The sequence below is a fragment of the Odontesthes bonariensis genome, chromosome 19 (genome assembly GCF_027942865.1).
Source record: "Odontesthes bonariensis isolate fOdoBon6 chromosome 19, fOdoBon6.hap1, whole genome shotgun sequence".
NCBI classification, from domain to species: Eukaryota; Metazoa; Chordata; class Actinopteri; order Atheriniformes; family Atherinopsidae; genus Odontesthes; species Odontesthes bonariensis.
This window is the reverse complement of record NC_134524.1, coordinates 9,292,018-9,436,196: the sequence shown is the minus strand read 5'-3', so window position 1 is coordinate 9,436,196 and position 144,179 is coordinate 9,292,018. Positions and strand designations below refer to the sequence as shown.

Below are 144,179 nucleotides of genomic sequence, written 5' to 3'. Positions count from 1 at the left end.
TATACAGAATACTAAAGTAAATGTCTGGGGTACATGAGCGTATTTCATTCGAATAATTCACAGAATAATATAAGTGGTCTCAACCACAGCCTCAATCCACCCAAAGAGAGAAGTACAGGAGCATCATTAGGAATATGTTCCTGTTTATCTATAAGATTAACATCATTACACAACACACTGTCATTCCCAACTTTTATTTTGTATTTTGGTTTAAGAATTTAAGAAAACATCATAGTTAAGCCCTAATTTATTATGTAAACTTGACAATAAATTATAAGTGTTGTGTTATAAGCTCAGAAGACCCTGTTTGTCCAAAAATGTTGAGTTTAGGGCTATTTAGCTTGGCCCAGCAAGCTCCTGACCATGTGCCGGGATGTGAGCACTTAGGTGGTGGAACAGGTTGCATTAAACAACAACATCTTGATCACAGATGGTATTAAGCTTCAAAGTACTGAGGAGTACCACACAAGTAAACTCAGGTTAACAATGTTTTATTACTAATAAAAACCTCATGAGCAGAGCAGAAGAATTGTAAAAGTGAACTCGAATTCTCTTTTAATTATCTGGAGAACTATGGCAGAACTCGGGGTGAAGATATCCTGCTTTTGTAATCTGGCAGTGTACCGTGTGTTTGGAGCAAACTCTCCCATTAATGAGAAACTCCACCGTACCCAAGTCTCACTAAAGGCTCCTGGTCATTCGTATTAAACTTTGAGTTTTTTTTTTACCTCAAAGTTTCTTGACTGTATATGGCTACGAGGAAACCCAGCAGACCTCAAATTATCCTCCTCATTTTTCAGGGTCTTTTCATCATTTCGGCTCTCTTGCACACCATTCCTTTACTCTTGGACATTTTACCCACAGTTATATCTGTTCTCGCTTGCACATTATTTTCTTGCTTTCTTCTCCTCTCCCTGCTCCGGTCCGTGCTTCTGCCAATTTCATGCCAGGCCAGTCCTTGGAGAATCACCAAGGGCATTGGAAACAATCAGACAATTCTTCTCTCTCCCCCCAAAAAAACTGGACTGAGTTCTTAATAATCAACCATTTACTTTGCTCTCTGTTGCAATTAAGAAGCACAAGATGGAAATTATTTTTAGACATGGCTCTCGTTTCCCATTTCATATTTCACAGTTCAAGATTATTTATCTAAACACAGCACTGTGCGAGTGAGCATTCTGTGGCCCGGAGCTATTTTCCACATGGGCAACCGTGAAGTCATATTGACACTAAACATATGGTCGGCCCTGTTTTGAGATACACTTGCAGACTCCCAACGATTCACTTGTCTTAATGAATAATACCATGGTGGATTCTGGCGTCTGGAATCAGTGGAATTTTTTCAACAGCACCAACTATGCTTTCATGCATGAATTAGTGCTGTGCATTTCCATTTGTACACGGTGCTGGGGAACACAACGCTTTGTAATTTCATTTGCAAAATTATGAGGGAGTGACTAAAACAAACAAAAAAAAGAGCCATTCTGCCTGTAATAAGTGGCCCATTTTACGTTGATTCCCGTTCCAGATCAGCCGAGTATGTCTCGGCGCAGTTAAAAGATTGAAGCATTTGAGCAAAATCAATGATATTTTACGGTACTAAACCACCAATCCTTAGCGATATATCCCTTTGTTATTGAAATGCATCTCTATAAGAGGACCTTGGCTTTGCATCAAGACTGGAGCTATTCCTGTGTGCACTGAACGGAAGAAACCTAATGCTAAGTGACAGGACAGGAGAAGAAAATAATGAGATCTCTTAAATATAGTTTGGAAGGCAAACCACTGCTGCTCAGACAAAAGGGGATATTTCTGTCCTCGGACCTAATTTCAGTGACCTCTTCGGTGTATGGGGTGGTTAAAGAAAGAGGAGGATGAGGATATGTATGAGTTAGACGGACAAAAGGGTGTGTGAGGTGTAAAACGACGAGCTTAACTCCAGCCCAACAGGAAACACAAGAGTAGATAAGATGAGCTCGTGATCAGGGGACTCTGTGAGGTTGGCTGTCACACAGTCCAAAACCCCACATTTTTAATAGACTGTCTGACACACTACCCTCCTTTTTATTTTTCTGTGACATTAAGCCCAAACAAGAATTATTTCATTGTTATTGTATGAAAAATATTGCTTTTACAGTGTTAATTTGCCTATAAAACAAATCTGAGTTTATAGGCAAATATCTGTTTGTAAGCGCAGTGAATAAGATGTGATGATGCCAGTGGGTTGGGTTTTCCTTGATCTCGAGGACTCATAACTCTAAAACCTTATTAAGGGTGATTTGTAGTTTGTTGAGCTCGTGCTTTTGTGTGCATTTCTGTCATGCTTGAATCTTGACAAATGGCCTCTTGGCTCACCATGATATGCAGGATGTAGAACACACATTTCACCCCTCTGGGCACTCAGGGCTCGCTATACCAACGTGCTTCAGCTGGAATTAGGGATATTTGAACGTTGACTGACGAGCTGGAACAAAGAGCAGGAAGTTGCTCGTAAGCTGTTAGGAGTTAATGTGAACTCCAACTATTTCTGTCATGCCAAAACTAGAATCTGTGCACACTCCCCCAACAGGTCTTTGTGTTTGCAGAACACAGTCATCAAACCACATGGTAATAAATAGCACAACACAATTACAACACCCTGCGATTGTAAACATGAAGCTGGCCTTTTTTAGTTTGATTTTGCACATGTGGTGGGAGGTTTGCTTACCTTCTCTTAGCTCGATTCTTTCATTGGAAGCTCAAGAACAAGCCGGAGGAATCTCAAGTTAAAGCAATACAATGTAACTTCTCAAAAAGCCCATTATGGAGCTCCCCCTACAGGCTGTTCCGAGAGCAACTCTAGTCCGGTCTCTTGCTTTGTCGGCCTCTCTCTTTCTCTTCCTTGCTTCATCAGTCAACGTCTTCTTCTGTTTCTTCAGTGCCTCTGCCACGATGATCGTACTGACAATATTGCGCTAGCTTAGCCTTATACCTGGGAGCGTGAGAGGGGTCTATTTGTTTTTGCGGTAGGTGTGCCAGAAAGCAAGTCGAAGTACTTCCGCTCAGCTCCCGGGCCGGTCCAGCAAAGTTACATAGCACAGTTTTTCCAACTCAGACCCCCGAAGGGCATAGGAGACAGGCCAATCGTAATATTAAAACTCATTCTAGCAGCACAAATTTTTTTCAAGCTGTTATTTTAAGGTAGAAATGTTACATAGTATTGCTTTAAATAAAGTGTTTATTGGTGGTCACACATGAAGTTTATCAGCGCTGGGCTCAGTGGAACAGAGCTCTCGCAGGAAATCCGTCAGACCGAGCCCCGATTTCCGGGTACATTTTGTATTTATATGACTCTTTCACATAGGTTGGACTTGCACTCGACCAAGTATGATTGGACATGAGTAGGTTCAACATGCTTCGTCATATTCTCTGGATCAGCCAAACAATGTGTGCGTGTGAATCTTGAAGTTGCTTTCCAAAGCTAATTGTTTTGTTTTTGTTTATTTTTGTTTATTGTTTATTAGGAGCCCCATTAGCTGCAGCAAGCTGCCGCTATTCTTCCTGGGGACCTCGTCAAAATACATTACAAATAAAGTACTTTACAAAAATGATTTCATGGCATTGAGTACATTATATAATGCATTAATCAAAATTCACAATTCCATTACAAATTACATGAAATCCAGAACATAAATACACAGTTTCCTTCCATCTAATCCAGTCATGATAGTTCCATACAGACTAAATCAGTCCACAAGACCCTTACCATTACACAGGTACTTTTTTAAGGTCTTTTTAAACAAAGATTGTGAAATGGGTTTTGGAAGCTGATTCCATTCCTGCATGCCCCTATAAATCACTGTTCTTTTTAAAGCATTTGACATCACTTTAGGTAATGTAAGATACTTTCCCACTGCATGTCTAGTGTCATACATGTGCTTGCTGTTACTAAATTCCAGATGTTTGTATAACACTCTGTGTCTCACTATGCCTGGATCATTAAAGTCATATATCGTGTGCATCGTGGAAAAATACAAAGCTAAGAACAAAGCCAATTTTTAACAATTCCTATTAAATCTGATGAGAAATGAAATAGAGACCTTTCTATTTTTCTCCCGGCCGGCCACGTGTTTATTTTCTTCTGCAAAAGGGTCAGTCGACACCACTCAGCGTCATGGTGAAGAAAGACCCAGGACAAAGGAAATCAAAACCATTTATACGGGAGGAAGGGGATTTGTTCTTTCAGGTGTGTATTCTCCCCCCAGGGGAAAGTCTCACACTTTGGAGAAGGGTGTGGGATTTGGTCTCGTTGATCATTAAAAGATAAATAGTCTAAAACAACTATTGTCTGGGTGTTAATTAAGAGTGATTAACACTGAATTTACCATTACACACACAAACTGCATTTGTACAGCAGAAGAAGTCTTTTTGCTGACAGCTTTTGAATCCAATTGTGTAACATATTGTGTGTTTGATTAGTTGATTCATCATTAAATGTTTAACTGTTTTAACTTTAGATTCTGAATCTGTCTACAGACTATATGCTTCCACTTGCTCTTAATAAGTGAACAATCTAAAGATTGGCTAAATTTTCCCAGTCACTCATACCTAAATCCGTCTTGAAATGAACTCCGGCTAAGTAGAACAGAAAGAACATCGACATTGGTACAGTAAAAGCTCGAGGGACAAGGAGCACACACAGAGGTGCGGGTTAGCTGACAGGCCAGCTGGTCTGAGTTTGGTACCAAAGTCACTTCAGCTCCTTTTCACCTTCATCTGCCTGTACAGTGAGGAAGTTGCTGAGTTAGCGAACACAGCAAATTCTGATCAGCAGACACAAAGCCGGGGCTTCGCTGTATGAAGTCAATTTTAGCTAAACTGGTGTGAAGTTTATATTGGATTCCAGAATATTTATTCAGCCGTCCTTTTTTAGAATGGGTTGTATTTCCTATAGCTGCAGAAATATTATTCACTTTAAAAACAAGTATCACTACAGAAACTTAACAACCTTCCATGATGGCTCACGGCCTAAAGTGCTCTGAGATGACAGTACGCACAAGATGTGTGGAAAAAGCTCAAAGTGCAAATATCGATTCAGCAGAAGAATGGCAGATGTATAACATGTGACATGATAAAATATATAAGAGGCTTTCCTAAACTGGGGCTCAGGCCCCCCTGCTGCAAGTCTCAAAATTAACGTGGAGGTTCAAGAGATGCTTGATACTGCAGGTTTAACCGTTGTCTGCGTTGTGTTGCGATTTTATTTGAAGGACCGACACTTTTTCAGCTTGAGGACTGGACTTTTATTGAATAACGAAACCGACTGGTCAGCTCACGGTCAAGCTTCGTTCGGCACAGCTTCATGAGCGAAAGTTAGCAAGTTTAGCTTAGCCTTCGAGCCAACATTACAAAATAAAACCTTTCCAACACATTTAGTCAAATGCAATGCTGTCGCCATCTTACTGAGCATAATATATACTAATAATCCTGCTAACTGTATTATTACATTATATACAGTTTCAGTATAACGCTGTGCTTTGTGTAACAAATAGGGCTGGGCAACGATTAAAATTTTTGATCTAATTAATCACATGATTTCCCTGATTAATCACGATTGATCGCATTTGTACGCAAAATCCAAAAATGAATCTAAAAGTAGTGTATAGCCTTAAGCATTTAGTTTTATTTTAAATGTGCTGCCATATGAATGGAAGTGCCATAACATTTGTTGTGCAAACACACTTTTAACATCAGCATCTTTCTGTAGTTTTTATGTAGAAGCCTCGCTCCACTGTCTGTTTCCTTGAATGACTTGCTGCTATCAGTTGTGTGTTTTGCCTTTAAGTGATATTTTAGACTGGAACTACTACGGTGAGAAGACAATTCAACTTGGCTGTAAATGCAGGAGGTTTTTTTTTTTTAGTTATTTTGAAATACGTGCTTTTATGTTGAAACAAGTATAACAGGAAGTAGCGCTGGTTAGCTCCGTGAGCTACACACACAAAACCTGCGTTAATGCGCGATAAAATATTTATCAACATTAAATAATCAACAAGTTAACGTGATAATAAAGAGTTAACTCGCCCAGCCCTAGTAACAAACCTACCATGGGCTGTGTTCGAAACCGCCTACTTCTCTTACTACTCCCACTACTCCTACTAACTTTAACTTTTTTTAAGTTCACGGATGCATACTAGATTCTCCGAAATGTTGGGTATGCATCATGAGGTTACTACTCATACTTAAAAATACCCAAGATGCAACGTAACGTGACGTCGACGATCGTCATTTCTGTCAGAACCACTCTAGTCAAAAACGAGACGAAGAACAGAGATAAATTTCAGAAGCTTTATTTCTGAATGCATACAATTGTGTTTGGCGGTATGGCTCTGTTCGGAGGAAGTTCCCGACTTTTGCATGAGCTCCATGGAAGCTAAGACAGGGAACAGCAGCATCCTCAGGTGGAGTGCCTTCCATTTGCTGTAAAGGCAACAAACCCCCTAGAACAGAGCAAGCAACAATGACAACAGTATGACATTGTTTGGCAATGAGAAGTCGGTGGAGCAGGGGAGGTGGTGGGTGCAGCAGAAGCAAAAAAGAGCAGTGACAGCAAAACAAGTTTGGTAGTTTAAATGAAGTGCCTCAAGTGCCAGCAGCCAATTGCGAGCTGCCGCTGATTACCATAAGCGCAGTTGATTTGTGGACAGCCATAAGGGTTGGGTCGGCGTCAGCCAATAGGCGCGTTGACTACGTGGCCTGCCAGAACTAACGCGTTGCTCCATTTCCGGTTAAAACGGCAGTTTCAAGCTAGCTACAACGAGGGTAGGTTCACCCTCCTGTTTTCAAAACAAAAGCACCAGTTGTATCGTAACGGCTTTCCCTATGATAAAAGGCAACAGGTATTTTATTTTGTGAAAATAACCGGAAGTGCGTTGCTCACTGCGGCTAGCTTTAGTAGCGCCGAATTCGTGGGAACAAAGTTGTAAATAGCCGGTATTTTGTCAGATTTTCAACATGTTGGGGATCTAAACGACTACTTTCTCGCCTGAAAATGTTTCAAATGTTGCTAAAGTTATGTATTTAGGCTACAGAGTTTATAGCTTAAGCAAACTCAGCTTCAGGCCGGCTGATTTCAGTTCGGGCAGGAGCAAAGTGCATTGTGGGTAAACGCTCTGCATACTGTCTGATCGATGAGTATGCCGTTTGCAAGTATGTAGTAGGCGGTTTCGAACACAGCCATGGACTCAGTCCTCGTGTACTGGCACTGCGCCTACATCACAGCCCATATTTATGTGCTGAGGAGAGCCATGCCAACCAGTGAGCGTCCATGATACACGAATAAAGGTAAATATGATTGGCAGTCACTGTGGAAGTGGAATCAACAGCCAACCCGTTACACAGGGACGCAGCCCAGCGTCACCAGGTCAATTTCTTCAACTGTAAATAGGGAAACCGTGACACAGCAATGTATCCCAAGACGAGTTCCAACTAGAAATCTGTTGCAAAAAGCTTTTTCAGAGCGTCACAAAGGTCAACACCAACTGGACGCGGGAAGTCATCGACGTCATCATGTGGCAACGAGCACAGACCCGATGAAGTCATCGATGAGCTGACGAATCAAAACTGCTTCTGCGTTGGCAAAGAGGGAGAAAAGGAGATAATTTGGAGAATATTGAGCCTTTTATTGTGAGACGGCAGCGTAATGTATGTAACTGTAGGTCTTTCACATTCTTTCATCAGACTCGAGAGAGAAAATGAAGTTCTGCGATGCACATTCGTTACTTTTCTAAAACTTTCCTCTAAATAGATCATGCTTTGGGATATCACACCCAACACGTTGTGGAATACTCAAGGAAGGCCGATGGACCTCAGTATTACATGTAACTGCCGCATTTGAGTAAATCTACTTTCCCATTACTCAGCAGCTCCTCATCACACACACACACACACACACACACACTGAGGTAATGACCACAGTCTAAACCCCCTGCAATTCCACCACTTGTGAAGGCACTGATTAGTAATCATGGTTGCTTAGAGGATGAAAACATCATCCTGTCTTGCAGGCATATTTTCCTGCTTATTTACTGCTGTTGCTCCGTTTCACCTTCTGATGTGTTTTGATCGACGTTTCAGGTTCAGCGCCGTCGTGAGAGATAACTCTCACTAAGATAATCAAACGGTCTGCGCTCACTGTGATGGATTGCCCAATCAAAATGGATTAAGCTCCGGAAAAAATTAGTGTTTGTGACGTTTTGTTTAGTTTACCGACTGTGGAAAAGGCCAAATGGCTTGAGGACGGAAACAACTGTCCGTGACGATGTACAGTAAAGAGGGAGAGTCTAGACTAAGTTGCAAAAAGCCATAATCATGCCGGCTTGTTCCTTAAGACAGTTACAGTAAACATGCACAGACAGGAAACGAACACTCACACTTGTTGATTAAAGGTAGGTGCGTTTAACTGGCAGAATTTTACTTTAAAGATTAAATCAGGCCACATCGTGGTGCAAGCATTTTTCATTCGCAGGGAGTGATGCAGTTTACAAATTCACACACACACATACACTGGCATTCATTAGGTCTACAGCACAGATGGATATTGATGACAGCGCAATACCACTTGGTGTAATTAATGTCCAGGTTATATTGGAGGGACATGGACATCGAAGTGGGCCATTTATCACCAGGTGGCTTCCTTATCCTCGCCCCATTGAGCTATTATAGTGGGTTTGCTGGGTAGAATCTTAATTGCAAACTCAACCTTACAGACCCCCTCGATACCTGAACACACAGGCAGGTCCAGCAGCGAGCCAAGCCTCTCTTTTTCTTCTTTTTTTCTCCTCAGCTGTCATCACTTCAGCGCTGCTCAGCATGCAGCGGAGGAGAGGAGGAGAAGTCGGTGAGTGGCGGAGGGGAAGAGGACGCCCTCACCCACACGGATAAGAGAGTGAAAACGAGGGGAGTCCGTCACACACGCACGGCGGGGCTCGGAGTAGATTACAGAGCTCCTGAGGAAATATCTCATAGCGCTCAAACTGACAGGGAAAGAGGATTGACCTCCACCGAGCCCCAAACCAAACATTTACACTTCTTCTGAAATACATGGCATTATGAGAGGAGATGAAGCACAAAGCAGATGAAGAAAAAGATGAACAATTATACATATTTTCTTATTTTTCTTATTTATTCCCAATTGAAAATCGACAGGGAGCTTGCAGACTGCATTTACCTCAATTGGTGCAAGTGTCAGTCATTTTCTAGAGGGTGTGGTGCTAAAAAGGTGTCTCAGTAGTGTTAAAATTGGCTTTATTAAATGCTGTACTTTTCCACGATGAATACGAGACATGGCCTTCCAGGAATGGGGAGACAAAACAATTAGCCTGGGAAAGCAGGTGCAAGATTCACACACATTATTTGGCTTATTCAGAGAATATGACGAAGCATGTTGAACCTACTCATAATCAATCATATTTGGTCGACAAGGAGTCCAACCCATGTGAAACAATGAGGCATATAAATACAAAATGTTACCGGAAATCGAGGCTCTGTCTGACGGATTTCCTGCGAGAGGTCTGTCCTACTGGGTCCAGCGCTGATATGCTCCATTTGTTACCACAAAGAAAGACTTCTTTTAACTTGAGATTACTCCGGCTTGTTCTTGAGCATCCAATGAAAGAATCGGTCTAACAGTAGGAAAGATCCACTCTGTTTTCAATGCACAGAATAAGCTGCCAGCGTCACCCACAAGCTCCTCGCATTTTTGGAAATATTTCCAACTGGGATATTTCTCTCTTTATGTTTCGGATGTGGGGGTCAAGGTGAAATGGCTCACCGGAGGAGAGCCTGACTGAAGACACAAATGTCAGAGGCAGCGAGGCAGAGTGCAGCAGGAGCTGTGGAGGAGCAGGGAGTCCTGACCGTCATCGGTGTGTTTTACTGTGTTGGGCCTGGCGGGAGGAAGGGAATGAATGAGAAAGAAAGAAAAAAGGAGGAGAGCTGACGGGCTGAAAATGATTGGAAAATGAAGCGTCTGTGGAAATAAAAGTATTGTAAACACCGAAAAGGGACACAATGAACAGCAAGAAGACAAACCGGGTTGACTTATTATGTGCATATTCAGTAAGATACTGTATGTGCACAAATAATTGTAGTTTCCTTCCAGAAAGTTTCCTTTTCAAGGAATAATGTGGAACAAAAAGGAACATGCCAGTATGACCAAATCCATTTCAAACCGGTCGGACAAACAACGACCTCGTGCACACTTCCACTCCCTCCTTCCTTCATTGCTTTTGCACGCCATCACATTTCGGCGTCTCGTTTTATCGTTGCTTCCCATCTTCAGTGACTAACTGTCAGCCTGAGTGAGAAAATGCAAATCTTTCAACTGGAATCCACTTTAAGATGCCCCCCCCCCCCCGGCGCACCTTCAAAACACTCGTGTTGATACGGGGAGGGCAGAGATGAACTGTGATATGATAGACTGCCGACCTTTCACTCTGATCACAAGTGTCAATGGGATGACAAATAAACCGTTTAGCCCGGCAGGAATGCTGATGGTGAGCAGTACAGAAGCTTAACACACTTTCCTCTGTCGCTTTTATCACACACTGAGGGAAGTTCAGTGCGGACGGCAGCCGTAAAGGATGGACATACGAAGACATAAAGGGGAGAAGAAGGGCGGGATATGCAGATCAGTCCCACCTCCCTCTCCGCCACTCCCTGATTACAGCGCCTCGTCCTCTACTCCACTCAAGCTCTTCTGACCCTTTGGCTAGGTGCATTAGCAAATGGGTAATAATGAGTTTCTAATGTTGGATAAATCATGGTCCCTGTCTCCAGGGACAGGTCCCAACCTACAATTTCATGGGAAAGTTTGATTTGCAGCCCAGACCTGCCTGAATCCGTCTTTTTGACACTGCCGGATCACAGTGGACGTGCTCGGTCTTACTTCGCTCATAATAAACCTAAAAAGCCATATGGACATCCTTACAAAGTTTTATCTCATTCTTTAGTCTTTAAAAAAGTTGCACCTGCACTCCTGCAGTTTTACTTTTTTATAATTATAATTAATAATTATCAATGTGTAAAGAATTATACACTGTGTAGCCATGCTAGTTGTTCCCAGTCTTTATGCTAAGCTCAGCAATGTACTTCTGGAACTTTCAGCAAGAAAGCAGATTTCCCCAAAATCTCCAAAAAGAAAGCACCCAGTAATGGCCTAATTACAGGGTTTCACCTCAGGAAACACGGGCGGGCGGCATTTTTGCACTAATAAATTCTTCCTCCTCACCAGAAATTCCCTGGTTATGGCTGATGATGGGGGGCATGAGTATAGAATTCATAAATGATGAGATTCTTTCTTCGAAAAATGTGCAAAATACTTTTTTATTAAATATGTATTTCAGTATCTCGCCATATTGACATGCATGGATTCATTTTATAGCATAAAACAGCTGTTTTTGTGTTGTCTGTGTAGCTGTTGTGTTTTGTATTTTCTCTTTTGTCCTCTCCTCCCAGTGCCACATTCCCCAGGACTGTGTAAACTAGAAAATAAGGGTCATGTATAGAAAAAGAAATCTTACTTTCATCTTATTATTTACCGCATGAATACATGATTCAATCCTGTACCAATTAGTAAATTTTTCCAACTATTCATGTGTGTTTGGTCTTTTGAAATAATAATAATAATAATAAGAAGAAGAAAAAAATAATAAAATCCTGCTGTATTCTGAACTACAACATCCAGTTCTTGTAACTACCAGACTACTTCTTTTATAGAGATTTAGGAAAGGTTGTAAAGCTCTTACAGTTTCAGAAATTAACTTTTGTAAAGGTCGTCTCTTTGTTTTAATCAAACTAAATACAAAGAGCAGCTCACTGGAACACTTAGGGTGGGCAACTGACATACTAAGTCACACTGGCCACGTTTTTAAGAAAGCTAGCTAGCTATCTAGCTTTTTAACGTCACTTAGGCAGCCGTCTCCGTTGACGACATAACTGTTCACATACTTGGTAAATGCATCTGTAGCCAGAGGATTGCAATACAGGGCACAGTTGCTTCATCAGACCTGACAAATATTCAGGATTCAGGATGTAAACAAGATGTAAACAAGAATCTTTGAGACAACGAAGTACGTTATATTTGATTTATGTCAGGATGACAGTTGAGAAAAGCGTGGGCTATTGCATTGGCATTGGTTTTTGAGGCTTCTAATTGAAGGAAGTTGGATGTACACTCACATTTGCCCCCACAGTGCCTCTATTGGTCACCTCCATGTAGCACCTTGCTCATGCTTAATCATTTCTGAGGACCTGCACAATTGCTGCTCTGAAAAACGCAGGATATACGAGGTAGTCACACCGTGGTGAGGTCAAGCGGGTTTTTTGTCTCATCTCCATGTCGTGTCTCGTCATTTCCTGTTTTATTTTGAAAGATTAACTCTCCTCTCGTTTCAGGTCACTTGCCCTTACTCTCGTGTCCCAGTCTGATTGTCGCATGAATGATTCCACCTGTTCCCTGTTAACCCTGTGTGTATAAGACTCTGCGTCTCCCCTTGTCTTGTGCCAGTGTGTCGTATCTGTTGGTCCTAACGTGCGTCACTCTCACCTTTGCTAAGCCATTGTCCAAGTACCAAGTCATCGTTTTTATCGAGTCCTCGCTAAGAGAGTTTTTTGTTCTTGATAACTTTAATATTATAGCCTTGACTAAGCCTAGTTTAAGTTTTATAGCTTTCTTGCTTTTTCCTCCAAGTGGAGTGACCTTTTGTTTGGATAATATTTCATACTGTAGTGCCTCCTATTTTTCAGGTGAGGTTTTTTGTTTTCCTCCGCAGCAGCAGGAGTGACTTTCAGTTAAGACTAAAGTTTGATAATCCTTTTGTTTTCCTCCTTAGTGGAGTGATTATTGTTTTTGATAAATTTTCATAGATTTGCTTCTCTAATTTTGGGAGAAGTGTATATATATATATTATTGATAACTTCTATAGCCTGCTTTGTTCTCTCTTGGAGAGTTCTTGGGAACTCCTGCTCCTCCTTTAAAAGCTTGTGGATAAAACATCTCCTGCTCCTGCGTCCTCCATTCTCTGGGCTTGACAAAAAGCATCTCAATTCCTCGCCTTAGTGTCTCAGCTTTAGTAGACCGTAGTCAGCCTGCTCTCACTTTGGAGAAACAGGAAAGAGCCTCGCTCATAACTACCCAGAGCAGCGTTCCTGAATGATCACTTTCATTTCAACAAACTAAGAACAGAGAGCAAAGAGAGCCACGGCATATAAATTACATTATCCATTCATGTGTGAATGGAGAGTTTATCAAGTGACATATTATGCAGGTTACAGTTGAAATTTCATCCTTAGAATAAAGAAGGAGCTGATCTTAACATCAGACTAATTTACTGACATGTTTGTGTTTGATTTGGAATCTGTTGAATTTTTTTTCCTGGAAGTAGGATGTTACGAATAACATAAGCTGGTCTTTGTTGTTGTTGTTGTTGTTTATTGCCTTGTGCATTACACGGTCAAACCGGTTAAACTGTAAACAAATAAATTTACAATATTTAGCATTTTATAGCATTCAAATAAACACAATTTTTAAAACGTATATTTTAAAGCTTCACAGTAAAAACATACGATCATATCCAAGCCAAAGTTCAGCTGGCTTTAACTCACATTTTACAACATTTTAAGTAGGGATGGGAATTGATAAGATTTTTTTACGATTCCAATTCCATCTTGGATTCTGCTTAACGATTCGATTCTTTATCGGTTCCCTTATCGATTCTCATTTGGAGAAAAAGAACAACAAACCAGTCGATTAGCATCAACTTTGTTTAGTTTAGAAGTAACACGAGTCATGACCTTCCAAACCCAACAACGGTGAGGTCCACATTGGTCTATCATGGCCTGGGTAATTTAACTCTTCCCTGCTCCGGTGAAAGGAGAAGCTGGAGGTAGATGTGAACTGGGGGTGGTAACACCAGCCTCTGGCTCTGAGCCAGTCAGGCTCTGTCTCTCATGATTTCATCTAAATGTAATGCCTGAGAAGGCATTCATTTAACCTTAACCGTTACATTTCATTCATGGTTATTGCATGTTGGTAGTATTTCCTCCCTTTGGTAAAATATTCACTTTGCAAGTTTCCCTGTTGTCGTCTTTTTTAGGGATGTGTAACCAAACTTTTGAGCGTTTGTACCGCTTGGGCGCCATGTTTACTGTTGACTGCTGGCTGCACTGGACTCGCCACGCAACGTTGCGTGGTGATGTCATTCGCGCCCACTGGAATCGATAAGTCAATCGTTTGGAAAATTGCCAAACGATTCCAAGAAATTGAAACACTGGGAACCGGTTCTCAACAAGAACCGGTTCTCTATTCCCATCCCTAGTTATAAGCCATATATAATTCCCCTTTGAACACATCACCCTCAATCTGTTTAATGCACTAAACAAGTGCTAGCATTTCGCTAACTAGCCGCTAACGTGCAGAACCCTTAGAAACAGCTAGTGTATTTCAATATCATAATGCTAATCTGCCAAACAACCCATGCAGAAAAAACACATTTCCCGATTGTTTACAACGTTCAAAAATGAACTTACCACATTGGGCAATGTATTAGAATATAAGTGAAAGTATTCTTCAGTTTCATGTAGCTGGTATGTTTCTTTTAATGACGGCAAAGAAGTTCCCGTTTTATCCCGTTTTTTTTTTCTTAACTACCTCACTTCCGGTTTTCGTCAAGACCCAAATCAATGCGATCTAAACAAAAGATACAACCTCCCTGGAGGAGTGGAAAGGAGTGAACACAACATAGGACGCTTATCATCCATACCAATATGCAATGACGAATGCTGTCATTTAGTTCACGTTCCATCTGTCAATAAGACAACATGCAGCTCGGGCTTGTACCACACTGAAAGTGTCACAAATGTTAATAATATCTGCCATCACAGCTTTTACATTACACATGATGCGCTTCTAATACCATAAGCTTCATGGGAAGGAGAGCACATCTGAAAAGGGCTGTTGTATGCACTGTTTTTCCTTTACTTTAAAAGTGCTCTGAATCAGTCATCTAAATGCTTCTCCATTCCCCCCTCTGACTGATGTTGCGTGAAAGGACGAGAGGAAAAAGTTTGTGTCTCTTCTGTAGTGCAGCAGATGGATAAAGCCGACATGTGCAATGTGCACGGTGTGCACAAAACATCTCTCTAACTTTCTCTGTCCTTCCCCTCGCGTATATCCCCTCTGCCCTCCGGCTAAACACCTTCCATTGTATTCCTCATGTTGACTCGCTGGAAAAACTGTCACCAGCGCTCTGGTCCTGTGCCATCATCTGGCTGTCTTTGGAGTGAAGCGATGGTGGCTCTGTGTGTTTCTGCGTGGTGTTTGCATGTGTGTCTGTGGGTGGGATGCCATTCCTCTGTCTCTGTTGAACTGATTGGCATGGCAGCAGAGGGAGCAGACACTAATCCTATGTGCCAGGTTGGAGGCATTGCAGGGGCTCCTATCACTTCCAAAGATAAACAAGTTACTTTTACAGAAGTAATGCTGCCACATTAAGTCAGCAGGTGCAACAAATGACAACGGCAGTTTTATTCACTTCCTTTGCACAGAGGAGGTGATGTTCTATCCGTAAAGTTCACAAGTTCAACATCAAAAGGGGCACAGGTTGACAAGTAGAAGGTTGACTAAAGAAGCTTTTATTTTCCTGAAGAAGACCAGAACATTCTCAACACGAATACCGAACATCGCTGAATACAGGTGTGACGATTCTGAAACCACAATCTTGTCTTAAGGCCTTATGGGCCATGTGCTGTTACCACAGCCACGCCTGTCGCCAATTTATTTAGTCATTGATAGGGGTGCCGTTTTGTACCAGTAAAGCAATTAAAACCAGGTAAAGGAGGAGGATCATATGACACCAAAGCGGAGAAATACGGGTTAAATGGAGGGGTCGCTTCATCACTGTAGCTAATTGCAGTGTTGTATAGTAACAAAGTAAAAATACTTCACTACTGTACTTAAGTATATTTTGGAATACTTTGTACTTTCCTCGAGTTTAAAATTTTTTGATAACTTTCACTTTTACTTCACTATATTTCCGAACTTAATTGCATACTTTTACTCCAATACATTTTCATTGTTCGGTTTAGTTACTCGTTACAAAAGAAAAAGAGAGAGAGAGAGAGAGAGAGAGAGCGAGAGAGAGAAAAAAAACGCAACAGTGTTTTGACCCCATGCATGTTATGCCTGCCCAAAGACGTGGAAATTCTATCTTACAGAAACTCCCCTTTTTTAGGTTTTAAGGTAGTTTTACAAAAAAGGTTTTCCTCTTCAGATGCCAGATAAGCTCCAGTTCCCTCCCAATTCTTGTTTTCTTTTGTATAATGACCGGTTGTGTGTGCACCTCCTATAGCTTGTGAAGTACAGTAATCGTAACAGCTTTTTTTCTTGGTGATGTTGGCCGCATTTTCTGTACTGAGTTATTTTATTTATTTTTTAGAAAGGTTTATAAAAGGGGTTTCAAACTGGACTCCCTCTTCAGATGCCAGATAAGCTTCAGTTTTCTCCTATTTTTTTCTTTAAATTTTGTTTTATAATGATGGCAATAACAGTAGCAGCCTCTTTTGTTTCATTTTTTTCTTAATGGTGTAATGTACGCCTCATTTTCAGCACTGACCTTACTTGAAGAAGAAAAACTTAAAGGTTCACAAAGTTTGTATTTTCTGTCTAAACCTGGTCTAAATTTTGCCTGCACTTGGTTGTGTGTAGATTTTAAGTGTATTTGACCTTCAAAGTTTACCAAAATATAAAAAATGTCATTCAAACTGCATTTGCCTTGTTTACTTTTTACTTATACTTTTCATTACATTACTTAAGTACATCTATTTTTACAGTAATTCTCACACTTAAGTACAAGGCGTTTCGGATACTTTAAGACTTTAACTCAAGTAACATTTCAGTCAGTGACTTGGACTTTTACCCAAGTCATATTTTGGAGGGGTACCCATACTTTCACTTGAGTGTGAGATTTCAGTACTTTATACAACACTGGCTAATTGTGTGAACCCTAAAGGTATGCCTTAGAGGCCATGCTTTGTGATGCAATGAAGTTTAACCAGTTATCTGTCCAGCTATTTATGCATTAAGAGCACATTTTGTGTTCGTGTAAACTGCAAGTGTGAAAATATAGACTGAGAAGTAGCTATGTAAGGGGAAAATGTGGCCATGTGTTAATTAGCCACGTCTAGTTAGAAGTGTGCTAGTCTGTTGAAAGGTCTAAAGTTTAAACATCATTAAGTTAAGCATCAGAAATTAGTGTTTTCGTTGTTGTTTCTTTTTATTTTTGTAATGCGGCAGAATTGCCTCGTGTTTATCCCAGATCAACCTTACTGTCAGTGAAAGACACGAATTGGCCTTTGAGTTCAAAATATGGATGTACAGATGGAGCTAGAGGGTGAATAGTACATATGACTGCAGTTGAATGGTAACATGGCTCTAATTGCTCTATAAATATGCAAATACGAAACAGGTTAGGAATATCTGCTGATAACTTGTTAAGTTATGAACTTAATTCAGCTGCTATGAAAGCATAAAAAAAGGATGCATTCACTAATACTGGACTGACTCTTGCAAAACAAATAGAGAATGAGGTTCATGTTTGGCATGAACCACCATACTCAAAGTGCAAATTAGTGGCACAAAGGTCAAACGCATTAGTATGCCTCTTTGGTTTTGATGCTACTTGTGATTATGCACGGCATCGTTCCTCGATCTTCAAAAACAAAAAGTGCGTGCGCCCAGGGGCTCGTGCTCTGAAAATCTGACCGCAGTCGCAGAACGACCATTTCTCCACAGACCTGGAAAGTTCCCTTTGGAAACGGCACAAGAATTGAATCTCTTTTTTTTTTACTTTGATGCTTTGCACCAGGGACACGCATTTTGCGCTTGTGTTCAGCCGGTCATGTGGCACTCACACTTCACAGACGAGGAAGAGCCTGCTGCTTTTCTGCATTCCAAAGTTGACGTGTTAATTAATTTTCCTCAGCTTTTTCAACTGTTACCACAGCACTTTGATTTTAACAGCCATAGTTTTATTATTCAGTGCACTCTCACTCACCCTAGTCATGCATATCACCCTCACCCCATTCCAAATCATGTAGAAAGCACCAGTTATTAATGCAGTGCAAGAAAGCACACAGCGTTGTACACTCTATTTCGGGACATCTATTGAATCAGTGGCATGGACTCACTAAATTAAGTCTTTTACTCTAACAGCTATCATGCAGCAAAGGAGGTTAAAGGTCTTGCTCAAGGGCACACTGTCGGAAGTCATCAGTGGAGTGGTGGGTCCCCCTCCTATATGAAAAGGATGAAACCTGACAGCATAAATCCTAAACATCCCTTCAATGTCACAAGTGGCTTTATCACAGGTTTGATCACCATTGACCCAAAAGCTCAAAGATGGGATTATTAAATCAAAAAACAGAAATTGGAGTCTGTACAGCAGAACCGAGTGATTAATAAAGAGGATGGAAGCATGGCTGCTGACATTAGGGTGACATTGTGCACATAAACATCTGTTTTGTTTTGTCAAGACAGCTTGCTCCCTGGGGTTCCCGCCACTTAGCATCATCAAATCCATGGGGATTTGCCGTGTGAGTGTGCGCACGTTTGTGTTCGTGTGTGCTTCTAATTATGCGTGTGTTTCACCGTGTTTCGATGAATATGTACATTAGGAGCTTTTGTGTTCGGGGTGTCAGTTTATGTTAAGTGAGCTGTAGCTTTAACTCCGGCACACAACACATACATATGTTTTTTCTTGCGGGAGGAAGGCACCCAGCGGAGGTTTTTGCAAAAGTGTTCGGACGCATGTGGGAGACGCACCAACCCCCAAACTGCTCTTTCCATCCCATTGGATCCTGCAAGACAGGGAGCAGCAGGAAGTAAACAAGGTGGTGGTACACATGTGGGCTGTATTTGTCTTTGAGCAGGCCAGCTTCACATCTACTGTGCAAAATGTAGGCGTGTTTTTTTTTTTTTTTTTTAAAACACCACCTTCTTGTCATAAAACTTGTCACTTTTTGGTACTGAAATGCAAAACTCGAAGCATGAAAATAGATCACTAAGGCCTTCACGATTGCTGCAATCAGAAGCTTTTATGATAAAGAGATTGTGGCGATATCAACAAAAAAATAAAGAACAAATACGTTGCAATCAATTAATTCATCAATGTTTCTTGTTTTTTTTCTTCCTTCTTATTTAATAATTAAATTACACTGAACGTAGCTGGTAAGAAACTCTAAAACTCTACAACCACAATTTTCTTAGATCAATTCACGATATCATCATAAGTATATTATGAACGCAGTATCGGTATTTCATTCTTTTGATGTCAAATTATTGTCAGCACCAGTATATCACGGCAACCCTAGTCTAAGCCCACACCTAAACAAGCCGTTTTATTGTCTAAACTTGTCTCAAAACTAAACCACATTTCGAAGTTACTCCAAGTTCCAAAGTTACATGGAAGGTCATGACCGTCAGCCAGTAGGAAACAAAAGGGGGAAAAAGGGTTCCCATATCACAAAATATGCAACCTTTACCGTGAATCAAATGAATTGAGCAAACTTTGCACTTTGCGAAGTCTTACCGCCGTCAGATGTGGATTAATTATGGAAAAACATGCATGCAGCAATGTGTATACAAGGACCCCTATCTTCCATGAAACATCAAAGACAAAGTTAAATCTTTGTCAGAATAATGCATGCATAATTAATTGTTTTATATACATTACAGGGGTATTTTGTTTGCTGGTGTTGACTGTTTAGCGGGGATGTATGAAAAATAGTAAATTAGATAAAATCAAGCAGAGAGCCACTCTCTCGGGAGAATTGGCCTACAGATCTCACTTTCCTCATTCTGTGAATTTTATTTGCCAAATCTATTGATCTTGGCAGAAGTAGAAATGAGCTAATTAATTAGCACGGCCGGGGGAGGGGACTGGGGCGCAGAGACACAAAATAAAAACTCATCCTAAAGTCACTTCCATGCCAGTAGAGACCTCAAGTCTGGGCCTGGCTCTGTACCCAATGTAAATATACCTGAAATGAATTATTTATGAGCAAGTGTTGCAGGCAGTGTTACTTTGGTATGCAAAGGAGGAGATATGTGCATAAACAGCAGCAGGTTGGACCGCGGGTAGGTTTAAAAGATCACTGTAGGATCAATAGATGGATGGTTTGGACTGAATTCATCTGCTAATGTATGTACACGTGTTCATGTCAGATACCGTATATGTGAGATAAATGTATATACATGACTGAAATTAACTTTGGTTTTGTTTCTGTAATTTTAGGTTTGCTTTTGCCATTTGTTTTTGATACATAGCTTGACTGTTAAAGTTGTGTCTATTACTATTCTAGTGTCTTTTGCAGATGAGTAAAACATTACATTACATTACGGTCATTTTGCAGACGCTTTTATCCAAAGCGACTTACAATAAGTGTGTTCCACATCGGTAGGCAAAAGAACTTCAGGTTACAAGGTGCATTTCCTTCCAAAACCAAACAGCTCAGAGCATAACTTGTGCTAGAGTAAGTGCAGTAAGTTAGGTACCTAGACAGATGAGAAGACAAGTTAAAAAACAAAGACAATTTAGGAAACAAATAAGTGCGTAAGGAACTAGGACGAAACGGGTTATGTCCTAAGAGTAAAAAGGAGATTTCTGATTAATGTGCGAGTTTACGAAAGATTGTTTGTGATAGACTGTAATTTAAACATTGACTTGGCCGAGTTGGAATGGTATTGAAGATAATTAAATTTTTTTCATTCTGTAATCTCACAGAAATAGAAGATATTACCACAGTCCTTAAATACAGTAAAACATGGCGGTGGCAGTGTTTGGGTGCCAGTACCAACTGGAGAACTCACAAAGCTGGCACTTTGTTTAGTCCTACCAAGACACGAAAATATCTCGTATGTCCGTTCATATTTTTAGTTTAAAATCCTGTCACTTGACAAGTTCACCCCACCTCCTCTGGCCTCAACCTCTGAGAATGGCCTTAATTTTCTTCACCTGCATTCAACTTGCAAAAACAATGGAACCAACTTCACATGGGAATTCCATTTGTACTGTACAGCATGAATCTGACACCAAACCCAGCCTCAGAGGATGGAAGAGCCTCGTGGATTAACTAGCAACAGTTAGCAAAAAGACACTGAAGCATAACATAAGTTTTCATGAACCAATTTCAGCCTGTTAGGTGCTGGATTAGTAAAGAAGTTGTAACTCAAAGAGGTGTGAGTTCCAGCTTTCCACATTAAACATTAAACAAGGGAAATGTACGTATGTGAAAAATAATTAGGCTTGTTTTTTTTTTGTTTTTTTAGCTAACGCTAACAGCATAGGAAATTAAGTTGATGTATTGACACTTCTTGGAGTTACTGCTGTTATTATCCAAAACATTAACATGATTGTGACGGCTTTACTTTGTTACGTGATTGCTTTCTAGTTGAACAGAATAACTTTTACTGCTAGAATCTCGTCCTTGCAACAACGCTGTGCTACATCCTCTGGTCACTGTCATTCGCTATATTGGACGCCACCTTCCGCTTCGGTGCGTTAACAATGCATGTGTCGTTTATTGGGATGTTTTAGATAAGTTATTGCCAAATGTTTAAACCCAATAATGAAAAGTATACATGTATTACTATCAATTGTTGTGCCCATTACTGTTGATGAGAGAACATTGCTTGCTGGTACCCATCGCTACCTTAGATGGCTAGAGTGCTAAAAAGTATCCCTCTCAGGGTAAATAGAGTAGTTGTATTCATATAGAGTGGAGATGTCCAAATTAGGTCCATGAGGGCCGCTGTCCTGCAGGTTTTAGATGTTTCCCAGCTTAAATGCACCTGATTCAGATCAACGCATCGTTAGCAGGCTTGTGCAGAACTTAACAATCTTTTGAAGAAATCCATTTAATCTGAATCTGGTGTGTTGAAGCAGGGAAACATCTAAAACCTGCAGGATAGCGGCCCTCGAGGACCGACTTTGGACATCCCTGATATAGAGAGAGTAAGCTTGAGTCCTATTGGTATGGGTGGAGGATTAGCTTCACTATATTGGGTGGTTAACTAGATCAGGCTATTCTAAGGAGTGTTGTGTCAATAGGGGTAAAAAAAAACAAAAAAAACAACAGCTATTGATATTTCGACCAAATCCTGCCACATACATTTAAATAAGACCTCGGGATATTGTGCCAACTTGTTAAAAAGGGCACAATATGTCTTATTTAAGTAATAATCTAAATACACTGTAGTGAATGGCCTTTGGAAAACAGCACTCTTTCTATATTTCTTATTTCCTCAATTCTTTTTGGTGATGTCTTTTGGTTTAACAGTAATGAAGAGTGCAGCACAGTGGCAGAGCTCGCGGGGCACAGTGGGATGGAAATGGCTTGGTGTCTGTCAAAGTGTCAAAACGGAATATAGCTGTGCTGCACTCTGGCCTCGAGCCACGGGGTGAGTCAGGGAATCGCACATGCATTCACGCTCACACCTACACTTATACTCTAGTTTAAGGTCAGTGCAATCGCAGATGAGTCAACGCTTATATTCGTGATATGACATTGAAGTCTATAGGGGTGTGAGGGATTGATAGAAATACTATAAAAACATCAGGAGAAGTGGTTAAATCTTCTTGTGTGCCTAAAGAGCCACAGGGCCGTTAAGACAAAAAAAGCAGAGTGCATTCGTATGTGTGTGTTCTGGCTCTCACACACAGCTGCTCAGTATATTATACATGTATCCACATGGGATATAACGAGATCACAAAGATCATTCTCTCAGAAAAAAAGAAATCCATTGCACTTTCATGGCTCCTGCCTGGTGCATCTTAACAGCATGAGGCAAGGAGTAAAACCGACTAGGAGTAAAATCCACCACGAGTCTTTCTCTTCAATTTTCTCTCACTCATTGTGTCCCTCTTGCTTTTCTTAACACAAAAATGAAAGCCCGTGGAGAGAAGCCCACAGATTCCAAACTGGAGAAAAGAAGGAAGAGTAGAACAAAATTGAGAGTTAAAGCACACGGCTACATGTGAATTCAGTGTCACCAGCTTGACACCAAGGTTCATGTTCAGGCATGGAGTCTGGGGCACTTTCAGTGCCGTTCAAGAGTGGCTAACTGCAGCCAAACTCTGGGTATAACCTTGTTATCTTGGTGATAAATCATTGTTATGGGAGAATAGGCACAGCTGTACATAATGGTAATTTCAAAGCATAAATAACATAAATGCAGTAGTGGGAATGTGGAAAAGGGCGATGATGAGATATGACTGCGTGTGCCAAAATGTAAGCAGTGAAACATTGCCGGCCAGTTTAGTGTGATATCACCACATGATTCATATGTCAGCTATGATCCTTGTCACGATGCCTGCAATAAGTAGCCGTTTCCATGAGTTGGCCCGTCCCCAAATTACTAAACGCAGGGTTCTGGTCCATCTGAAGGTGTAAGCATATCCTGTGTTCATAAAAATGAAGAATAAGTGGGATTGTTTATATGAGAGCTCGTGAGAATGAGAGTTTAACGGTACAAAACTCAAAGGAGTCCCATTAAGCAGAACTATGCTTCCAATGATTCAATTAAAACTAATTTAGCTCCAGTGCTGCCTCGAGGCGAAACTGCAGTAATATACAGCCGGCGTATGTTTACTGTAGATTACACGAGTACAGATCAATACGGACTGGAGGAGGATTTGTCCAGATTCCGACATTTCTGCCCTTTTGTGGCTTCTTTTAACTGAATGGCCACATTGACGGGCATTCTGTCAGCAGTTTCCGTGTCTACTACCTGGATGAAGGTCTTCAATTTATCTTCATCAGGTCAAAGACCTACATCCAGGTACTACATTGTTTGTTGCACATAACTCCGAGAGTAACCCTGCAAATCAATACTGCCGAGAAGGGAGAGGTGTTTCTGTTATGCAGCATAGCTGCAGTGTCAAATATGAATGTCAGAGTAATAGAATGCATTCATCATGAGCAAAAACAAAACCCTCGAGATAGCCCCGTTGGACTATCGTCTCTCTAAAACGGGGCATTATGTAGTTTAGTAATAGATCATGACACTTCCACTGGCCTGTCACGGTGATTACGTTATCGACTCCTCATACCACTTGTAAACGTGACCTTCGCTGCCCTCGAAAGGAACAAAACATGCTTCAAGGTATTCTGTAGCATGTTAAAGTCTCACTCAAAAAGTAATTAATCCCCTGAAAACTCCTCTGAGCTGCTGAAACTTTACATCGAGAAACGTAAATGTCATGAATGACTTGGGTACGACCACAGATTTTCTTCATGTCGTGAATGGGGTGATGAAACATGCTAATCTGGTCCCATTACAGTAGATGACACTCAGTGGGGTTACATGGCACTGAAAGGATCAGATAATTGGCTAAATTACAATAAGAATGAGTTATTAAGTTCATGTAGACACCTTAATCTGACAAGAAATTGGATCGAATCGAGTTACTCGCGATCGGATTAAGACCCCGAGATAACTCGGTTGAAAGTCAAAATAAACGTGCTTGTAGACGGGTGAAGCACGTGGTGAATTAGACTTCTGCGTTCTGCGCATTCTCGAGATTTTTTTTCTCGGGGTCGGGAACCGGAAGTCAGATGAGACGATATTACTGTTGTTGTTGCCGTCAGAAAGAAAAACAACGCGATGGAGAATGCTCCGTTGGGCATCGCGTTTGTGCAACAAGCAGCTCATCACAGACCAAATGTAGAGGGACGTAGCTTCATTTTGCTCTTTGTTCGCCATTTTCTCGAATGCCTGAGTTTGTTGTTAACAGGAAGTGGCTCTATTAGCAATAGTTGAAACGGGTACAGCGCCACCTATCATATCTGAGTATGACATGCTTTGTGTCTCTGATCCGATTCATTCACCGCCATATATCCAAGGATAATTACCCTTGCTCAACTCATTCTTATTGTAATTTAGCCAATTATCTGATCCTTTTGGTGCCATGTGATCCCACTGACTGCAAGTCCTGCCTCCTCTATAGTGTCCCACGGCCACAATCAGACTCAAATTTACCTTCTCAGGGAAGAGTAAACTCAAAGAAAGAGGAATTATAAAAATGTTACAAATGGTCTTTTTTTTTTTTTTTTATTGTTTTCAACGATATCAGAAATGCACAGATCCTCACAAGGAGCCACTGGTGAGACTCACCATTTAAGTGCAGGAAGTGGAAACAAGAGTGGGACAGGGAGAAAACGCTTTCCTTTTGATGGACAGGTGCATTTGTAATAGTACACCTGGATAAACTGTTGGATCATCATCAGATTTTACAGCAACAAGCTGTTTTTTGGGTGAAATTTGCAAAGCAGCCACACAAAAAATGCAGACTACAGACCTGTTTTCCTCTCATATTTTAGACAAGACACAAAGTCAGCTGTAATGTAAGCTGTGAAAAGTTTAAGTTGCTTACAACCAAGATTCATCTTGCCCCCTCTTTTGCTCGAGTGTCATTTTTCTTTTCTTTTCATTTTTTTTAAAGATGCAGCATGGAAGATACTTAATCCAGAGTTTGTGTATTACTGGAAAGCTCTGGACAAGCAGTGTCAGCATGGGTGTGTACAGGACCAGCAGTAAACAGATTTTACCTATGCACTCTGAAATGATTCTATTCATAAGAGCAAAGCCTTTCAGAAGGACCAGCTGCCTTAAAAGGGCTCTGTCACGCCAGAGTTCAAAGGTCAAAGTATGCGTCTTCAAGTGAAAGGTGTGTAATTCACTTAATTATCTTTTCTGAAACTTCCAGAAGTAGCTGTGCACATTTTTAAGTAAGATTTTGGCAGCAGTAAATATCTATTATGCATTAGGACACAAAGTCTAGATGTAAGGCGGGGGGGGGGGATTGTCGGGTGCTGGATAGTCAATCAACCAGTCACCTTTTTCCCAGCCCCTTTCCCCACAATCTACGGCCATGCGTTTGTCATTTCTCTGCCTCCTCCAGCCCTGTCTCCCATTTTCTTCTCACCCGCTCACTTTCTCTTATGTAAGTCGTTCTCATTAATCACAGCCCGGCTCCAACTACTAAGACCTGTATGGATTTTTGTCAAATTGCTTCTGCCACATAAATCTAGCAGATATAAATTTGTGTGCATTCAACTCTCAACCGATATGTGATTAATGGGTGTGAGTACATTTGCCCATTCCACTGTAGTTTTTTTTTTTTTACTTTATTTATTTATTTATTTTGTTGGCCCCACAACAAGCAGCATTCATACCTCATTTTCTGCGGGAGACCATGTTAGTGGCTCATTGTGGGGAATCTATCATGTGACAGCAGAGGTCAGAGGGGGTCTTGTGGATAATAACAGGAGACCTGTGCATTGTGGAAAGATATCAGTCATACCTCTCTTCTGTTTGTGCAGTTCCTGCTTTTCTCTGTCGTACTTTGCTGGGGGAAACTGAAGGACTGTGTGTAAACAGATCTGCCAGCTTTCTGTTCACAGGTGGAAAAAATGCAGATATATTAAAGAGTTAGTTAAGTCTACGCAGCCCAGGTTTTGGATCGTTCAGTCCGAGATTTTCATCTTGAGTCCCTTCAGTCCTCAGTCATTGTTATAGCTGATATGACATCATATACTGATAAATACAAAGTCTTCAGTTCCCTAAAGAGCACAAAGATTGGATTCTGGGGGAAATTAAAAAGGCCATGTGGTCAAATGAGTCCAGATAAAAAAAAAAAACTAAAAAAAACAAATGTCACACAAGTTGGCTCATAGTCAACCACAGATTGCTTGAAAAAAGACATGTCTTGGAGTTACATCAAGTTCAGGATATATGTAGTTCATTTAACATTTATATATACCTGGGATTCTCATTTGTGTCCAAATGTTAGCGGAAAAATGGGGTTTGAAATATCACCTATTCGCTGTTTTTTTCCGTCCAACCCTTGCAAAAATGTAGCATCAATCAAACGTTGGAATGGGTATAACAGATAAATATGCAAATAAGTATTGAATGGCCCACTCTTTGAAAATAAGCCCGCAGTATTCCACACGACAGTAATGAATATCATCTGCCTCAGATTCACTCGGATCCACCAGAAAACATTGACCTCAGCAGATTAGAAGTTACCACAGAGTGAAGCATTTACTGTATATGTGTCCGTCTCTCCCATGAAGGCAATGAAATTTACTGTAACGACATCATCCTCAGGGGTGTGATCCTCGGGAAAATAAACGGTGATAGGATTTATGTGATCACAATTAAATCAAAGTTATTGCGGGAGTTTCCTCATGAACTTGTTTATTTGTTCTTTAACCACAAGGCATAAAAAAGTTAGCCCTGAATCCCTATGCACGTTCATAAAATAAATATGAAATAGAAATCAATTTAACAAAGCCCTAACTGCTATTCCTCGGATGCCATTTCCCACAGTTGCGCTCGAAAAATAAAATTTAAAGACAATAAAAAGCCATAAATTTTAGATATCAAATGGCTTCTTCTGAGGTTTATGGTTGAATTCCCCTCGCTGATGTAATTTCAAGTCGTTATTTTGCACCAGTGAGCATAAAAGGAATTGGAATTTATATTGAAATGGCATACTTCGTGATTGATATTGTACACATGATCAATGGTTTCTTTAATTAGCGTCACATATCTGAGCTCGGAGAACGTTATGCTCTATTTTCTCTCTATCTTTCTTTAGCTCTGGTCTATACTGAGGCTGTTCCCCTTCTTATTCCCCTGCACCTGCAACTTTATCCGTCTGTCTGTCACACACTATCTGTCCTCGTATGCTTGAGCACAACACCACTGCAGTGGAAGTCTTTGATTCAGACGAATGCCTGATAAGAATCATGTCTTCGCCTATACATCTCGGTTCAGCTTCATACTCTCGGTTAAAACTGTGTGGGAGGCAGGTGCGCGGCTGGACTCGTGTAGGAATCTGGTTATGGATGACAGCATGGCAGTGTCTGAGATGCTGTGATCGTTGCCGATAACGCTTACAGCGTTTGTTGCAGCAATTGAAAGTCTCATGGGATTGTTAATCTCTCTAAAATCCCAACAGTCTTGCATCTATACTAATGGTTACTTTACTTGATAAGGCCTCAAAAATAAATGAATACTCACCCAGAATTTTATTCATGATGACTTAACACAATCTGTCAGAAAGTATCATTTCATTCAGTAAACACTATATTTATCTATTTTTCTTCTTTCGTCTTTTGTGACTGAAGTCCTCCCAAATATAGCAATTGGGAGGTGAATATGACCCATAATTATGTCTGAAGAATATGCAATATCTAGAGGTGGTGAGAGCAGCTGCATGCGAAGTGTGTCCATGAAGGTAAAGGATGCGTTGTAAAAAGAATGCTTTTTTTTATCCCTGACCATGAAGATTTTCTGACCCTAATCAAGTGATGATATTCTCTAAACCGAACCAGGAAGTGACAACATCCTGTCATTACGTGTTGAGTTAACATTTAATCAAGGTGTTTGTGAGGCTAACCGTTGCGTGGTGACGGTTTTCATATGCCGGTTTTAAAACTTGTGTTGTGAACGCATGAATGACTGTCATGTGCCATCCAACCCCCTGCTCCTACCTTCCACTTTGATGCTTGAATGAAGTCTGCTCTGATGTGGAAATGCTCACATGAGTCGTATTCCTCCTCCTGCCACATGTAGGGGCCATACTTTACAGGACGCCATTATGGGTCGTATTGGAGGGCATAAAACGACACAAATTTATATAGGGGCTCGGGTTAGGTGGGGTTAGGATTGTCAGCAATCTTCCTCACAAGATGCGTTGACTCCCTTCTAACACTTTGAGCCATTCTTGCTTTAAAGGCTACATGCAGTGCACAAAAGCCTGCAAACATCTGCTTCTAACACTTGAATACAACAAGCATATATGCCTTAATTATAAGGAAACTTAAATCAGTGCTTTTGCTGAATCTCAAGCCTAAATCATACCCTTGACAATTAGTAGCAAAAGTTAAATATGTACCGTAAAGAAGAAAAAAACTACCCCTTATTCCTATCAATTGTATTCACAGAATTCAGTCACTGTTTTATTCTTTTAAAAAATGAATTTGTATGCATTGCCTAAACATTAATTACAGTGAGATTCATTCTCATTTGTCTTAATTCCCCCTCTCTCAACAGAAAAATGATTACTACCCGCTGATATTTCCTTGCCAAATGATCCAAAATTCTTTAGAGAAAACAAGAAATGAGCGAGACTATTTACATATCAACAGGATCCAATCCTAGTATTGCTAAGAAGTGACTTCGTCACAGAAAAAATAATTGTCACACATCTGAATTTCCAGTTAAAATCATACACAAACAAAACATCCCAGACAAAGCACTGCAGTTTGTAATGTTTCACCGTGTCCTCTGCTATCTGGAGAAGAATTCTTGAAAATTCCAAATTCTTGAACATTGGCGATGTCATTTTACATTGTATCCTAGTTTTTATATGACGGTGGTATTGCAGGTTTTAGGCTGTAGGAGAGGCTGCAATTTGCCGTTAATGAGAGCAGAGGGAATGGATTAGAATGGATCTCTAATTACCTAGACTGTAATCGCCTCATACATCAACCCAGACACATGGGCAAGATAGGAAACCTGTACTAAAATATAGATGAGTATATAGGAATGCAAACGTACAAACAAGGGCACAAGAACGCAGCATGAATGCATAAATGTACATCTCACATGGTGGGATGTACAAAAATCAGGGAATTGTCCTCTGATTAAAAATAATCTCACATATGATCTGTGTAATTAAAATTGTTATTCTATGTATTATACCAATTTCTGAAATTAATTTATCCAGTGTCTCAATTGTGTTAATTATTTCAACATTTGGATTATTTGCTCCTCTTTCAAACGTGGCTTTTTCAAGCTGGGACTGATGCAGAACGGATGTTTTTGCAGTCAATCTGCCGCTGATATGCCTCTGAGCCGGCACGGGAGGTAGTAAGAGAGGAAAAACAGTTCCGCCTTATGTGCGCTTACAGACAAAAGCCTCGTCTCCACTATGCAGTCCGGTACGGGTCGGTTCAGAATGGTACGGGTCGGGTTGCTTTGGGATCAGCTTGCGTTCCCACTGTACAAAGGGGACCCTCAGGGGTGCGCGGAGTGCGTGCCGAAGCGTAAATAGCAAATAACAGCAAATAACAAATAACATCCATAATTTCGAACCAGCCCTGTGATGGACTGGCGGCCTGTCCAGGGTGTACCCCGCCTCTCGCCCATTGACCGCTGGGATAGGCTCCAGCCCCCCCGCGACCCAACCGACGGATTCAGCAGTATAGAAAATGGATTTATGGATGGAATTTCGAAACACCTCCAAGCTTCTTCAGCTTAATGCGATACTGGTTCGCGATCTAGTTGAAACCACTCTCTGTCATTTTTCGGGCAATCAGCTGGAAAACTTTTTCATTTCGCACAGCGCCATCGAGCTCCCGCTGCACAGCCTCCTCACCAACAACGGAGAGCAGAGCCTGGAACCGGTCCTGTGTGCTAGGTGCCCCAAGCAGAACGGTTACAAAAATGGTAACGGGTTCCATGGGACCGCTTTCGTGGTAGTGGAAACACTGAAATAAGCGAACCGTTCTGAACCGACCCGTACCGGACTGCATAGTGGAAACGAGGCCATAGAGTTGGCATCATGGAACTAAGCAATGGTGCTGTCGTCACTCAGCTGGTTCCATGACGCCTGCTTGATGCGTGTAAGGACACAATGATGCGAGACTGAGCCTCCTCTGTTTGGCATGTTTGAATTAAGAGGAGGAATAATGGTGGCTTACTAAGTCTTTTTTGCGCCATTAATGAAAACCCTTGTGTGAAGGCCAAAGACATCTTGTAAAGAAACCTTTCAAAATGAGCTTGTAATTGTAGTTCATTACACTACATGACATTATTTGTGTTATCACTGGATCCAATGAACATGTCTGATGCGAAAGTTTTATTTGCAGTGTCAAACCTACATAAAGGATCATGTAATTCAGATTTCCTCAGCTGTTTGTCATTCAGGTCAAAGCTGTTCTGCCCTCAAATTCAATTCAGAACAGCCTTGTTATAAGCTGCAGCCGCCAGCAAGAAACAAAGCCCAGATAAATCTATTACACAGCACCAGTTTGTCAAAGCATCTGGATTTGGGATATTTTACCACATTGTCATGGAAGTAAAACACAGAGTAAGAATTTAAAGCTGTGTCATATCTGGACATTGCTTCCAAATACATGCAAATGCTGCTGAACACATTAGCCATAACTACCTTACGAGATCATCTTTGTCCTTATTTCTACTTCCCTTTTCTGTCTCGCCTCTGTCATAAGCTCCTTCCACCAAATGGGCGGAGTCTATAACAATTGGATTTAGTCCCCCCCCCCCTTTGTTTTTGTCGGCACTGCAGAAACCGCAGCCAATTGTAATTGATAGAACTGCTTTTGTTTGGAATGTTTAGCTTCTACATCAGAGCATAAACTTTCCAAGCACCAGAGGAACTGTCGATGAGAAGAGACGCAGTCAGTCATTAATCTAGACAACAAAAGTGGATGGTTGAATATACAATGGCACCACTGGAAACAGTTTGTCACTTCAGTGTTGTTATCTGCAGTGTGAATGTAACTGAAAAAGGTTTTAGTGGAGCTCCCAAGTCACCAAAACCATTAGGTAGAATTCAAATGGACCCAGTGCTCAATGGTTGGCAGGCCTGTTAAGAACTGTAGCCACAGTCAGTCACGAAGCAATGAGCGAAGCAATGAATTCAGAATTATATTTGACGAAACAAGATGTCCCTCCAATTCAAAACGAGTCAGTTGTAAGACTGTTGATGCCTAAAAACATGTGAATCCAGTCTTAGAAGAGTCTGGTCTGGGTTTGGGTGGTGAAGAAGTCAAGTTTCCTTGGTTAACAAAATATATCCATGCCCAGCAACGCAACAAAATGACTTCCTACCCCAGATTTAATGAAACTTTAACAGTTAAATGGAGAATGAAGATCCATATATTAGAATGTGATTAGCATTACTTGCATTTTTAATGGTTTGGTTAACATAATAAGATTAATACTGCATGTAAGTAGCTGGAGTACAGAGCTTTTCTATAATGAGCACCTTTGTCAAAGGAATTGTCCAGTTCATGTTGGATTCCAGTAAGATGAGTGGGTGTCACTGCGCTGACTAACAAAGCAAAAAGTTGTTTAAATTAAGGTTTCAGTGGCATTCCAGTACCAGTGTTTAAGCTTAAATGGCTTTAAATTAAACTGAATTAATAAAGAAAAAACAACATTAACACAGCACTTGTTTTACCATGTTATATTTTAATTTCTGCAGAGACAAAAATGACAAGCAATTTATTTACACAAACCTGTACAAAAGCAAATTAAATTATGTAAAATATCTCATAAATAGAAGTGGACTTGCGTTCAATACACTTTGCCATGTTCAGCTAAGCTGCGTGCATAGTGACTCATATTAAACGATGATAAATTTGTTCCTCAATTTCTATATCAACATCCAAGTCGCAGGACAAATAGTAATGGTTAATATTACAAATCTCATTACACACTGTGAATGCTTTACGTAGAGAGGAGAGCGCCGACTGAACACGGACCTCAGGCATCTCAACACCTGATGTTGCCCGGATTTTTGCGGCCGTTGCCTCAGCGCATCAGAAACTAACAAGCCACAGAGTCGGTCATTACTCAGACATGAAATCGCGTAGATGCGGCCATCTTTCTTTCATTTCTTCCCTTTTTGTGCTCGGCGGCGTCTCTGCTGTCACCTCGTCTGATGTCGAAATTCGAGGCATCACCTTGCAACATCGCAGCAAACGCTGCACCACGCTTATTTGTTGGACAGGGTTTCATCATCTACAGACATGCATTTACTGTACACGGGTGTGCGAGTTGTGTTGCGCGGCACAACCTGAGGCGCGTGCTCCGTCAGCCGTCTCCCTTGCAGTACCCAGGCCCCCCCACCCCCTCCCCTTAAACCGTCACATTAGCCTTTTTATCTCTCGGCTCCCTCAACTCAGAGCAGTCAAATGTCTCCAAGCTTTTTTTTTTTTTTGCTTTTTTTATTCTTCTTCTTTTTTCCTGCCCTCCTGTCTTTCAAAGCTTTTATATTCAGTCCTAGAGCTTGTTTCATGCACAGAGAAGGTTACTCGACCTTTGATGTCACACATGTACATGAGCGGAACACGACAAAAAAAATCCATTATATCATTAGAATTTCTACCAACAAGCAACTTTTGTATGTACCTGTACTCATTTGGTAATGCACTAAGCTAGGAATGGACATTTCAACATGATAACTGAGCCTAGTGAACAACGGTCATTTGAGTATTAGACCTCGCTGACATTTGACTGGTCATCCTCCAGAAAAGAAAAAGCTTTTGACATCGTGGGATTTCATCTGAAATATGCAAATGTTTTTTCGGTCCTCAAATGCCACCCCATCATCTTTTGTGAGCACGTGAGCGTCGTCGTTTTTATGCACCGTTCCAAAACCAACATTTAATCATACCAATTGGTATAAAAAGGCACAATTGCATATTTGCATTCACTCTAGAGGTTTTTTTTTTCTTTTTTTTTTCTTTTTTCAGAAGCACTCTAAATATACAAAGTGGCACCAGATAAAGAAAAAAGTAAAACACGTAGTACATTGTCATGATCATTTCCACGGTTCTGACTGTTACAGTGAAACTAATCAATGTGCGAGATTAAAAAGTAAAATACAAGATGAGGATACAAATTCTCTAATCTAATGGTACAAAGCTGATATAAAATAAACATACGAAGGGTTTTTGATATAAGAGACAATCATGAAATCTGATATGGGGAAAAGAACGGATTAAAAAACTGTATGGTCTTTGATGTACTAAGTTGTACTACATGGGTAATGTCTCTTTAGGTAGAACAAATGCAAGCAACAAGATGGATTTCCATGTGCACAGGGATAACATTTTTTTGTACATTTCGTTTTACAGTTTTTTTTTTTCATCTTCCTTCTCAGTAAGTGAAGTAAGTTCCCATTAAACGTGCAGTACAAAGTAAGTATTTATGTATACAGTTGATAAGTATAGGAGCACTTTCTTTCAAACAACGAGTAGTACTTACAGACTATAGATTGCCGGAGTGCAGAAAAAGCACCTCCGGGCAAACCAAAGGGGTTTTGCCAACATACAAAAAAAAAAAAAAAAAGTTTCCATTGCATCTGATATTCTTTTGCTTTATTACAGTCATGAGATTTTGTGCCTCTGCAGCTGCAAATAAAAAAAAAAGAAAACACCAAAGACAGGGAGGCACAACATCTCAACATTATCATGTGTCTGAGTGTAAAGCGTCAGCTCTGAGGATGTAACGGATGTTTCGTTGAGACGTCACATTCTTATCGCTCAAACTCCATTTCTTCATTTAAAAAAAAGAAGGAGTTCCTCATGAAATGCACACTTAAAGCAAAGTTCTCCAGAAAAAAAGCTATTTTCTTTATGTATGTGAGAGGTGTGTGGGAGGGGGGAGGGGGAGGGGAGGGGTGGGGCGCTCCATCCTGTTTGCGAAGGTTTGGTTTTCACCTTGACACCAAATTTCTCAGCGTGAAATCCTAATATCTCCCGGTATCTGCTCATTCAGACGTTGCTGCTCTTTGATTGTTCTCCACTCAGCTGATTCTTACATTCATGCAATGGAAAGCAACAACTACCAGTGCTTAAAAGGACTCTTGGACAGGAGAGTGTTGGCTAATGTCACCTTGAAAGCTTGAAAGGGAGTGAAAAAAAAAAAAAAGGAGCTGATGCTCGTTGGTCGCATGTACTTTATGAAATTTATTGCTCAGTCCTTTTACACACACGCACACACATAAAAAATAAAAAAAACTAATATGCTGTCCTTGCAGCTGTTTTAGGACCAACTTGGCCATGTTTATGCGCTCTTAAGCCTATTAGGGGTGCACTTATATAGACACACTCTCCATACACACATAGAATATCAACTCCATAATTGTCATCTCATGTCTAAACACTGTGCTTACCAAGGATTTTCAATCAGCATAGCAGCAACACTGGCTTCATTAAATTAATCTATATGTGTGTGTGTGTGTGTGTGTGTGTGTGTGTGTGTGTGTGTGTGTGTGTGCCTGGATGTTCGTTTGAGCAAAACAGGTTCTGATACTTGGTATGAACAAGTACCATCCCACTCGGGGGAATCAACAAACCAAACACCATGCTTTTTGAGTAAATGTGATTGTTGGTGTGGCGTCTTGCATTTCTCGGGAGGGTTTTGGTCTTAATCTCACTAATCAAAGACAAAGAATAAAGGGACTGAGGAAAGGAAGCGAGACAAAAGGGGGATGAGAGCAGTTAGCACTGTCGCTATCGTCCAGTGTTTATGTACAATGAGTGACACCTATGAAAAGTGTGCACACTGTTGGTTAGAATCAGTCATCACAAGTTCGTAATAGTCCACAAGTGGGGTTGAAGTCTAGCCAAGGTGTTCTTGCAGCAAATTCCAATGGCTCCCATCTCTAACAAGAGTCTCCATATCAAGGAGAGGACAGTGTATTTAAAGCTTAGTCTTTCCCATCCTTATATGATTCATATACAGTCAACTTTAAGCACAAAGACAGTTTTGATTAATCACAAGAGTCCAGTTGTTTCTCTGGCCACTGGTTCTCTTGGCCAGACTGTTGGTCTGCTTTGAAATTTACAAAAAAAAGGCAAATTCAGACACGCTGCAAAGTCAGAGCAGTCTACATTTACAGCTTTGATTCTATATAAAAAAAAAGGAAACAATAAAATTCAAAAAGAAATGGGCTCTTTTGTACAATGCCATCCTAAGGGAACAGGGCCTTCAGTGAGAACAGGGAGGACTCATGCATGTGCTGTATGTGTATAAATGAGTTGATTACTGTACAGATTGACTGTCAAGCAGCAGACTGTGTCCCAAGAGCCCGACTCGCCAGCAGAACAGCCTAGCAGCTCCTCCTCCTCCTCTCTTACATGGCCCGGATTAGCACTTTTAAAATGGTTCTATGCTTATATATCCACTCAGATATTTCGTCAAGGAGTTGTTGTAAAAGTCTTTGGAGAAAGTTTAGTCCTAAATTCTGTGGCTAAAAGCTGCTAGAGCAGTGGCGTTGATGGGTAAGCGACTTTGCTTGGTAGTGTACTTGAATGCCATATGTTGTGGCACATGGGCCGTATGTGAGCCTCCCAGCTCACAGGTACACCTCCCGTCGCGTCAGAGTGCCACAGGACGTGGGCTTATACTCCCCAGTGGGTGCAAGGGGGATCTCCTCAGTAGGGTGGCCCAGCGCCTCCTCCCCGCCGCCCGGTGAGCCATAGGAGGGCGAACCAAAGGCCTCGTAGGAGGAGGAGGAGGAGGCCATCTTCTTATTGAGCAGGTTGCGATTGCGGTCTCCCATCATGTGAGCAGCAGTGGGGTCTCCATTGGCCATGGCGGCCATGGCGAGGGTCTCTTGGCTGCTGGGCTGCTCGGCGCTGCTGCTGCTGCTGCTGCCGCTGCCGTTGGCGGTCATGAAAGTGGAAAGCTTTGGTTGTTGAGGGTTGGTGGTTGACTTGGATGGCCGTCGCTCGGGCGACGTGCGCACAGGCATCCAGCAGGAGTCCGAGTGGCCATACTCGTCACATTCCCGGGTGCACTTGCCAGTCATGGCTACGTCAGGCAAGGGCCGGGAGTCTAGAGGGAGCAGAAAAGAGAAAAAAAAGAAGTAAATCATTTCAGTTTGTCTCACTAAAATGAGATATTTAATGTTAAACTAGCAATGACCATGATAATCCTTCCTCCCACTGAGTGTTTGTTGTGGTATGTGTCACATGATTTGGCTATTTCAGTTGTGGGCATTTGTATTTTCTCCCTAATGAGGTCATCGCCACATCTCAATGTTAATGAAGAAGGTAGAAAAGAACAAAAACTGGTCACGATGGTTACCAGGCACACATTTCCACAGCTCATGTCAGCTCTTGTTTTTGTCGCTAGTGAATAACAACAAAGCTTTTACTGCTAAAACTGCATTAGTTGTCATGCAGAACCCAAACCACGTGATAGAAAGATAAACCAAAGAAAAAAAGCAACAATGACAAAAAGACACCAGTGGCCACGACATAAAGCCTCAAACTAAAAGAAACTGGCGTAAATCAGGGTTGAAATAATATCATGCTTCGAAAAACGCGTTTGTGCTCGGAGGGGAAGGGAAGGGGTCGCTTTCAGTTTGCCCTCATCGAAAATTTAAATCGCACAACTAGTCCTGCTCTTTGTGGGGATGTTGTGAGATGGGGCACCATGTTTTCTTATTTTTTTGCTGATTGACAGACGGCAATCACATCCTCATCTAAGTAGCTTAATAGCTTTGTGGGGCTCAAGCGCTCTGATATCCTCTTAAATCCACTAATAGTGGTCCTTGCTGAGCGCCGGCCTTGGATTAACTACGTCTGTTGTATTATTGTAGAAAGCAAATTATGTGCTTACAATGCCACCTCAGGACAACTGGTTAGACAGATACCCTACTGCCGACGGCTACTGTCAGACATGAGCGACTTGTGCAAGATATTTAACCCAGTGAGACAAACCAAAGCTGTAAGGAGGGAGGGAAGCGAGGTCTGGTCGGCAGCCCGGGTGCTCGAAAATTACAGTGCCAGAATTAATGAGTGTTACATGGATGCTGTGTTAGATGTAATTCATTAATGACCTGATGCAAACTATGGAATGCAAAGTCAAGCAAAAGCGAGGGTGATGCAAAGCAAGCCAAGCATGCCTTTGCCCAGAGTAAAAGAAAAGAAATAAAAAAAAACAAAGAGTTTGAACCATGGCTTACTTTTAATGCTCTTTATCTCCTGTAAAAGAAAACAAATAAAACAGAAATCACTCTTTGAGTCTTCACTTCTGCAATAATAAATGTACTCTACGAGAAGCATAGACACTGCAACTAAAGGACACGTAGACGGCGGCACCAAAAAACAAAAAGTTATGCAGAGCAGACACATGACTGAGGACACAATGCGGCTGAGACAAGGACAGCAAAGAAAGAAGGGAGAAGAAAAGGAGAATGACAGTCCTCTAAGGTCCTTCTGGATTGTGTTTTCTTTTTTCTTTAAATCAACAAATGAATCATTTCTTTCTCTATAAATGCTTTTCGGCAAAACAGTCAGCGCTACCTCAAGAGTGCCATTCCTTCCTAACACTAATGGAAATGTTATCCTTGCAACTGGACTCCAATTTTGTGTGAAAAAATGATCTTTACTATCATGGTTGACAGTTAGTCCGCAAGCCGATGCCTCGGGCATCGACTGCCACTCTTTTCATCAATAAGTGAACCAGAAATCCCTAAGTGCTTCTGAGTAATTATCTCCAAACACATGAAAATGAAACAAAGTCACGAGATGCAACTGCAGTCACAGTTAACATGCCAGCTGATGTGATGAAAATGACAACTTATAATCACAGTCTGTCTTAGACTGACAAAAAAAACAGACGTCAAACAAGACGAGCAGGTACCAGGTACGGACCGCCTCGGCCATTTACACCTAGGATTGAGCCATCAGGCTACCCACAATGCACAGTGCCTCTCTTGAGGCATCTATGGCCTACTGCTGAATGCTCTTGTAATTGGCTCTTCACCCCCAACCATATTCAGACAAAGTGGTTCATAAAATACAGCAGGGAGGATGTCTTGCTCCCGTCTTGCTTCGTTCAGATCTCGTGGGTAAGCCGCCAACCTCTGACACCGCATCTCTGCGGAGGTATTTCGCCTGCGCTCTGCATGTTTTGCGCACTGAGGGAAGCTTATTTCAGGGGCCGTGCTCCTTTGACTCGGCATGCTCGCTGAAACTGAGGACAGTTCCCACTGAGCTAATGAATCGGGCAGCTATTCCAAAGCACAAAAGCCTTTTTTTCTATCATCCTCTCTTCAAAAGTGTCAGTTCCCCATGAGGTTCGGTCATCAGTGTGAATACTTTGAACTAAATCTGGATTGTTGACTTTATTTTCATAGCCCAGTTGACCTTTTATCAAGAGGAAAAGAAAATGACTCTTCTCATTTCCTTAGAAAGCACTCCTAGCCTCTTTGATTCAAACATACTTTACCTCTAAGCAAAAGCAAACTGTTATTAACTGTTATTGTAAAAAATAAAATAAAAAAATAAAAAATTAGAGAAGACGTGCGACTCTGTTTCCAAACATATCCATAGGCCCTTTCAAGACCCAATTCAAAAAATCAGGACATACAAAATATCTTCAAAGAAAAGCCCTCCGAGCACACACAGTGCACTGGCTGGCTTTGTTACATATTCACAAACATCCTGCAAGCCCACACTACCAACCGCGACACAGCACAATACAACTGGGTCACTCTGCTGGGTTAAAAAAGCCCCTCTACAATGCTTAGAGCCAAACAAGGGCCCCTCTCCATCCCAGGTGACTTGCCCGGGGCTCAGGACTTGCTATTTGCAGGTGCAGGGCTGGCATAGTGTGGGCACCCCGAGCGGAGGCAGGTCTGTTGAGAGAGGCAGCTCATAGTCCTCTTACATTTGCTCAAAGGAAGCTACTGAGAGATTAGGGAGGAGTGATGGCGTTGAATCTGGGAGTGATTGATACGAGTTGGAGAATTGACGGGCAGAATGGAAGAGCTGTAGCTTTTGCTAAGATGCTGTACACTTCTGCTGTGACGATTACTCTGAGGCGCCCGCTCTGAGATATTTGTCCCCCATACTGCGTGCATTTAAAGATTTTGAGAAAGTCTACGGCAAAGACTTCCTTCATTTGTGCGAGAAAGCCGCCTAAAAGTGGGTCAGCTGCTGCACTGGCTTTCCTTAGCTGGGTTTAGTCAGCCAGTCTTACGACTGACTAGCTTACACTTCAGATACTTGAAAGAACCTCCTCTGCTGGGGTACAGTCGCAATTTGATACGGTGTCCTTAGCATTGCTAAGATGTTGCAGTGCTAGGGAAAAAAAAGAGAAAAAAACGAAAGGGTTAGGCTGTCATTGCTCTGAGGCATATGCACACTGATGTTTGCTGTGTGAACATTTCTGGGCGATTACAGTTCATTGTGTCTGCATGTGTCACCGCACTGTACTGCGTGTTTACGCTGTAGCATGTCAGCAAGTTCACTCGCCTGTCTGCATTTAATCTACGTCACCAGCAGTCTCATTTTTGAGCCACCGCTTTGCAGACCGAAGCTCCGTGACCGTTCTCATTTCCAGCCATGAGATTCAACCCGAAGCTCGGGTGGATGAAGGGAAGAGACGATGTGCCAGCATGCACATTTCTGCGTGGATTTGATGGGCGTTGCACTCGGCTGGACACTAAATAGTGGGTCAGAGCAGGAAAAAAAGCAGGGATTGACAGAAAGAGAATAAAAGAGACGGAGACTGAGGGGACATTGTGTGCCGAGTATAGCAGGGTCAGGGCATGATAGAAGGGAAGCAGAAGACGGCATGGCCGCTTCTGGGTCCTCAAAGGCCAAACCCACTGCCAAGGAGAGCGGCGGTGAGGAGAAGTAAGGAGAGGAGGAAGATTTGAGGGCATTAGTAGAGACAGAAGGGGGAGGAGGAGAAATTATAAGGACAGGAGAGGAACAGAAGGCAGGGAAGTGATGATAAACGCAACTATGATAACAGAGAATGCACTGTGCTGTAAATAAACCCTGGTAACATGTGCTCCCAGACATACGCACATTAACCTATCAATCCAAAGTGCTCGACTTAGTTGGTTTAAAGCTTCAAATTAGCTCCCCAACAATGAGGCCCTGTGTGCAGCCAGATGCGAGGCGCCACTCATCTCTCCCCTAACTCGATCTAATATGCTTCAATCTCATTCCCCATATTAAGAGGGCTGAAAAAAGAACAACTTAACCTCCAAATTCCATTTACACCCATCCGCATGGTTTCAATTTGACACCAAAATGGGGCACCTTCTCGATCGAGACAACAAGCGAGGAAAGTTTTCCGGGCCTTGGCACGACAGGGTGGTCTTTTGACTCGCCTCTTCTCTTTGCCGAGAAGATGGCAGCATACATTTCTGGGTGTCGAACTGATTACTCCGGATGTGGCTTGAGGAGGGAACATGAAATATTTATTCTATGGGAAAGACAAATTCTCGAGCCTTTGTGAGGAAAAAGCAGACAAATGAGAAATGATACAATGAGAAGAGGCTGACAAAAAGCAGCATTAAAGAGTGTTAGCTTTCCCTCTCATCTTTCTTGGTTCATCCTTTCTACTCATTCTCTCCCCTAATAGGGTCCTGTTTAATTAGGTGAAACTTTGCCGACTAATTGCAGTGCGAAAGCCCGACTCCTTGTGTTTGGCTGTCTCGCTTTGCACGGGCCCCTGTGGTCATGCCTCGGAGCCGAGATGCTCCATGCATCAAAGACAGACAGGCAGGCAGATACTCTGCATTGCTGAATATGACTAAATCTGGCTGCGGGGGAATAAAAGGAAGGAAATGGAAAGAAAGAGAAAAAAGAAGAAAGACAGCGGACGGCCTGAGAGGAGGAAACAAGGTGAGGGAGGATGTGTTCCTGAGAGAAAGGAGCGGAGAGTAGAAGGAGAGGTGATAAATTATTAACGCAGTGACGGCGAGTTCAGACAGAACAATATCCACAGGAAAAAGTGATATTTGTCTTGCTCTTGCTGAGATGTTTGCCAGACAATTAAGGAAGGATGGAAGAGATGCACGCGGGGGAGGGGCAAAAGACGAGTCGTGGGGAGCAATGACCTTTGAAAATGCAAGTCATGGCATGGCCTGCTAGCTAAAGCATCAATTAATGGCCTTAATGTCAGCGGCACCAGAGTCTAATCTAAATCTCCAACATCTAACCTCCATTCAACCGGTTCAAGTCTCACAATTTAGATTGAGTGAGCATGAAATAATCAATTTTCCATCTGTCCTAATTGCTCTTCTATATATATATATATAAAAAAAAAAAAAATCACTTATCTTCAGCACTTTTACACCTGCTTGACCCACATTCTTGATTTTTCACAACAAACTCATAGGCCAGCTGGAGGAATGCTGTTGAATGTGGCAGCCGTTGATCTATTCCCTGCCTCCTGAGCCTCTTGAAGTATTTACTACCTGGCAAGGGCAACTGAGGGAATAATCTGGATCCCCAACCACCCCTCGAGAGGTGCAAGACAGGCAGGGGAAAAAAAAAAACACAGGGGGAGATGGAGCGAGTGAGGAGAAAGATACAGAACCCTGATCGAGTTTTGTAATGAGCTGTCACGTCCTTTTGCCTCACTTTTGAAGATGCCTACGCCTCTGTGTGGGACAAAAATAAAGAAAACTAGAATACTCGCGAGGCTATTCACTTTGTATAATAGAGTTTCTGGGCTATATTCAGGTGGGTGAAGACCGAACTTCTGTTTCTTTCTTTCTCTGTTAGCCACAGCCTGCAGCTTCTGCACTAACAAGCATTGCAACAGCACTGCGAGTAGGCGTTATGGGTATGATATGGCTGCTTTTCCCCCTCAGCCGGGTCAATACTCTTTCTGGCATATTAAATGTACTGCGGCCTGCTCCCGAGCTAATTAATTGAAGGGAGATTAACCAGCATAATTTCATTCTGGTGACGATCTGTCGGCCAATTATCAAATGCAGCTTGCACTCTTCCGACCCTCCGCTCGCGTCCTCTTGCTCCGGGTCTCTACCTTTCCCAGCTCATTTCAACAATCAGCAGTCAAAGCCCCATAAATAAAGCGTCCCTGCGTGTCACGCTCCGTGCTCCTTCATCTTGCACGAGGTGGCCGCTGTGTTTACCAGAAACAGATTCTCGCTCTCTGTCATGCAGGTATACATGCATGAGCGTAGACAACACAGGCCGAGTCCTGAGAGCACATCTGACTCAAGCTCATATATAAGAGGAACAACAGCAGGAATGGTGTGGAGACGAGCACGGTGACTCATCCACCCTACTAATAAAAGTGATGGTGCTGGCTTCACACACACACATACATGCATACATACAGACGCACAAGGGTACTGAAACAACATCTGACTCAAAAATACTTCTAGCTTAGGTGCAGCAGAGCACAGAACCTCAAAACAAAGGGATTTTCCTGTCAAACTTTCATATTATCATTGGAGCATTAGACTTATTATCACCTTCACAAGCCGCAGCTCACATATTTGTATATGTAATTCATTTATGCTTGAAAAACACCCAATTACAGTAGGACAAAACATAAGTACTGTGTCACCCCTCTATCCCACGTTTGTGTGTGTTTTCTTCAGCGTGGCGCACTGAGCTTAAACCCTGGAAAGGCTGTAAGGATTAGAATTAGCCGCTCTGCCGTGGTGCACACATGCAACACTGCTAGCAGCCGATAAAACAATATGGCGGTCTCAGCTCATTTTTGCCCCACAAAAAAAAAACACACACACACTCACTCACACACACTGCCTCTTTGGCGCTGTGGCAAACCTTGCATAAAGCTTTATGTGTGTCGATGCTTGGCATTCCCAGCCGCAGACAAGAAGACAAGCGCACAGCGTTAACTGATAAGACAGACACAGAATATACATGAAGGATAAGCGAGTGTGTGGAAAATGGTAGGGCTTACTGTGCTACTGTGAGCGAGGGTTGAATCGGTCTTTTAAAAAAATGTATTCTGCATTGTTTACCCTTTTTTTTCTAAAATCTCTTCTCTCACACTAACGCCATCTCTCCCTCTTCTTTCTCCAGCCAGTCTTAAGAAAAGAAGTGTCATTGCTTCCCCTCCACTGTTGCTCTTATCACACACTCCCAGGCACACTCGCACAATAGCCTGTTTTACACCATTAAATGGTTATTTGTCCAAATATAATTTCAATTAAATCCTTCCTTAAATCAAAAAAAGGGGGTCGGAAAAAAGTCAGAGATTGGTGCTTTTTCACCAATTGTATGAGAAAGAGAAAGCATCTGAATCATGGGCCATACCGTGGGTCTACACGGAGGAAGAGGTGAGAAATGGAAGCGAGGTGCAGTTGAGAATTTGGGGTCTTGACAAAAAATGTGAAAGAAATCGAGGTGTGGGGGATTTTTTTTTATCCATCTTCCTTGGTTCAAACGAATGGAAAATACTTCATCTGCAGCACATATTGTAGCCCGAACAGAATATTCTTTAACAGGAAGTACAGTATGATACCACTTGGCTAAGGCGCTCCAATACTAGCGGCAAATTTGCATCAGAATTTCATTCATCCTGCTTGCCAGACAGATTTAGTATGACCTACATAACACAAGATGTGTTTATGCATTGCATACTGAGCATGTGTTTATAATCATATAGTCAGAATCCAAAGAAAATAGAAAAGGTCTAAAGTTAAGGCTCAAATAGGAGTTAGCTGTGGTGGTTTAGCTAGTTAGCTTGTGAGTCACCTGCTATTGTTGTGAGTGTGAAAATTAGCTGTCAGCTGCTAGCTCGTTCTAGACCGAGTGAGCTGGGCAGGGTGAGTCACAACCTTAATGGAAAGCTAGTGGTAGAAATGTAGTGGGGGTAATTATGTTGACCCAAAGCGACAGGCTTTCAGTTTTTCACCATGTAGGCTCATCAACAGACAAAGTGAATTCCACTCCAGGGCAGAAAAGGCAAATTATGTTGGGCCTGTGTTTCCCAGAGGGATTACTTTTCAGTGTCTCAGCAGGTTCCGGAAACATGATGGACTACTGCGTTGTGTCTGAAAACTTTAAGGGAGAAAAGGGCAGATAAAGCCTGCCTTTTAATTACATTTAAGTTGTTGGGAGCTATGATGTCTTTGTGCATTAATCAAATCACAGATTTCAAATCTACTTTGCAATCCTGGGTTCATTTTTAGATAGTTTGTATGAAACCTATCTAAAATTCTATCCTCAATGAAAAAAACAAACAGAATAAGTGAATTTTTAACTCTTCCCTTTGGACAAACCTGCAGATATCACACTTTTCTGTCACTGTAATTATTGGTCATTTTGATTATTTCAATATAAAAATGAGCCATCTCCCTGGAGTTTTATCCTGTAATGATCTGAGAAACCAATGAGGTGATCAGATAGGTTTTCAAGACTTTTCTCTTCAGACAGAGCACCTGCTGAGAAGGTTAAAAACAAACTGCATCAAATGGTGGCGCGCAGAGCAGCCCCTGATGAAAGTGCTAAAAGGATGTGCCAGTCAGCAAATAGGTTCTCTAGCACCTCTTTAATGTATCCTTGATTCTGTCCAGGGTGCCTCAGCAGTGTAAAATCTCCCGCAGAGTTTGAGTGTTCAAGAATGAAAGCAAAGGCTTCAATGGCAGCATTAAGGGCTCTTTCTATACCATGGTCGACGTCTGCAGGGAGTGTCAATTAGTCCAATTTGCATATCAGTCATATGCGCTCAACTTGTCCAGAAAGTAGTCAGAAAATATCCTAATATATCAAGCTTGTTGTACAGAAGAGGTTTGGGAGCTCGGTAAGAATGGAGTGCCTTAAACACTCTCCAGCCACTCTTGCTCAGGCAGAAGCTCAGAGCGATACAGCCTGATAACGCCGTGGTGTCCTGGATTATAGACTATCTCGCAGATAGGCCACAGTTTGTTCCCTTCTGGAACACTATATTGGATTTGCTTCTTCAGAGAGGCACTGTTCTGTCACCTTTTTTTCCATTCACTCCCTGTGTGACTCAAGACTCAACTACGGGTTGTACCACCTCCGGATTTTCCCTGATGATTTTTGGAATGCGCCCCTAAGCAAGAGGAGGAGGTGTGCATGAGTCTGGCGGGGAGATTTGCCGCGTGGTGCAAGGACGATCATCTGCGCAGGAACATTTGCAAGATAAAGAGACTTACAAAGAGGATTTCTGATGAATGAGATGTCGTGGCACCAATCATCCAGTTCTCACTAGTGAGGACAGCATATCTTTGAGTTTACCTCCCTCTTGTCTGGCGTCAAGCTACAGCCTCAGCTTTTTCTTTTGGACTAATCAGTGACCTGTGGGTAGGTTTTAGGTATTATTACAGTTTACAATGGTGGCTTTTAAGGATTTGGCATGAATACTTACAGGATATCAGAGCTGGAGAGTTAGGATCAATCCAATTTGCTGCCTATAGTCACACCACTTGGCCCTATTCCACTATTTTGAAGGGATAAGATGTCCTTTTTCTTATGGAGATCAAAGTATGATGGTCACCAGGCCAATCAACAAGGGCATTGGGGGTCATTTGGATAACCGGATCACTTCCACTCCTTGAGCCCTAAAGAAAGGGGCCATCTTATTCTGGCAGAATGAGAGGTAAGGCCAAGAAGGGAATTGGGATTAGGCCTATAAAGATCAAAGAACGTCCCTCTGTTCTCTGAGGAAAAAAAATGTTTTTGAAGTTAGCTACATTAATATGCTTCATCCATACACCAAATTTGAATGCCACTGCTCTTTTCTAAACTTTTTTTCCCCTTTTTTTTTTTAAACAAGTGTCTCCCAAAGGATTTAATAAATCGTCTGGGAAGTATCTTCTTATTGCTTTTTTGTGACCTGATTATTTTTTTTCTGTAACATGAGCTGGAGTACTACAATAACTGGATCCTCTGTCTTGTGTTGTTATGTCTGCGTTATTATGCATGCATGTGTGAACGCAATCTGTCTGTGCACTATCTACAGACTTTCCCTGCAGGTTTTGTGCGTTGTGTCATATTATTCAGAGCGAAAGGGCAAAAAGCCCATCTGAGCATTTTCCCCATCCATCCCTCTTTGCTTTGCTCCACCAGCAACGGGAGTGTCAGTAACAGTGGCACATCACATCTTAAACTTTCATCATCGCATGATTCTTGAGCTGGAAACACCATAGGGAGACTACAAGGCCCGTCTCAGTCATCACTCAAAAAATCGCTTTATATCCTTGAAGCTCCAAATCCAGATCTGGTGGACACTTGAAAGTAAAGTATCCTAGTGACACATATCACACAGGATGAACAAGAAAGAGAGATGACTGGGATGGGAACATATTCTGGATTCAGAGTCTTGGCAAATCTTTCAACCCCAGAGTGCATGCCCCTTCTTAACAGGCCAGTTTAGCAGTATAGAAATACAGCACCACGGTTGTAGCCATACACAGTGTATTATTTAAAGCACCAGGGGCCCAATTTGTCACTCTGGCAGGCTCATCACAGACGAACATCCTTTATGAAATGCACTTTTCACGCTGCCTGTCGGAGGGATCAAAGCAAAAGCAGCAGCTTGCCCGTTTCTCCCTCTTCAGTTTCCCTGCTCCGATTCCCACTGACAAAAATGAGTCAATTTAAAGCAAATGGATCCCCTATCAAAAAAGTGGCAAGGGAGATGGACGGGGAGAAAGAGATTCATATCGTGGGTGGGTGAAGTTTGGGCATTAACGAGGGAATATGGACACTCAGCTCCTCTTATGTTGAGTGAGAAAACTGATGGCGATGGGATGAAAATGCCATCAGTGGAGTTGAGTCTGAACTTAATTTAACGCTACATGGAAACCTTGGTAATACTGGGTAAAAACAGACCGAACACATGGTCGCTTCATTTTTGGTAAACTTTAATCTCTTAAAAATAAATTTCGGTAAAGAAGCTATGGGGAAACAAGAGTACAACATGGGAAGCCTTCAATTCTGCCTGTTTTAAAACAAAGTCGAGATTTAGATCAACTACAAAAATCCAGTAACTGATAAATGGAGGGCTCCACCGAGCAAACTCTGACTCAAAAACTCTGTCAAGGTTGGTATTTTGGGTGTCAATCACACTTGATCGATGACATGATGCTTTCTATAGCGTTTGCTTGAACTGTGAACGTTTAAAAGTTCGGGTTAATTCAAATGGGGAAAATTTGCTCTTCTGTAACCCCTCTTATGATTAGCTACTAGCTTAGCTCACATATCAGGATTCCTCTATGTTTCTACAAACTGAGAGCGTTCTGACCGTTGTCTACTGCAGGTAAGACACCCGCTACTCATAAGTACTGCACACAAACCCATAAAGAAATTAAGTATGCCCCTTAAAAGCAGCGTTTTTACAGGCGTTTTTTGTGCAGAAGACTTGGCTACCTTAGGGGCTTTTTGTTCGTGGGCTTGAGGTCAGAAGTGAATTTCTATGCATACCCAGAGCAGGTTAAGCCTACCTAATTTGAAAGCTTTAATTTTCAGCAGCCTCGAGTTGTAACCAAGTGCTAAGCTGACATTGATTGCGACTTCTGAGAATTCATGCCAATATTCTCTGCAAATACCGATTCAACCTTAAGGAGGCACATGAGACTTGTAAATCAATACTTGAAGAGTTCAAAGACCTCATGTTCACCTCAACATTTTGTGCCATATTTCTTTTCTTTTTTTCATATAATACTTAAATTAACGTGACATTAGATGGCACCAGGTACGTACCATAACTTCACTGTCTCATTCCCCCTTGGCTTTGAAGCACTAAAACGTGCTCCATTACTCATCCAGCTTGACAGGCCTATTTTCCCCGCCTCTGCGCCCCCATCACCACCCCACCCCCTTTTTAGCAAGCCTTCGACCAATTGATTTTTTTTCTTTCCTCTGTCTGTCCCCCCCCCACCCTTGATTGTAATGCTTCTGAGTTGTGGGAAATATTTATTCACATTGATCGACGACAGAGCTGATGGGTCTTTCATGAGCGTCAGAACTCAAACTGTTTTTGTCCAACCGATGTCTCCAAATATCAATCACCAGTGGGAGAAGTGCTCGCCGGACTGCAGATCAGGGCAATAAAGCCCCAAAGGCCAGACTCATTTTCCTACAACTCACTAGAGAACAGAAAGATATACACGAGACGCAAACAGTCCAAGCAGTGATGGTGTTTTTTTTGGATTCTGCTCTGAGCTCTGGGTGCTGTCAGTGGTCAGACAATGTTTTTAAAGAGACAAATTGTCCACAAATTATTGTAATACCTGAAGCAGATCCAAACAAGCCCGTCCCGGAGCTGCAGAATCGATTGGATGCTGCGCATGATGTGGTACGGAGGGCCAGAGGGAGCAGTCTGATGATAATTCCTGCATCTGCGCGTTCACCATTAAAAATGCAGCGCCGACAGGATATTTTCTGCATCAAATTTTCATAGCATCAAGCAGTCTCAACAGCCCCATCTAACACATACACACAGACTCTCGTGTAAGAATGATGAAGTTCCTAAAGGCTGTTCTCTCTGAGTAGATGTGGATTTTTAGCCATGGCTTTCCGTATGCCTGCGCTCCTTTCAGCACTCACTAATATATAGTAAGTGATTGTTATCTTTCTTATCTGTGCCACTATTGAAGCTTAATTCTAATTTTTACATTAAGCGTGTAATGAGCAACACGTATGTACGTTAACATAGACATCAGCCAGTCCACTGACACAATACACAGAATTCAGCAGCACATTATGGCTAATCCTCATGAATACTTTGACCTGTGCTGACTCAATGCTTTTTTCTTATTTTTATATTCTGCTGTCACATCTGAACGGGGGAAAAAAAGCAAAATCATTCCAGCCAAATAAAACTCTCTGCTTTCCACCAATCGCTGCATACAAGGTCATATGTAAATATGTTTCCTTTGTAGTAAGGGAGCACGGCGTCGCCGTCCATGCCAGCGCAATTAAAAAGAATGGCAAAAGGTGCGTTTGAGCTGTGTGCCAGGCCAATGAAGATCTGTTCTCACTTCACCCTCATTATCGCACTTACAGAGCATACTCTGTGTTCTCTTTTCATGTGTGGAGACCAGAAACAGGTCTGCATTTTCAGCCCCATTAAAGCTGTTATCGTGGACTATTACCTTTAAGAAAGAAGTTGTACTGTACTGATAGTACTTTCGATTGATCAATTTCTGTGCACAGAGCCAGATTAAAAAAAAAACATCATTTAGATGACTCTTAACAAGCTAAACTAACATTCCGATCAATGGTTGAAAGATTAGCATTTGCTAGCCTCTGATAAAATAGTCCACTTTGAAAAGGACAGATGAGACTAAACTGCAGGATATACTGTACAACATTGAGGAGTGAATGAGTCAGTCGAGGCTCTGAAGCCATACAGGCATGCTTTGGTAATACCTGATGAGTGTCTTTGAGTAAAAGCAATATATATTTACTTCCTTTATTTCCTCTTGAGAGTGCAATGGGGGGGCGGGGGTTGAGCTACAGAAGAGTTTGAAGCCAAATTAAGAGAGGGAGAAACATAATCACCAAATGTGTAAGGGAGAGAGAGGGACTGGTAATATGCTTGGGAATTTAATAAGGCTCAGCGCTCCTCAATAATATCACCCGCTTCACAGAGTCCTCTGGGAAACATGAAATGTGCCGATAAAGGATGATGCCTTCCTCTGACAAACAGGGTGTGCTAAAAGCGCCCTAGAAATGGAAAGGAAAAAAAGAAAACCACCACAAGTCACTTCCATAGCTAGCAAACATGCTTGTGCCCCAGGCTACACTTTAAAGAATTATTCACTTTCTTCTCTTTATGCTGCAATTCTCCAAACTTCCCCTCTTTAAGGTCACACACGCCGCACAATTATTCAGACTGAATCCGGCTGAATAATGCCGGCTTTATTCACAGAACAGTTGGTAGTATTTAAACACTTCCTGTTTGTGAGTGAGCGTCTGAGCCTGCCCAGCTAGGTTTAGTATGCAGAAAACGGTGGTGCAATCACAGCTTTGCATCTCCAAATGATGGAGCACGGTATGTTCACAACATTGCACCTCCCGACAGTTGTTGAGCATCTTCTCCAAAGAGGGCTTGACGAAGCTCTCCTCTTGCTGTTGTTGTGACCCAAAACCTTTACATAGCTTACTAAAATGTCAATCTCTAAGGAATAAAGAGCAAAACATAACATCGACGGTACAGTGTAGCAGTAAGACTACAAGGCCAGTTGGTGTAGCGAGGGAGCGTGACACCAGGAAGACGAAACTCGTGAGGTCAGCCATTATTGCCGGGTAATTTGGTTGAAAATCCAACTGAGTTTGCTCCGAAACTGAATGCTGTTCTCTAAAATAATGCTGAATATTATTCTGGAGACCTTTGCTGAGCTAACCACTCCTGTCCACACTTTTTACATAAAGTGCTTTCACCGCCATCAGTGCAGTAATCTGTAACCCAGGTTATTATTCCTGGCGAAATTTACGACGGTTTTCTAAATGCCTCGCAAGCTAGCTGTTAGCAAACGCTACAATTTAGCGATGTTGCTAAAGCTCTTCAGGAGGCATCGGTGGGTAAAACTGTTCTGACAGCGTGAGGCTTTGCAAATCAACACAAAGCTCAAGAAGCGAGTCGCAGCTGAAGTGCTGACGCTAATTGAGGCACCTGCTACAAAACTCAAAAGGAGGTTTGCGGGGTTTTTTTTGTCTGCATTGAAATGGAAGGGGTGTGGCAAAAGCTGCTCTGTAAAATACTGTGCAATATTCAATTCACACAGATGGATGGCACGGCTACAATTTGTCTTAAAAAGCTGCTTTTTCCTTACAGACTCACCAGAAAATACCTTTTCAGAAAGTGTGAGGGAAGGCAACTTGTAAGCCATGTAGGAGAACCGTTTAGCCAAATGACTTCTCCACACTGCACTACCTCAAGTACAATATAGCATCTAGAATTTGGAGTAGATGCACTCTCAGAAAATAAAGTACAGAATTGTACCTTTAGTGGTACGATGGCTTGTCACTAGGGCAGTACCCTCAGAAGGTATAGTTTTGTACCCTTGTTGTTTGTACCTTACAAAGACCAATCTTGTACCTCTGGTGGCAATTTTGTACCCTTAAACTGAAGTAGCCTAACAAGGACTGTCTATTGTACCCCAGTTATGTAGAAAAGAAGGTACATATAGGTACCTTTAGGTCCAATAATTAACCCTAGGGGGTACATTAGTACAGATTGTACCTCAGGGGACAAAAAAGGACTCGTACTGTACTCCTATTTCTGAGAGTGTGGGATGAATATGAACATACACACATTTACAAAGATTCCTGGATTTATTTGATAGTTATTCGTGTATTTCTGTTCAGTGTCGCTTTCACAACTTTCCCAGGGTTGCTTTTTTAAGAGCAACCCCACTCAGGTATGTCAGACTTGATATGTTCCTGTTGACACCAACATGACCTAGAAATGCACCCCCCTGACCTGTCATGTCCTGTCAAATGGACAGAGAAAGACAGCCTCTCGCTCTGTCGAGTCCCATGACATTTACATACCACACTGCCTGCTACTGTGGGAATCGCCCATAGGCTATACCAGGCCTTGAATTTAGGACAGGCACTTTTCCAGTCACCCACCCCGCACCCCTCATCCCCTCTCTTGTCACTACCTCAGTGGGACCTGCTCATGCTTGACAAAAAGAAACCCCAAACATGTATCTTGCTTCGCTGCTGCCAAAACGGCCTGCTGGCTTTCAGATGGAGGACGCAAAGCGTGAAAGGGGAAAAAAACATGGCCCATTTCTCTCCCCTCTCAACCCTTTTCCTCTGAGCGTCTGAGCAGGCACTGATGTCCCCGCTCAGAAAAACTCTGTCTATCAAGGCTCACCTGCTCTTTTGTCTCTGCTAATCCGTCCTCTCACAGTAGCTCTTGAGAAGTTCTTTTTTTTCTCTCCAAGAACTTCCTGGTTTGTTGTGTCTGCAGTGGCTCTTCCCCCCCCTCATCCCCCTCTCATCTCTCATTATCTGCCTCCATCTCCACTGATCGGCCAAATACTCCCTATTGGCAAATTCATGAGATTGATCTCTTTTTTTTTCCACGGGTGGGTGGATTTAAAAGCCCCCCCCAATGCACGATACACAGCTCTAACACACTGCGCACCCACATCCCTGCCGGTAAAACTCTGAAGTCATATCACTTAACATGCACTGGGCTCGACTCCCAGGAGGAAGCTATGGGAGAGCAGGAGAAGAAAGCGGAGGGGCTTCTGAGCAGAATACTAATAAAGTGGAGGAATATGAAAAAAGGGATTCGGGAAAAGACAGTAGCAGTGACAAAATTACCCCTTAATTTGATTCAATACTGTGGCATCTCGGATTTCTTTCCTTCTCCTGTTCTTGTGGATGAATGTGTGCGTCGGTTTATGGAAATGCGTGTGTGTGTATGTGTGCAAAGATGGAGTTAAAGAACTCTCCACTTCATTCATATGCCTTAGGGGATCCATTCTTTCTCTTTTTTCTTTAATGCCAACGTGGATGTGAGCGTTCATCTGTACGTGTGTGCGTAAGTGTGGTCGGCTTCTCTGATTGGGAAAAAAAAAAAAGAGAGAAAGAGCGCTTGCATTAGCATGATTAAAAGGACAGTAACAAATGGCTGCTGTCTCAGAAAAGCTAGCTGACTATCACGACAGGATATAGGCCAAGTATATGAAGACACACAAACTCCATAATGATTCGACGTTGCTTGTTAAGAAGAGATGGACTGGTGGAAACTGAGCTGCGCGGCTGTTAAGAAGATTGAGCGGCGATCACAAACTATGTGGCATCTCACATGTGCCGACTTTCAGATGTCTCTTAATTGTACATTTTGTGTACAGTTTTTTTTAAGAAGCCGCATGTGACATAAGCGTGTTGAGATGCATCAAATCTTAATGTGTGCACGGTCGCTGGTGAAGCCTCATTATAACAATTTCTTTTAGAAGAGGGATACAGAAAAGGATAGAGAGTTCTTTTCATTCCCACAACTGCTGAGTTTCAGGCAAAGGTGGCCTCTAAAAATATCCTCGATGTTTCATGTGCTGTAAGCCCCTTTCCATCCTCTCATTCTTGGTAGAATTGATGGGAAAAAAAAATATTATCATACTGGTTTCTGCCAGTTATTATTCATTGACAGTGTGGACAATTTCTCTTAATCAATTAGCTAAGAATGATTTGCCTGGTGCTCAGACATCCAGACTCTTAGCTTGTAATATTAACTGGAAAAAAGTCATTCATTCTTGCCTGCCTTTCACTTAGCTTAAACTGTGGCTCTGAAATAAACCTTTGCTACCCAAGTGTACTGTCTTCCACTTCTATTCAAGATGAAGCTATAACCTTGTTCATGTTAGCACAGTGGAAGGAAACGTGTTTCTATCTTTGCCCATGGCAGCATTTAGCTGGCAGTCATTAATATTAGACGTGGAGGAAGAGACGGAGTGAGAGAATATGATTCTGCGGTACATTAGCGGCCAGATTTATTGACATCTTTGCGCCTTGAATGTGGCAGGTGCTCTTAGGCTACTCATGAACAGCAGCACTCCCTCCTCTAAAGATACGTTTTTTTAGGGGGAGGAAAAACTCCCGCCCACACACACATGCACACAGCCTTTTTTTTTCAAGGTTGCTAAGATGTTGCAGGAACTTTATGAATGTTCTCTGTCTTGTCAGGGCACGGCGTACAGCTTCTCACTGACAGCAAACACAAAATGATGGAGGGTCTGCATGACGTTGCCAATAGCTGAAAATCACCCGCCGCCACCATGGCCAGAACCTTGAAAACAGACTTGGAACATTTTCTAAATCTTTAAAACAACGCTCAACTCTGAGCAGTCCCTTTGGTACAGAGCTTTCAACTTAACGGCACATAATTTCCACCGAGGTTGTGAAATGGTCAAAGAATAACCACCAGAGTCACTCTTGCAATAAATTCTCAGAGGCAGCCCTTTATCACTCGTTTTGAGTGTTCTTTTACCTCTGGGGGGATTTCGATCAAAGTCAGTAGAATCTGTGAGACGTGCCAACGGTGTCCGCGCGAAAACATCACCTTTCCAACAAGGAACAAATTATGAATTTGGAGGCAAGAAGAGTAATGGTGGCAACACCGGAGAATGGCTTGGGTTAGGAGCAAATAATAGTTTGGCTTAAAACAGACTCTTCCACAGAGTTAACCCTTCTTTTCCACTGCTTTTACCCAAAGGCTTCGGCATCACACTGTATCACTTGAATGCTGCTCATCAGAAACCAAAAGCCTGGCGATATGGAACCAACACACTATTAACAACCATTACATCTTAGACAAGTGGACAAATGTACATGTTACACGTTTTCTGCTACAAATGGACCTATTAATAAGTTATTTCTCACTCCCAAACTGGAGGAGGCAGATGGAGGTCCCTTCCTGTTAAAGGGGAATTGTTCCCATCTACTGTCACCAAGTGCACACTCAGAGCAGGGGATCGCATCAAAGTGAGGAATTTATGCAATCCGTCGGTTTCCTTTGCTTGGCAGCTTATGATGTGTTGGCATAATATTAATACAATCACAATGAAATGGGTTATAATTGGATTACAGAGGACTGGACTGGTTTGGACTGGTTCTGATATGACTGTAAAAGTGCCTTCTGACTTCAGTTGTGAACTTTGTCGATAAAACGGTAGCATTTCAAACCCATCTACACAAGACAAAACACTGGCGGATCTCTGCGGAGCCACAGCATGCAGATCGTTTATTTTTCACTTTATATAACATTTGCATTTGTATCTATTCACAGAAGATCAATCTGCAACATCTTTCCTGCAAGAGCAGACGTAAAACATTATAGGTGCAACCAGGGGATGATTGTAATGTATTCATTCTGTCTAACAGTCTCAAGTTTCTTATATCGGAGCACTGCAGGTTTAATTTCTTGGCCCTACTCCGAGCCACAATCATAACCTTTTCACCCGAGCTCGTATGTCTCTCTCAGGCCTGCGGCAAACAGCAGGCTCCATAACTCACTGGATGGGAACTGATGTATGGAACGACGCATCGGTTCAATACAGTTTAATTGTATTAGGCCTAAAGTATGAGATTAGTCTTCAAATCTGTCCAGAGGAAACAGGGATGCTATGCGAGTGCCAGCGGTAGCGTATTAAATTGATGTGAATCCGACACAGTCCGAGGAGGGGAAAAAAAAAGCAAACACCAGTCTGTGGAGATAATGACTGCTCGGCTTGTTTCTGCAGGTCAGCCCGGCCATTTCAGGGGAGGTGTACTCATTGATGTGTCCAAACCATTTTCCCTCCCTTATCACTAAATATCCCATGCAACCTGATTTCCATCCCTCATACTTTGCTTGAAGCCGGCCAAGCCTCCGAGACAACTTGTCTGGTGTGATACTTGTGAAGTAAATTAGAAAAAGGGAGGAAGGATGAACCACAATTTTGCTGGATTTAGTCAGGGAGCCTCTGCGAGAATCAAAGGTGTGAGCTCAGGCTATGAAACGCCATCTATTCTCGGATTCTGTTTGTCCTATATTTTCGGGAGTTACTGCACAGTATAAATAAATATGCCATATTGTAGACTTCAAATGTTTTTTTTGTGTCATGTGAAAGGCCTTAGCGTTCATGGTAAAAAAAGGAAAAAAAAGAGCAATAATTTTTCCCGATATGCTCCACAGAGTCAAAGCATTCCGCTTCAGTACAGCAGCTCATTACCCGCGTCTTTATTTTCATTACATAGAGCTTATTGTGTCATCCTTCAAATGGCTTGAAACAAAGCTACTCCCCCCCTCACTTGTGTGTTTGAATGCGTGGGATTGCAGTGACATACAAAGGCAGGAACTGATCTTCAACAGCAGATTTTGGAATTCAAACACATTCACTAAATCTCCAGCAATCGATTGGAGCTGTGGATATCACAGCGAGGCAGGAAAAACCCGGCAAATATTAAATGCACAACAAACATATCAGCCGCGAACAGCTGAGTGCGGATTAGGCCATCTTCCTGAAACTGAGCGCATATTTACTGACACAAACCGGCGAGGGAGAATATTACTGAGATATGTTTTGCCAGAATGTGAATGTTAAATGAGACTGTATGGAGCGGCGGAGGGGCTGTGCTGTAACATTTGTTCCAAAAAAGGGAAAGATAAACAATGCTGCGGCTCGCTCAGTGGAAGATCAACAGATTCGGATTTTATTCTGTTGATCAATGTCGATGTTTGGGTTGCTTTAATAAATATGCACATTATTCAGATAAGCAATGTTTAGACTGTTAACTGGATAAAGATTTGTTCTTTACCTCTGGTACATTGTTGATACATTTATTGACTTGTTAAATACAATTTGTTTTAATATCAACAGACATTAAAGCTTCGCCATCTGTGCCCTCGACTCAACAGATGCTGAACTAATGACAATCCTCCTCGTATTTGTTCTTGTTTTCCCCCCTCATCCTCATATGTTGTCTGTTTGCCGTTTGAAGGCTTTTTTTTTTTTTTTTTTGTCAGAAATGCACCTGTCACTGGTAAACAGGAAAAACAAATGGTTTCACAGCTCAAGAATGCATATTGGTATTGTTTTTTATTGATTACCATTGGCTGAGTAGCTGGTGACAGGGAGTCTCCACTCATCAGGGCAGGTTATCGATTAGCAGAGGGGAAGCAGCGAGGGTGCACAAGGGGTCAAGCGTGCAAAAGCTAAAAGAGTTGGAATGGGGCCTGAACGGAAGGCAAAGCGCGCCCGTGATCTCTGACACCGATAATTAATGTGTGAAATGCAGCCAGTTGCTCTTTGGATGGAAAAGGGCCGTTGCAAAGCTCACATTCCCCCCCACCGAGGTGAGAAACACAACGACCTTGGGCAGAGCACAACGACAAAAGCCAGCACGAAAACATAAAACACCTTTCACCGAACGAAAAGAAACGCAACATTTCAGAAAACTCAACGACGTCCCTGAAAATGCAAAAACCTGAAGAAGTTGCGTGCTCTGCGTTGTAACGTTGCGTCATGCGTCTCATGACTGCCATGACATGATCGCGCCGTCGTGAGCACTAACAGAATGACTAAATGCTGCAGAATCACTCAGGCGCACCGCACTGCTAAGTCAGACGGTAGCTTTATTGGCCCCGGCGGCAGCCAGCCCTTACAGGTAGAACACAGTATTTGATGTAGATGCTGGGATACCTTTGCCAGAGATTGAACAGGCTGCAAACAGCCCGCAAACAGCCCTTATGCTGCACAAGTCTGAGCAGAGGACACCAGTACACTCGGAGGTGCTGTAGGTGAGATAGATGACATTTTGAACCCCTGCAAGGACTGAATCATTACAGGCACCTCTCCACTGGAAGTGTGGAGGGATCAGCAATATTTCATACTGACAGAAGGACTTGACGGCAGGGGTTCACACAACAGGCCTGACTGACACCCCCCCCCCCCCATTTTTGTATGTTAATTTCTTTCTGCTTCTGTATTCTTTGCGCCCTCCCCCCTTCGGTATATTTGGGAGTTTCCAGATTGGATCAAAAGCAAATCGAGTTAAAAAATGTTTCTTTATCGAATTCCTCTGCAGTCGAAGAGGTGCTCGCTCAGAAGGAAAAAAATAAGGGGGAAAAAAAATCTGTGTCTGAGATTAGAAATCTCAAAGTCCACAGATTTGCCCAACATTGCTCTCTTAATGTTTGTCATCAGCAGCTGAATGTAAATCTGTCTCGGGCTCTCCCTGGAGAGACTCAGTATGTGTCTGCTGAACACCAGAGTGTTTAAAATGCCCGCTGAGTGCCCTCTCTATCTTTGCCCCTCTGCAGCCCTGCTTCCTTCCTCTGACTTTGCTGCTGATGTGCAGAACACACAACATTACGACTGTGCCTCAGCCGATTGAACCCATTTGATGCGGCCTCTATTCCTGAGCCCTTCGGGGTAATACCTCATCGGACAACGGTTCACTCGCACCTCTCTCACATCCTGCGAAGAAGATGAGCTCATTTGATCTGAATGCGCCGACCTTAATGCATTTCATTCCTTGTGCTGTTTATTCGTATTTGGGCCAAAGCCTTTCTTCTCCTTCAGGACCCGTGAACGGTGCATCATTCATGGCTGTGAGCACTTTCACAAGAAACACAAGAAGGCTTGGAAGTTCAAGTTTGACTCCGGGGCAAGTCTTGTAGTCTGGACCCCGCCCTCCCCCAAACTACTCCAGGCTTCACCTCTTTTATGTTTAGTTTTTTTTTTTTTTTGCACCACAAAAATGAAATGAGTTGGAAATAACAGCTCTGTGTTTGGCAGTGAATCTGAACAACCGGGACGTGTTAGCTTTGGAAGCTAGTGACATGGAATGATGTTTGCTGACAGAGACCGCGCTAAATCACTTAGGAGAAGTCCTTCTTTTGTCTTCTGCCTTGACAGCAAAAGGACACCTCTACTTGGGTGGGCCTTTTGAGACAAAGGATCCCCAACTGTAATGTTCTCGTTTGTTGATCTCAGCCTCCAGTTGAAGTTTGTCTTATATTTTAAAAATTAACTTGAGGATTTGTTTCTCAGTGAGCAGATCTTGGCAAGGGAATCACCAACAAACTGGCAAAGCTGCTTTGGGAAATAGCTGCCAAATAAATAAGTAAATACCCACTCGTGTTGATTTCTGTTGGTATGAAAACATAATTGAAAAATTTTCCAACGTTCTAATTTTTCAGTGCTAGGGAAAAAAATCGAGCCTTAACTCCCCGAAAACTCTCCAAAAAAAATGATTCCACCATCAGCAACTACAAGCGGTGACTAACAACATTTGCTGGGATCAATTAGGCTGATTGGCTGAGGCTCTGTCTTGGCCAGCCCAGGGGGTTGGCAGTTGCAGACAACTTGTCCAATTAAGTGAGCACAGGCACTTGCCAATAATGGGTGAATAATGGGCCTTAAGGGGAGTGTGATTCATCTCCAGTGCGCAGCGCCGGGGAGGCAGCCATTCAATGTGTAAAAACCATAGATTTCTCTTTTCAGATTACAATCAATAGCACCCCTATGGCTTTGACAACGGCCCTAATAAAGGATTAGACTGTAAAGATGTTGGTATCCTGGGTTGACGCCAACAGTAATGTTCAAACCTGCTCTCCGAGTGTACAGTGTTGCAAATGTCAACACCTGCTCCTCAGAAAAGGTGGATGAAACCAGACCCCTTCAAAAGCTCAGGGTTTAACAGGCTATGGCAATTAGATCATGTTAAACTGTCAAATCCTGAGTGCATGTTGCCTTCACTCACCAGACAAAGTATGACAAGATTTTCTATCACAAGCACAGTGTAAAAGGCTGCCCGAACATCATAGTCTCTTACACTGACTCGGGGGCAGGGTTATTTTCAGTAAAGAAGTCGGAAGCAGTCGCTGTTTTAGCCATTTTTTCCCCCACTTCCCTCTTTATGTCTTGAATAACAGTCAATAAGCAGTTGAAAGGCTTTAATTTCCTCTGACATCACACCCAGGGCCTGTCTCCCTCCCCTCTCTTTCACTCTCTGTTACTCTTTTGTTGATGTGTCTTGCACTGGCAGGTTTCTTAATGTCACATGTAAGCAGCTGTAATTTAATGCATTGGGCGCAGCGTCTGACAGTCGCCCCGTTTAATCTCCCCCTGTCGAACGCTTGTTAGCACCGGCACCTGATCATAGGGCCCAGAGTGGGAGATGCCACCAAACTGCACGCACAAAAGAACCATTTGAATTGAGAGTGAGAGCCAGAGATGAGCCGGAGGAAAGCTGCCATCTTTCATCCATTCATTTTTATCTCCCTCTAGTTTCCTTTCTCTGCATTATATGCCTAAGTTTTAACCACGGAGCGATGGAAATAAGTCTAACAACAATCCTTAAAACCTAAGACACCCCTCGCTCCGTTTCTACGTGGTCTTTCCTCTCTTGCTTTCCTGTTTCGTCTTCTTCCCAGGTGTCTGTCTCTACCCAACCATGCACACGGCACATTGGGGTCAACAACACCGTGGACAACATTAACACGGAATGCACACTTGTGTGACCACACAACTATTCCCTCGTGCACACATTCCCTTGCTGATACCAAGGCTGTCAATCATGATGGCCTGAGAAATGTGTGCGTCAGTGCGGCAACAAGACGGAAAAAATACAAATCCTCTGTGCATCCTCTCGACACCCCCTCCCTCCACTATCTCCTCTTCCCTCCTTCAATCCGTCTCCATCGTCTCTACCTTCGCCTCCACCACTCATCCATTTGGAACAATGTGTAATCCCTCTTTCATAAGATGGCACTTGCTTCTCCTGTACTTCTCCAGTTGCCAGCGGATAATTACCTTAAAGATACATTGCCGCTTTGCTTGAGATTTAAAACTCAGACAGAGGAGGGTACAGCCTCAATCTCATAAGATACATTTGAACATCAGGGGCTGCATGAGTTTTCACTGACCATAATGCCATGCAGTTACTGGCGGGGCATTATGGGAGAAAAAGCAATTTGCTGCGGTAAAGCTCAATGGCCTCATGAATCAAGTCCGTATGGACAGGGGGAGAGCAGTGAGGAGAACAGTGCATGCTGCCCGGAGATTCACTTAATGCTGCTCTGTTACCGAGAAAGAAATACATAAATATAGATATATATGTATATGTATGTATGTATATATATATATATGTATATGATAAAATAGTGCAACACCTTGTCCCTATACTCTTGATTTTCCACCCCATTCTATTGCCACTTTTTACACAAATCTTGGAGGGAAACTTCATTAAAGCTCCTGCAAGTTCACACGCAGATGATCTGAAAATGCTCCCGGTTCTTAGAAAAGATGATTCTGGCACAGAGAGACTTCACTGACTTGTTTTTTTTTGCTTCCAAGCGACAACCTGTTAGCTTTGGGGCTGTCAACAAGGCTTGAGAAAAAGCACCTGTCATAACCCACTGCCAAGTCCTCTCTGCTAGGTAACTGCGCTCCTCGAGCTGCTAATGATAATGACAGCAATCAAAACATTGGCACTAATGCTGTTAATAGTGATGATAACACTAATGAGGACACTACCTGGGAGACTGTTTGCTTAAGATGTTTTCCTGGTTTATCCTCTGGGACCGGAGAAAGGTGGCCTGATATCCTGTTGCAGCATGCTCCCTGTAGCCTCCTCAGTGTCCTGAAAGGCCTTCATCTTCGCCGGCTAACGGCTAATACATCCAGCTAATTACAAACGGGGGAAATGAGGTAATACCGGGAGAGCCTCATGGGCTCGGGAAATGCACCCTGCCTCGCATGTCTCCCTGGTATAACCTTTATCCCCCTTCCTCCCTTGCGGTTTAAACAACAAGGTTCTAAACAGAGAGATTGTTTAGGTCTCTAGCTATTGTGAGGCTTTTGCTGGAAACACACATGGTGTGTAAGTAGGAAGGAAGCAAGCATGTTGTTATTCTCCCCAGCTCTAAGCAACAATTAAAACCTGAAATATTAGTTGGCAAAATGGCGGCATTAACGATCAATGTGGCGGCAAGAGTGGCAAAAGCAAAAATGGATTCAGAGAAGAGCCCTTAAGCTGGTCCATGTTGATTAAAGCTATTTATGTACAGTATTTTCTGTTTTCTAACAAACGTCTGAGGGAGGAGAGGGGGTGGGGGATTACATTGTGGTGGGACCACCTTTGTAATGCTAAATCCCATTCTAAATCTGCCAGTATTGATTGGCCATCACAAGCATCCATTTACAAAACCGAGGATTGTGGGGGAATCAAGGATTGTGGGGGCTGAGAGGGTGGACAAAGCAACACAAGGCGCTCCCGAATGGCCGACACTGGATAAAACCAAAGCCTGCCTCGCTGAGCCTGCGCACAGCAAAAAAACAAGGACCAAGGATAATGCTGTTCCTCTCATCTACTGTTTGCACTTGCCATAAGCACCAGAGGGAGAATAATCGCTAGAGCAAGACAGGGCTAAAATGAAAAAAAAAAGAGTAGAAATGAGCCCTCCTGCCTCCATTTGGCTGGGATATCTGGCAGTTGCCCTTTAAGAGTGAGAGTCTGCAGGGTCCAATTGGAGACAGGAGTTCAATCCCCTGTTCAGTCATTAAAAACAGTTTCTAGAATGGCATCCATCTGCTGCTCCCTCATTACTGCTGTGAGTGATGGTAGTAATGCCCCTAAATACGGTACTGGCGAATTGTCATCATGACCCTTGACTCGGGAAGTGGACACAAGCCGGCTAATGATGCCAGTGTGTGGACAGAAGAGCGCTCCAGTTTTTCCAGCTTGGACTCGACCCAAGTGGCGCACGCGGGTGCATCATTAAGCTCAAATGTCCTTTCTTTTGCCTCGCCGCCGTGCTTTAGCTCGGGGTCGATTGTGCAGCCACCTGCATTAACGCAAAGAGGTCGCCGGCATGCGGTAGGGGATTGCTGATCACCGCCGAATGTCAATCAGCGTCATCTGGTCCCCCCCCCCCCCGCCCCGCTGGACCTGCTTCTGCTCCTCACTGCTTTTGACATATGGAAAACACAAAAGTGTGAAATGAGTAATAAAGCCCTGCTAAAGAGCTAAGCCGTGACTCAGCAAATGGCACATTCACCGAGGATAAAAGCCTTTCTCCATGGCAGCCATTTTGATTTCACAACCTCAACTTGAGGCTCGAGTTGTTATTTTTTATTTTTTTCCTCAACAGTGAAGTGAAAATCCCTCCACTGCTCAGAATTCCCTCTAAACGAACCCCTCCTTCCCCTGCTCTCCATCCATAGCTGCAGTGTTAGCTCCCATTAATTACCTGCTCGCAGAGGCTCCACATTAGGCCTGCCAGGACACCAGCAGAAATAGAGCATGCTGGAGAGTCTCTGGTGTTCTTTCGGCTTGTGAAGTATGTCTCGCAGCCCCTGACACACACACACACACACACAAACCACTCCTAATTTACTTCAGACTGATACATGCACACAAATGATGTTGCTTATAAACAACCTCATATGCATGCAACTATGAATCTGAATATGCAAATCCAGACAGTGAAATCAAAAACAGCGCGTACTAACTTGTGTGTGAGCACAGTTATTACTCATCACTCCAAGCGTTGTGTGAGATATCGCAGTGTTTACCTACAAGAGAGAAGTATGCAGTACACAGGAGTAATGGGCTCCCTCTCATCACAGACACACACACACCCAACCATCTCCGTTTCTAACACCTCTTGTATCATTTTTGCAATTCCTCCTTGTGCATCTCATTCCTCCTCCTTCTCTCCTCCCTAACTCCCTGTTTCTCTGTCTACCTGAGGCATATCCCAGAGAGCCCGACTGATCCGGAGGCTATTTATTTGGAGTGCAGTTTGTAGAGTGTACACGTACCTTGGGGCACAGAGGGAGGCATGAAGAGTCATATGAGGCAAAGGGAAGGGATGAATACTGTGAGCTCACATATGGAGGGAAGCAGTCACCCACTGTCATCTAGGAGCCATGGGGATGGCTAGATAACCACTACTCCTTGATCTCCAAAAAGCAAAGTAGCACCTACCCAACCCACAAGAATGGAGGGCAGAGGGCTAGGGCCAGGGGGAGGAATTTGGTTCGGGCCTTTGGGGTGCAGCTAAAGTAGGTAGAACCTTTAATCCATAGATTTTTCCATGTTTACCCTCGAGCTATATAGAAGAAAGTTTCCAAACCCTGCAGTCAACGTGACCTATTGCACACCCATAAGATCCAGCCCAGTGTACTGATGCTGCAGTATCTGACAGAGCAAGAAGGTTCATCACACATAAGCAAATATTTAAAACTTTTCCCCACGACGACATCATAAACTCATCATGTCAGTATTTGTTTCTGTTTAAATGAAGCCAAGTAAAAGTTTAAGGTGCCCTAAAGTATGTTTTTTTTATTTAAAAATGCTTCTGAGGCTGCACCCAAGAACTGTATTTGAATGAGAAACATCAGCCAACAGACTCCTTCGAAAAGCTTTTTCTGAGGATAAAGGTAGCACACAAATACTTGAACGCTGACAACAAATAGCAAAACTCTGTCAGACGCTGATTTGGGACGTTGCTAAGGCAACCCAAGTGCACACAATCAAGCGCTCGCTTGTTCCGCACGACAGTCGCACAATGAAAGGGACACTAATACCAAAGGAGATGTCTTTGTGGTATATGGTCTATTTCACTTTGCTCCATTACACAGTACAGGGAAGTCTGGGGAGAAAATGCCATGAAGGCTTATCATTTCGGGTTAATTTGTCTCCGAACACATGAAAATTGAAGGAGGAGATTTTGAGGGAGTGAAGGTTCTCATGATGACTGACTGGAACCCCCCCCCCCCATTTACAGATCCAGCCGCCTGTCAGTGAGGACTTATTGTCGACCGCTAAATGAACCAAATCTAGTTCAGAGAAAAATGCACTCGACTGTGATTCAATTTCATTATTCCACCTTTAATTACTTGCCCAATTTGGGGCTATAGCATGCCTTGATTAAAATGGACACTATTTAATAACCCCGGCCCCTCCAAAAGGAGCGCACCTTGAAGATGGAATAATTAAAGCAGCAGGGAGATAAGATTCATATCACCCATCTCTAACTCACTCCCTGCAAATTGGTTGTGCTCTAAAGAGAGAGTAAATTGAGCCAGTGGAGGGAGAGAGCAACAATGGGGGAGAAAAAAAGAGAAATATGGAGTGAATGGCAGAAGGATTTGATGGACAAGTAGCAGGGTTGGGGGACAACTGACACATGGTACGAAGGTGGCTTATGCACACTGACAGTAGGTGTTTATTTGGGATTCGCTTGATCGGTGCGAAGCCTCAAATTCATGATGATTACCGCTGATAACACTTGCAAAAAGCACCCCCCCCCCGTGTTGTGAAGGGTAAATGAGCTGGAGAATGTGGGCGGTGAGCAGGGTTGACTTTGCATGCGTCCAGTGGTGCCCCCCGGGAGACGGCTATTTAAAGAAAGGGACAGACAGCAGTCTCCCTCTCTACTCTCACCAAGAAAAGAGGGGTAGAGAAGTGGGGCAGGACATTTCCAGCGTCCTCCACGCAAACACAAAAAAAACCCACACACTTAGGCCCAATGTGCTCAAGCAGCGTCTGAGGCTCTCATTCGCTTTTTGAGGGCACTTTGCATTTCACGAGAACGGGCTGGACTTGTTCTTACCTCTGCTTAATCACACTCCCGTGGGCTTAAGGTTATGAGCCAAAGCAGGAGTGTGGGAGTTTTGCACTTCCTGTCATGGCGTTTTAGAATTGGAAAGAGCTTTTAACAATGTTGCATTCATGCTGCATCAAGCAGGTCAAGCTTCTGAAGCAGACGGCAAAATTATTTATCAGGGACCGATTATTGTATCTGTAAGAGTTCTTCTTTCTTCTTATTCTTTGCAAAAGGTGCTCGAAAACTCAGGAAATTTTGCGAGCATCACCTGCCAGTCGACGACATGAAAAAATCTGAACTTTATATTTTTGGGAGTCGCTCATTGACTCTGTAGCGCCCCCTACGATGCTTAAAAATTGTCCCCGCATTGGGGTTACTTTCGCCCAGATACACAAAAAAGTCTCATGCCGCCATGGTCCCACGTCCACAGGAAGGCGGCCATTTTGGATGGAAAGTGAGTTTTCGTGCCATTTTTGACCGATTCCCTCCTTGCATATGATCGAACTTGTCCTACAGATTTAATCCTACAGACTTCAAACTTGGCCAGGTTACTCGTAAGACATGGGGGGAAAAAAATCATGGGGAAACTTTTTTTAAACTTAAAGGGCGTGGCCGTGGCGACGCCTCAAAGTTTGATGACTCGCCATCACTCGCCACAAAAAAATAAGTCACTTATAACTCCCACATACATTATCCAATCTGTCCCAAACTTCATACGGTGATTGCTGGACGCAGCCATAACGCGTACATATTATCATAGTGACATCCACCTATAGCGCCACCTGCTGGTTGTTGGAAACGTCTTTTTTTTTCCACACCTCGCATTTGATCGAACTACTCCTACAGATTTAATGGTAACAGCTCCAAACTTGGCCAGGTTACTCTTAAGACATGGGGGGAAAAAATCATTGAAAAACCTTTCCAAAGTCTGAACGGTGTGGGCGTGGCCAGGCGGTGAAAATCGTGTGATGGCGTTTGTGGTTTGAAAGCCTTATCATCATCGCAAAGTCATGAAACTTGGCACACACGTCCACCCTGACGACCTCGTACGTATGTAAAGGGTATCGTGTGTGGGCGGAGCAAAATAGCTCAGTGGCGCCCCCTAGAAATGTTCAAAAACCCCTCCGCATTGGGGTTATTATGTGCTCGTACGTACGCAGAGGGTATCGTGCGTGTGGGCAGAGCTGCGCGACTATGATGTCCAGCATATGCCCCAACGTACGCACATCTCGGTCCGGCATACAGCTGCTTGCAGCTTTCTAGTTTTTCTTGATATTAAAAGCATGTGTGCATGTGCTGGGTGCTTTACTGTAACAAGCACTAACCTGGCTGCCCTCACCGCCTCACCTAGTGAGAGTGCCACGGCTTGTTAAGCTGGCAAAGATGATAGGGCCTGACATCTATTTACCGCTGCCACGCAAACACACACAGCCTCACACAAATGGCCCACTTTGGCCAACAGGATCACCTCTGGCCATTTTACGGCTCTCTCCCTTTGACTCTTTTCCTACCATTACACCACCTCCCCTTTCCATGTCTTTCTCTTCCTCTGAGCCTCCATTCCAGTCTGAAGCGATTAGTGTCATACCTGACTATCAAGGTTAAAACATAGAGGAGGTGTACTGTCCAGTGAACTACAATCATTCATACGAAAACAGACTGTAATCTGCCCTGGCAAGATGGCTTTATATGAATAAAATATGGAGGGGACAAATTATAGCAAAATATTTACAAGCTGCTGAAAGCATCGAGTTTGCTTGTTAAATTGAGGCCTTACACTTCATTAATGTTTCCTCTTTTTCCTCTTTACTTCCTGGATTTAATCATTTTTCAAGACAAATTTGAGATTTTAGAACTATTGGGATAGTCAGAGACACGGGGAGGTCAAAACAGGACTACGTCTTCAATAGCATTCAACAGCTGAAGCGTCAAGATAAAGACAAAAAAATAACTGAAGACGGATGTAAAGCACGCTGTCATTAAGGATGAGTTGGACCTTTTCAGACTGAAGATGAACTTCAGATTCAGCGACCAGATTCTGGGAGATACTTCTTTAAAGAGCTGCAAAGGAGGAAGTCTGCAGCATCCAAGGCCACGATCTACATGGTTTGGCTATCCAGGACATGCCTCTAACATGACCTTTTGAAATGGGGAAATGTATGATAAGAGGAGGGCGATGGATAAGGTGATGGCAGAAAGTGCCATTTTGAACAGAATGTGGGAGGCAGCAGGTTTTCTGCTTCAGCGAAACCTGATCAGGAAAAGACTTTGTGGATGGAAGGCAAAGCAGGTTTAAGAACACACACATTTGGAAAAGAAAGGTCTGGCTCTATAAAAGCAAAATATGAAAAAAAATGAGGGGTGGCTCAAAAGGTATTCGCCTGAAAAAGACAAAGATCACTTTTCTGCTTTGAGCTTCAGTAACATTTGGGATTGACTGCGAGCGACGTGTTATGAATAACAGACAAAGTGCAGAATCGTAGCCTAAACAATGCACCTTTTCATAAGCTTTTGGTATATTTTCAGTCGAGCCATTACAGCTTAAACCTTGTGCGCCTCTGTGTGTTTGCAGCAGTAAAATGTCCAAAGAAATACCCACATCAAAACTAAAGACCTATTTAAATTTTATATGCGGTGTTTAGCCTGCTTAAGCATTTTACAAGGGCTTTCGGAGTTCTCTCTGTAAGTGATCCAAATGAATGAAGCAGGGGTGAGAGTCTAATGCAGAAAGATGGTTGGAGGGAGCGGAGGAAATCACAGCTTGCTACACCGGACTCGAGGAGATCAGCGCCGTCTAGGTCAGCACATTTGAAGTTAAAAATCAGTCTTAAATGGGTGTCTTCAGACACCCTCGCATAAAGCCGACAGGCAGCGCTGACCTTTCAAAACTATACTGTCTGCACTGAAAAGAGGCGAGAAGGTGAGGGGAGGGGAGGGGAGGGGAGGGGAGGGGGAGACGGCTCGGCCATAGCTGAATCTCCTAATTGAAACTTTTCAGCTTCTTTTCTTCTGATGGAAAACGAATAAAGGAGAAGCTTTTGTGTTGGCTTGTTCTTTTTCAGCACCGCCCCACCCCAGCTTCCAGTTTTTCCTCACATATGTGTTTGTGGGTGCTTTTCGGAGTGCAGGGTTTTTCTGCCCCCTTCTGCGTCACGCAATTAAATTTAATGACACGAGCGGGTTGTCTGAACCGTTTGAAGTAGTTTTTTGTCGAAACGGAGCAGGAGAGGGCCAAGGTCGAAGGCCCGAGATGTCATGTCTCCCCTCGCGTGGCATGATTTAATGACCCCCGGCTTGTTAATTCAGTCCCTCCAAAGAGTCCGTGATTCAACCGAGCCTTGTAGTGGGAGAGGAAATGAGGAAGGGGAGAGCAGAGAGAAAGTTTTTTTCGACTCCAAGTTGTCCGTCAGTTCTCATCTGTTGCAAAAACCAGAGACTTTTAACTTGTTTGTATCCATTTTTTTTTTTTGCAAGAGACTGAGGCTCAGCAGGTCCCCCATAAATCTCCCCGGCACAGTCAGGCGCATGAGTTATTTGTTTATGCATGACATGCCTTGGCTGGGAAAAGCGTGTCAAGCGAGCAGGTGGGGCGGTCATCAATGAAGACAATTAAACACCTCTGAGGCACTCAGCCAAATCTTCCCTCTGTCCCTTTCTTCTCCGTCCCCGTCCTCCCTCTCCCGCCCTCTTGCTCGCGCTGGGCCGTGACAGATGATAATTCAGTGGGAGCATCAGGGGTCACGGCCTGACAGGGAAGGGCATCATCAGCTGTGATAACCATCGCCGGACACAGACAGTCAACAACAAGTTGGCAGCTGAAAACAGTAACTGACGCAAAGGGAACTTTTCAAAGGCAACGGCTCTCAGGCAGGGCTTTTAACCTCACGTGCAGCGTTCGGCGGCCTACAGGAGGTGACGCTGAATCAGCGTTTTTTTTTGGTGAAGGGTGACGTGGGTACACTCTGTGCCCCGGTGGAAACGCACTGCTTACTCATCCTAACTTGACTCCCTTGTGTACTCCGAGACCCGGAGACACACGAACGCAGGGAGCCAAGACACAAATCACAGCTCAGCCCCTGTCGAGGTCAGAAGGGCTCTCGGTTTCACCTCAAATGCTTAGCTAATTACAAGGAGTTGATGGATATTATTGCTCCCTTCTCTAATTGCTGAAGTATTCTAGAAGGACAAAAATACTTCTGTCACTTGCACATCCTCAAAGGAGGGATTATGGTCCCAGACTAGAGAAGGGAAAAAAAAATCAGTGTCACAAATGGGGATCGACTGTCAGCCCAGCTAATTATCTGCACTGAAAAGAGCAAGCTTCATTTCCCGGACTTACGTCGAGGGGAATCATTTGTGGCGACCTCATCCCCGACTTTATGAAAAGAAACATTACATTCATGATATTACCAACCCCCGCGCAACCCGACTGCCCCCCCCTTATTCTTTCCAGCTCTCTTCAGCCTGGCTCTCATTTTGACGGCTAATTCTGGTGTTTTCATTTCAGAGGCATAAGCTTAATTCTAATGCATATTAGCGTATTACAAGGGGGTATCCGCGGCAGCAGCCCACACACACACACACCACACCGACTTGTGGGATAAAACATGTAAGCTCTCACTACCCCACTGTTCGGATGCGGAAGCAGTCTGCTGAGCGATAGCTTCCGCACACTTTCCACACATTAGTGCTTCTTTAATGTGCTGACAGCCAGCTTTTGCACCTTAAACCGCTCCAGAAGAGGTGTGGTGTGAATGGCACTCCACTGCACCCCTTATCTAAGTTTCCAGTGAAAAGAGTGCAGCAAGGTCAAAGCCGGGGCAAGTCGCACGATCACCGCTAACGTGATTAGTGACATGCCAGCGTTCAACCGGGGGCTACACCAGCTCTCCTGAGGGGGGCCGGTGATGGGCTCTCCTTCCCATCACAGCGGACCCAGGAGCAGACATGTGTGCAGGTTGCTGTGGAGCTGCCCATGGACTGTAATCCATTTAGGAATATAAACCTGGAGGAGAGGGGGTGGGGGGGGTACATTTACTGTCAGGCAGCACTTGCCACAGTCGGTATATCATCTCCCTGTCAGCAGTGCACACACTACCTGCCTGAAATCTCTACAGCCACACAGTTCTGTTCGTATCACTGAATTTACAGTCTCTGTAACCAATTTTTCTTTCTTAAGGTCGGGGGAAAGATAATACAGGCAAAACCAAAAAAAATGAGCATGTAGGTGTTTATTTCAACACACTTAACCTATTGGAAACGTATGCAAATCACTTGCTTACTAGATGCCTTATAAATCACCATAGAAACACAAAACTACCCTGATGTAAAAAAAAAAAAAAACATTCTATTCGTAAAATGCGTCCAATATAAAAAAAAACATTTGGAAGCTTACAATCAATTTCTTTGAGGGCTATTTTCTCAAATTGACTTTTTTTTTATTTTCTTTGGGCCAGAAAATCTCTTCTTTGGCAGCGCTTTCGCACCCCAAACTTTAAATTTTCATTCGTATCTACTTTCTGAAGGTCATCCCCGTGCAGAGGGGTTTTGTTCATATTTCATTCTCGAGCTGATTTACAGAAAATGTTACTCCTAAAAAACACGACAAAGGCGGATCTCTCCAGGCTGCCAACTGTATGTTCTGATTCATGGAGCAATAGAAAGAGGCATGCGAAATATTCTCCGTAAAAGAAACCTTTTACTCTGAATTGCCAACAGAATGTAACAAGAATTTGGAGCCTGGCATCACCCAGTCGGATTTGGACCGGAAATATATGCAAATGAGTGCATATTCTGATAGATAGGAGTTAATTTGCATATTTTCTTCATAAAACTTGTAGTACAGCAAATAATTGCATCATCTGAGTAAGTTTAGTTTCACTTTTCTGTCTTCACTGAGATGAATGAAAACATGGTGTACATACAGGAAGTTGCCAGTTTAATGTGAAAGGTAAACTGAATCCATTTTTGCCTCTTTTTTTTCAAACATGGAGGACACTTAAATTAGAGAATGAAAATGATTCAAGCATCTGTTGATGAATAGAAACATCCTCAGATGGTTCCAGGCATCATCACAGTTGTTACAGTTCAGCTTGATTCTGCTGGCCTTGTGCGATGTGAATAAGGGCACATTTGGGTTTGACAGTCAAGAAGAGTTGACATCTAGCTAGAAGCCTTTGGCCTCACAGCAGCGTCTCGGCTGCTTTGTGAACTACTACTCTCGCCTTGGCATATGGGTGCCCGTTAAAATGTGACAGAGGGAGAAACATATTGAGACAAAGAGTGTATTTTCTTCCTCGCTTGCACACAAAGACGCTGTAACACACTCCTTTATCGTTACGCAAACACATGGGCTGTGTTCGAAACCGCATACTACTCCTACTACTCCCACTACTCATACTAACCTTTTTAGTTAGTAAGCGAGTTTGAGTAAGTGAGAAGTTCCCGGATGCATACTAGATTCGCCGAAATGTTGGGTATGCATCATGAGGTTACTACTCATACTCAAACTACCCAAGATGCAACGTAACGTGACGTCGCCGATCGTCATTTCCTGTCAAAACGGCAGTTTCAAGCTAGCTACAACGAGGGTAAGTTCACTTCCTGTTTTCAAAACAAAAGCACCAATTGTATCGTAATGGCTTTCCCTATGATAAAAGGCAACGGGTATTTTATTTTGTGAAAATAACCGGAAGTGCGTTGCTCACTGCGGCTAGCTTTAGTAGCGTCAAATTCGTCGGAGCAAAATTGTAAATAGCCGGTATTTTGTCAGGTTTTCAACACGTTGGGGATCTAAACGACTACTTTCTCGCCTGAAAATGTTTCAAATGTTGCTAAAGTTTACAGAGTTTAGAGCTTAAGCGAAATCAGCTTCAGGCCGGCTGATTTCAGCTCGAGCAAGAGCGAAATGCATTGTGGGTAAACGCTCTGCATACTGTCTGATCGATCAGTATGCAGTATGCAGAATGGAAGTATGCAGTTTGCAAGTATGTAGTATGTAGTATGTGGTTTGGAACACAGCCCTTCTCTCACACGCTCTCCAGGAGCATCTTCTTTTGATCTCCATTTGTGCGAGCTCCCGCGAGCAGTTTGCAATGGCCTCGTCTGCAGACATCCACCAACCCGGCTGTTGCAGGGACGCACAATTAGCCTGCTCTCAGACATTCAGACTTATCAAGGTCTTCTTGCTCTGGCGGGAGAACGTACAACATTTAAGGCTTTTCATATTTGTCCTTTTCTTGCAGACAGGGATTAACTTTAAGTGACGTGACAATGTACAGAGCATATACCTGCCCTCAGACACTCAAGGTTGTCTGCATCGTCCACACTGATCCTGCTCAGCTGCATAACACATTCTACCAGTTTAGAAAGAGAGGCAGAAGGGTAGTCAGGAATGGAGGAAGACATTGGGTTTAAATATAATATCAGTGATAAATCTTTGATAATGTGCGCTGTGCTCACTTTTGCAGCATCCCCATTGAAACATTTGCATGTGCACCTATGGGTTGTGCTCTCATTAACACTGAATGGAGCTGCCTACTTCAGAGTTATTTAATGCAGAAAGGAATACCACTTAAACACTTTCCCATTGCATTCAAAAGCCAGATGTTTGCAGATGATAGCAGATTTTTGGACCATAAAAAAGGTTTTAGGGATTCTATCAGATAACTAAAGCCAGTCTTAAAGGACAGACCGTCACTTTATTGGCTAAATGCACAAACTAAACTTGCTAGCTTGTGTAACCTACCTGGCACCTAGAGGTGACTCACTATGCCAGCCCATAAAAATAGCCTCGCACACAGACACATTCACAAACATCCTCACAATAATAAGCCGAAACTTTCCCACAGTGTTTGAAAATCTCATAGATACATAAGACCGCTCGCAGACAGTCGGTTATTAGTCTATTATTAGCCCACCCAAACACACACAGACGCACGGCACTGTCATCCTCGATGACTGGCTTCTAATTGGATAGAGAAGAGGCCGCATCCATGTTTCACATGTTGTGAGCGGCCATCGAATGGTGATAATCCAAGCTTCAATTAAATAAGCCCCAAAATGCCAGAGCTAATATTTCTTGGGGAGCAGGCAAGCTGATTACTCTGTAAATCACATTTGTTGTTTTTTTTTTTTCGTTTGTTTTGGGCATAAACACATTACAGCAGGATGACTGAGGCAAGCAGAGAGGGTTTGTGTGGGGGGTGGGGGGCAGATCTGAGACAACACAAAGTGGGGAGAAGTTTGCGGAATAAAGAAGCGTCCTCTCCTCTCCGTCTTGCTGGGTCTCAAACAGTTGGCACCCACTTTTTGTTTTTCATTGCTGCTCAGATGGGATAAAAAAAAGAGGAAAAAATAGTATGCAAACACACACCGCCGCACTCACATGCATGTACACACACACACACACACACACACACACACAATCAGAGGGGAAACTGGAGAAAGGGGAGAGTGAGGCAGCTGTGAAAACATTGCTTCTCGGTATCAGAAGAGACTTGAGAGGAAATATGGTGCAATTTTTTACAGCTCTCTGCCTGTCAGGGTGAGTAAAGAGAGCCCTGTCCAGCAGGCCTTTATAGTCCACACACGCATAAACACACTCGCATTACACTCTGGTGTCACTGAGTGGGTTCTGAACATTTGAAGCAGCTCGTTGTGGATTATTCCTGCATTCCTCCTGCCTGTTTCTTTTTATTGGAGGAGGAGGTGGGTGGGGGGGGGCTTTGCTCTGTGGCCTCATTCTCACTCCAACATAAACTAGTGATTTCATCTTTAAAATTGTGGGAAACTTCGTGTTTTTTCCCCTGCTTATTTGGAACCAGATATACCACCAAAAAAAAAAAAAAAAGCTCCCGTTTGTTGTCTGGTGCTTCAAGATCTGTTTATGGTTCTTCTGCTACGGACGCAATTTAGCAATAGCAAGGGATTTCTTCAGTGCCTTTCCCCCCCCATAACAGCTCCAGCACGCATGTGTGTGTGTGTGTGTGTGTGTGTGTGTGGTGTGTGTGTGTGTGTGTGTGTGTGTGTGTGTGTGTGTGTGTGTGAAAATGTGTGAGACATTGCATTTCATTAGGGGAAGTGCTATCTGGCTCTTAACCGTGTATTCTTTGTTTTTCATTATTTTCTGCCCTATTCAGACAATCAGCACCTTAGATTAAATTGACACGATCTCCCGCCCGTGTGTGATGCTGCACACACACACACACACACACACACACTCATGCAATCACAACAAAAGGGAAAGGGCTGCTCCTTGGGTTGCATAACACCCAGCAGAGAGTACAATGGCATCTCACGCATCCACGCTCGCTGTGTCTCGCTCCCTCATCACCACCTTTGCCGGAGGATAAACACACTGGCTCTCAGAATTTCCACCAGAAAACCACCAAAGATCTTTATTCTTGCCGTCCTTTGTAGCAAATCTGTTTCATACGCTGTATGGACCCCCCCCCTGCTCCCACCCTCCCCTGACACTTTAGAAACAAATTGCTTTGTCCTCACGCAGAGTTCAGCCAAAGAACATAAGTGTTGACAGCTATGGTCTTTTCAAGAGGAGAGGAGGATTACCGCATGTTTGTATTGAGGTGGATTAAGACTTTGACGCTAATGAAAGGTCCTGGCAGGAGCATTTTTGGAATTGGTCAGCCAGGTCTTAAGCCCAGATAATGCGCGTAAGACTAAAATGAAATCACCAAGAGCTGTGGTGGAAACAATAAAAATAATAATATCACCGAGGTGGGAGGGGAGAAAAAGGGCCAAACAATCAAGAAATGCCTGGAAAACACAATTTTTTAAGCGGAAAAACATCTGTTCCCAGTTTATAATCTGCAGTGGCTTCTGATTAAGATTAAACCGATCTCTGTGGGCTGTTAAAGCGGGAAAGCGTCTTTGTTTCTTTAATTTCTTTATTTTTTTTCAAATAAAGATGAGTGATTCGAGCTGTGATTTGGGGAGTTCGGAACAAGGTGAGATGCATGCATATGCGTGTACTCGCTCCGTCTGCAATCACTCAGGGATTAGGATGATCTATGGTGCCCTGGTGTCACTTCAGATTCACAACGTGTGAGGCGATGGAGCCATCGTTCATCTCTCGCACTCTCCCTCCTTGTCTCGCTCGCTGAGTGCAAAAATCCGGTCCTTCAAGAGTTTAAGTTGAGACTTTTGATAAAATCACACCATATGCGTAACTTCACTCGCAGCTTTAAAGTCTTTGCACGTGCTTACTTTGTCTTCAATTATGAAAATGAAGAATTCAGATCAAAATATTAACTTTCTCTCCTTGGATTGGGACTCTCGTCAGTCACCCAATCCACAGCCATCCAAACAAGAATTATTATTATTAAGGTAATGACTTCAAAGACAATGTGTCGGGGGGGAAAAACAGGACAAGCACTTAGCAATGAAAACGCAGGATGTGTGATAACACTTTAAAAGTGATTTCATTCCAATAAGGAGGAAGAATAGCAACCTTCACTTATCAACTCCATCATCTCTAGTGATTAAATTTGCATAACATCGTCCCTTTCAATGGGACTATAGATAATACGTTCTTTGTGCACTTCCACTTAGTGACATACGTTCTTGTTGTTAAAACTGAGAATCGACACCAATCAGCTGAAAAGCCAGATGTCTGCAGATGCTGTCGGTGGTGTTGTTATTGTGGCTTTAATGTTATGTGCATGTTCCCCACAGCAGCAGTTTGGCTGCGAGCGCGAGCGGTGTTGATGACGTCACGATTTTGTGCCGGCTATATACGATCGATGCGCCAGCAGTTGCAATTTTCTCCGTCACAGAGGTGTCGCTGCTATGTGAAGGTTACCGCCACTTTACAACCACGAAAGTGGAGAAGAAAACAATGTCGAGAGCAGGAACACTGTCATCAATGATGCTGCTGCAGTATCTGGGAGATGAAATGCTTCGTGTGTTTCTGTGTTTCACGAAGTTCGTGAGCCAAGACAATTCAGTCAGTAGAGGTGAAGGTCTGAGTCTCTGCCCTCTTCTTTGCCTTCACGTATCTGTCCCGTAGCTTCTCCCACACATTCTTCCAGAACTCTCCCTCTTTCCCCAAAGTTCTGCCAATCTCTGTCCACGAGTTTTGGGAGTTTACGTGCTCCCTGTGCTGTTTCACTGCAGTTTCGTACAGCTGCCTGTACAAACGCACCTCCTGACTGAGCCTGGTCTCACATTGGTCCATCCGGTTTGTCGTTCTCGGCGCAGCCAAGTTACAAAAATCGACTGGGGCACGACAACACGCTGCGCCGTCTTTTCAAAGCAAGCGCCAGGCCTGAAACGTCATTTTGACGTCACGGGTCGGCTGCGCCGTGAGCTACGCGTCAGCTGTAACTCCAGCTTCACAGAGGTCTGGTCACTCATCGTGTCCCTTCCTTTCTGACTCCAAACTCCCAAATAATATTCCCTGTCAAACCTCCCAGCAGGTTGCTTCAGGTGGCATCACTTGAAGCAGTAAATCAGATTTCATTTGGCTCCTCCACAGTCAGAAAACATTCGAAAACATTTCTTTTTTTATGTTACAAACGCAGAACCAAATGCAAAATCTGTAAACTGACTTTTTTTTGCCCTTTAGAGATTTCGAGGCAAATACGAGTTACGTGTTAGAAAATGCCAAGAAAGGGCAAGCAGACTTTGCTCTGTCAGTCTTGAAATGGGATAACTACCAAAAGAGTAGTCTGAGGACGAGTTCATCATAGCAGCTTCTGTATAACTACATAATGACTGTAACTTGTTTCCCTGCACAGTGTGTGAACCCAATCTGTCACTTCCAGAAGAATTTCAAATCCGAGCACTGCATTGTGTGTGGGTGGCAGGCTAAACAGCTCTCCTCTGCATCCTGCAGCCCCTGAGAGGAACACCAGAAACCGCCAAAGACCATTCAGGCAGAGCACGTTTCTCCCTTTACATCTCTGAATTTCTCCTGCACACCTGCAGATTCTTCCTGCTTATGCACACCGTTTTCTGATATGCCCGAGGTAAGCCTCTTCCCCAGTAGCATTCCTCCAAACAACTGCACGGGCCCCGCACAGCGCGTTTTAGGCGATGCTGTGTTTACAAAGGCTGCGGATCTCAGGGCATTCGCTTAAAAAGAGATAAAGAGAGATTTCTACATGTGTTTAAATCCAGTCCGGCACATATGTATTGACGTCTGTCCGCGGGAGTGCGTACATGTGTTTGTGTGGAATGTTTGCGGGCATTGTGAGTGGATTTGCCGGCACGTCATCTGGATTAGGATCCTCTGTTTTGTCAGTTTATCGGCGGAGGAGGAGGGAGGGGGGGGGGGGGGGTGCTGTCTTTTTTGTCATCATGTCAGTCTCTGTTGCTTCTCCCCTTGTGCCTGATAAAAGTTGAAGGGTTGTTTGTAGCTGAGACAATTTCAAAAGAAAAGGAAAGATAAACTGCCCAAAAGAATTCAACTGAAAATATATTCACGAGAAACGATAAGGAAGGTGTGTGACTTGCTCCTTCAATCGGCCCCTTTTGTTTCCCTCCCCACGAGTTTATCAGTTTGTTGTCCGCCATAGTTCAATGGCCTTTGCTAAAGTAACTGCCTCAGGCTTGGTTTGAGCTGCAGACAAGACAAATACGATGAGTTTAGCCTTCAAGGTAGCCATAAGTCTGCAGGTGTGACTGCAAACAAAAGGGCAGGAAACAGACAAAGAATCGCAAACTTTGCCACAAGTGCACAAAAACAGGTGTGCCCCCCATGGCATTGTTCAAAGGGTTAATCTTTTGTAAACCCCTGAGGAAAGAAAAACAACTCACCTGGCTGTCCCTCATCAAATCCACACTGCATTTACTGCCATTGTTCGCTTTCAGTGTCGCGTTACTTCGCTCTGATTGTGTCTGCTGATGTGTTTTGGCTCTTGGGTGCTTTTCTATTGTGGTTTAAATGGAAGCTTCTGGCTACCACTTTGGCTTTTCCTCATCCGTCACAGGAAGTTGTGCTTTTAGGTCTGCAGTCATCAGAGCGGCGCATAGCTGAGCTGCTGCTTTGTGAGGTGATTGCGCCATTAACAGGCTTGAAAAGACAGCTGCCACGGTGAAAAGCACACAAAGAGAGGATAATTCATTTTTACTTCTTGTTTTGTGACCTCGAGGTGGAAAATGGGGGGGGGGGGGAAGAGAAAATAACATACTGGAGGAGAGGCTTCCTCACCTCTGAAAACCAGGTGCTGCCAGATTACAGGCAGTGCTGAGGAGGGACTTCATGATGGAATCAGGCTTCGGTGAAATTTGTCAAGTTATGGTTTCACGCTGTCGCAGGACTCTCATCATTGGATAAAAATGCATATTTATCCCGGCAGGAGGGTGAAACGGTGCGTGGTTCTCCAAACTAATTCCCAAGCTGCCAGTGGAGCCCAGTTCCCTCTGCTCTGGCCTTCCGACGGCCACATTTTATTTCAACTTTCAGAATTCCTCCTTTACAAACTAAAAGAGAATGAAAGAGGCTGAGAATACTGCCGGACAGTCTGTGAGGAGCAAGAGACAGAAAATAACACGGCTTCCTTTGTTTGAATACAAAAAAAAAAAAAAAATGAAGCTAAATGAGTTCTTCCTCTTGCAGGTGCTTCGTGTGGAGGAATAACAGCGAGCCGAGAGCGACAGCACAACAGCCAGGAAAAAAAAGGCCCATAATGGCTCAATACTTGAGAGAAGCAGGCGGCGTGCTAATATTCACACGCGTACGCAGCAACATCACTACCTTTATAAAACACGCATGGTTCTAATGCCCAGCGTGATGTGAGTGTCTTGCTTCTCAGTCGCCGGGGAAACTTGTTTGATGGAACTAAATGGACGGGCCCATGGACGAGGTCCCTTTGAAAAACATCATGAAGTCACTCACAACTCTCTGTGACTCTGAGGGATTGTCAAGGGTTAAAGTTAAGTCAAGTCAAGTCTTTTTATTGTCAGATACACAGAACAACAGAGTCGAACTGGGCACTGTGTATAGGGAGGTTGGAACTGTGCGTTGACAAAGAGAACAGGAGGGGGCCGAGCACACAACCCTGGGGGGTGCCAGTGTTTGTGACGGCTGAAAAAAATTCTATTTCTTTCTGAAGTAGAAAACATATGTAGTATTTTTGTATTCTGTATAAATTACATTTCTACTCGAAAGGGAGACTATTTTTCAGTTGTGCACACACACTATGACCCTGAGTAACTGTGTCCATGAGTACAACGGAGCTCAGGAGGATGTTGTCCTTCCAGGTGAACCGATGGTGAGCACATGCTTGAGTTCAGCGATATGCCAAGGTATTTGTGTGTCTCTGTATGTAGAGATGTGTACAGGGATTGTTCTGAAAGCCTCCAGCACCGCCAGTGTCAAAGGTTGCAGCGTGAGCCGCAATGAGACACTATTCTGCCACGGGCAAGCCGGAGAGTCCCGTCCTCTTGTGTTAACTCTTCATTCCAGTCCTTCCCTACCTTTCTCTGTTCACCCCCTCCGCCTCCAACTTCCTCCCTCCCCAACCTCTCCTTCCGCCATATGAGACACATTAAACTGTGTCCTCGAAGAGAGAAGGCGAGAGAAGAGAGGGGGTGAGGGAGAGAGCGAAAAGGATAATCCCCCTTCCTCCATTGTTACACGCTTTCATCTATTTTTATAAGGCGGAGAGCGTGGGGGAGCGGAGGGGCGAGAGCAAGGAGGGAAGCAAAAATAAGTTCTGGTAGGCTGCGGTAGTCTTGCTGCAACACTGCGATGCATCCCTGCTTCAATTCAGTGAGTGCACACAAGTTATACGGTACATGCATACTTGAACGAACGTGAACATTCCCTCCCCCCATCGTAGTTAGTCTTTAAGCACTCATTTAACGCTTGATAACAAACTGTGAGATGCACTTAAAGAAACACTATAGAAGTTTGTGAACCTTGAAACTATGTGCTTCTGACTCGTTTTAAAGTAAATTACCTTTTGTTACGCACAGTCTCGGGGTCTGGAACTGCCGCAGTTTGTGATTTGGGTTTCCAGCCCTGCACCACACTGTCGCAGTTTTTACGGTCGCTCGACATTTTTATGGGCTTTAGTCGCCTTCTTTGTGGTGTCTTCGACAAACCAAATGATAAAATCAGATAACATTTGGATCAGAATAAGCAGTGGTCCTCAGGAAGTCCAAATAAATAAAATAATCAGATATTTTTTAGAAGAGAGGGCTCCGTCTAATTTCTTTAGATCCTTATGTTGTATTAGTTTGATCTGTGGACTATCGTATCCAGGTCAATCCTCACACTTAATCCTCAAAATGTATGTTTAATCTAATGATAGCAGCAGAACAATCATAACAGCAAGCACCAGTTAGATGTCAATGGCTTCAACATTATCGCTGGCTGAAGGGAAACGTCCTTTGTCTGCATCATTGTGTGTGTGAACGGCAGACAGCTGGTGTGAGGTTAACTTTTCTAAAGCTAAAAATCTATTTGTTACATTACTGTAAGTGCACTGAAAGCCTCCGAACAAGTGTTAATTAGTCTAAAACCAAAGATGGGAGCGAACTGTTGAAAGGTCAGGTCGAAACATCTGCCAAGCCCAATCTACTGATAAAAATGTGCCGATGGCAACTAAGCTAGTCCTTAAAAACACTGGAGGAGTAACCGTCACCGCTAACAAAGCCACCAGTTTGCACCTGAACGGCACAATAAAGTGAAGCCCACTGAGAGAAATCCTCAGTATAATTCATTGTCATTACTTGGCATACTGCACTTTCATTCTTACTCATTCCCTACGAACATTTCGTCTGTTGCATCCCATTTGCAGATCGCTCCCTCTGTCTTGCAAATCCGGTGTGTGATGTGCCATCATTTTTCAAATCTCGCAGTCTTTGCATGTTGGAGATTAAAGGAGAATATCATCTGTGAAGTTTGTCCTTATGAGTGTGACACATCCCGATTGGGAAATCAGTTCGGGTGTCAAAGCTGTGGTCGTCAGGGCCCAGCATCAGCTTTTCCCAGTAATCGAGTGGAGGCTGCTGTGGTTTAACCCTGTGAAAGACAGCTGTCATTCCGGATGATGCTGTACTGACCGACTTTACTTTTGAATATCTCTACATCAAAGATGTTTCATTTTAAAAATTCAACCTTGGCCAGATCTGTTACCTCCGTCTCCAGGAGCTTTCGGTTGCAGTAACTCCTGATGCAGCTATGCCATTACTTTTTTTCTGTGCATTCTCAGGCAAAAATCGCAAATATACATGGCTGTATTTTTCACAGCGTATCTAAAGATTCTGTTCTGCCTCTCCTTTACATCCCGTACAAGACACCGAGACTGTCACACCAGAAAGCACACACATCATTGCCGTGCCCCGCAGCAAACAGGCATCGTGTTTTGACAGTTTTACAGCATTCAGCTGCGTTTGAGTCATCAAACCAGCCCGATTAAAGACAAACATGATCTCGAATGCCTAAATAATGCAACCTAATTGCTATCAATTAGTGGTAGAAGCAGACACTGCTGGCAGTGTGAGGAGTTTCCTGACAAAATGCTTTCCCAGAAGGAATGCCAGTCTGAAGCCTGCTGGAAATTGGGCACACAAGCTGTTGTGGGGAAACGCCGACAAGGTGCAACAAAAAAAAAGAAAAGTTATAGATTTGTATGTTGGGTATCAGTTCACATATGTGCATTTTGTAGTATTTTTGATCACTTTAACTGAGAGCCAAAGTTGTAGGTGGTCCTGAATGTCAGAGGTGACGCTGCTGGCCTGCTGGAGGTCACGTACATGTAATCTGTAGAATAAAAGCTGAACGAGAACATGCAGAACATGCACTCACACAGGCTGAGAAATGTACATACTTCTCTATTCTCTACCTTAAAGGTCAGAAAGAAGGTCACTGCTGACGTTCAAAGTGCAACTCTCTCCCACACGAGAATCTCACCAGTTCTGGCAAACTTGCTCTAAAAATCTAATTATATGTGTGTACATCGGCCTGCGAGCTGGTTGGATCTGGTTCCCAGCTGGTTCAGTTCTGTTTGCTTCTTTGCTTTCTGGGAAAGTTCTCTAATCATACAAATGTTCCGTGTTTAACAACCGGGGGCGCGGAATTCCTCGTGCGCAAGTTTTCTGATGTGAGGAGAGAGAAAAACAAACGTGTTCCAGCAGAGTTATTATGCATGGATTTGTGCGTGCGTGAGCCTTTACTGTGAGATATGAGGAGGGTGTAGTGAGAGACAGCGTTTGCACATAAAGTATAGTATGTTTGGCAAATACATGAATGAATGCATGAGCGGCCCCAGCGTGCCGTCGGCCTACAGAATGCGTGACACCTGAATGTGTTTTTTATCTTTCAACAAATTCCCCAAAGTGAGAAAAATAAAAAAAAAGAAGTCCATCATTCTTTGCCTCTTGGTGTTCCTCTCAGTTGCGCTTGTAATGTGAATTGCCATGTAGAAACATGCACACATATAGACACCCTCGTCGCGTGCTGAGGGCTTCTTTGGATGCTCGGCCCGCATTCAGCATACAAATAAATAAATAGACCCTCGCAGACTGCAAGTTAGATTATTGGCATTCCTTCCAGCAAGGCCTTCCTGTGCAATGGACCTCACACTGGGAGAGACACGGCGCCCACTGTTTCCCAGCACTGCACACCTGATGTTTCACCACGCTCCAGCAAACGTGATTCCCCCACTCCTCGCAACTTACTCGCCTCCTCGCCATCGCGCACAGAATCCTAACTGGATTTGGTGGCGAAAGAGAGGAAAGTTAATGAGGGAAGGATGACCAGGAGGAGTCGGGAAAATAAGCTGAAGACAAAGTGCCTGAGAGGAAGGTGGGAGGGGGGGCAGAAAGGAAGGGTGGGAGGCTTTGGCTGAGTGCCTCAGGAGGTGTTTAATTGTCTTCATTGAAGCCCGTCACACCAGTTCTCCCTCTCAGACGCCACACCATACAGCATACCACAGCTAAAGAGTGATGATATCATGGGGGAGGTGTTGAGTGAGAAAAAAAAATATGCAAAGATGCTTTGCATATTAACTGCAGCCGAGGAAAGATATTGTGTTTTTTTATATGTATATATAACAAATGTGTGAGCCATTTGGAGACACGCCAAATTGGTAGTCACCGCTTCGTTGCACCTAAAAAGGCACAAAATGTACACGGCGGCGCGTATATGACTGTAGGCCCTCATTGAAAATACAGTCATGTCTCTGCAGCGCCATGAAAAAGCACTCTGCTCTCTTTCGGGTCTCTTGAACAAGTGCTGGCTCGCGCTTTAGCAACTGTGCTTCCAGACTGCAAAAGACGGTGGAGAAACGCAACCGACAACCGTCTCTGAGGCGAAGAAAAGCAGCACGCGCGTTCCCTCTGAAGCAACGTGTCCGCTTTGCTGGAGCAGGGCTGTTATTGCAATGCACTTAATTGCATTTGTTGCCTTGTCTTTGTGGAGGAATGTCGCATGTTCTATACACGGAGTCTCAAGTGCATTGAAAAAGGCTTTGCCAGCCACTGTGGCCAATGGTTGTGGTGCAATGTTTTTGTGTCTATCAGCGTTTGTAAGCCAGCTTGACAGCCTTTGTGAACTCTGTCAGGTGTGTCTTAAAGAGACAGGCGCTTAAACGGAGCATTTCAGACAGAAGGTGACAAGAAAAATCAAGCTTTTTAGAACATTTATGTGTGTAGACCTCTTAGGAGCTTTGATCCTGTAAATGAGGATAAAATGGCGTCCATACAGGAAAAAAAACTATAGGAAAGGATGATTCTGCACCGTGCTTTTTGCCTCTGTCTGTGAATATACAGAATTTACTCATGAAGAGCTGATGTAAATATGTGCAACATGATGCTAAAAGGACAAAATGATATAACTATGAGAGGCCTGCCATCTCACTGGTTTAAAAAACACGTTAAAAAGTATTTTCATGGCAATGAGTAGCAGCCCAACATCTGTGTTCAGGAGAGAGGCTATATTAGCTGACTTTAAAGGGCTGGTTCATCCAAATTGGAGCAAAAGAAAATACCCTTAAATTCCTTCAAAATATGGTAAAAAGAAACTAAATAAGATATATATTTATAGATCATCATCTTTTAAATCATCTTTTCAACCACTCAGTGGGTTATTCATTTTTTGCAATTTGATTATTTTCAGTATGACGAGCCAAACGTATTTTATCTTCAAAGTGAATTGAGCTGGAATGGCTGAAAAAGTAAAAAAGAGTCTCAAACCCCCACAATCTGTAGTTTATTACCAACACAGCTTCGAAGACAAGATATTTTGGAGCATAAATAGGCGCTCAACGCTCTCCCCACCTAATCTTTGGGGAAGTTCTCAGGCTCCATGCTGTGAATGTGGTGTGTCGGGAGGTTAAGATTGCACTAACGGGGAGAGGAAGATGAGACTGTGGATGTGACAGTGGGGTATGATTTGAATACCTGCCTGCTCCGGCTGAGCAGTGATCAATCACTTCTCTGTCAGCCGCCACTCCCTGCTGGCAACTTCTCTACGCATGTAACCTCCATCCCTCTTTCTTTCCTCCTGTTTCTCGTCCTCCATTCTCTCCTTTTTCTATCAGTTTTCTCTCTTTCTCCTGGTGGCTTTCCCACCTCCCATCCTTTGCCAATTTTCCCCTCTTCTTCTATCCCCCCTCAGTGATTTCTCTCACATCTTCTCGCCAGGTTCTCTTGTTCGTTCTATCTCTCTTGCCGTCGCCTTGCCCGAGTATATCACAAATAAGGGGGCGAGGGGTAAGGGGACAGATGGAAATCAAAGCGAGACAAGACGGCACGACTGACTGAAGGCGCACGAGAATCGCAAGCCCATCTGCAAAATGCAAAAACCTTTCTGTCCTTTTTTTTATTTTTTTTTTTATCAGTCCTTTCACTTCTGTCCAGCTTTTAATTTCCAGAATAACACTGAAGTGATTTTATTCATAACTGCAACCTTCGGGAAGATGAAGTGCAGGGAAATCGCCTTCCGCTGGATGATTTTCATTTTAATTTTTTTTAATGCGGCGCTCTCCATCAGGTGGTGATGGGCACACGGACACACACCGGCGCAGACACACACCCCTCCATCAACTTTAGGGAAATCACACCAAAGACCAGCGTTGCTGCCGCGCCGCTCTTGAAATATGAATGGTTTTAATTAAACAAACTCGCTTTGCCATCTGGCCCTAGTATCGGGCCCGCCTAATGAACAGACTCGCACACGAGCGCGCACACACGTGCACATTATTAACCAGACTAAGCAGCATTCCAACGGGCAAAGCTTTCGAAACGGCGAAAAAAACACAAAAAAACCCAAAAAAAACAACGCAGTGATGGAGTGAGATGCTGGAGAAATGCTTCAGTGCCTCGTTGTGGTAAATGAAGAGTATGAAAGATGGCAAGAGATCATTTGTTTTCATACGACTGAGCATGTGTGCTTCTGCCTGCCATGTATGGTTGTTTTTGTTTTAAAGGGATAGTTCGCCTCTTTTGACATGAAGCTGTATGACATCCCATACTAACAATATCATTTATGAACATTTTCTTACCCCCTGCTGCGTCCTGTGAGCAGAGTTCCAGCCTCGTTTTGGCGTTGACGAAGGTAGTCCGGCTAGTTGGCTGGGGTCCCGAAAATAAAGCGTTTTGCTTCTCAAAACAATATGCGTTCAAAAGAGTAATACATTTGCATCACAAAATCGTTCTCCAGGAAAAAGTCAGACCTCACAATCGCTTGGCGCTATTTTCTTTCCGTATCACTGCGTGCTGTGTAGACCGTGCAGACCGAAGAGCAGACCGAGCAGTAAACACCGTAACAGGTGCGGCTATCGCTAGGTGGCTGAACGCATTGATATGAGGGGAGGCAAAAATAGCGCCAAGCGATTTTGAGGTCTGACTTTTTCTGGCTAACGATTTTGTGATGCAGATGTATTACTCTTTTGAACGCATATTGTTTTGAGAAGCAAGACCCTTTATTTTTGCGACCCCAGCCAACTAGCCGGACTACCTTCATCAACACCAAAACGAGGCTGGAACTCTGCTTACAGGGCGCAGCAGGGGGTAAGAAAATGTTCATAAATTATGTTGCTAATATGGGATGTCATACAGCTTCATGTCAAAAGAGGCGAACTATCCCTTAAGAGTGTGTTTAAGCGTGAGTTTCCTTTTTCTTTGCGAGTTTGTCAGTGAAAGCTCAGTCAGCGTCTGTCCTCCACGACTGATAACCGCTGGGATGTTCTACTTGTCTGTCCTACTCTACTCAACTGGCTAGCCAGCACTAAATGATGATGTTAGTAATCCAACTGTGGTACCCCAAGTTTTCTCAGCAGGAGAGACAGAAGAGAGAGACTGGCCTGTGTGTGTGTGTGCTGGAAGGGGAGGAGGCTGAGAGATTGTCTGGCAGCCAAAGCAGGAAAGAAACGTGTGATGCATGCTAACGTTAGCAGCCGGTATGGACGTGCTATTACTCTCTTAGAGGCTACAATAAATTTGCACTGCTCATCTGTCTTAGCAGCCTGCATAAACAACATCAGGCGTCAGCCTCTGTGAGATGCTCTCTGTGATGTAGAGGAAAATAAAAAGACGTGTAAACTCGTGTTTACCATCCTGTCTGCTGGAGATCATCAGGAGTCACGAATAAGTCTGGCAATATGGAGGAGAAAAATGGGCATTTTTCAGAGGAACTTTTCAACGACTTATTTGTATCCTCACGGGATGCCTCAGCACTGTCATTTTAATTCATGTTTGAATACATGTATTTGAAGCTAAAGCGGGAGGTTACAGTAATGTATTTGCATTTTTCTGTGAGGAAAAAAAAAAAAAAAAAAAGAAACCCTCCTCAATATAACGATGCGTACCGCAGATCAAATACGATAGATCCTCGGCAGCATGACCTACGGCAGCCGTCACAGCATACCGCGTATCTCCACTGATGTGCTGAGAAATGATATTACATCTTGGGCGCCGGGAGCTGCTCAGATTCATGCACGCAGCTCGCATGGAAACGCTCCACACGCCTCAGACACCTCACTCATCATAAAAGAGCAGTGTGGAAGCGTGTTATTTTGAGGTGTGCCTGAACTAACTCAGTTAAAATTGAAAAATCCACCTTGCCCCCCCCCCGGGCGATCTTGAGATCAATAATGGAGCACAAACCTCTGACCTGCCGATAACGCCTTACATCTGGAAAGCTCTTTGACATCCGTAACAGCCTAATCGAGTGTTTGACTCCAAACACTCAGCGTTTATGAATATCTGAATGGGCGCCGGGGTGAGCCTATGAATAAGTGAGGGGACCAGCTGTGCATCCAAAAGATCAAGACTTTATGAAACGTACCACGGCCGAGCAATATGTGAAGGTGAAAACAACACAAGAACAATGCTGAAATGTATGTGTTTAGCCTGTTCCTGCCACGTCGTCTTCGATTGTTTCGACTCCAGAGAAACAAAGACTACCATTTATCTCTGCAGTGTGGAATAAATCTGGAACGTGTTCCAGAGGTCACCCCGACAAAAAAATAAAGAAGAACTTCACTTCTTTTAGTGTCTGACACTTTCTTTGGTACGTAGTTGCCCAGCGAGAAATAGCAGTTGGAAACCCGAGCTTGATGGAGTAGAAGGAAAGCATACGCTGTCCCTCAGCACATGGGTGCAGAGGTGGAAAGAGAGAAAGACGCAGTGAAAACACAGACTGCATGTGCTGTCTTCATGTGTGTTTGTCCCTCAGAGAGCGAGCGGGGGGTCAGTTGAGGGTGGGAATTGGTGCGCACGTCTTAGCATCGATTGACTGGAAGCAAGTCGGAGCAGGCAAAAGGGACATTTGCCTTTGTTTCTGTCTCACCCTGACACAAAGCAGCAGCAATCAACCATAATGAATCAATAACAAGTAGAGGAAAAAATAAAATTAGCTTCAAGGCTTCCAAGTTTTCATACCGATACCTCTGGTTGCCAGGTTGGGTGTCTTAAATTTGTTCAATTAACAACTGACAATTGTTATCAACAGTTGTTGACTTACTTCCTGAATTAATGCATTCCTCATATCTCATATCAAACATCAGCGCACATGCTTTACACCGTCTTTCCCCATCCTTGCTGCCTACACAGGCGAGATGTGAAACAGACCTGCACCTTAAATCACCCTTGCATAACACGCCTAAATGTCTGCAGCTACAAGTCGCTAATGACGCCCACGTTAGCACTGAGCACCGCAGCAAGCCATCTGCTAACTTTTGTTCTCCCTCTGTTCTCATCGCCCGCTTAATTTTCCAAAGGGGCTTCATACAGAGCAAAAGCAGCGCTGATGGTGTCTCTGTGAACTCTGACTGCAGCACAGGAGGGAGTGCTAATGACTATAGTTAGCTTCCCTCGTGAGGCTGAAGCCGTTTGCCAATATTTGCCCAAACCTCAGATGACTGCATTTACAATGGGTATTTATCTGATACACAGGGATCGAGCATGTAGTGAATGAGCAAGCAGGGAATCGTTGTCTTTCTCAAGGACACTCTTACTGGAAACACAGGATCTGGGCCATGTTCAGGCGGACTGTGAGGCCGCCCTAAGTCCAGATCATATCACCTCAGAACCACAGAGTAAACTGTAAGAACTGTAAGATTTCGAGGCTGATTCACAAACGGCGTGGTTGAACAAAAGAAGCAAATATTCACATCGACTCCCCTGACTTCCAATCTCGCTTGGACTGCTGCCTTTCCATCTCCCACCACACACACACACACTTACTCACAGAGCAGTTCAGCTGATCTCACTAAAGATAGCGAGCAGCGGCGGAGCTTGTTGTTTCTCTTAGATGGAGCCTGATTCATGAATTGACCTTGGCTCTGTTCTCCAACAAATCTCCTCTAAAGCTTAGTACTTTTCACTTGCACCCCTAGAAGCTGTGGAATTACTGCAGCCATATACATGTGTGCACGTTGAACTAAGTGAACTAAGCCTTTAAGTGACTGGTATTATTATACAATATTGCCCACAGTATTTTGGATAAGGGTAAAAAAACTGCAAATTTATGACACATGAGCTTTCTGGATATACAATATGCTATTTTTGGTCTTATTTGTGTCCCTATTTATGCTATTTTCATTCTGAAAGTGGATTTGACTGACAGGCTTATCATGCTTCTAAGCAAACTACATTGTGAGTGACTGTCTCTGTTTAGTCACTTAAAAGAGAAAGCATGTTGAAACACGCCTTTTAATTGCAAACTAAAACTTTTTTTGCCTGTAAATGGCACCTATTGTGTGAAGAAAGGAGATTTTTAATACGCACAAGGTAGCCCTATCGTCTCACAGTTTCAAATCCCTTTTAATCTGCATCGAGGCCAAAGTTTGAGAAAGTTCACCTCTGTAATGGCCCCTTTCATGGGCCCATCTGCCTGACTTCCTATTCGCTGTTCACTATAAACTCAAAACTCACTCAGATATCCCTTCACAGCAAAGGCGTCTCTTTTGTCAAGGCTTCATCTTGGTGTATAGTGGATCGGTGATATTGACCACACTGATCTGACATTAAAAATATCACATCTTCATCCTGCAAGAGAGGGTGTGATTCTGTAAGCCATTTGAATATCCTTATCCTAAGCTGCAGTGGCGAAGCCTCTGCACTTAGGCTTAGCACTCTCAAGACAGCTACTCCTTGTTAAGCATCGCCTCAGACTCCAAGACTATGAAAGGGTCCATTACCCTCATCTCTCACTGAACACCCACACACACACACACACACACATTATATTTTGGTTGCTCTGGCTTTGAGAAGGTTCTGCAAGAGGAGATACAGTACTTTACCAAGAGATTGCTCTTACAACAGGCTCTTTTTCCAATGATCCCACTCACTCTCTCTCGAGGCTGCAGTCGTTTTACATTACAACCTACAGAACATCAGTTCTGTCTCCCAATTGGAGCAAATTGAACTCCTTCATAAGGGCCGCAAGCCAAACAGGAATTGCAAATCAGCACAGCAGTTGTCTGTATAGCATCTAAACAATTCCGAGTGAGTATAAACCTCCTTCAATGACACCGCTTTCATTTTCTCAAAGAGTGAGATGTAGATATCTCGTGGAAAAGCTATCCTACGTGTCAAAGGAAATTCAACGAGAAGTGTAAAATTCTCCAAAAACACCAGTAAGCTAAAAGGATAAAGCCGTGTGAGGAGCGCTCATCTAAAAGAATTTGTCTGTTGCATAGCTCCTTTGATCAGACAAGCCTGATGTTTCTGAGACATAACCATGTGTGTTAAAAAGAATCCCCAGACCAGGTCTTCCCATGATCCAGGAATGGGCTTTAGCTCTAACAAAAGCAGCTGCTACACCAGCGGCCAAAGCGCAAAAAGAGGAGAAATCTGTGTCTGTCTGTGGGCCTGTCTACCATCGGACGTCCTACGTGAGATCACTATAGGCAGTATGTGCGTGTTTCTTAACGATTTCTTAATCTCCTTTCAGTGTTTGCCCCTACCATTTTCCATGTGCTCTGCCTCACCGACACTGCCATCCGGCGTTGTCCTCTCGTAGCTGTCCTCAGGCAGGGGAAGGGCGCCCAGCCGGGGGCCCGACGAACTCTTGCTGCTGGGTGTCTCCGACTCATCCAGGCCGCTGTCGTAGCAGCTCTGCAGCGATCCCTGCTGGTGAGGGTCCTGGGGCTGGCTCACCACTGAGAAGGTCACTCGGCGAAACGGCTACAAGAGAAACCAAACGGCCGGGGGTCACTATAAAAGGGACTGTTTTAATTTTTCTTTTATTGTTCAGATGTCAGCTTGGAAGTTTGGGTCCGCTGGAACTGAGAAGTAAGGTTCGGGTCAGGATGATTGGGAAATAAGTTAGGAAAAAAGAGGGGCAAAGGTAAGGAGGCGTAGATTTTCAAGAGCAGAACTAATGCTACAAACAGGTACCTTTAAACAATCTGGCTGACCCAAAAATAAAAAAAATCCGCCTCCTTTCTGCATCACAGTGAGACTATTCTCTCAAGATCCAGGCCTTTTTTTCACGTTAAATCTGTCAAATAGGATGAACTTGTAAACAAGATCCTGAGGGAAGCTGTACAAAAAGGAGATCTGAAAACCAACCAAGCAAGCAAGCTAGCTAAACCCGTGCGAGGAATACAACCAAAGAGGGAAGAATGCAACAGCCTTGTTTACTTGTTTATGTGCCCCTTAAAAGGAGGACAAGGTGAACAAGCGTCCAACTCCCCAGGAGGTGGGATTTGACCCCAGAGAGGGAAACCACAAAAGGCAAGGACGAGCGCGCACCTACTCGACAGCACGTGACCACACACGGGGATTTGTTAGATGAGCTGTGGGTTCTGGCCTTCAGCGAGCGTTGGCCTGCTTGAACACATCGCCGAGCAGCGTCCTGTTGTAAAGCCGCGACGGAGCATCAAAGCCGAGGCCTGTTTCTCACTGTCTCAGCCCGTTTGCCTTCCTCTCCGTATCTCTCAATCCCTGTCTGAGCGTCGCACAAAGGTAATGGCAGAGAGGGATGATAGAGGGAGAATGAGCATGAGGCGAGGAATGAAAGACCACGCTTGGTCATTACCGGAATAAATGGCATAACAAATTGTTACTGCCATTCATTAATTAGACACAAACACTGTCAGAGCTCGCCTCTGTTGCTGCACACACTCTCACACCTTGCCGGACTTTATCACTTTCTCACGAGCTCCGCTTCCATCCCTCCTCCTCCTCCCTCTGTCCTCCCCGTTTCCTTGATCCATCATGAGGATATTATTCGGTGCTGAGGTCCATTACTCAGAAATATTCTCCTCCTCCCATCCCCCCCACCCCCATTTCTTCCTCAATTGTCTCACCTGATGAAGTTAAATCGGTTACCCACAGTGATCACTAACTGCACTTTGAACGGCTACATGATGGATAAGTCATCTTTTACCCTATTATAGGATCTTAGAGGCACCGTTTTAACTCCTTCCCCAGCTGGCGGTTACTTGCTGAGTGTTAAACTGCGGTTTTTGGAAAAGAGAAACAAGCCAAGCTTGGAAATAGATGTAAGGAATGCTCTCAACAGGTGTTGACAGGTCACCTTGGTAAGGTAGGAATTTTTGTTGTTTCAGCATCCCGAGACACTTGCTGTACAGTAAGCACTCGACCAGGCTCATCATGTGAAAGATTTTTCTGTTTGATAATAAATTTTCCACCAGCTTCTTGGAAAGATGGGGTTCCTTTTGCTGTGTGTGTCTAAATTAGCATTTATTTATATAACTCTGCCCGGTCCTGTTTCTCTCGCTGGCTGGCTAGCACAGCAAGCTTGGCAATAAATCATGTTTCCATGTAATTACAATCAACACTCAACAAATGAATTAGTATAAATATTCATGCAAATTTCACTTGGATAGTCAAACATTTGTTGCATAATTAAAACGGGGGCCAGAAGGAAAAACTGCTCTAAAATAAGTGGAATGACACTCGAGGAGATGTTAAGATATTAAACCAGGTTTGTTTGTTTGTTTGGTTTCACTCTTTTTTTTTTTCCAAAACTGTTCCAAAAGTCCCGCCGCTTGAGCAAGTGGCGGAAAAAAACAGGGCCAGAGTCAGTGTAGCGCCATGCTCCTTAGATAACACTATTTTCTAATGACACAAATTAAACAACTGCCGCCTCATGAATTGCTGCTGAACTGCAAAGAAGAGAGACTCTGGAGCCAGAGCACATTGGGGGGGAAATTGAGTTTGGGAGCGAGGAAAGGAGCTGACAGGAAGAAGAAAAACAGGTAAATGAACAAATAGTTTTTATTCACCTAAACTTCCCCTTTATTTTCAATGCAGGGAGAGCAAGAAAGGGAGAAAAAAGAAAAAAGCTAATATGTTTGCAGACCAGAAATGGAGTTCATGCAGGGATTGCAGAAGGCTTTGGATTAAAATCTGCAGCTGCCACCATCTGCAGCGCCACCTCCGTTCTATTCATTCTTGGTCTTTTAAATGAAGGAATAAAATAAAGACGACACTTTCCGTCATTCTGTGATCCCTCTGTTATATTTGTGTGTGACTCAGGGTGTGTGTTCCAGGAGCAAACACAAAAGAAAAATTAGTGGTTCAACTTGCCAAGGGATATCATGCATGGCTCTTAGTCTGCCACGACTTATTTTTGTTCTCTCTTACTCTCATCACATTTCCAAACGGCCATGCAGAATGAGTGTTGATAGCTGAGGATTTGCTGCCCTGGAGATAATGCAACGCAGGGAGAGCTTACATATAGAAACGAGACTGTAGGTGTTGCAGTCAAAAGAAGCCATCTCGCTGTCCAGCCATGCTGTCAAATGGCACAGAGGTGATGACCTTTTATCAGACTCTTGGTGTATTTGAAAACTACATGCCCTTTCATGCTGGTACTCCCCTACTTCCCACTCTGACCTCCTGCTCCATTCATCATGCAATCAATTCAGCAGTGACAGAGGCATAAACACGAGCGCGCACAAGTGTCATGACCCCATTCACATTTCGTTTTAAAGCAGATCCATACCATTTCTGAGACAGAAAAAAAGAAAAAACTTAAGACCCTATTCTATTCATTGACTATCTGTTATGTGATGGATGTGGTCTTTCGTCTTCCATTTAGAAACTGTTTTCCACCTACACCTATGCATAGCTACATGGCTTAACCCTATGCCGTGTCCTGCCAGAAAGCCGTAAATTTAAAGCCGAGCTTTAAATGTATGGCTTTCATTCCAGGTTAGCACTTCTTTGCTTTATTTTTGCCAGATGCTGGACTTCTTTTTAGGGTCCCTGCAGTGTAGGGCCTCTTTTTGAGGGTGTGCCTGTGATTGAATTCCAGCTGTGACAGCCACAGCTGACTGAGCAAATCCGTCATCCCCAAAAAAAAGGAACAATGAAAACAAGCCATAGGTTTTTCTGGGAGCTCTGGCCAGAGCTCGGCCGAGCCTATTTCCTGGACGCTAAAGGGAAAACACATGGGCTGCCTGACTCAATCGAATGTGGAGCCAATAAAAACAGGACCGTGCCACTCATGTCAATAACGTATGACCTCTAGGATTTGATTTTCATTTCCCCCTCGCCCTAACAAAACGTTTGGCTGCTGTCAGCAGCACTCTATTTGAGTTTGCTTCTTCTTTTATCTGCCAGTAAACCTTGAATTGATAACACATTGCTAAGACATACAATACTCTTGCTTCTTCGGAAACTTCCAAAACAATAACGGCAGTTGAAAAGACATTTATGGCAACTGGTTAGTCTACACAGAGGTTTTAATGTCAAGCATTTCCTCATGAATTCTCTTATCAGATTCTGACTTAACTCTTCATTTAGCATGGCAGGCATCCATTATTAATGTGATACAGCACAATGTTAGTGTGTTTATGCTCTACCGTGACTTCTCATCCGGGAACCCATTCTCTGTGGATGTATGGGTTTATAATTAAACCCACCTTCACCGGAGCCTCTGGACGAGATGAAGGATAATGGAAAATTGGTTGGAAAACAGGGTGTGTGTAATTTCAGCTGTAAATACCTTTGGCGGATGGCAGTGACCCACTGCCGTGAACCTCAGGAAGTAATTGTGGCTGGGTTGGACTTGGGGCAAGGGGAGCAAACATAAACTGCAGGACCAGTGTGTTATTGCAGTCAACCAAGAGAAATGGGAGGAAGTTTGAACAAGTGAGATGGAATGGAAGATAAAGGAGCCAGTAGAAAAAGTGGGGAGCCAAAGAGACCCAGAGGGAGAAAGCCAACGACACACGAGCGCAGCCGTAATTGCCAAAAGTGCCAGTCTGTAATTAAGAACCCGTGTTTCATTTTTAATGGGCAACCAGACAGTGACCTGATACACCACCTGAGACGCACGGAGAGTGCCAACGAGCCACGGTACACCAAGCGGCATTCTTGCAGGGATCTTAAATTGGCTTAATTTGATTTCATCTGGCTGCTTTTGCAAAGCCGAAATGCAACAGCAGCTTGGTGCGACTCCAGCTCTGTGAGTTACAAAGATCACGAGATATCCTGACACCGAAGTGATAAATGAGACAAATGCCCTCAAAGTGAACTGACTGGAAATCAATTGGAATCTGATTAGGGTGGATTCAGGTTTTATTTGGGTTCCGCCTGTAGTTGTAGTTAATTAGGGTGCTACAGAAGGGAATGCTGATGATGCCCCGTGAGAAGGCTGACTGGAGATGGTCTCCCAGGTGTGTGAGGGCCCCCCCCCTGTGAGCGACATGGGGCGGTTTTAAAAGGTTAGGGCTGAGGAGGTTGTAGGAATGTCCGGCTGTTGGCTGCAGCTCTGTTAGGGCAGCCACCTGCTGAGTCCCTCTGAGGTATCATGTTTCCAGCCTGACTGATAGCTTTGGCCCTTTCAAGCTCCGATGCACCTCTTCCAGTCCCCTTTTTCTTCAAAAGTTTAACTCCTCCATGCTCATTCCTCCTCGCTCACTCACTTTCAGATGTAAGAAATAGAAAACGACGTGATCGAGAAGAGAACCAGGGGAAAGAAAGACTCCAAGTGAAAAGAATGGAAAAACAAAGGAAAGATAAAACCGGCTTGAACGAGTCGGCGTTATCTTCAGTCAACACAGGCACAGAGGCTTGTTTTTCTCACTCCTTTTTCCTCGTCTGAGTTTGAAAAAAGTTTTTATTTTATTCCGACTCTTATCGGGCTTAACAAACTGCCGGGTCATCACCTTAGACGAGCGCACGGCAATGAACTTGAAAATAAAAAAGAAAGGAGATAAAGGCGGTGAGAAATTTAAATGCCACCCGAGTTTAAAATGATGTCAGCAAAGGGGGGAGGTCACACAATACACATGGGCACGAGGTCGATAATAGCATTGTTGAACACCTTTAAAAACACTTTTATTGCAGGAGGTGCAGACATTACGGGTAACACGGCACACAGTCTCGTTAAAACTTGATGATGCCATTAGCGCTCTCTTGTCGATCTTAGAAATCGCGAGTGGGGTTTTTACCCTTTACCATGTGGTCGTTTTATGATCTGACAGAACACCAATCAATTAAATGTCCCTCAGTGCTTGTCCACTGGTGTTCTCTTGAGTTTTATTGACCCTTTATTGCACCGGTTTGGGGGGTGGGGGGGTGGGGAGGGACAGTTGGGTAGATGCTGAACAGCAGGAAACCCAAAACACAAAGTCTCCAATGCTTTAGACTGCTGTATGGTTGGGGCTGTGCCATGAAAATAAGTTGTTGCTAGGCACAAAATAAAAATAAATAAATGAAAAATCTCCCGAGGAACTCTGTGGGGATTAGTTCTCAGCTTGTGCCTCGAGATCCACTTTGTTTTGAAAAGAAGGAAGTTGGAATTCAAGTGAGGGGGGAAAAAGGAAAAAAACCACAAAGTTGGACCGAGTGCACAAAAGGAGAGAAATGGATAAAGGAAAGGGAAATGAAGGGAAGCATAAAAAGCAAAATGAGAAATTGGTGAGCCTTCCATCCCAAGCTCCATTTTCCTTCTTTCAACCACTTCCCCCTTTTCTTTTCCCCCTGTGTTTGGAATGGCTTTGGAAGGGCACCACATCCAGCACTTTCCTATTAGCATGCATCCCATGCACACAGTGGGCCTGACGGGAAAAAAAAAAGAAAAGAAAAAAGACAGAAAAAAAGATCACACATGGTTACTTTCTTAAAGTCTGGGCTAAACTTTTAATTGCTCTTCAAGTGGCGGATTAGGCCACTGGTGTAACAGAGATACTATTTCTTTAGGGATGCGTTTGAACATCTTCAGAAGCTAAGCCCAACCTCTGACCTGCTCTGAATGCCAAAGAAGAAGTGCTTTTATTGTTTTTTTTCCCAGCTAAATCTTTTTCTTTTTACACTCGTGGGGTGGGGGGCAAGATGAGTTAGGGGGCATTAGTTTTGAGTGGCAGAGGATTAGCTTCAAGCTGACAAATAACACCCTTTGTAGTAGTCTGCTTCTTTTCTGCTGGGCTGCAAGAGCTGTGTCATAAGCAAACCTAGTGTCATGTAACCGCTGATAGCATGGAGCTAAAAAAGAGCATGAAAAGGAATAAATGAAAGCTTCTTGATTCATAAAGGAAGGCTCGTCATTGGCAGCCAAATACATAATACATGTTCATTTGTGCTGTGGTTCATTTCTGCACATTGCCACAGCAACATCCACGGTCGTCAATTACGAATTGTTACATCCTCTGGTCGGGAATGGATAGGACCTTCTCCTGTGTCGCCATGTTAGAACCACCGCTGCTGACACAAGTGCTGGCAGACACGCGGAATGAGTGTCAACCAAACCCTGACCCTGGTGTTGCTTACATAGAGTCTGCCTGAAAATCCTGTGATCGCATTTCCTGTTTTTTTTTTTCCCCCATTTACTTCAATCTATGGTTTGTACACAAAGATGAATGACGTACAATTCCCTGTGTGTATATGAGCACATGGGTGCATTCAGGTGTGCAAATGCCTCTATCTGTGAGCATGTGTGTGTGTGCCGTGTCATTTCTATCATCCCATCAGCGGTTGTTCCCAGTTCTGGCATTAGGTAGGGGGTAATTTAGGTGTCGCATCTGTGGATCCATCACGGCGCTGGCAGTGCTGTGCCTGACCAACGGTCCACTACTGTCAGCTGGAGCCCAGCCTGGGGGCTGGTGCTAACGTTAGCTTGTTGTGACACAGGTCTGGGTGTCGGCAGAAAGCATGACACGGCATCAACAAAGTGGCCAAATGCCACAACGTAGCATTTCCCGCAGAGGATATGAGACACAGCAGCGGCTTCCTTCGCCTTGCTACCTGTAAGATGTAAGATTTAAAAGCCCCCAAATGCAATATCTAAAGAAATGAATGTCACCACAGAGAGGGGAAAAATAGTGATATGATCAAAAGGCATAGATAGACTGTGGAGAGAGGGATAAGGGAAGAAAAAGCCTGCGATAAAGAAGACAGACTGAGACAGTGTAGAGGATTTAATAGGGCTGATAAATGATTCTTTATTTACCATCCTGAGTCACTGATGACAGATAACCTGCATTTAGGGGATCACGGTTGCCATCCAAACAGGCCAAAGAGAGACGAGACAGATAGATTGAGGGAGGTTAGAGAGCATATCCAGCTTATCCGCTAATGAGGCGTTCTGTTTGAGTATGATCACGCAGGCATGTATCATTCATGTGGGATAAGCGGTGCGTGTCTCCCTGCCTGTCTGCGTCCGTGTGTCCGCGTGCATTGTTTTAAGAAGTACCCACACTTGGCCTCATTCCACGGGGACAGAACCACCAGGTGGCGCGTCTTTGTCTGGCTCAAGTGAGCCCCGGCCGTATGTCCTGATCAATATCACAGACATATGCACACACATTCCCTTACAGGTCCTATCCACCACCTGCTTCTGACAACAGAAGCATAGGACAATTAGGATTCAAACAATTATGAAAACAATTAGTACAAATGAGTAATTAAACCTTAACGTCAGGATAAATAAACCGACGGTGAGAGGGGAGAGCAGAGAAGGAGGGTGGAAAAAGCCTGAGGCGAGTGAAGGGAGGAATGAATAACGAGGTGTGGGATGGGAAAATATGTGGAGTCGCTACAGTAAACTCTGCTGGTGTAACAGGAGGATTATCAAAAATGGAATGGCTTCACCCATATGCATACCCTTCCTGTCATGTTCCCCATCCCTCCATCCTCGTTCATCATCCCAACTCCTTATCTCGCAGCTCCCCAGCTCCCCCTTCGCTTCCCTATCTCCATCTCCACCACTCTCGCTCACTCTCTTCCCAGCTCGCTATCTTTGTGGAGATCACGCAAGGTCAAACCTCCCCGACGTTTGATGGATGAAAATGGAATTAAGATGAAAGCACACTTTCAGATAATGAAGATATGCAGTGAGAGATTAGGAGGCTGGGGAGGCTGCTGAGGTGCCGACCAAATTAATATTGAAATTTATGTGTGTTTGGCTCATGCCCAGACAATCCCCGTGTGTTATTTTCACCAGGGGGGCCAAAGTGGAAAACATAACAAAAATTCTAATAGGGAAAGTGGAAAGGCGGCCCCCTCTTTTTCAGCTGACACTGTTCATTTTGTCTGGCGTTGGAATGTAAAATGAAGTGGCGCGCAGCACAGCTATTCAGCAGCAGAGGAGGAATTGTGCTGGAAATTGTGAAGGTGAACATTCAAGAGGCCCCGCGTGTGGCATTTCGGGATCATCCCCAATTTCTGCTGCGGCATCGAAAGGTAAATGAGCAGCTGGGCTCACTCAGGTGTAGCGCTTTTACATATTGAGATGTCCCTCCCGAAGTATTTGCATGTACTTTGAAAGGCACATGATCTGCTTTACAAAGAATGACACGGGGAAGCACATACATCTTACGATCCAATCTTCCCCATCTCGGTAGCTCTGAAGGGCTGGATGAGTGTATGTGTGTTTGAAGCGCGTGTTACAGGAGATAGGGGGAAAGGATAAGGCTCCTCTGCCTCAGAAGGCATCAAAGACAGACGGTCTATCAAGGCATCGTATCGCTGTCTGATGACGGCGATACGAACACTAATCCACATGTAAAATAGTCTTCTCCTTCAAGGCACAAAGTGCACTTAACCAACAGTCTTGCTGCTCTTTTCCGCATTCCTGCCCTCTCTGACACTACTCCCAATGAATGAAAAAAAACTGCCTATGAGAGCCTCTTTCTGCTCTAAAGGTCTCATTTTTGTGCCCAATCCTTGTAAGATCTCATTACCCAGTTGTTGACTCGGCATCCATTTCAGGTAGCTTATGGGAAATTTGATAATGGCGTCAGGTTGTTTCGGTCTCTCCTGCTGCTCGCGGTCGCACTTTGTTACGGTGGCACGGCAGAAACCAAGACCGAAACACAAAATTAAAAAAAAAAACAAAAGCTGGGAAGATACTGACGGAAGTAGCGCAGAGGAGATTCATGCCTCTCTCAGTAAGGCAAACCGTTCCTCTTCGTTGGATAAGAGGGAGGGAAAAAAAACGTGGTCAAGTTACAGGAGATTGGCAACAATGAAGTTCTTTGTTAAGACATCAGGTAAACGGGCAGAATGCAGAAAGTATCTGCTCTTTTTAAAGGGTAGAGAGGTCAAATAGGCATGATTACTGAACACCTGTGTCTGCTCTCCAGCGAGCTCAGTACCGATGTACCCGCACCACCTTGTGCAATCAATCCCCGCCCACTACAGTGTGTACGTGCATGTGTGCGCTTCACCTATCACCTTACCGGCAGCTGGCATCCAAGGAATAAAAGAATCGTCAGAGAGATAGCCAGCAGAGGCACAAGATGAAGGAGTGTGGTGGGTGGGAGAGTGGCGGTGGTGCGCTGGGCAGGCAGATGGAACAGATCCTGTGTTGAGTTGAAATACACCCCCCCAATCATGTTGCAGGTGAAAGCACCTAACTGTATGCATGACCCTCCTCCTCCTCCTCGTTCCTCTACTTTTAATCAGGAGAGGGACAGAATTCAGAGGACAGGAAGCTCTGAGGGGGAACAGGAAGAATGGCTGCCATTGAAGTAAAACTACCCTAACGGGGGATGATAGATGCCATGTGGACACATAAGACTGAGCTCACCCTTACTCCAATAAGGAGCTGTTGTGGTTGGCGGGGGGAGGGTCAGTGACTCAGACGGCTATTGATTAAAAGTGACATCGGCGTGACAGATAATGATGACGGGCTGCGCATCACATGGTACAGCATCAAGGCTCTATAATGTCAAATCAGTGGGAAAGCATAACGTTAATATGTCTGTTAGTGATTGCTGTGAACAGGTTTTACCTGCGTTCTTTATGATTTTAGTGGAGAAGCAAAGATCTCAATCTCCCTTTTCTCTCTTTTTACTTTCGTTCACCTTCTCTTGAAACCATAATGAAATCGAGGCCAGAACCGAGACCGTTGCATAAAGAGACAAAACCTCTATTCACTTTAAGCTTGCATTACATTGTCATTTTCTCTTTCTTTGATCTACGAACAATGCGCAGGATGTTCTTCTGACTGGGCAGCTTCCAAACCCGGCCACTCTGCTGCTTGCTGTAGAACAGGTTTCTCCCTATTCACTGCTTTCTAAAGCTAGCAGCCTAGCACAGCCCCACACTGCACTAATGACGGCCCTCACCAGGCTAGCTCATTTAACCCCCCAGTCCAAATTAAGAGATAGAGGTCATGGAGGGAGTTCTGTAAATCAGCTCCAACTTAAAACAATAATCACATCTCAATTAAAAAAAACTCCTGAACCTCATTACTTTGCTAACAAGTACATGTGGTGTGTTTTATTCATGTGTTCTGCAGACTGTATTATTATGAATTTGGGGCACTGGAAGAGTACTTATTTAGAAGGCTACAGTGTCTGTTCTCTCTCCGTGTGTTTTTACTTAGCCTGCCCCTACCCTTTCTCTTCCATCACTGTGCCTCAGGTCTTCTTCTTCAGCCAGAACCCAAAGCAGGTCAAACGTCATTTACAACTCAATAGGCTAAGTATAATATACCAAACACTGTGGTGGCCATAGGTGCTAGCAGGCAACATTAAAATCGGTTTTTCTTTATCATTTCAGGTGCTACACATCTGCAGATTCAAATGAATGTGTTTCCTGTTTATTTTTACAACACTATTACATATGGGAAATTACTACAAATAAAACCCAAATCTTACCAAGAAGATGAGCTATCTGTTGCTGTTGAAGACTGAAAACATACAGCAGAAATTCCAACAATGTTAACTGTGACACAATAATCAGAATAAACTATGTCCTGTGGCTAAAACAGGCCACATCGTCCTCATCAACAATAGCAGCTATTCATGTCAATCAACTCGCGTCAGATTTAATGACATAGCACATGTTAGACCAAAGTGCTAAACAACAACAGATCATAACATGAGACATGCTCGTAGGAAGGCTGTTAGATGAATGCTTTGAGCTAAACATTTGGTCTCCACTGCACGGTAACCGGCCATACCGGGATTATGTCAATGAAAAAAGCATGAGTCACACCTCAAACTGTGTGAATAATGATGGAAAAGCCTCATCCAGCTTCATTTTTTATAAAAGCGATTGGAAACGGCTCCCACTGTCCTAACTGCAGTCAGCTGAAATAATTACGATCGGGCGAAAATGGTGAGACGCTGGGCAAATCCACTGTCTTTGTAGTTAGTCTAACATCTAAGGGAAAACTTCTGCGGATAGATGAGTGTGTGCTGACCGAACCTTTTTTCTGGATTCTGTCACTTCACTGCTGAAGACTGATGAAACTGATTGAAAGATAAGCAGCAAATACCTGTGGTCCTGCATAACAATGCTTCTCGTGTTTTTCCAGAAGTTGTCAAGGAGCCGTCATCCGCACCATGCTGCCAGGTATCAGCCCATCCAGATGTGATCATCACCATTTGTGCGTTTGTTTTTTCGGCACCAACAACTTTTCATTTCTCATCCATCTGCCAGGAATATTACCCACAGAGTCATCCATCACTCTCAATCAACTCCCCAATTCTCGCATCTCTCTCTCTCTGCTTATCTCAACACTTTGAAGCTGAGATGTAATACTAACAAGCAGGGGGAAAGACGAATGGGTTGTCGAGTTGTAAATCCACAGATAGGGTGAGCGGTGTGTTTCATATTACCGTTCTCTGCTACGTAATATCTTGGAGGAACTTTCTACTTTCATTTATGAATGTATGCTGATGAATAAAGGTTTCTGTTATGCCTCCCTTTCTCCTCTAATGAGCTTCATTTCATTCCCACATTCCTTTACATGACCCTATCAACCTCAGTCGTGTTGAGTTGCAATGCCTCTCAGTATCTCTCTCTGCACACTGCTTTCCAGCGCACATGATCACCATTGACTCCTACGATCTAGTTAATATTTCATCAAGTGGGGAATTTCACATCTGCAGGTCACATTCTGGGTTCCTGGCAATTAGGAACTCAAACAAGTGACCTGGCTCGGTTCTTTAATTCTCTCCTTCTCCCTTCCATTACCTATCAGCACATTTTTTTTTTCATCTCAAAGAGAATTAACAAGTTAAAATTCATTTTAGCCCTCGCCGCAGTCCTCCCAACGCGATCTTTGAGAGCGACGGAGAGCAGGGCCAAGAAGAAGGGATGAGGGGGAGGTGGCTGATGGGAGAGATGGGCTGTGTTCGAAACCGCATACTTCTCCTACTACTCCTACTACTCCTACTACTCATACTGACTTTTTTCCCGAATGCATACTAGATTCTCCGAAATGTTGGGTATGCATCATGAGGTTACTACTCATACTCAAAATACCCAAGATGCAACGTAACGTGACGTCGACGATCGTCATTTCCTGTCAAAACGGCAGTTTTCAAGCTAGCTACAACGAGGGTAGGTTCACTTCCTGTTTTCAAAACAAAAGCACCAATTGTATCGTAATGGCTTTCCCTATGATTAAAGGCAACGGGTATTTTATTTTGTGAAAATAACCCGAAGTGTGTTGCTCACTAAGGCTAGCTTTAGTAGCGCAGAATTCATGGGAACAAAATTGTCAATAGCCAGTATTTTGGCAGGTTTTAAACACTTTGGGGATCCAAACGACTACTTTCTCGCCTGAAAATGTTTCAAATGTTGCTCAAGTTTACAGAGTTTAGAGCTTAAGCGAAATCAGCTTCATGCCGGCTGATTTCGGCTCGGGCAGGAGCGAAATGCATTGTGGGTAAACACTCTGCATACTGTCTGATCGATGAGTATTCAGTATGCAAGTATGTAGTATGTAGTATGTAGTATGTGGTTTCGAACACAGCCATGGAGACTAAATCAGACAGAAGCAGAGATAGAGATGAGACCACCAGAATGTACATGAACGAGATAACATTAAAGGTTTTTGAAAGTGCCCAGCAGCTATACGGACAGTTGGCGCTGCCACTGTGGTTCCGGAGTCCCTTTGGTCGAGGTTCGACCCTTTGTTCAGGACATGGTATCAACCTGTTTACTGAAGACAGACAAAAAATGGAAAGCACAGAGACTTGAATACTTTCCAAATGAAATTGCCTGTGCGTGTCTTTCTCATTTGTTTGCATGCGCATTCACCACAGAACATCTGTGGAGCAGCATTAAGTGTGTGTTGTGCAGGTCTTAAGTGCATCCTGGATTTTGTGGGTTTACCCTAGATACAGTATCAGAACGGGATTAACAATGGCAGATCTTTGATTGACCCCGCCTGTACCTCGCAGGACAAGGAGGCTTAGAAAGAAAAGATCCCTGCTTAAGAAACCGAAGCAAGATGATGATCTGTTTGGTGAGATAACGTAAAGGACCCTCTTACCACCATATGTTGTTGTGCTGTTCACATGTAGGACCCACTTAGAGATGTGATCAATGAACCATTTGTTTGTCATTTCAACACAAGAGTAAGCACAGTGGCTTTGGAATGGATTTAAAAAGATCACCGTAGTCTTTATCTGATTAAAGCTACCGAGATGAGTTTATATGAATGCACAAAAGAGCTCACTGTGGTTTTATAAAGCACCAAACAATAAGGACTGTTCTCATTTATGAGGAATTAAATGTGGGTCAGAGGTCCTGAGGCAGAACCTGACCTGCACAGCACTTTTAATACATTTGACCTTGTGATACTTCCTGTCTACAGCTCCACCGTGCATTGAGTTAATATGTATTGATCGATTGCTGGGGAAGACAGTATGAGGAAGGAGGGATAAAGAGATATGGCTTGAATTCGACCAGAGACCAAAAAGAAGAAAAAAAATCTCTCTGGCAACCAAAGGTCCCTGCTGGGCTAATTTACGAGAAGCAGCCCAGCAATCTGGCAAAATAAAAAGCAATGCTCCCTGCTGCAGCTATCCAACCAAGGCCATCTAAGAGAAACGGCTAAAATCCACTCAGGCTCTCGCAGCGCTGCAGACGAAGCAAAAACCTTTGCGATGACAGCCGGCATCAAAAACCGATAGAACGGAGCGCGCACCTTTTTGGTTAAAGGCGAAGCGAGATGAGACTTTGATCTGAGAGCGTGTGATGTGGCCCGCGCGCCAGAGAGAAGACACGCCCATCCTACGCGCACCCCAGATCTGTCCATCAGCCATGTGTTTAGCCAACCAGCAAAACTGCCCCAATCAACACAGACGGGAGGCTTGTCAGTCACACATTAGCAGCCGAGTCACCACGAGGCAGAGGAGGAGATGAGGCTGAATGCTTATTAGTGGCTGTGAAATCTTAGCCCTAAAGCTTCTCTCGCATTCAGTCAGAAAGAACTATTGCTTTTCTTTAAGAGGATTTTTTCTTCAGCCAGTATTTCTGCTTTGCAGAAGGAGTAAAAGTGATGATGGAAGAGGCAGGGAAGCACTAGTGTGTCCTAAACCCGATGGTGTAGACATGCTGATGTTTTCAGACTACCAGTTACTTTAAACATGGGAGAATAAGTAGTTTCCAGAAGCTTTTATTCATCCCATGCAAGTTTACTCAGTGCACTTGAGGAATGCTGATTGGCAGAACCTTAGTTGAATTCATTAAAGTCAGTCAATACAAATAGTTCAACACAACACGGAAGCCTGTTTGTCAGCTGGATTTTACGTCAAACTCAGAAGTTGATGGGACGACTCCAAATAAAGCCACAAAAATGGCAAAAACTGTGCTTTATATAAAGCCCGGAAATGTTCATGCATTAGCAAAATGAGAGTGCACACATGTCAGCGCGGGGAACACACAATCCCACACAGACACACACACACACAACGCGACGCAAGCTCACATCTGGACCCCTGCAGCAGATGGACGTGGCGTTTAAACGCATGTGACATTAAAACAGGCAGCGGCGTTCCGACTGCGCCTGCTTTGGAAATCACACACACCCTTGTCTCTTTCACCGTCCACATCAATGTTGCAATAACGATGTCGTAACACATTTGTCAAACAGATGCAGCTATTTTACACTCGCTGGGGGATGTTGCAATATGCAAAGCTTGATGCGATTCTGCCTCCGATAACAGACGGGCGGCAGCTGTCAGCCAGAGCTTGACCAAATTTCTGAACATCCTCCCACTCGTGGGTCTGCTCAATGGTGTCCATGAGTCACCACTCGACAAACCAACTAGTTACAAGAGAGAGAAAAAAGACGTGTCGAGAAGTTCTACACGAAAGAATGTTTTGGGATCTTGTGTGTGCAAAACTTTCTCCTTTTGCATTTGCTTCCCAGTCTTAAGCATTTGCGCTTTGGATTGAGTACCACAGGAAACACACGGAGACATTAGCATGTTTTACGACTTCATTTTTGCCCCTCGGTGTGCATCAGTCGGAGAATTGACCATCAGTCGCACGCCGTCCCCGTTCAATCTGCTTATTGTTTGATCTCAGCGAGGCAGAACCAAAGAGTAAACAGGCCTATCACAGAAGGGTTTTGCAAACAGGAGGAAGGCAAAGAGACACAAAGCAAACAAATAAATATGCCAGCCCGTATGAAGAATTCTGGGCTGCGTAATTAGGCAATATTCATTATACATGACCGGGGAGGGGGGGAAGCGAGGCAGAGAGACGAAAGGTGCAGGAGAGCGTTTGAGTGTGGTGGCAGGAATTGTAATGCTGGATTCCTGTCATTGATCAGCTGTGTGTATGCGAGTGTGTTTATTCCCATTGTGTGGCTATTCATGTGTTTTCTCCGCTTCTGTGTCTCCTGTTTGGGGCTTCCGAGTGTGTGTGTGTGTGTGTGTGTGTGTGTGCGTGCGTGCGTGCGTGCGTGCGTGCGTGCGTGCGTGCGTGCGTGCGTGCGTGTGTGTGTGTGTGAGATGGAGGCAGAAGGCCCGTGGCAGGTAGAAAATGACCCGGGCCTTTTCATTTGACACCGCTGCGCCTTCAAACAAACTACCTAAGGCCCCTGCGCACACCCATAATCCATTCAAGGGAGCAAGCAATTTTCATTATTGACTGGTGAGAAACGCAGGCCGAGAAAGACAGACAGAGAGAGCGGGGGGGGGGGGGGGGGGGGGGTAAGAGAGACCAAATGGAAAACAAAAAGAGAACAGTGGGGTTGAGTGGGGAGAGATTAAAAGTAGTAAAGATGGGAGAAGTGGAAGAGATAGCGAGGTACTGGCAAGAAAAAGAGGTTAAGTAAAAGGGAGAGAAAATAGATTACAAGTAAAGAAGGGTGGATGGGGGACGGGACGGGGAGGGAAAGATGGAGAATCCCCATGAAAAGAAAGGAATGTAATCCCAGAAGTGCTAATGTATGGGCACAAATTCAGGAAGTTCATGTCTGCCGAGGCAGGAGGAAATAACCTGCCACATTATGCATGAGAACACGTGTGGAGATTCTTACATCTCACAACTAAGTGCACACATAAACTCGCTCATTTGTTTTGCTTTTTTTATGCAGTGTTTTGTCCCACGTTGTATTAAGCATATAACAGCCTTCAGCTGGAGAGACACTGGCCGTCTGCAGGGCTGCACGACCAGGAGCACCTTGTCCCCAGCACACAGGGGACGCTTTTACCAAACTGACAGAGGGGTGGGCAAAGGGGGGTAAACGGAATTGAGTCTTACAGCCACACACGTGTTTAGTGATCGCTGCTAAAGTGGGGGGGATGTGGAGGATCTGATGATCAGATCCAGTAAGAAGAACCGAGCTTCTGACCCTGAGCTGCATGATGGATGGCATCATCATCATCATCATCATCATCATCATCATCATCATCATCATCATCATCAACACACACTCTTCTCACTCCAACTTCTCTGTGCTTTTCTTTTCAAAAATAACAAGTCAGGTGAAATTCCACCGCCGCCGTTTCTAAAGTTTCCTGCTTTAAAGAACACTGACGGGGCATTTTGGGACAGACTCGTCGAAATGCAGCTCAGCAAAGCGCTTTGCTGAGGATGAAGAAGCCCAAAAGAGAAGCAACAGGCAGATGGATGAAATAGTGGAGGAGTTTATGAGGAGTTTAGTTATGCTGCGTGTTAAATAAAATCACACAGATTTGTACCGTTTAACCACCTCCCAAAGCACCACTGCAAGCTTTAAGGGGTAAAAATGGGACCTAACAGGCACCGCAATTAGACATTTTAAGATGATAACTTTCATATTTGTACTTCAAGTTGTCTTTTTTTATATGTTAAACATGCAAATAAAGCATTTTCTAATCAAAAATGCTGTAATCAGCATAAATGTCTAGCAGGCAAAATAAAGACCCAAATGCATATTTTGGATATGATCTTCACTTATGTTATGAAAGAAAAATAGCCTAAAATCTGATCATTGGGGGTTCGCCTGTAGTGTCTCACTTCAAATAAGGCAATGTCTCCTGAAACATTCTTAAATGTTTTAGATGTTTTAGTTTTAGAAGCTGAACATTGTTCTCTGCACCCCTGTCGAGCCAAGACAGTTGCTGCCTCATCATCTGCTTTCACACACGTAGGGAAGTTGTAACAAAAGGGGGAATTGGATAGAAAATAAAGGAAATTATTAATATTCCATCCCTGTCTTGTTTCTAGTCAAGCGCAAAAATGCCTCTCACTGTGTTTTTCTGTCTCTCCAACAACCCGAGCCAGCAAGCCAAGGAAATGAGCCCTTTATGATTTGTTGGACTTTTTTTTTTTTTTTTCCACTTAATTTATTTTCTTTTTGTATTCTAAATGGGAAAGAAAAAGACTGGATTTGCCAACACCTCTGCGGTACTTTTCGCTGTGTGCGCGCAGTTTGGTGTGACTCCCATCGCTGAAAGTGCAACCTGTGGGAGCGTTGACGCCTCCTGGCTGAAAGATCCCAGCGGGGGAACGCGAGCTCCATACCTCGCTGAAAAGGTTAACATCGCTCCCCGCGGTGTGCTCGGTGTGGCTGCTCCACCATCCAGCGTCGATCACACCTCAGAAGAGCAACAGCTACCAATAACTGCCAAACTCCTCCCTTGTTTCACATTTATCCAAATCCTTCATGCTAACATCCCACCTCTCTTTTGCCTTATCTTCTCTTCCTGTCCCTTTCAGCCCCCCTCCTTTCTCTATAGGCACATAATCTCTCCCTTGCACCCACACACACATATACCCACATTACACTTAGAGGAAGTGTGTTTAAGACTATGAGTGTCTCGCTCTCTCCCCCCTCTTTTTCTTTATGACCAGGGCGAAGGTCTGAAGTTGCCTCCGTCAGCACAATGAAGCCCTATAATGGATGGTAATCATTCAGCAAGCATGGGTAGCCTAAAAGAATTTAAAAAAAGAAAGGAAATAAAGTGGGAGAAAGAGAGGGAGAGCAGAGAAGGAGAAGGAGAAGCCTGGCTCCTCTGCTGCTAATCTCAGCTAATGGCTTCTGCAGAGCCAGGAGAGAGCAATACGCACTAATAATGCAGCGGGAATGAAACGGGGGGATTGGGCACATGGGGTGGAGAGGTTGGGACTGATTTTTTTGTAAGTGTAAAGAAAGGGAGGGGAATAAAGAGAAAGATAGCGAAGGAATGGGAGGGGGGGTGTAAAAGATGAGGAAAAAGGAAAGCAAAGTCAGCTTCAGCACAGGGTTTAATAGCATCATTATTATGGGGAGGCACCCGCTGTGGGATTTAGAGCCAAACACACACTCACACACTTTTATTCGTATGCACAAGCCAGTTTAAAGACTTACTCACACCGTTCGTGTTAACTATTAAAGGAAAGATACAGATTCTAGTAAATATTCAAGGTATTTTCCTTTATAATTTGCTAAATTTGACTATAATATACACTGCATTACATTTCAGAATGTGACACTACATTTGTGTAATAGCTTTACTTCTATGATAAAAACTTAAATGGCTTCCAACTTTTCAGGCCAGTTGCAGCTACAAAACTAACATGCGGCTTACACGTTGAAACTTCACTACTAATAATTAAAATGTTGACATTTATAATAATGTATTAGTCAGAGAACCAAACTGATTACATAGTTGTAGTACGTTTTCATACTATCACTCATGTAATAAAGTGGTATTTACCACAGGGGGAGTTATAGTGGGATATTTTTTACAATGCCCTGGTACTTTGCTACAGATAAAAATGATCAAAGTTGACATTGTCACAGTGGCAAAAACACTTCAAATACAAAAGCCTCATGTAATGCAAAAAGCTGTCTTTTTACTTTGAGCTTTGTACTGATCAAATAAGGTATACATGTGAGGTTTCTGTTCTACTGTGCTAAGCTAGTTAAACTCTTTAGTTAGCCTAGCTACTAGCTTAAGTCACTACTAGTTTGAGTAGCTAAGCTAGCCACTATTTAGCTACAATCTAGCTACTAACCAGTTGTATTGATTTGCAAATAAGTAAATAGGAGTTTCAGTTAGGTTTTTTTGTACCACTTTCTACTGACTGTATGGGAATTGGCACAGAAAATGCCTCTGGATTAGCAGAACTAACTTGATTTATATAAATGAATTATTTGTTGTGTTTGGATTATTGTAAGATGTGAAATGGATTGAATGGCTTATAAGCAGCCTTTTGTATCAATCACACCTGCCAAAAATCTAAAATAAAACACTGGACTCTGCCGCATTAGTTCAATTATCAAATTGAACTAATGCAGGTCTGTGATCACTTAACAATGCAGCGCACTGGCTAGTGTTTCAATGAGCAAAGTCCTTTGAGGGACTGAGCATTTGTCTAAAGGGATTAGCCGAGGAGATAAGCAGAATGTTTTCCCCTATCTCTTTAGCCTAACTGATTAGAGAGACAGCAAAATAGTACTTGTTTGTGCCTGGCTTATTTTCCATCTCCGAATAGATATTTATCCTTTCATCCGGTTTTCATCTTTTACAAGGTTATGCAAGCATGAGCAGCGACAGGGCTTTGAGGTCGTACATATAAAGGGCTGATACCAAATTACTGCTGTCCAGAGCTCATGCCCAAGCACAAGGACTGAGGCTAAGGACTGAAGGAGAGACCAGCGGGCGGTTCGCTCTCATTACAACGCCAACAGACACAGATGGCCATGGCCAGAGCAGAGGATAAGATCCATTGGACAGCACCCAATGGGTGAGCTATGAGCCTTCCTGTGGTCACGGAGGACAGAAAATGGGAGAAATAAGTTTGAGATGAGTACCAAGAGCAGAGTTGAGAGAGTTCACCTTCTGTGACGAGAAATGAAGAAAAACTTCAAGTACATGAGAATTAAATTAAATTTTATTTGAGGAATGGCTTTCTGTGTTGCCAGTGTCGTCTAAAATAAGAGACGAGCAGCGGATTTCACTTAGTGGTGATGGAAACATTTATCCACATCATCCCGGTCAGGCATCTTAAATAATTCTCTCAGAGGGACTCACAAAAGATGATGTGGTGAGGTTTTTATACAATTAGTTTTGCTAGACTGGCTGTAGCCAAGTGCAAGTTCTTCAGGAAAAATAGGTAAGAGTTTAGCATCCAGAGCAAAGCAGATGCTGTCTAGTTTTTGAATAAAAAGCCACCCACAGAAAACGATCAGAGGACAGCGTGTATCTGGAGGGGAGGCTGAAGAGTAAGCATCAGGGGTTTAGAAGAAACTTAACCTAACTTACTGAATTCTGACTTTAGGTCATGACCCCTTGACGTCACACTGTCATGCCCTGGGTAAACTTTAACATTGTTTTTTCAATATGTAGAGACGTGAAAGAGTCTACAATAGGTTGACCCAAATTATTTACCAAAAACCAAACACATCAAACTAAGTGAAACAACAGCTGTGCGAATCACAGGGATGCCGGTGGGTTTGAAAAAATGATCTGATCTATCTGAATCATGATTTATTGGATTACCGTACATTTTTATTCTAGCATTCCTAATCCTTGATGTATGAAGATTGGTAATCCTTTGACTTTAACTTTAAAATATTTTTTCAATTTCATCTTCACATCTACAGCTTCACAGCATCAGTAACAATACAGACATCCAGGGTCCCTATTGGACGGATCCTAATGAGTCATAGGTCCCTTGACCTTTTGGCAAGCTCCATCATCACAATCATTGGGTATTTCTTTTCATTAGTGCCGATTAGCATACGCTGCCACGATATGTTAAACCAAGATGGGAAACACTGCACCATGCTAAACATACACACTGTCACTGTTCATGTTTGCGCTACTTTTGGGTCAAGGACAACTTTTCCAAAGCCACCAGCTTTACATGCACATAGTCTTCGCTTGACATCCACTAATCAGTTATTGTTATTAACATTATACTCAATATTTGTTAATCATTTTATTTTCTATTCTTAACAAAGTCCCTTAGAGGTGTCCTAACATTTGGTATATACCTCATAAGAGTTTAGCTACACTCTCAGAAAATAAAGTGCAGAATTGTACCTTTAGGGGTACGATGGCTTGTCACTGGGGCAGTACCCTCGGAAGGTATAGTTTTGTACCCTTGTGGTTTGTACCTTACAGAGACCAATCTTGTACCTCTGGTGGCAATTTTCTACCCTTATACTGAAGTAGCCTAACACAGACTGTCTATTGTACCCCAGCATGTAGAAAAAAAAGGTACATATAGGTACCTTTTACCACTTTTACCACCTTTTGGACCCTCCAAAAGGTACATATAGGTACCCTTAGGTCCAATAATTAACCCTAGGGGGTACATTAGTATAGATTGTACCTCAGGGGACAAAAAAGGACTCGTACTGTACCCCTATTTCTGAGAATGTAGATGCTAGTAATGTAACTGTGGACTCAAGGAAGAGAACCTTGTTACTCCAGGTAGGCCTCATCATTCATAGTTAGCGTGGAAGGGTGAATTGTATGATCTAATCAAGCTGCGAATGTAAACAAAAAAGCATAATTATCCCTTATCGGAGACATCGGTGTTGAGAATGTGCTGTCAAAGCTCAGCCTCATTGAGCAGCTGTGTGTCGCCCCTCTACTTTGTGTTCTCACTGTGTGGTGCGCAATATTTCCGCAGACCTCCCAACCTCATCCACCCCTCTCCTCCTCTTTACCACCGTTCTTTCATCCTCCTCACTTCATCCCTACATCGTTTCCCCATATCTATGTTTGCTTCTCTTCCCCTTTTGCTCCCGCTCAGCTTTTGTGAGTCTCTGAAGACTGATGTATGCCTGTTTAGGAGATGGAAAAGGAACATTCATCAACAAAGAGTTTCTTTGTCGCTTCCCTTGATCTGTGTAAGACTGCGTGCGTAAACAAAGCTAATACTATCAGAGGCATTCAATACTTTTGTCAGAGTGTGAGCATGGCTGTGCGTCTGGGTGAAAACACACCCTCCTGAACCTCCCTCCACCTGCCGCGACTGACAGGAAGCAGCGCGTTACTCTTTTTGTTGACATTCAAACAGAGCAGTAGGTTTTGTTGCGACTGAAGCGCCAGAGGTGGAATCCATCTGGCATTATAGAGAAACGTGTCGACAAAGGAGCGCATTTATGATATACAAGTACAGTTGTGAGAGTGTGTGTGAACACTCACGTGTTTGTGTGTAGAACTAATACCCACAAAGGAGCCATGAATCATGTTTACACCCTTGGCGTGAGACCTTTCATCCATCATCGCAATGTGTTTGTGCGCAGGTTGCTGCACTCCTAATTTGAGCAGAGAATGAGCGAATGTTATCATTTTCCTGCCCTTGACCTGTTCCTGCACCAGAGACAGAAAAAGCAGATTGAGAGAAGATTGAACGAGGGGGACTGTAGAGAAAACTAAATAAACAAGAGAAAGAAAAAAAAGACTGAGGGAAGCTGAAGAGATACAGCCTCGGGCATCAGAAGTACAAGAAAGTCATGGAGGGGAGTATATTCTAAACAGTTCTGAAACACTTTTATTGTCTTCTGAGGCTTCTTCTATCCTCGATGGAAAATCTCATTTTCAATAACGCAGCTTGTTGCAAATATTAGATTTCCACTCCCAGAATGTAACAAAATGCCATCAGAAAGGAGGTATCCTCAGCGGATGGATTAGCTTCGGTTTTTCTCGAGCAGACTTTGACCTTTCGGTTGTAAATTGCCGAAAGTTATCAGGACACGAGCTGAGCGGGGAGTGAGAGCCAAGGTGAATCCGATCCTTGAGCGAAGCTTTGGGTCTGTCAGAGAAGTTTGAGTCCTGAAAAGTTAGTTAAAACCTGCCTGTGTTGAAGTTTTTTTTTTTCTTCTTCTTTTTTTTTTAAAAAAAAAAAAGAAAAAAGAAAGCTCTCTCCCTGTGAGTTTTTGACATTATCAGGTGTTCTAATAGGATTCTGGCTGATGCACACAGATGTGCGCACACGCAAGCACGCACTTCACACGGCGTTTGATCTGTCTCACGCTGAGGTGACATCCCTGTGCCGGTAACAAGGCCTTCTCTCGAGGAAGGAGAACCTGAGGTCGAAGAGGCGACCACAATTCCGCAGGCTTTCATTTAGTGCTCGGCTCAACCAGCCCACCTGTCTTTGAGCCAAGATTAAAGACCTTCAAAAGCAGACAGAGGGAGAAAAAAAAGTTCAATGACAACAAAAAAAAACCTTCAGCTGTCAAAACTCAATGTCATTGTATCAAAAGGGAATTGATAATTGGCTTGGAGAGTAAAGGGGGGGGGGGGGAACTGGAGATGGGACCCAAGCAAGGGTTCTTTAACCGTATGCTGCACACGTCATATGTAGCCCCAGGCAGAGGGAGGCCAGCTCAGCAGCAATGTAGCCTCACCTCAACGGCGTAGTTCTGAAACGCCATTGATGTCAAAGGGGGAATAAAGCTCAACAGCACTTCCCATTGTTGTCAGGTGTATAAAAGACAAAGTGGTAGGCCCCCTACTGCGACGAGGTAAAAAAGAAGGATGTTGCCATGAGTCACAAAGAACCACCAGTAGCTGCTCAGTGGTCGCCCGAACTGCTCGCTGGGAGCGGCGCAGGATACCATGTGAACAGAAGCAGAAATATTCTGGCATAATTCTTTGCTCTAAGGTAAAATGTAGAAGAGAAAGAGGCACTAACTCTCCACAACACAATAGTTTGGGTTGAATCCAAACTTTAGCTGAATTTTCAAAATAAAGCTGCAATATAGGAAGCTAAAACGTGCACATTTCATGCAGTTGTTGGGCGACTCCTAGTCAATCAAGATATTTGGTAGATGCTAATTTTCCAGGTGGCATCATTCAAAAGACCACCATGATAAAAAAGAATTAAAACAAATTGTAAATCCATCCAGTAGACTTCCTAACAACTGATATTACGCGTGAAAGAGTTCTAATAACAGCTTCTGTTGCACTTTGTATCAAGTTTTCCACCTCACAGAGGCATCGAAACAGCAGATTTTCAGATTTCTCGTGTTTTCGTGCACAAACTGAGAAGCAGCTGAGCTGAAATGATATTCATGGTCTTCCCATCATTTGCAAAGGTTTTGGAAAAGCCTTCTTTAACTCCGTAGGAGGCTCTTGTGCAAGACAAAAAATCTGCCTTCAAAAGACGCCCCCCCCCTCTCCAGACCTCCTCACAAATCTTCAAGAATGCTCCTTTGCCCCTTGGAGTAACAATGATAGTGATGGCCTCGATTTATTTCGGTTCATTCGGTGCGTCCTTTAATTCCCATGATGTGTGCACAAGAATTCACTGAGAGTTCAAGGGAGGCCAAGGCGAGCAGATCAAAGGGCAGACTGAGGGTAAGCAGCACTTCAAAGGGGCAGCCCAGTTGCATGGATGGGAGTCGGACAAGGTCTGAGCACACAGAACTCGGCCCAAGCAACACCGAGTGGTCGGGTGATAACTGAGGATTCAAACAAAGAGCTCAGTCTCATTATACTTTACTTTAAAAGGTAAAACATTCGAACCTATGAAACCAGATTAGACTGATCTAAATAACTTCAGTTGAAGTGACAAAAAAAAATCTCAATCCATTCAAGAGCACAAATGTTACTCCAAATTCGGTGAAGCATCTTCATACTTCCACATCATCACCATCATTTTGACATTCCAGTCAAAACAGAGTAATCTGCCCTATCCAGGACAAGGCCCCTTATTAACTATTAAAGCTAACATGTATAAAAAATGTTGTTGACATAAAGCCTGCTGTCATCTTACCAAGGCCTTGGCCCTCACTCAACCAAAACAAAGCAGCTTGTCATTTGAAACACGACACGATTAATATTTTAGGCTCACGTGCAGAACAGCGTCTGTAGCATCTCCTCTCTAACAACGGCCGATTGTTTAGCCTAAGCCAGTTTCTCATCTGTCGTTCCGCCTCGTGCTTCACTTGTAGATTCGCTCTCTTTGGCCATTTTGGATTTGTTAGCTAATCCTGCAAGGTTTTACGGCCGCTGTGTGTGACAGTCTGAAAGCACGATAAAAAGGCACAGAAGAGGACGCTCTCAGATATCTTTGCGGCTCTCCGCTTTTAATATTTCAAGGTAGCAAGCATAATACTTGCATGCTCTGGGACAGCAGAATTCACTTCAAAGGAAGGTTGTGTTTAACCTAGAAAATGTGGCAGTTCAGTAAAGAGGGTGGTTATATCTGATTCTGTGTGGCTATGAACCCACATTCGACTGGAAGAGAAGATGAAGTGGCAGCGCAGCTATCAGGAAGCAGAGAGCATTGACTTTTCTCCGTACGTGGGGGCATTTTAGCGTACTTTACGCGAACGTGCCCATGTGTGCCGACGTAAAGACACCAACACATAAGCTCCCCCAACGCTTTTCGGCGTAGATGTCGAAATGATGCGGTCTGTGTGTGTTCCCTTTCTCTCTGGCCCTGCATCTACTGCCTCATCTTTTGTGCCTCTGACATGCTTGTACGTTCCGAGTTCTTTTTTTTTTCTCCACACTGCTATGTCATGATCAATTTGCCGCTCGGCACATGACGGTCCCCAGCGCCTCCGAGGATTTGAAGGACTTTGTGTGCAATCCCAGCCTGCCTCGATTCCTCTCCCACATACAAAATGGGCATTTGTATTCTTATCCCTCTTTGGCCGCTGAGCGAGACTGTGTCCCAGCTTTTTGCCTCTCTGATTCCAGGTTATTGTTTGGAAGAGGAGTCTCAGCACATCTCGCTGAACAGAAACCCACCGGATGTTGCTATTTTTGAGGCAAATCTTGTTCATTTTCAACATTTCTTACCATTCTGTTTCCAACTGTGTGAGGTTGGCTTTGCTGTACATGTCTGTGTTTATGTGTGTATCCACAGACAGATAGAAAAAAAGATCAAGTGTGTAACCATACTTCGAACATCAGTCTCAAACACAGCTCAGTTGGTCAGGGACCAAGAAAAAAACCGTGCTCATTGCGTCAAATAATGACAGTTGGGAGGAACCCAGAAGAAAACAAGTGTTGTTCAGTGTGGCAACAGTATGTTTGTGCACCTGCCTGTTGTGTAAGGAGCCTCCGCCAGCTTACTACACAAAGATGGTTTGGCAAACACAGACACATAAAAGCCACCACGTTTCATATTTCAATTTACCTCTTAGTTCAAGCTCAAGCAGCAGCCAAGATGGTTTAAATCTTTCTGTGAGCAACAGAACAAACCGAGAGACACGCTTAGTATTTCACTTCTTCCTCCAAGAACAAGAGCTGAAATGCTAAATAGCTTGGCTAATAAGCCGCCAAAGCAAGAACATGCCTTCGAGGATATTTGCAATTCAACAACTGTCATTAGAGTTATGCATGCCACCCCAATCTAGCCAATATATTATATTATCATTCCTCTCGTACTCCGGTTTGTGCTGCCGCCACTGGCAAGGCTACCGCTTGCAGGCGTGTAGTTGCTCGCACATTATTAATCTGGCTGGGACCAAATGTATGCAGGCAAGGCACATTTTGTGTTGCATTACTTATTCTCTTCCATTCTCTATCAGCTTTTCCTTCCTCCACCTCTCCTCTTCTTTCACCCTCTTATTCTCATAAAGCGTCTGTGATGCCCGCTGGTGAGAGTCCCACACTGGGGACTTTTACAGCGAGCCTACCTTTACTCATCCTTCTAATTGAATAATGCACTGTAGTATAGAAACTCCCCTCATTAAAAGGGCCCTCTTTGGATTAAACTGCTGAGACAAACACATTTCCGCATGCAGAGGTAACTTAATGTATTCAGTTACCTCCGGTAATGAAGAGAAAATGAGATCTGACCAAGGGTTTAACGGCGTAAGTTTCTGGTTAGGACCGGACTGGTGGCACTTCTTCCATCGAATGACACATGAGCTGTTTTTTTTATTTAAGTTCTGAGAACATCATTGCTTCAATGTGTGCATTTATGCCCATTCTTGCTGTGCACTTACAGCCGTTCAACCCACAACCTTTCATCTAAACCCAAGCAGGATCCGCATCCAGCTAAAATGACTTATTAAAAGCATTTATGCACTATGCAATGTTTGGCCGCCCTCCGCATCCCCACGGAAGCTCATTTTGAACATTCCCAAGTGATGTATGGCAGCATCATCATATCAATATTACAACTCTTTTTCCATTTCTTTATCTTCATTAATACTGTACAAAATTAACACTGGTAGTAGTGCAATCTACAGCAAAGCCCAGTGCGTTCTGGTGGTTGTAGAGCAATAATTAATGAGTCAATTTGGTAAGTATTGTCAGTAACATCTAAGTGCAACATTTATTAGTTATCTAATTGGTTCAGAAAGCTTTCCAAGGCATTCCAACTAGAAACTGTTGCATAATTCTCTTTGTTTATCCAACCACTGCCTCGTTCTTTATTCACATTTTAGCATGTTCTGGCTGCCATCCATCCTTAGGATGAGATGTACACTTTCATTACGTCATCATTACATAAGAGATAAAACCCAAGATAAAAAGAGAAGAAAATCAGCGCAGAAAGCTAGAAAACAGAAATAGTTTGTGAAAACTTTGCCCCAAAATGAGCTGACTTGAAGAACAGCTGTACAGCTGTTGCAGTTGCCTCCATCCGCTGAGAGCCACCTCAACCACTGGGGCTCTGTCCTCTCCTCTTTCCCCATCCTTCCTCTGAAACTGCCTTTTCTGTCACCACAGAATGCCTGTAAACACTCTGTGATATAAGTTCAAATTAACCAACCTCATCCTAGCGTGACTGTGAGATTTCTTTGCTTGATATTGATATGTAGAGTTTTCTCATTATCCCAGGCAAATGAAATTGCTAAAAACAACACCCTGGCAACCTTGTCTCATGCGAGACGCAGGGGAAAGGAAGGAAAATAAAAAGGGGAAGAAAAGTTAATGTTTAATTTGCGAAAACAACGCCCTGACTAATGAATTTTCTTAGTTTGTTCCCCTCGCTCGCAGCTCCTTGTTTGGCTTTGTTTTAATGGAGCATGCTGATTTGGAGAAATGAGGGGCAGCAAGAGCAAAGGAGGAGAGAGGAAAAAAGGTGATTGTGTTGAAAACACCTTATTTGGACTTTTCTGAGGTGATCCAACTGTGCTCTGCCAAAATGAGATGTTGGAGCGTAAGTGGAGGACAAGAAACAGCTTTCATGAGGAGTGCGTTGCCAGAGGCATTTAATGACACAAGGGGGGGGGGGGGTTAGCAACAGACATTGCTCCTGTGAGCTCCAGATTTGAGCTGAATTATTACTGTTTACACACTCCTGAACATCTTCAACTTGCAACGCTGCATAAATCTAGTTTGAAAAAAGAGAGAGAGACGGAGGTAGCCATGGTGACCCCAAAGATGGAGTTGAGGAGAGAATAGCCACATAGCCATTTTTCATGAAGTGCTATTCACGGCAGTCTCCAACGTCTTCAGAATGGGTAGCTATCTTTTTTACAGGGAGGATGTCTTTATTTCCCTCAGCACAATTTTCCTTCATATGAGCTCCAAAAATTTCCAGATGACTCATAGTTCACCCGTGAATCTATAGCGCTTCTAAAGCGACCTTTGCAAATGGCCAAGGAAATGTCTGGGATTTAAAAAAAGAAAAACACTATGATATGAGCGCCCTGCCAATTCCGCCTCTTCAGCTTTCAACTCTCTGCTGAAACTAGTTACTAGAAATACTGTAGCTGTGAAGTGGCATAACTTTGCAGAGTGCTGTGACCTTGTTGCACTGATGAAAGGAGTGCTTCTAGAGCTGAGCGCAACGGCTGCAGATGCAAGATACTGCTTACTGACTTTGCAAAGACAGGTTGACTGAGTGGAATGGGAATGCGTGCGTAACATTCAGCTTCGTCGAGGATGGGCACACCCTCTCCGACACAAAGGCAAAACAGGTCCTTCCACCTTTTCATCTCCGAGGCAATCTAGAAACCGCAGAGCCTTTCATCTTAAGTTTGGCACCCATTTATTTCCTATCTGAGCACGTTCTCGCTTGAAAATCCAGATGATTATTGTGCTGCAAATCCGAAATTCCACCTCAACTGTTGCAATAACAATCTGCTTTGAGCTTCTGAGGGGAAGGCGCGCGTAGAAATGAGTCACCCTCTTACTTCCGAGTGAAGCCAGCCTGCTGAGGTGTGCGTTCTGGATACCGAGCTCGCAAGGAGGTTAGCGGTTGCGGTAAAGGAGAAGCGCTGTGCTTCAACCTGGCAACCTGCTCGACCCAACTGGGGCACCGGTGCACTTGTCAGCACCTTGCCACGACATGAAAGCCACCTTGTTTATTCTCATTATATCTAACAGCATGCCATTTCCACATTGCATGCTAATACACTTTCAAGTAGGGCGTAGAAATCACTGCAAACTCCCTCTCAACTTTAAAAAAAAAAAAACAACAGCATATTGCTCAGATATCACTGTTTGTTTGGTAAACTAAAAAAGATTCATTTCCGTCCTCATACACCCACAGAAGTCCCCGGAGGGTGAGAGGAGCGTGTTTGTTCCAACTCATCACAATAAATGTAATTACACTGGGTATTTAATGTTTTTTTCATGTATTTTTTTTTTTTTTTTTTTTTTACAAGAGCCTTGTCAGTCTGTAATTAGTGATCACTGAGTGGAATCAAAAACAACAAGAAAGACTTGTTTTTGTTTGTGCTCCTTGCTTCTCTCCGTCTCTCTCCCCTGAGGGGAAAATGCCTCACTCACAATTGGATTCAGAGCTGAGCTCCAAACCTGACTTCAGACAGAGTTAACTTTTAGAGAGTCGTGCCCGTATCCTCGCAACCTGTCAGATTTTGCTATTAATAAATGAAGACATGGCCGTGGAGAGGATAAAACACTAAATCCCGCAGGTGTTGTGGATGTCTTGATGTTAAGTTTTGTTCACCCTGAACAGAGAAAATACCCTACACGTTCAAAGGCTTTTGTCTCTCTGCGCTCTGATGCACATTACCCTTGACGCAGGTAACACCGATGGAGGGCTCCAACCTTAAAGAGGCAGGAAAACTGTGCTTGAAGGCAGACTGTATTTTTTTACTGTTGTTCTAACCAGAAGAAAGTGACATTTTTTTAAATAAAATAAATAAATAATCATATTTTTGTCACTAAAACCTCTGTCCTTCACTGGGTTTATTACTTCCAGCATCCCTCTGGTGCTGTCTTTAGATCATCTATGTTATTCTTTATCTTGTTGGAGTCGAGTTAAACTACTGGAACTCAGACAGCTGGTCCTCCTGAGATTTTTCTAGCCCCAGTTGTTGTTTATTAAATCCACATCCTCTCTAAAACGCAATGAAAACAGTGTGGAAAAGCCTTTTTTGGACAGGAATGCTTCACTGCAAACAAAACACAGCGAAGTGAAAGACCTTGGAAAAGAAACATTTAACTAACACTACGGGTACCCAGAGCAGCTGGAGCCAGACACAGGTAAACAACAACAGAAAGGCTACATGATATATGTTTTCTCAGTTTGTATTCAGGTGCTTTACACATTCAATAGACTGGTTTACATCAAACAGAGAGTTTGCGTGGAGTGTTTCTCTCTTTCATATCAGATCCTCCAGTTGAGAGGATCCAGCAACAGCCATCTGGACGGGGTTTTGGAGCAGGAGCAGGTGCTCTTTATAAACATCCCCACTAGAGACTAGAACTGGTACTTGTTTGTATAACTTTCTAACATGAGGGGCCAGGTGTTTATCCAGCACTGACCCCTCCATCCATTACACCTGAATGAGAAGACCCACAGCTGTCGGTAACCGCCAATACAAGAAATCTATATCTAATATCTTTCTTGCTCATTGCTCATTTTAGAACTTCAATAACAAAAGCACAGAAGCATGACCGGCTATCATTATATATTCCGGGGTAGGGGCTGAAAAGTGATTTTATATGGGCTACTGTGGTTTTATCTCCCTACTTTTGAACAACAGCCCTTTCACCAGAATCTTGGGATGCAAGTGACATTACATGGCATTAATGCTGGATGTGCAAAATTCCAGCATCATTGCTATGCTGGTGCAAAGCCCGTGTCTCTTAGGAGCTGCAGGGGGCGCCGAACTGTGACTGCAGCAGTCCACACAACAAAAAAAAATGAGGAAGAAAACAACATCAGCAAGGGAGTTTTCAAATTGAAATGTATATTATAGATATATAGATAGCTGGAGTCACAGCAAGGCCTGGAGCCATTCTTGGCTTTGATGAAACAATGACCCATGAGCAGCCAAATTTAGAGACAAGCTGGGTCTCCCAGGAAGCATCTCCATTTGGGCTGCAGTGGCAAGTGTGACCCTCATCTCTCTGCTCCTCACCTCCTCCTAATTGAATCAGGCTGCTGCCCAGGATAATTCTCTGCATCAGTGTATGTGAGAGAGAGAGAAACTGGGGTTGGTTGCAAGGGGTTAAATCAGGTTTAAAATCATTCAAATGTGTTTTTCTGAGCTGAAACTTTGCACATAGCCAACGAGAATGCTTTCACGTGTGAGAAGATTGGGACTATTGTGCAACTTTTGGCCCCTCTCACCCCTAAACCCAGAGGGCAAATATTTAGTAAATCTCCACAAAAAGGGCTTTGGAGCCTTTTTAGAAAGTATCTATTAATCTCTCTCATGAACAATATGAGGGATATTGTGTATTGTAAAGTTGTCTGCTGCCCAACCTCCAATCCCCACTTCTGATATGGGCTTTTCACTATATTCTGATGCATGGTTTTAATTAAAAAGCAGCGTAAAAGCATTAAAAATGTATGACTGGAAATTGCCCCGAGTTCCAGATTCCCTTTTTTCCCTCTTCTTTTATAGTTCCTCCCAATTGAATCTACCAAAACAGTGTTTAAGAGCTGTACAGAGCATAATTTAAGCTTCTTTTTTTTTAGTGTGAAAGACCAACACTTTCCGGTTGAGTCTTGTCATCATCAAGGCCAGAGATGGACACAAAGAGGGGATGCTCAAGGGGAAACTTGTTGGGTTTCCTCTGGATTTTTTAGACCTTGCTCACCAGCCCTCTCATCAAGCTAGCAAGATTTAAACAGGGCTTTGAGAAGCTTGCGCCTAATAAGTAGTCAGTCGTCTGCTTTAAGAATGTTGAGGTAAACAGGGTTTAATTAGGAAGGGTAGAGCAATCTGGGACAGATGTTGTGCAGGAGGAATCACGCTGTGACTGTTTTTGGTTTGTGTCGCAGCCAGGCAAAGAAAAAAACACAAAAAAACACCCTTTTCGCTAATTCGGAGAGGCAAAAATAACTAATTGGTTCAAACAACTTTCTCCGTGAGCACGCACGCACACATACGATGTATTTGGGGTTGCAAGCATTGTTTTTTTTTTCCGTCTGTGTGTTTTTCGGTGTGTATAATATTCACCGTACACATAACAAAAACAAGTCAACAATCTTTACTTTAAAGGGAAACAACATTAAAGAAAACATACTCCAAATAGCTAAGAAGAATTTGCTCAACCGCTCTGTGTTCTTACCTGATTAAGTTAAACACATCGTGTTGTTATCATTAAACATTTACATATCATCAGCTGCTGAAACGTTGGCGATAAAATCCTTATTTTCTTATCTTTCATTCTGTGGTGTTATTGCCCGGCTCTACTGAGACTGTCCTCCACCAAAAAGATGACCCTGTAAAATGTTTGTCCCTAAAGGCAACAACAACCTTTATTATATTCTTTGAATATAATAAAGGTTTGGACTTAAATCCCAGAACGGTTTAGGCCCAAAGTACATCTGTGATATATTCAGAGAATATAAACCCAGCAGAGCTCTTAGATCCAAGGACTCAGGTCAGCTGGTCTAGTCCAGAGTCCAGACTAAACATGGAGAAGCAGCATTTAGCTGTTATGCTGCAAACAAGTGGAACAAACTGCCAGTGGAGATTAAACTTTCACCAAATGGAGACATTTTTAAATCCAGGTTAAAGACATTTCTGTTCTCATGTGTCTATGCATGAAATATCTTTTAACTTATCTAGACTGTTGCTTGTTTTTAAATTCATTTAAATTATTTTATTTGTTTCTCTTTATATTCTTTTATGTATTTTTACTGCTTCTTCCACTCCCCGCTGCAATGCTTTTATTTTATGTAAAGCACTTTGAATTGTTTTGTACATGAAATGTGCTATACAAATAAATTTGATTTGATTTGATTTTGATTTACCACCGGTGTCGTGAGAGCACTTGCATGGGAAGTGTGACAATGGCATCTATGTGGAACTCAAAGGTGAACAAAATAGTTACCATATCTGGGGGTCGAAAACACGTCAGCTGGTGGAAAATGATCCTCACCCCTTCATCTTTAAGAGGACATTGTGGCTTGTGAAAGGAAAGACTTGGTTCGATATGGAAATGCTTAATAGGAGTGGTATTTTCCTCCTGCTCCATGTAGGGCACACCCATTTAAAAGTATCAACAAACAGTTTTTTTTATTTAAGGTCATGTCATCTTTACTATATTCTGACCGAAATACATTGAATGAATGAATGAATGAATGAATGGGGAAAAAAATTAAAATCCTTTTTTTTGGAGCCTACAACAATTCACAGCTTCACAACAACAAGGATCATCAGCTAACAATGTGGCAGTCAATGCACCATTTTGGGAAAGTAACAAAAGCAAACACACCTTAGGCGGGTTTTATGGATCTAAGCCTTAAATAACCACGTCCACTAAGCTGGAGAAACAGAGGAGGATGGGAGTGTGAGAATGAGAGAGCAAAACACAGAGGAGAGATGGAGGAGGGATTGTTGCTGAGTGAATGGAGTGTTAAAACAGGAGATGATGAGAAGCAGAGAAAGAAAAAAGCCCGCTTTGAGGGGCAGATGAGGATGGCAGCAAACGGAGGGGGGGGGGGGGGAATCACGCATTCTTGACAGAAGCAACATGGCAGGATCACACAGCTATTTTTCATTCACACTCCTCTGCATTCGCACATGATTTCAAAGGTACCCGAGCCCCGAGGAAGCCTTCCAGCAAACACTGTTTGCCAATTTTTCAAGCCTGTCACTCCCTTTTGGCGTATCAGCTTCTGCTGCACAAAGGGCCTCCTCCTGCCGCTGTCGCAATTGTTGTTGTCATTGTGCGTATGCGAGGTAAACACGTGAGGCAGCATCGTCCACTTCCTCCCTACGATGCATCACCCTCAGATCACACTGGAAAGGAGAGAAATACAATTGCAGGAGGAGGCACCGTAATTGTCTTTTGTTTCACGTTATCTGTAGAATATTTCGGTTGATGCCTAAAACAAAAACCCATGGATGCCTGAAAATATTTGCTTTGCAAATAAGTGCCAGTGGCCTGAGCGATTCGCAGGGAGAGGACGTGGAGATTGTACGCGCTGCCTTTTCAGATCTGTAGAGATGGTTTGAAGTAGAGCTGGTTGCTCGGCAATCCACATCAATTTTAACTTCTGTCTTTTTTCAGGCCTCAAACTTCCTGGAGCTCCTGGATTTGAACAAAAAACAGCAGAGCCTCTGGCAAGTGGTCTACTCTGGAAAGACACTGGGGTAAGGCAGGCAAAATCTTTTCAACAGCACCTGAGAAACATGCAAAGAAGCCATTACCTGCCCACAGTGCTAATTTTGAGCTCCAATACTACGTCTACAAAGACACCGAGGCAAGTAATCAGAGAAGCCCTGCAGTGTTCCTGTAGGCAACCAGTGCCTTCCTTAGACCGAGGTGGGATGAGTATTTTTCAAGCTTCTCCTGCAGCCAGGCACTGCCTTATGAACTTCATTTTAAGCAGGGTTACTGTTTAATTTCATTAAGTCATGTAAGTTTTTTTGCAGCAACTTACAATCAGACACATTCCCGTCTCCACATAAGCAAAGTCCCATTTCATTTAGCTGCATACGTGCCAAGAATCCCGACAGTGAGGAGCGCCTGCAGACATGCAAACGTGCACCTCTTGTAGTTCACTCCTGTCATTCCACCTTCTCCCTTTAAGCTGTGTGTTGATCCGTAAACTGCTAAACGAGACGGGCGGCTTTATATTTTCGCTGCCTTCCAATCGACTCGCTCACACACTTGGTCATTCTGTTCACTCCTCAGGCATCTACTATATGTATTCAACATTCTTCTCTTTTGATCCTTGACACTGGTCCCTTTAATCCGTCTGAATGAATTCATGGTTATTCATCCATCATTCTCCACAGATATGGAATGAAATACTGAAGACTTGTTTAATCTGTCTTCATGATTTATGGCTATTTGCTACGTTGGAAGGACTAAAAACACTGGATTTGAACGTGGGGCATCAACAACTGTCTCGACCTTGCAAAGCATGTCTTCTCTCCAAATGGGTTGGAAATGTGACTGAAACATTGTTAATGCTTTCTTTTGTCACACAGTTGTTCATTCACCTCTCAAGGCTCAAAAGTATTGTGCGTACTCTTTATTAAAAGTAGACAAACTTTACAATGGTATGCAAAAGCGGGGAGAGATTCAGGATAAAGTTAACAAGCATGCACACCGCATTGGAGTTAATGCCAAAGAACTGGCCATGAGTTAAAGAGCAAAGCATTGTGCGTCCACTGATGTTCTCTAACTGTCTAATTTGATCTCATAAATCAAGATCTCTAAGTGGGAAGGGCAGTAAATCTCTAAGGTTCCCTGAGGAGCTGTGACACAGGGAAGAGATGAGTCCATGTGGTGAAGCAAACTGCTGCCAATTTAGTGCTCAGGGACCTTCATCTTTGAAATCCTCCCTGCTTGCCCAGATGGCTTCATCAAAACAGTTTAGTGGAACACGACGTTCCCACGCCTCATCCAACTTTGGGCCAATGCTGTTAGAAGGCCGTGACTTTTTTTGGGGAGGCCGTCACCTCTGAGCTCAGCTTTTGGCACTGAGATGTCTGAATTATTGGATACAAGGAACCTTTTTTTTTTTAAATCCACTCATATGGCCATGGGAGAAACTGCTGTGGGTGTGGGCAAGCATGGTGGAGGTATATTGCCATAGTAACAATGGATGGTCCACCAAGCATTCCTGAGTAAACACAAGCATACGCTTTAAACAGCAACTGAGGACTATTGCCGATGTGCCTCCTTGTTCAAATAAAGCCATGCTGGCATGGATAACACCGGCATTTTGGACATAAATTACGAGGTCTTCAATTGTCATGTCATGTCCCCAATTCACCGGGAGAAGAGGCTGCCAAGGCGAAGAAAAGCTTATTCAAAGAGACTCAAAAGGATAGGCACACACATGCACACACCCCAGACGTAAATCTTTCAAATGTGCAGAGGAAAGGCAAGGGAGGCGAGAGCGGTTATGCATGTTAAGCACATTTGCTGAGACATCAAACGATCGCCTGCAATTGGCTTCACGGGGAAAGTAATCTGCGCTACTCAAACATTTGCTGCAGCAGCCGCAGAATTTCGATGGTGATTAAACAGAAAGTAACTGTCTTCAACTCGCCGTCCAGCTGGGGATCACCACGACACACTTGTAAATGTCACCCATGCAGGCACTTTACTGCCTGTCGCAGTCGCTTGGAGCGCCCCTCACGTCACCGATTCATGAGAGCTCTTCACTGTGTGATAGGCGTCCTTTATGCACTCGTGTTCCCAGCAGTTTTCCACCTTCTGCTGGAGACTGTTATTAATATATCATTACGAGCAGATTAAAAATGACGTATCCGGCATTAAGTGAAGCTTATTAAACAAAGGCTCGCTTCGAAAGGAAGTTGTGATAAAAGCTATGTAAAACCTGGTCATGTTTAAGTGGCTTTGTTTACAATTATTCTAATCATTTTACTGCCCCCACACATGTCAATTTGATTGATGCCCTTGCCTCTCCCCCAATCCCAGACCTCATCAAGCTGGAACCAAACCGGGACAAATGTAACAACATTCCTTATTTTCCCCACCTCTGGGGCCCGGCGGCCCCCCCTCAAGACACTTCTCACCACTGAATCCACTCAGTAATTTACAACTGGCCATTGTGTCCCAAGTGTTGCATTGGAGCAGCTCAGAGTAAACGGACCACGTCCACGCCAGTGGCCGCTTTGACTGACTATTTGTAGTTGTTACAAAGAACACTGTTAACAGAGGAGGAGAAATAACTAGGAGAACTCCATTTCCAAAGAAGACTGTGTGAGAAAAAGAGTAAAAGGTGAAACCAAAGCTAGATAATAAACAGGCTATAGGGCAGGGTGCCGCAAATCAATACATGAAGCCATATTAAATGTCTGGAGCTCCTCAATTCACTGTAGAATTTGTCTGACTAAAGCCAGCATTACAGTGATCACCACTTTATATTGCACTTTCCAACAGGGACAGCCTATGGGGATAGGCAACAAATGTTTGCTGGTGCAAGATTATATATAGCACTGTTTGCTCTGGCAGCATAATATAAGCTTCACTATGGATTTCATTCAAGGTCTCTTAGCTTCTATTTTGTCTTAAAATCTGTTAATTATCCTCTTTTTTTTTTCTTTAAGAGAGTAAAATCCACCACAGATTTCTCATCAAGAAAGAAAAAAGGAGCTTTTTCTAACCAGATAAATTTGTTATGCTTATTCTCTATCCATCAGTGTGTTATATAGCCTTCTGTGCATGAAAAACATCCGCAAAGTTATTTTCTTTCCGACAGCTCGTGAACTGTCAGAAATGTGTTTGTGGTTCACGCTCGTCTTCCTTCACACGTCTACATCACTATGTAGCACTTTAGCCCAATACCAGAACAGTTCTTAGTTTAGTGCACCTTGAAAAGAGAGTGTACATTTGCATCAGAGTATATTTTTTGATTAACCCTCCCGTTGTTTAGCTGTAGAAAAAATACCTTCAACTATCTTTTTCCAACTTGAAATTTTATGACTTTTCCTAAAGGGACCCCATCATTAGAAAAAGTCAGACTTTATTTTTGTTTATGTTTCCATGTGGGCTGTACACCACCAGGGTACAAAGACTGTCTTTTGGCTCATTTTTGACCTGTGAATTATAAAAACATTTAAACACCAGAAAAAAGTTCAGTGTTTTTTTCCTTTTCAATATAATTAATTCAGAAGTAATTACTTCACATTTATATAATAGCAATAATAAACCTTTATTATGTAAAAGAAAACTGAGAAAACAAGAAAACTGTTGGTCCAACTGACCACTGGTTTGTGGTAAAAAAAAAAAAAAGTGTAATCCTTTTTGTATTGTGTAACAAAAAATACATGATAAAAATGTATTTAATTGAGTTGAATAGATAAATAACAGGTGGTTTCATCATACAAAATAGATTTTGGATTTAAAATTCAATTAAGTTGCTTTATTTTGGAGCTTTGGTAGGGCGGGTCATTTTTGACCCATAGGACAAAGGGGAGTAAACACAATGTTAAGACCGCACAAGGGTTAATAAGCTCACCAGCATTTTCAGCCAGAGGCAAGAAGAGCAGCAGTGCACGCTATCAGGAAAAGAGTGTTTTTTAGTTTGTTTTAAAATCATGTTAACATGTACAAGCAGTCCTCTGAAATCAAATCATGAACCTGTAAAAGGAGCTCTTCAACTCTCAACATTTAAGACACTGGAAGCAGTAAATGTTTGCCTCACGTGATCTTGCTAAATGAATAAAGTGAATGATTTTCAAACGATCAGAGTAAAATCACGGGCAGGGTCGCTGTTTGTTCTCTGTCATCACGTCACGTGACACCGGATCATAACATGAGTAGTAGACGAAAGCTAGAAAAAAAAAAAACTCAATCAATTGACAATATGTAGAAAGTAATTTAATGTGGCATCACCATATGCAGCGTACTGAAAGAGCGAGAGGGGGGAGATATATGCCAGCAGAGAGGTAAATTGAAAAATTAGCATTTTCAAAAAAAAGCCAACTGGACTTCATATTTCAGTTGATTTGATAGCAGCTGCCTTGCGAGGCCTATCGTAACTCCAGCTGCCCCGTGACCTTCATTCTTCAGCAGGCAGGCAGATTCTTCCAGCCTCTGACAAGATTTATCGGACCTGGCTAATAGCCTGCTCTGCTCCCAGGTAAGGCCTCATCGATACGGGAGCTTCTGCTGCCCCTGCCAGTGCTTCGCTAATGAATATTTCTGTTGTTTTGCACACATCCGCCGTCTAATTCAGGTGGTATGTGAGTGTCACGGCATGGGGGTCCAATAGCTCAGTCGGGACAAAAAAATAGTCAAGAAAAGGCACATTATCCACCCAGACTCCTCGAGTTTGCTTTGGGTTTTTAACAGGTGAAAAGAAAGCATTGCTCCAGCCTTCAGGCTCCATCTGCCTCAATTCGCATGTGTGCAGAGAGTATATGTAATAAGGCACACACACATACAAATATAATGAACTGCATTCCTCGGGTAAACAGAGCAGCACAGACACACACACAGGATATTGAAACCCTCTCAGGCATGTCGCTACTCGTGTGCCTGGTGTGCAGGATGATGGAGAGACTGAACTGCGGAGGCCCCCAGTTTGCTCTCTTCTGCAGCCCTCACAGGATACACAAGCGCACACAAACCCATGCTGTACGCCCACGCACTTCATCACGCCCTTCCACATACAACACAGCGAGCGCGCCCCGCTGAGAACACGTGCACAAACTTTCACACGCACCCCCCCCCGGCTTTGATGGATAGTTGGTTAGTGCTTTACCGCCTGTTTCATACACATATAATCTCATTTGGGGGGCCACATGGTAGGAGCTGCACCAAAACAGGGCTAATAGAAGCAGTCAAGCTGTCCAATTCCTCCCCGCTCCAGTTTGAGTCTCAGACATTATCCTCTGCTGCTTAGAAAACATGAATGATTGCAGCCTGTTAGTAAAAAATTAATATCCTAAAAGTTTTAAGAAATCTGTTTAAAAAAAAAGTCATTTTTGTTGAATTGCAGACATTTTTAACTTTCAGGAATCAGGAAAATTCAGTCCATCTTAATATTTTACAGGATAGGAGGAAAATGATCGAGGAGAATAGAGCAGGGGCTTATCTGTCAATGCCTTAAAAAATCAATCAATGTGAACCTGAACCCAGGGTGAAGGTAGGACATATTAAGTACAATCCAATTACACCGTTGAACTTGTTAACGTTCACCCATCATCTCTCCAAATCCAGCGTCTTTCCTCTGTTTCTGCAGGATGCAAAATGTCACATCTTCTTCTGGTGGGACTTCAAGGTGGTGTTTAGGTAGGAATTATGGATCGGAGTGTCTGGCTTTCACGGCTGGTATTCTTATCTTCATGAAGGACACGTATGACAACATGGGTAATGCTGAATGGGGTTTTAAATCGTCGCCCCTTGATGGGGACCACTGCCCTGCTGGCAGTTCCCTTGACACCACGGACCTGTGCGAGCTACGCTGACAGGGAGTGAGTCATGTGATTCAACACTGTGGCTGAGTGGGGGGGAAAAAAGGGGAGGCACACACATACAAACATATACTTAAACATAAGCTAAAAGAGAATTTGCACATCGGAAAATCTGATTAAAAAAAAAAAAAAAAGCACAAATAAAAAGAACTTGCACCTGCCAATTGTTTCAGTCAACATCAAAGGAGCAAATGGCCCGTGACCCTTTCTGCAAAACAACAACAGCTAAAACAAGATAAATAAATAACATCATTATGAGCTTGACTTTGCCAGACACTGTTGCAATTTTGATGAGCTACGATGTCACAGTAAACACAACACTATTGTTTCGCCTATTAGTCTCACAAACAACAAGCCTCACGTTTGATCCGTGTTGCGATCCAGCTCCTCGACAGAGGACTATTCCCCAGGGTAGTGCAGCCGTAGAGCTAAGTGATGTTCTCATTTAGTTGGTTCTGGCTCCTGGAGTCGATATAAGAGGACAGCTATAGAGAAAACAAGGCTAGCATAGCATATCATAAACCTTGGGAGACTTGTAAAAGTCAATTTGCTGTACAAACTCTTCCTAACAATTGGTGTGGAAAACAAGTCCTCAATATGGCGAGTGTACGGTGATTGATAGTGCCACAGGAAAGGCGAATGTGCAAATATGAATCGGCTTTATCCTGGTGAGCCCTATCTAATGTGATCGCTGCCGACTATGAAATGAAATTCCATTTTCGATGACATCGAATTGAACGAAGCGGCGAGAAGAAGGTGGCATCCTCGACGCTGCCACTTACAATCAGTAGCGTGGAGAGCAATCAAGGTGGCATGCGGCTTAAATTTCTTGTCTTTTCGTTCCTCGCTCCTCCCACCTCCCTCTGCCTCTTACCATCTTATCATAAAAAGTGTTGAGACTTCTTCAGATTCTTCAATCATGAGTATTTACTTTCACGTGAAGGCAACTGTGCTCACTTGGATGTGTATGTGTAGAAGTGGGAGTTAAAAAAGACCAGGGAATTTATTATAAGTACTAAGTAGGGAAAAACCCTTAGTATTAGAATATTATACTATAGGAACCAGCTATGGCAATCTCTGTGGCTTTCCCTCTCAGTCTTCACCATTTCTGCCTGCATATCAGGTACGTCTAATCCTTAGATTAGTAATTGCCTTAGAGCGAATGCATTCAAATCACCAAAACAAAATTATACCACAAAATGCTGCCCGCTGCAATTTTATGAGTATTACTGTGCCCTCTTAGTCCTTCCATTTCCCTTTCGGAAGATAAACAACAAAACCCTGAGAATCCATAGATTGAATTAAGCCGTAATAGATCCAAAACAATTTTGATAGCGTTAGCCACAGTCAGCCGTAGCAAGGACAAGCACTTATAATTACGTGGCACTAAACAAACCAGCTCGCTGCACATCATCTCATTTCTTACTAAATGCAAGATTTCCAGATGGTTCTTTTTTCCACTTTTGGCAAACCTACAATGAATGTCAATGAAGCTGCCTAAAAAAAAAAACATTGAGTTTTTCTTGAAACAATCAGCAAATCGTTTGCGTGATTTTGCTCTTGCGGTGCCGTTGTTTCTTTCTCCAAATCTAAGGCGACCTGTGTCAGTGACCAACACTCAAGTAGGGCCTGTTATTGAGTTATTTAGCTAAATGTGTGACTTACTTTTGAAGTGGTTTCCCTTATCATAGCATCTGTTCAAAACAGAGGGTCACTGAGGTGACTTTCGCTTTAAGTTGTGGTTCTTTGTAGGTGTTTAGGCAGCTACATTTGTTAGGTTGAAACAAATGAGGCCATAGGCAAAGTGCCTCATTTCCATATTGGTTTCCTGATCTGTCTAGAGCCTCAAGGGCAATCACTTCCCATGTTTTAGCTACAAACACCACCCCGGTGACCTCCATTTGCCTGGTGATTTTGTTTGTCCTGTTTGAGCGCGGTGGGTTGAGGGGTTTGCCCTACGCAAATCAGACGATTCGCAGCCGTATGCAGCTTGTGCAGGTGAGCAACGACATTGGCACCGTAGGAACAGCTGTCCAGAGCGCGGGGGATCTGAGCACTGGGAGCTGAGTACAGGGCAATGTCCAGTTATGCTTGCTGCATCAGCCCTGAGGCAAGATAACCTGGTTTAAATGTGTGGACCATGCCTTTGTCTGCCCTGAGGGGGCTACGCTGCAGGAGCACAGAATACAAGCTGCTGTGGCTCACCACTGATTAAAAGTGATCCACCTGGGCACAAGTGGCCCTTTGAAGTGCAGTGATAAAACAAAAGCTGATGGCTTGTGCTAATTTGATGGCAAAGTGATTTCATTCCCCCCCACATTACATTTGGACTGCATTATTTTCTGGCACTAGTCTGAACAGAGGCTTCTGCCAAAAGTAATAAAGTTAAGTGCTCTGTTTAGAGAACACACTTCTCATCAGCTTTCAGATTCAACAACTGTACACAGGCATGTACGGAGCGGAATGGATGAAGCCTAATGTTGTATATACATGGTCAAATCTGAGAAAAAATACTGTTAACAAAGGCAGCAATCAGTGGAGATCCAGGAGGAGATTAAATGTGACGTCTGTCCGGTTCAAACCCTCAGCAGCTGCTGGGTGACACATTGGCTTCTCCTTTACGCTAAGCTAAGCTTAATGACTGTTCAAATGTCTGACGGGCTACAAAGAAAGACTCGCCTCACTGATAAGCTCCACCAGTTGCCTGGTTACCTGCCGAGCAGGTTGCCCTGCGACGTTATTGCAAGATCAGGTGGGCGAGGAGGGAGAAAGACAGAATTCGATACCTTATAGATTACAATGCTCAGCCCTATTCTCTGTCTCCCTCCCTGTCCTCTTTATCTTTCCACCCAACCCCAAGTCCCTCGTGAAACAGTAGGGGCCATTCTCTACACCACTAACAGGGCCGTCTTTCTTTAGGCTATCTCCATTTCTTCCCACACACACTCTGTGGAATATTCTGTACCATAACTTGTTATGTATCTTATCAATTAAGATGGATTCAATCCCATTTCTGGTTATAGAAGGCGACACATACACACACAAACACATATATACATATACGGTCAAAACGTGTAAAAAACAAATATGAAACACTGTAAAATTAAACTTTTATGTGTAGTATTTGGAGTCATGATTTTCTGTCAGAAATAGTTTGAAAAACAACTGTCCGTGAGTGTTTTATGATGTCTTTAGCTGAGGTGGCTCTCACCAGACAGCAGAGTATTTTTAGATGCAATGTCCCTGAAATCAGGAGCACAACCACTCCACTTCTTAATCTTATAAAGAGTTGGCTGTTAAATGCCATAATTGGAGCACATGAGCAAACACCTTCTCTTCAATTAGCTCACTTCTGCAGCCATTAAATTTTGCCCTATTCACCCCAGTGGAATGTATCAACAGTCTGTATTTGCTGAGCCCAGAGGGTATAAAAGGCAAATTGACTACCTGCTGGCTATTGTATAATAAATGCCAAACCAGCTGCAACACACAGTAAACACGAATGATATTGCCTAGTAGATTACTACATGCTTTCTTTGCCATTCTATTGAAATTCATGTAAACGCAAACTTAGATATTGTAGGCTGATTTCATTCCAAGACTCTGTATTCTAACAAATGCACAGTCCATAAAGGTTCCCGCAGCATTAATGTGGAGAGTAAATAAATAATTATATAAGCGGAGCATAGTGACACACAATACATGCTGCTGCGGCAGCAGCAAATAGAGTGCCCTTTTAATTATGCAGGAGACATCCGAAAGCAACAGCACTCCTCACACTCTGGGAAGCAGTTCAGTGAATACACCATATTAGAGGCTGTAACAGACAGAGCAGGGGAAGAGAGGGAAGAACCATGAAAAGGGCTCGAAATGATTTGAGAGGAGAAATAGCAAGAGGGAGGGGAGAGGGGTTATAGAGAGATGAGAGAGGAGATTAAAAAAGAAACTACTGTCAGAAAAAAACGGCAAGGCAGAAAGCGCCATTGTACGGGGTATGATGTGGAAGAGGCTGGGGGGGATACAGAGGAAAAACAGGCAGCAGGGGTGAATAGAGGGATGTAAAGATGCTACATAAATGTCCAAAGAGAAAGTCAACAATGAGCATCTATTATAAAAACACGAACAATATATGGAATGCCAGAAGGAAACCAGATTGACAAAAAGGACAAGCAAGTAGGCAACAATCCTGAATTTAAAAGCATCGAGCTGAAACCAAGCAAAAGAAAGATCAATAATTCATTAGACTTTAATGGGCAAGGATATTGTTCTTTTTCCCCGAGAAACAAAATCAACTTGTTTCATCAAGCTTTTACTTCATTTCTCTCTGCTGTTGCACCAAGCAGTGCAAAAAACTGCCAAAATAATAGGCTGTGTCCGTACAAGCTCACACATCATGGATTTAGAATATCAAATCAAATGCTACCTGCGACTTCTACATGTGCTACAAATAGAAAAAAAAAACTCTCTTTTTGGAAAATAAAATAGGAGAAAAGCATACACTCAAGAACGGAAGGAATACAAGCTGTAGGGTGGAGGAGATGAGGGTGGTGGACAGTTGTATACATGCAAAAAGATAAGTACACTATGGGAGGTGACATGAATGCCCATTTTTATTGCTGGTCAATAAATTGATGTACACCTTCTGTAAAACTGACCCACAAACATTGCAAAGCAAAAGTAGCATTCAAACTACATCTATCTTCTTTTGAAGCTATTGTCCTTTTTTTTTCACAGGAAGAAAAGGCAGCCTTGCACAGACAGAGGGCAGGTCAGGGCTTGACACAACTAAGGGGGAGCGTAGCCAGCCCCTGCCACACTCCCCTTTGGGATAAAATAACTGCAAACCAAATCCTTATGTGAGCTGTCTACAACACTCTGATACACATTTGCCAGGGTTAGAAGCTGTGACACCCCCCGACGGAAAAGGCGGCTTCGACATGCTGAGATGAAAGTAAAAAAAAGTTGGACATGTTTGGTTAAGTGGTAACAGTATCCCTACCCAAGCTCATTTAAGCCTTTTTTAAATATTACATGTGAATGGCACTCCAAACCAAAACAGATCAATACCACTAACTTGACACACATTAGCACCATAAAGGCAACAAGACTACTGAGACTAGCACTGTCAGAAAGCATTATGGTGGAGAAAACACTAAGAGGAAAAAGCAGAGACATTTAAGAGTGGTGGGGGGAAGCAAAAGGAACATTGAGATGTGTCGTCTTACCTGTTTGTTGTACTTGTTGATAGTTTGAGTGCTGTACTCAGAGCAGTGGTCAGATCCAAGGGAAATGTTATCTCCGGTGCCAACGAAGGTATTGGCAGGGGGCAGGTCCTGAACTGCCTGGTGCTTTTTTCCAGCTGTTGGTGATTGTGGGTGAAGTTGAACCGTGGGGAGTGGTGAACTGGACTTGTAGTGCCGTGCCAGGTCCGGGCTCCCTGGTCCGCCGTTGACTGAACGATAGCGACCCATGCCAGGACTGTCCGACAGCTTCTCATTAACACTGTCATAGCGCTGCCCGTTGGGTTTGGAGGCTTCTACTGTGACAATGCTACTGTAGAGAGGCTGTTTGGACTTTTGTTTCTTCTTATCCTTCTTGGGCTTTTTGGATTTGTCGTGCTGCTGTGGCGTAAAGAAGTCTTCGTGATCCTTCTTACCGGCCTCATAGCCATTCTTATTCTTTGGACGGCAATAACGGGCCATGACTACAACAAGAATAATGAGAATGACAGTCATAATGCCTGAAACTACTCCAATGACAATGCTTAAGCGTTGCTTGCTTAGATCATAGTTGGGGTCACCGGCAATGTTGGTGTTGAGGGACGTGCTCAGGCTCTTAGCCACCTGGGCTTCCACAACTGTGGAGTTAGAAAGAGTCTCATTAACATACACATGAACCAGCGTGGTGGTGCTCTGTGAAGGCTGTCCACTATCATTCACCTGGACCACCAGTCTATGGAGGCCGTAGTGCTTCTGCTCCAGTTTTGCCATCAGTGAAATGACCCCAGTGCCTCCATCAATCTCAAACAGCTTGAAAGGGTTGCCCCCAATGATGCTGTAGTTCAGGTCTGCATTGATGCCGGTGTCTGTATCAGTGGCTATGACAGTTCTGACTACTGTTCTGATGTTACTGGAAGGAGGAAGGAGGGTGTAGGAGCTGTTTATTGGAAAAGTGACTGTGGGTGCGTTGTCATTTTCATCCATGACAAAGAGTGAAACTGTGGCAGTGGCAGATCGGGGAGGGTCACCGCCGTCCACAGCTTTAACACGGAACGTGTATGTAGTTTTCTGCTCTCGGTCAAAGGACAAGGTGGAGAAAATCGTCCCAGTTTCATTCTCAATAGAGAAGATGTCCTCCTCTTCTTCGATAAAAAGACCCATCTCGGCGTTTTGACCTTTATCTGCATCAATTACTGTAACCATGCCAACTGGGCTGTTTGGATCGAGGTTCTCTTTGACATAGAAGGTGAACACATCCTGCATGAACTTTGGCTCATTGTCATTCTTATCGGCCACAAGTACAACCACAGTTGCAGAACCCTGAAGGGTGTTTATGCCCTTATCTTTGGCTATCACTTTGAATTCGTAGCGCTCTGTTTGCTCTCTATCCAGGATGGTGTTTACTCGGATGTCTCCACTGTCTGCATCGATAGAGAAAATCCCATTTACTGATGAGTCTAGGGAATAAGCTATTTCAGCATTCTTCCCACTATCTGCGTCTATTGCTACCACTGTTGTCACCCTCTCGCCAGGGGCATTGTTTTCAGGGAATGACACCTCTACTATATTCTGACTGAAGATAGGGGGGTTGTCATTAGTGTCGCCCACTTTGACAATAAGAGAGTTATTACTTGCCAGGCTGGGGCTTCCGGAGTCCACAGCCACGATGACCACATTGTATTCCTGTGTGGCTTCATAGTCCAGTGGTGCAGATGTGTGCAGGAAATATTTCTTTTTATTCTGCTCACCCTCCATCTCACTGGCCGGTTTGAGCTGAAAAGGCACGTCTCCAACTACTGTGCAAGTAACTATGCCATTTTCCCCCTGGTCACGGTCCGACACCTGAACTAAGGCAATGGGTGTGTCCACCACTACATCCTCGGCCACGTTGGCTACACCATCTTTTAGGAAAATGCGCCCAATCTTTCTGATTTCAATAGCAGGGACATTGTCATTTTCATCCTTGATGTTGAGCACCACCGTCGCCTTGTCCATTTTGGGCGGCTGGCCTCGGTCACGAGCCATTACTGTGAACCTCAGTTGGCTCACTTCTTCACGGTCAATGCGGTGCAACACACTCAGCCACCCTGTGCTCTCATCCAACCTCAGCAGCCTCCTTACCGACTCTGTGGCAGCCCCAAACACATACTCGATTTGACCATTAACCCCCACGTCTGCATCGGCTGCTTTAAGTTGCAGTATGGGGGCGCCAGGGGAGCTGTTTTCTGCTAGGTCTGCTTCATACACACTTTTCTCAAAACGAGGGCTGTTGTCATTCACATCAGTGATCATTACCCTCAAAATGGCCTGAGAGGAGCGAGGGGGATCTCCTCCATCCCTAACGCGCAACGTGAGCTCATAGGAGTCTCTCTGTTCTCTGTCAAGGGCCCCTTTAATGATGAGTTGAGGCTGCTTCTCTCCATCGGTGGTGTCAGCAACTTGCAGTTCAAAGACACTGCTCCTGCTTGCTCCTTCCTCAAATCTCCTTTTCCCAGAGTACGGATCCCCAGAAGACCCCAAGCGCCTGGAGTTCTCCCCATTGTCCTGAATAAGCTCATATCTCTCAATTCCATTCCTGCCAAAATCTCTGTCTGTGGCTGTGGGCAGCAGATAAAGAGTTCCAATGGGTCTGTTTTCCTCCACAGACAGAGTCAGGACAGGGGACGGGAAAGACGGGGTGTTGTCATTTATATCTAATATGATGACTTTTCCTTCAAAGAGGTCAACCCAGCTCTGCGCCGGGCCGATCACTGACACTTCAAAATCTATAAAACACTCGTTTTCATCAAATATCATTTGGCACTGCTGTAATTTCTCACGGTCTATCCGCCTCTCATTGGTGGTGAGCTCACCTGTTATGTTGTCTATCTTGAAAAAATCTGAGCCGGATTCGAGAGTGAATGTCACCTCACCGGACCCGGCCACAATGCCTAAGTCGGTGGCTACGTTGCCCACTCTGACATCGGCGGGTCCCTCCTCAGCTAAGCGGTACCGGAGCACTTGCTTGGCAGCGGGCTGATGCACAAGCTGCAGGATGAGCATGCAATAGTACAAACAGTCCACTGCACCAGTAGTCCTCATTGTTCAACCTTGCAAAAAAATGTCCACGTTAATGTGAAAAAAAAAAGGTACTACAAAAATAAGTCACTAATGGAAAGTCTGAATATAGAGGGATATGTCGTTTTTATTAAGAGCACAGCTCTTTGCTTCGGGATGCGTGAGACTTCATCCTCCGGACGACTTCCTCTCGCTTGTGCTGCAGTGAAAAGCAGCAAGTGCACGGGGCTTTCCTCTGTCCGCCGCTTTCCCTCCGTCAGTGGTGGACGTTAGTTTCTCTTCTCTTTACTCATTTATTATTAAAAAAAGAAGAAAAAAAGAAGCTTCACGACAGAGAGTCTCCGTGCGCTCAGGACGGTGCCTCAGATATGCGTTTGTCACGCGCGTAAAAGCCAAAATGTTATAGTCCGAGCATCACCAGAAAGTAAATTCAGTCCATGTCGCTCCGTTCTACTCACGGTTTATGAAATCTCCTTTTCTTCACTAATCCTCTGTCCGAAGTTATGTCCACTGGTGTCAGAGAGTCATTTAAATACCCGCGCACTTTCCAAACTCGCCCCACGGTGAGCGTGGACTGTGCGGAGCTACTCAGCTCGCTGATCTTCAGGATATGCAGCAGATTACCTGTCCGGTTTCTTATTCTGCTCTCTTCATCTAAGTCACTTGCAACAAGCAGAATGGCACCGCTCTCTCTCTCTCTTTCTCTCTCTCCTTTAACGAGCCAACTCTACAACCCACAAAAAAATGTTAGAGTTGCATTCAAAAGGGAAAAAAAGGAGCCGTGCAACATAAAAATGAAGGTGTACATCCGACGCAGTTTTTAGGAAATAACAGTTGAATTCCTCTCTGCGTTCAGCCTGCTCTTTCACCTGCAGACGCGCCGCATGTGTTGGCAGCCCCTATCTGCAGCGCTGTGAGAGGGATTCACAAATGATATTGCAGTCTCTCTCTCTCCACCCCACCTCCCTCCCGGTAGCGCGCGGAGACAGGGTCGGACTTGGTCTGGTTTGCCGGCTCCAGAGGCCAGCAGACAACATACTAGAATTTTTTATTTTTAAATCGGGGGGACAGAAAAGGAATATGCATTTATTTTTATTTTATTTTATTTATTTTATCTGTATTTTTGTCTTGACGTGGCTAGACTCTTCATACTCCTATTTAGAACATTCCAGTGGGTGCTATGGTGCAATATCACATAAAATCCACATTGTATGTGTTTTAGTCTATCATAGTCGTTGCACCTTATCCAAAGCTTATTGCTGTATTTTGAAGCCAATGCTTTGGTGCCGCAAAATGATCCTTCTGTCAGGGATCGTAAATTCATAAACCACTAACTTTTACGCACTCGGGGATCGACACAAGTTGTCTGTTTTTACTGTGGCAGCTCCGAATGTCTGTCAAGCAGAAAGACGGGACGGGGCAGGCTGTGCGCGCACTGCTGTGGTTTCCCTGTGGTTACTGATATCTCAATGCGTGTGGTCGCCAGTGGCTGCATATGAGCTCTCCGGCGCAGTGGGCTCCGTGTCTTTTCGAGCCCGCTGCTCAGTCCACTCAGCATCCAGGAAACCTGACACCGTGGCTATGAATTAATTTGCATAAAGAGGAATAAACACTCAAATCCTCCCCTCCCTCGCCGTGCGCGGCCATCCACACGGTACTGACGAGGGTTTGTCATTCGGCCACTGCGCAAAAAGCCCACTTCCTTGTGTGAGATTAGCGCACGCGGTGTGTGTCCTACAACTGTTGTCATTTAAGTGCTCGTGTCGAGTGCATTTTTTTTTAAGGACACGTTCGTGTCATGTCACGCTCAGTCTTTCCAGCGGCGCGCTGAAATTCCGCCGCGGACGCACGGCAGGGCTGTCAGACGGATGAATTAGCGCATTTTGAAAATGTATGTTCAGCGCTTAATCTCCTCTGCGGCACGTACGCGCATTTGCACTGTTGTGTTAAGTGAAAAAGAAAAAGAAAAAAAACAGGGCTTTTTTTTTTCATGCTTGCGCGTGAGGATTTCCTCAACCTCAAATGACTCTCTTCTTGTTATAGCTATAAGGACGGTGCGGCGCTGTGTGTTTGTGTGTGAAATTATACAGTGAGTGAGCGTAATGAGTGAGTGAAGGAGTGAGGGACAGTAGGATAGGAGGAGGAGGAGGCAGCCAGTCTCAGCAGCTGCACCTCTCACAGACAGCAGACTGAATTCCAGCTCTGACTTTATCCTTGCTTACGAGCGCCCTCTATCGTCGATTTAAAACCAATCCATATTAAAATGCTTTGGTAGCGGCACCGCAGAGTGAGAAGGGGGAAACCACTCAGGTTACACATGCGATGGAGGGGAAGAGTTATTTTCCTTCCTTTCCCCCCTTTTTTAAAAATAAATAAATAAATAAAAGTCATTTATACGTTTTATTAAAAATAAACTGAGATTATTATGTTTTGTAGATTGTAAATCTGGATCAATTAGGCCCACATGTACAGTTAGGTCATGAACTGTTAGCACATAGACATGATTTATGTCAGTTTACCAAAACACACTCAAGTTAGTCTTGTACAACAATAATAGAATGAATCAAGATTGAAAGTGGAGACTTTCTGCTTTGATTTGAGTGTATTTATTTTGATGTGAATGCCCTTTAGGAAATCTACAGCTAATTTATAGCCATTTTTTCAGGTTCAATCTAATTTTACAGTGTATTAGAAGGCTGCTTCGTGGACTTCATTGCTCCTTCAATATTCCTTCAACAATAAATCAACTATAAGGTCGGCATTTGATTCTATTTCTACTTCCGAACCAGGGTTTGTATCCCCACCCCGCTATGACTGGTGTGCAGTTGAGGCTGGGGTAGCTTGTGGTTGTGAAAAGAAAAAAAAAAGATGGTTGTAGTGTCATTGTGTCAGTAGGGGGGTGACTCTGGGACGCCAGTGTTCACTGTCTAGCCTCCTGGAGGTGTCGTGGGCCCAACCAGAAGAAACACTGATGAAAGGAGGTTCCCACCTGATGACACCAATGACACGTTGGTCAGCACTGCTCACTGATCTATATTATAGGGAGTATAGGGAATTATTCACTGAGTCTGGTCCATTTTTTCTGTAGCAAAAGTTTCTTGTGATTACCTGAAAAAAAAGTGTGGGATCTGCGTTTGGAATCTGTTGCTGTGAATTTACAGCGTGCAGTTAAAGGAGCTCTGAATGTAACTGAAACAGGCCATCCTTTGTCAGGAAGAACAAAACAAATCCCTCACGGTGAAACAGGAAGATTTGGAGGAGCTAAATCAACACATCTTGTATTATGTAAAAGAAAAATCACTGGCGAGCTCTGCAACATAAAAAGGTTTATGATTGCAGGACCCTTTACATGGTAAGAAAAAAAGAAAAAAAAAGAAAACCTTTTCACAACATCCTGCCAATTGAGGACCATTTTCCAGGGGGTAAACATATCATTATCTGAGACTAACCATCAGGAGAAGACTTCACAAGTAAAATGTAAAGGATTCACCACAAGGTGTAAACAATGAGCCTCATAGCAAGCCATGCCATCATGCCTCCAAAGATGATCCAACTACAGAAGTCGCTCTGTGCTCTGAGACAATCAAACTTTCACTTACTTTCACCGGCCATCTTCTAAAATCCGTTTCTAAGAAGATTTGAGGCAGTTTTTGTTATTTTTCATTCATATCAGCCCATATTAGACCTATTATGTCCGGCAGCGGTTTGTTCGCGTTTTGGTGCCTGTTTATCTTCTGGAGGATTCTGGGATGGGTTGGGCAGGCTGAGACTCCCCCCGGGTGGACTCCTGGGTTCCTGCTCTTCTCCTGGCCCACATGTTGTTCTCCTCATCGGCCTTTATTTAAGGACCAGCTTCTGC

At 43.5% G+C, this 144,179-nt stretch overlaps 1 protein-coding gene across 5 annotated transcripts; it reads right to left on the bottom strand.

Annotated features, from left to right (window-relative positions):
- Positions 1–32,309: 32,309 nt before the first annotated feature.
- pcdh7b (protocadherin 7b) lies at positions 32,310–141,229 on the bottom strand. 5 transcript variants are annotated; one of them, XM_075451150.1, is made up of 4 exons: positions 137,270–141,229; positions 91,102–91,321; positions 37,842–37,860; positions 36,623–36,706 (listed from the first exon to the last, which is right to left on the bottom strand). In XM_075451150.1, the coding sequence occupies exons 1-3, from the start codon at positions 140,342–140,344 to the stop codon at positions 37,844–37,846; spliced, it is 3,312 nt and encodes a 1,103-aa protein (XP_075307265.1). In that variant the 5' UTR covers positions 140,345–141,229; the 3' UTR covers positions 36,623–36,706; positions 37,842–37,843. The 5 variants fall into 5 exon arrangements, with proteins under 5 accessions (XP_075307262.1, XP_075307263.1, XP_075307264.1 ...); XM_075451147.1 differs by lacking the exon at positions 37,842–37,860 and having other exon boundaries at positions 32,310–36,706; XM_075451148.1 differs by lacking the exon at positions 37,842–37,860 and having other exon boundaries at positions 32,310–36,706; positions 91,126–91,321.
- Positions 141,230–144,179: the final 2,950 nt, after the last annotated feature.

Excerpts from the sequence above, each read along its gene's own strand:
- pcdh7b (XM_075451147.1), bottom strand. The coding sequence starts at position 140,344 with ATGAGGACTACTGGTGCAGTGGACTGTTTGTACTATTGCATGCTCATC. Across the intron at positions 91,322-137,269 it reads TCAACAAGTACAACAAACAG|CCGTTTCGCCGAGTGACCTT; the intron begins GTAAGACGACAC and ends TTTCTCTTGTAG. Across the intron at positions 36,707-91,101 it reads GGCAGAGCACATGGAAAATG|ACTCCCGGCCCTTGCCTGAC; the intron begins GTAGGGGCAAAC and ends TGCTCCCTCTAG.